We start from the raw sequence: 144,179 nt of genomic DNA on the forward strand, positions 1-144,179 counted from the left end.
AAATGTACTAATTTTAAATGTCTTTATATGGATATGCAGGGTTTCGCAGCTTATATTTTACAAATATTTTAAGGCTTTTTAGTGGTTGAAGTAGATTTAAATTACGAATCATTCCTGCTCCTATTTGGTAGGATTCTCCTGCTACATTATGATGTACTTTTCACTCAATTTCTTCTGTACTCTTTTGTTTTGTTTTTTGTTGTTGTTGTTGTTTTTAAAGATAAGAACACATGTTGCCTTACCAAATAATTCAGGGTGTGAATCTATAGCAAAATTCTTCTACAGTAAATTGTATGAGTGTTCATACTCACTGTGTCTGATGGTAAGATTGAGTAACCTATATAACCCTTACTTATTCTACAAAGTGTTAAACTTAATCACATTTACTGTGTCACTTCAGAGCAGCTGAAACATTCATTTACAACACAGTTAATACACCTTATATTGTAGTAATTTGAATGAGTTACCTTCGAAAATAGCATTTATCTGCTTAAATTGCTGACTTGAAACAACATTCAAACACCTTTGAATATCCTAAGTGAGAGTGTAAAATGAGTTGGAGGCTTCTAAGTCAGGTAGGTAATTATATAACTTTTGTAACTCTCTCCTAATGGAAAAGTATCACAATTATACTTGAAGTACAGTTAAACTGGGAACAAACAGTATTTTATTCTGGACTGGAAACAGCAAAAGTAATCCAAAATTGCATTTCAAGTATTTTAAGACGTATAGATTATCAGGATGACTTAGCCCCAAGTTATCCCACAGCTTGTGTTTCTTTCCCTATATTTATTTTTAACCTGAACAGTATCAAAAGAAGTACCAGAAAAAAGTATGGAGGAAAGTCAAAACATACTGAATGTAAATGAGCAGATTAATGGAGGCTTCTGGATAGGAACAGGGGCTGTGTTTGTATTTTTGTGATATTTAACCCAGTGACATAACCTCAGGCTTAAGTATCCTGAACCACTTGGGGAATATTACCTTATGGAACACTTTGTCTTGGAGAGACATCTGTATCCTAAATCTTCATTTTATGGCTAGGACAATTCCTCTTGTCTTCAGTGAGAATTTTGCCTGGATAAGGAGTGAAGGAGCTATTAACATAAAAATATACATACACAAATACACAAACAAATGCATAAACATACATACATACATACATATGTGTGTGTGTGCATGTATATATAGATATGGAATAGTCAAATCTTGAAATATGATAAATGAAAAAAAATAGGAAGAATAAAGAAAAAAATCAAAAATGAGTGTCAGATTTTCAAAATCCAAATGAAAGTACCGTTTCAGCTGCCAGGTAAGAACAACATTTAAATTCAACACCAGTAAAATCTTTTCTTTCAAGATGTCAGTGATATTATTTCCATCAAAAAGGAAGCTGAAGACATTAAGTTCTGTTTTATAAGGAAATTTTTGGCACTGATTTGTCTTAGCTGTTAAAGAGTAAAGGGTAATTCACAAAGGAAAAATAGTGTTAATACATACTCTGTGGAGTAATTTACACGTATTAATTAGTTCATGTTTATAAAGTGCTTTGAGGAAGCACATTTAACAATAAAAGCACATTTAACATAGAAGGAGACATATTTTTACCACAATATCATGCAACTCCTCAAGCTACTCCACACTTTCACAGTATATTATTTCAAATTGTTTAGTAATTAACACAGCCTTTCTTTGGGGCAAATCCTGAGTGAAAGAGCTCATTGCTGGATCAGTTCTAGAAAGGTAGAGGTGACACTATATTGACAATATATCTACTTATATAGACACATTTGTGTCTAAAACCCTCCTTCCAAGTTACAACTAGCTCTGTGACTGCTTTATTCAATTATTACATAGAAATTGCAATAGCAAATAAGATCCAAAGCCCATTCAGAGCAGAATCCCATCTCTCATAAAGCGGCTGGTATCAGATCCTTTAAAGTCCTGGAGTCCCCTCCCTAGGCAATATCATATAATCTGCCCCCATTTTTGATGTCTTTTTAGTCTCCAGGAGAGATTTGTTTCAGCCCCAAAGCACAAAGTATTTTAATATGTTTGCCAACTATGATAACTTGTAGAGTTTCAATATTCTTATAAAAATTTAATCTTCACTATCTTGTGTGCAAGAAAGCAAAGTTCTTTAGGTAGAGCTGGATAGAAAAAGAAGTTTTTGACAATTGTGTCCAGAGGCATTGAAGTGAACCAGCAGGCTGCCATAACTCTCATAATCATATGAGGGGTCCTCAAGGGATAATGATGTGAGCAAACAAACTCCAACCCCTGAGTGCTTTTCTTTTCCTAAAAATATTACCGCAATTATTCATCATTTCATTTTCAGTCAACCAGTTTTTATCTATGTTCTGATTTTATTTCTTTGATGCATTATTTCATGATCTGGGGACTATAGTGTGGTGTCAACTTTCAGTACAGGCCAGTACTCTCACTCATAAAACATTTCCTTATCCTGGACCTAAAATCAAACCAAGAGCAAAATCCTTCAAAATATTTTGGTTTCATTTTTGATTTGTTGTTTGTTTGTTTGTTTGGACTATTTCATTGGTCCATCTTATAGACACTGTCTAAAGAGTTAAAGGATACTGCACAGGTGGGAATGAGTGAAGCCCCTTCATCATGAAAGCATGACTTGAGTTCATCCTCAGTCATGGATTATATTACTAATTTATTGACATTTCAGTCCCTGCCATGTTTCATTCTATCTCTTGTCAGGATCTATTCAATTTAAACAAGAAGGAGATAGTAGGTTCCTTTGCAGCAGAAGGCTTTTTACTTTGTAGAGCAGTTAGTTATCCTAGCCTCCTAACTTCATTAGGAGAAGCAAAAATAGAGCAGGCACCTTCAAGAGCCACACGCTGAGACTTCTGAACTGAGCTGAAATAATCAATTTGCATTGGGCTGGGCTCTGTAGCCAGCACGACATCAGGAATATCATTAGTCCCTTAAACATGGCCATATGTAAAATGCGTGCCAGAGGCTCTGGTTAACAAATACTCATAACTGAAGGGAGGCCCATGAGTAACTGGGTCTCGTCTATCAGAAATGGATGAGATGAATACAGTTTGCCCCGAATGGCTCTCATGGATTCATTATTGTGGGCTAAATTTCTGAATTGCTGTCCAGTCTTCATGAAGGTCTTTGATTATTCTGAGATTGCTAATCAACCCACTTTAAGTATCTAGTGTAACCACTAAGTTAGCCAGTTAATCTTTCTGCTTTCCTACTACAGCCAAAGCAAGCTGTGTCTTTCGTAGAGAAAGAAGTTGTTTCAGGGCTGAACACCCCCTTTCAGTTTCCATCAGTTTGCTTCAGGGAGGAAAAGACTATGTGAATGTTATCATTTCTGTATAAATTATCTCTGCCAAGTAAACAGTCAAGGACTAAACCAGGACATATTGCACCCTTTGGACTAGCGCATCACTGTATAACCAGTCCCAATGTAACAGGAAAGAGGAAAAATTTGAAGCAGTCTTTTCGATTTGTTTTTTCTTTAATCATTAAGGACATTGGAGAACAATGAAAACAATTTGGTGTAAATAAGGCTAGCTTTGGCACTGTTGGGAAAAGCACCTCAGATCTGGGTTGTGAGTTGGAATATATTCCTACTCTGTTTTCTGTCTCCTAATTAGTTTTTAATCCATAACATGACTGTGCATCATCCCCTCTCATTGTTTAATATCCTCAAAAGAAGGAATTTTTCAAAAGCCTCTTGAAAGTCTAAATGAGCTATGTTGCCTGCTTCTATTATGTATTTTATTAACTATCCCAAGTAATACTAACCCTTTAATAATGTAAAACTCTCTAACAATAAGCTTTGTACATTTTTTTCCTTTTCATGCTGTACTCAGAGACTCTTATGGGCCCATGGTCAGTGATACCAATTAAGAGTTACACACACTGGAGGTCAGGCTTAGCTCTTTATAGTTCTTTCCTATTCCTATTAGCATTGAAACTGCCTAGAGCACAATTAATGTGGTACGTATAGTACCTTTATTAAACTGTGGCATAGCAATAGCCATCATGAATTCTTTGTAACACTAAGGTTTTTAAGATTTTTTAAAGATTTTTAAAGATTTTTGTTACTACTAAAGTGTAGTCTGTCTGCTTAAGGTTTAAGGGCTAGAGTTTTTTGACTGTTAGCTTGCATTCTGCTGAAGCATATAGATATAGATAGGGAATAGATAGATATAGATATACATATAGATATACATATACATGACTTTTTTAGATACTGCCAAATAATTTGTGCACACCTGAGTATTAATATTTGCACCCTTAAAGTGAAGCTATGGGAACTTATGCTAGCTTTTTAAAGAGGATTCTCTGACCAGATGGTGCAGGCACAAGCTTTTGCACACTCACTTTATGCACAGGCAGAAACCGGGCAGAAGCCCAAATGAGAATTTGTTTCCTCCAAATTCAGTCCATTTCTTTTCCCTGGTGCCTGGCTTATTAAAGTGAATATTACCTCAGACTGACAACTGGCAAATACCCATACCCTTTCTAATGGTCTTCTCAGCAGTTTGACACTGTCGATCATACACTGCTGCTTACATGCTGTACAGATCTGGCAAGTGTAGGCAGAAGCACACTGAAGTGACTCTGATCTTTCTTGTCAGACTAATCCCAGAAGGCTCCATTTCCACCTCCAGAACTCTCCATTAAAGAACCTGGTAAGGTTCAATTCCTTCCCCTTTCTCATTCAATATCTATACTTCTGGAAATTATGTCTTTCAAGAGGCTTTGGGAAAAGACCAGCAAGAACTTACAACCCACCAGCTGAATGAGTTATAAAATCAATAACATACCAGCAGATGTGCCCAGATACCTGCTATATTCAGGTTCCAGAAGAAGCATGTATAAAGTTTCTGGAGGAAATTTAAAGTGTAAGTTTCTCTATTGCTTGCTCCTGCCTTCTCATTCCTATTTTTGTTCTGCTCATTATGCTGATATGGACTTGTGCTGTAAAGCTCATCATTGAAGTGATCTTGGTTAAAGATAACAAATTGGAAAGTTCTCTGTTTTGTTGTTTGTTTTAACCTGAATCATTTAATTGATCTGTTTTACAATGTAGCCTCACGCACTTTGGCTGTCACCCCGGCTGACAGTACAGTGAATGGCAGCACTGAGGAGGGAAAGAGAAGAGGAACCTCTTAAGCTGGCTTTGTTGCCGGTCGCACTGAAACACAGAATCCCACCCTTTGTGTAAATGAAAGCTACCCCTATAAAATAAGCCTTGGCCTCCATTTTTTTGTCTCGTATATAATCTTACAAAAGGAACTGCATTTTCAGATGCAACTCTCCAAAACTCATTCTTAATATTTCCAGTGCCTTCAAGAAAATAACTTTTTCTGAAACAAGCATGATGAAGAAGATTTCATAATGCACACAAATGTATTTATTTATTGCTTCTAAAGATAAAAAGCAGTGAGCTTTTCTGTTGAAGAAACAAACTTTCTGGTCCTTTTTTTTTAAACTCTTCTTTGAACATATAACTTTTTTTTCTATTTCTGTGTAAAAGCAGTAGCTATAGGATGAAATACTAATAGAGGAAAATTGAGATGTATCTCCATTTTTATATCTGTTTTTTGAGAAGTTAAAAGACTTTTTTTTTTTTTTATGTATGAGAGGATTCTAGCATTTGGACACCCTCTTTTCCACATCTCAACATTTCTGAGTCAATAGGCAAATTTTATGTCTTTTTCCTTAGCTTCAATTTCTATACCAGCTGATTGAGTAAACTGTAAGATATTTTTCCTTTCTTCTTCAGCTTACTAAGCTACCTCACAGATAACTATACTTCAAAGGCCAAATGTTATACCCAGCCATTCCATCTGAAATGGCTGTAAATGCTGTAATTCCTAATTTCACCTGATTCACAGCTTTACAAATTAACATAAGCATCCATTTTTCGACCAATCTGGAAAAATTACCTATTTATCTGTGGAGATTTTGCTTTCCTTTTAGAGGCATCAGAGTGCTTCCTTTTGAGGTGATAAGTACTTGGTATTGTGGCTTAATACTTTACTGTATTGTTTTGTTTGGCCTCAGCTTCAGAGAGCTGTTGGTCTGATCCTTAGCACAGCAAAAAATACTGTAATTTGCTATCTGGGCCTGAACCAAGTAATTGCAGGAGCTTGGCTGCTCCAGAGAAAGGGGGAGGGTTATGCCTTCATCTTTTCCTTCTAATGCCTGCTGTGTGCTCTTATCTCATTTGGTAGATTAGAAAGAATTTAGAAAGAGGTAAATACAGATCTTCATCATTTGTCTTTTTTTTCTTTTTTTATTTATTTTTTTCCCCACTTAGATTACAGCTAGGTAGCTGTTTCCAGTCACTGAAACAGATTGATAAGATGGTGGGAAATGGTGATTATTCTTCCCTGTAAATTGATCCCAGGAATAGTTTAGAGAACTTGTAGACAGTATTTCTAACAATATTATAGGAGAGGAAATTGTTTTTGAATCACAATTACATCAAGAGTATTCTGCTAAGGGTTAAAAAACAAGATGTTCTGAAGCCTGAATCATTAGTGTTGCTATTTTAAATGTTCCCCAATTAAATAATTAGGTGTAACTTAATAAATGTTTGAACACCATTTTCCCTCCTCTTTTCTCAGTCCAGCTGGTTTGTAGTTTATGTCACTATGGCCTACTTTTCAACAAGAGCATGTCTTAATATTGAGTGTATCAAATCTAATCTTACGGTTTATTGTGGGCAGCCCCAGTTGGTCCTGTTCTAAGGCTTTCCCTCCCTTTCTGGTGAATGGCAGTTGTACCATGGCCCTGCTGGTGGCCGGAATCACCTCAATTTGTTCTAGCAATCAGAGGCAGCTGCTCCATGTGAAAGGAGTGTGGACCACTAAACAGAGCATTAGGACTGACCTCCGGCTGAAAGCAAAAGGCTCAGCCTTTTCTACGAGGCCAGTCGAGCATGTGCAAACAGATTTGCTGAAGTACAAAATGGCCCAGTGATTTAAAGTAAGTTTTCTTCTCTCTTTCTCTCTTTTTCCCTTTCAGAAAGGAAACAGGATAGAGGAGCCTGGGTATAATCTTAGCAACATCTGTTGCCTTTCACTAGGGTCTTGGCTAAGGACAATATCTATTCAAAGAGGTACTGACATTTCATTGAAAGAGAAAAGAGCCTTAAAGAGAGAAGCATTTGGACATGTTTCCCAACACACACAGCTGGGTCTTTTTATGGGTGTCTGTCAGAATGCCTTTGGAGAAACACTTTTATTTTCCTCCTTTCTCTCCCTTTTCTGGTGAAAGTGTCAGAAAACAAATCTTTAGCAAATTACAGAGCTCAGTGGGCTTACAACACGGAAGAACAGTTAAATTTTTTCCTGTTTGTTTTTATTCTCTGAACTAAAGAGTGTTTGACAATTGAAATCTTAACTACACTTAATAAGAAGTGCGAAGGAATTTATGCTTAAGATTGTTTCACATCTGTTACTTCCAATTTTCTCATTAATTTAACTTTTAAAACAGCTAGTAATAGCACTGGAACAACTGCCACATTTTAGCACTATTGCTATGTCTGATATTGTATGTTTTTTGTAAAGTTATTTTTTATGTTTGTTTTCTCATGTGCTTCCCATGCCCCATAAACACTAATTTCATCCAACACTTAGGAAAAGGCACTTACCTGTTTCTCTCTGTTACTTTCTGATTTTCATATTAAATTAACTTTTAAAATGACTAGTAATAGCACTGGAGCAACTGCAGCATTTTAGCACTATTGCTATGACTGATATTGTGAGACTGATACTGTATGTATTTTGTAAAGTTGTTATGTTTTTTTTCCCCCATTCATTCCCCTCACCCCCCTAAACATTAATTTCATCCAGCATTTAGGAAGAGGCAATTACCTGTTTCTCTCTCTTTGTTTTCCTCACATTGCTTTTCACAGGCAATTTTGCTCTGTCCAACCATGACATGCCTTCATAAAAATGACAGATGAAGCAGCTGAGTAACTGGTGGGTATATTATCCTCCTGCAGGCATCTGCTGTTCAGAAGGCACCTATTCTTTTGTTGGCCTTGGGACAGAGGATGTATATTGCACCTCATACCCAAAGCCATCCTTATTACCCTTCTAGTATTTTGAAGATAATCAGAGTAAATTAAATAAAAGCTTCTCAGAAGAAGTCTAGTAGAGTTAATCAATTCCATAGAATAACAGTAAGGGTTTATATAAATACAAAGTTTTAAAACAGGAGCTAGTGCTATAATCCTTCAAAGGAAAGCTTATAGTGCCTCCAGTTTTACTGAATTTTGGTTTATCAGGCCACAGCCATTAAGTTCAAAATAACAAGTATAGGTATGTATCAACTACACAAGTTCCATGACATGAGATGACTTTAAAGTGGCTGATTTATGTGTATATTGTATGTATGTGCCTAGTAAATTATTCTTGTTTATTAATGTAGATGTAGTGATAGTTCACACTAAGGGATTAGGGCACTTACATTCTATCCATGTCCTATGATTTATACAAACATGATGGGAAAAAGCCTTGGCTCAGAAAGTTCATACCTGAAACACACATGACATAAAATTCAGTGACTCAAAAAAAAAAAAAAAATCAACCAATAGTAGCACTTCTATTGAAAAACCAAGGCATGTAGTACTGGTAGCACTAAAGCCAGTCATTCCGGATGATCAGGCACAACATCCTAGTGACCAGTGTCTAATGTCTCCATAGGCCAGACCGTGGAGGGAATTTACTGAAAGAGTGAAGGGGATTGAATGGCTCTTATTTCTGGTGCTAGGGCACTACACCATTAACCTCCTAAATGTGGGAGGCAGCAGGTTCAATAGAACTGCTATTTTCTTTCATCTGCCCTCAACTTTTTTTTCTTCTTACACACATAGGTTTAAGAAGAGAGCAGGAGGAAACAGGAATTGATAGTCATCTAGTTTTACTCTTGCAACACAACCATTGGTGTACTGCCTTGGGACCTGCATCTTCACAGCAATGGGAAGAGGTTTCCCCACCTACTACGAGAGTGGGACACAGTGCTCTGCTCCATGCACTGAGCTATTTTTCTAACCGAAAATGACTAGAACTTTCATAAAGCTTATTCTTCTCCCATTATTCAAAAAATAGAAAGTTTTTTTCCACTGATTTCAGTGAATGCAGAATCTATTCCAAGAACAGGTAGAAACTAGATAGGATTAAGGGATTCATAATATTTTTAACATTCTAACTATAAAAGTAATGTCTGAGTTGTCATTCCTGAAGAGGAAAGAAATTGAGGGATACATTATCTGGGTGGAAAATTGACATATAGAATGATGTCTCCTTCGGCACTCACACCAAGTAATTGTGTGAGTGATCAGTTCAAGATGATGAAGATAGTCACATTTTTTTCTCTAGCTCACTTAGAGAATATTTCCATCTGCTTCCTATGTCAATGCTTGTATGTCATTTTAGAATTCAGGTATGGGAGCTTAGCATTTAGATTAACACACAGAGGTGAAAAGTTTGATCGCCTGAAGGTGAAAAAGAAGGGTCACCAACATGCTCCTTGCTTATACTATTTGTAGTGCTTAGTGTTTAGAGAGCACATTTTGTAAATGTTGCTTTTTGTTTGTTTGTTGCTTGTTTGTTTGTTTTGACAGAGAGAGTTCGTCCAAATATTGTTATGATCTGGGGGCGGTGGTGAAGACGACATACAAATAAATAACATTTCTTTTTTGGCTAACATGTTCACATAAGGAAGGTTATGAATATTCTGAATGTCAGTCATGACCCAAGAATACACATAATTTGGGTCAATTATTCAAAAATGACTTCTGAAATTGCAGCTTTAATCTCCGCTTTTGTTCATGCAAATATTACAAACTTGTATTGCCAAGCTACATTTGAACATGGAAATCTAGTTTGCATTTAGAGGTCAGAGGAGTTGTTCATGTTAATGATGCAGAATATAGACTCTGACCTGAAGTGATATGTCTTCCTATGTTTGGGTATTTAGTGGTTTATTTGTGTATGTATAGGCAGTTTTCACAAATAACTGCTCCAGATTTACAGAAGACGGCTAGGCAGTAGCAGCCCCTGAAGTGTGTAAAACTCCCTGAAGTCATTTGGACTTCCTAAGTATAACTTCTCATAGGATCAGACAAATGCTCTCAGTCTAGATCACAGTTCCTCTGAAAAAGTTTTTTTCCACTGATTTCAGTGAATGCAGGATCTATTCTAAGAACATGTAGAAACTAGATAGGATTAAGGGATTCATAATATTTTTAACATTCTAACTATAAAAGTAATGTCTGAGTTGTCATTCCTGAGGAGGAAAGAAATTGATGATCTAGATCACAGTTCCTCTGACCTTAGTTGTGCCACAGTATGAATGCCCTGTAGAATTGAGCCTAATATGCTGTAGAAACTTATGTAGCCTAGTTTTGTTTTGCATACATCAGAAAAGAGGAATGCTGATTATGAAAATGGTGATGTTTCTTCTCCACCAGCAGGATGATACTAACACAAAGTATTTATCTGAGACTCAAGTGTTTTTGAATTTATTTATTTATAATTTGAACTATTATTTGCAACAGTATTTTATAGAGCTACTTTTTAGATTACAATGTGCCATTGCAATGTGAGTGCCAAATCATGAAGTCTGAGGATACAGAAATAGCTGATGCTGTGCTTACTCTTCTCAAAAGCTCTTCCTTTTGCTCCTGCCCCGACTGTGCCTTTTCTGGCATTTTTTTTGAATGTTCTCATTGAATGAAACAGCAAGAAAGGCTATGATTGAGCATTCTTCCTCCCTTGTTATTTTCTTATCATAATATCTCATTTCCTAGCTCTTTTATGTATTCTAATGATTTTAAAATAATTTTCATGCTTTTACTCTTAACAGTTTTCTTTGGCTGGTGGAGATTTTTTTTTTTTTTCTTTTCCTGTTGGTAATCCACACTCCTTGCAGAGTACTCAGTGCACAGTACTGCCAGTTTTGCCCTGCCTTATTCTATCTCAGTGCTGGCCAGCCTGGTACATCCACTTATAATATGATGAACAGCATCTGGAGCCTGGCCACACAGCCTACATTCTGGTCTTGGGTTTATTTAAGCCATCTATCCTTGCTTGTTCAAATAGTCCTGTCCTGTGTGGCCATTATTAAATTCTCCATTTCTCTTTTCAGTCTTCTGACAGCCCACCTACCATTTGCCACCATCTTCTTGTGAGATTTTTAAAAGTCTTTCCGTAACATTGTTTTTCAGTTGATTTCCACCTGTGCTGTTCTTACTGCTGTGGGACTAATAAATTACTCTCAATGGTAGAATCCTTTTTCTTTTAATTTTAGGCTTTCCTTATGATTAAACCAGCCTGTTTTCCATCCACAGTATCTTATCATAACAGGTTCCTATTCTATAACTTTCTTGTTTGCTTTTCCTCTGTTTTTCCTGACAACATAACACATAAACACTATCCTTATCTGCATTCACATTTATTACCATAAGCAACATTAACTTTTTCTTACTTTTACAGTTAAATTCCCTTAGATTTAACTAGTTTTACTTCCAAAGAAGAATATCATTCTAGTATGTATATATATACACAAACCATATATAGTATGTATATATATATATCTATATATACACTATAGATAGATAGATATAAGAGTTGACTAGATATGACAATATATGTGGCCCTAATACGCCATCAAAAGACTGTGGAGACTCAAGAGAAGATATAGAGGAACTAGAGAGGAACAGGTGGAGCCATAATGGTAATGCAGAATTAATAAGGTACTACTCCTAAGTGGAATGGGTGGTTGTGGATGTATAAAGGGAACTAACAATATGACCGATTGAATCACTGTTGTTATTACTTTTGCTGGCGTTATGGGGGCTGCCAAATATCTAGAGGATATTCCACCTAATGCCTTCTAAAGAACAGGTTGTTGAATTTTGAGGACTATTAGGTATGTCCCCATAATTGCTGTGGCTCCACAGGGGTGGGAAAGACTTCTGGAACAGAGAAAACAATATAGTTCCCTCAAAAACACAGTTTAAATAGGGAATTAAGTCATAACTGGAAGAATACATTCTTAGGCTGAGTATCTTGTTAAAGACAGTAAGTTTACTTAATTTCAACATGCTATTTGGTTTTCCCTTTGCTGTTTGTAAAAATGGGAATAAACAAAGATTGAAGACATCAATACTTGGTTCTAGAGTTGAATTAGAGTTGATGTAACCATAGGTATAGTTCAGAAGTGCACATCAGAATTACAGGCACCTGGGAATGATATCTATAAACAATATCTCTGGACAGCAAAAGTTCTTGTCTGAGAGTCATTTATTGTATTATTAGTACTTGTACAAGGAAAACAGGGAGCAGCGATGGTTAAAAGTGTTTTGCTTCAGAAGAGATCTTAAACTGAAAGCTTTCCTACTTGCCTCATGAAAGTCTAATATTCACACTAATTTTCAGGAAAAGCAAGGAAAAGTTAGCATTCTGCCTTTGAACGTAATGTATTCTAATATCGAAGGAACTCTGCAAGCTGTTGCTGAATGCATAATGGAAGTTATTTCTGCCTACACAGTCACTGAGTTACCAGCATCCAGTTACCAATCACTGGTTTTTTTTCAGAATGCATATGCCTAGTGTAAAGATAGAAATGTTAACATTGGAGACTAAGTGGCTCAGGAGCCTGAGGAGAACTATAAAACTTTTGAGATTTCTGCCTTGGATCAAAACTCCCTCCCTAAGCTGCAGCCACCGAAGATATCATTATCTAAGAAGTATCTGAGTACATGTATGAAATGCATTTGTGGACTTAGATCTGCCCAGGGATCTGCAATACAGAGCAGCATCACATGTATCGTGAAAAGGCATCCTTTGTACTTTTAGAAGTCAAAGGATTGGAAAGGTGCAATGGTCAACATACCTTCTGATGCCTTTGGTCAGTCTTTACAGGGCCTCACTAAGACACAGTCTAGCATGGTCCAGCGCATACTGCTGTTCCCAGGGCACAGCAATTTGTTTGTTTGTTTTTACAAACTGTAGACTTCTCTCTGGAAATGGTACACCTACACTTCTCAGGATGACTAAATGCACTACAAAATGTGTTAGAAAGAAAGACAACAACAGTGTAAGTATGGATTACAGCCAAAATCATCCAGCCAATCTATTGTAATGGACTGACTCCTGGCAAAACCCGCCAAGAAGACAGTCAAGAACAAATTGTGTAACAAAATATACATTTGCTTGTGTTACTAAAAATGGTAGACTGCCAAAACCAGCTAAGAATAATTGGTTCTTTATATTTTATTCAGCCTGTGCAGTGAAATTAAATTGGTTTGCTTAGTCACACTTTTTGCTTGGAGTTACTGGGCTGAGTTTTGCTCCCGTGAAAGGGCTTAATACAATTTATTTTGATGTGGCAATTTAAGCATTTAAAAAAATAATCAGACAAAAATATCTAGTCTATTTTCAACACAGTAAAAGTACATTCAAATGTCTTCAAAGACATGAGGCTTAATAAAAGATTTTGTTTGAGAGAATCTAGTTTTTTGGAGCATAATCCTTGAGAGCACCCCATTAAGTTAGTAAGAACATTATGAAACATTCTGTGAAGGTCTATGAAAGCTTTTATATTGGCTGATAGCTGGCTATTGAAGTTCTCCATTAGTAATATCAGGATCAGAATCAAAATTAAGGAGAAGGAATCCTTTTCTCATAAAGATTTTAAGTGATTGTAAAACTATTTAGTCCCTATTTTAAATTTGAAGAGCAAAGAAAAAGTTTAAACATGTTGGGTAAAGTTTATGAAGCTAGTTACCACCTTCTAGATTCCCTTTTTCTTTGTCCCATTCCCAAACAATGAAATATTATTTTTTTTAACCTGTTTTATTTTCACCATTGAGTTTATAGTTACTAAATTAAGTATGAAAAGACAAAGTTTCCAAGTACTGATTGCATCTCGGAATGAATTTGAAAGAAGATAAAGTAGAGGTATTTGTCATATTTAGTGAGCAAAAAGATAATTTGTCCTTGGACCTTGTCCTTTAAAGATCAGTGCAAAGAGTCTTATTTTGATTAATTTGTGGAAGACAAATTAGGGATTGGGGGAAGGAGGACAAAGGAAAGAAGAATCCTTAATTACAATCTCAAGCAACTGTGCACAATCATGTTTCAGGATTTACTTCCTTGAATACATCCTATTAAATTGTAACCATGCACTCAGATGCTACATAATGTGGAAAATGAAGATTGCTTCTAGTTACCTCTGTAAACCACTTCTTCAGTTCACAAATGCCAAGATGCTGAATTGCTCCTCTCTGCTTAGAAGGGTGACATTAGAAACCACATGTCTGAAAATGAAGCTAAAAGACAAGGCACACTTAACAGATAAATATTACATTTATTAAAACATGCAGGTATGTTTGCATTTTTGTTTTCAAAGGCTACAAACAAACCCAGAAATTAAAGTAATTGAAAAAAATTCCTTAGTGATCTGAAGCACTGTTTTATTTTTTAAGAAAAAGTGACTTTATCCTCACATTTCTTTGCACTGTTGACACCACACTTCGTAGTATAATATCTATTAGAAATTAACATTAATTATAAATGTACATTATTAGTTTGTCCATGGTAGGGTCAGAACACATTTCTAATTAAGCTATAAATCAAAAGAAACTGGCCAAGGCTCATTTCTTACAGCCACCCTTGATTTGATCCATTGTTCTAAAAATGGTAGGTGTTAAAAATATTTTGGTCTATGGAAAATGTCAGTTCAGCAGCTCTGCCAGCACTTGGAACCTCTGCCTTTTATACAGGAGGTGTCCTGACTTCTTAGTGATCACATTTCAGTCGCAGACTTGTTTTATTCTGCAGCCCCAAAAGGCTTAAGCAGTGCTGAAACAAGGCAGAAAGTTTGCGCTGCTGCTTTCCCAGCTGAATGGAGCCCAGGCAAAGCAGGTACTCATTTCACATTGCGGTTTCCCCAGGCAGCTTTGAAGTTGCGGGGCTTTAGGTGGATGCTCGCAGGCACCAACACCAGTGTGACACTACGCCTTCCTCCTCCTACCGGTCCACAGAGCTCCAGCGCTGAAACACCCCCTTTGACACGGTTCCCTCTTTCCACCCTTTATTCTGCGATAACACCTGATTTTATTTATTCATTTATTTATTTATCCTTTAAACACGGGCCGGCTGGGAAGGGCACCAACGCTTGGCAGACTGTGGGCAGGCACGAATGCAATGTTTTCGGTCCCCTGAGCGCAGGCCGGTGACAGCTCCGTGCCGTTGCCCGAGAGTCATCCCGTGCCCCGGCCCCCTCGCTGCCCCGGGGGTCCCCAACTTCCACACCTTCGGCCAGGGCACGGGAAAGGAGGGGGGATTTTGCAAGTGGAAGTAGGGCGGGCTGAGGAGGTTGAAAGGGCAAAACTATTAAGCCCCGGACCCGCGAGTTCTGATTAGTTTCGCGACTTTGCCTTTATGCCTCGGGAGCTCAATTGGTCGTGGCTTCTGTGACAAGCTGGGGTGGGGGGAGAGAGAATAATAATAATAAAAAATCTTAAACTCTCTCCTCCAGCTCCATGTTTTCAAATGCAAATACCTCATCGGGAGAAAGATTGGCTCCCGCCCCACCCCCTTAAGCCCTGCTCCTGATTTTTATCCAAAGGGCTCCATCTGTATATCCTGTCGAGGAGGAGGAGGCAAGGCGGGGGGAAGGGGCCGGGGAGGCCGGTTTGTTCTCTGGATCCCTCTTCAATAGCCACCACGGGGTCTTCGGGAGGTACAAAAAGTCCCGGTGCCTCCTCCGGGTGCCCTCGGATGGAGCTGGCAGCTGGTTCCGGCCACTGAGCGGTGATATCCCCTGCCCAGAGCAGCATCCCCACCTCCTCTGCCTGCCTGCCTCCTTCCCTCCCTCCCTCCTTCCTCCTCCCGCAGCCACGATCCGCGCCCAGTCGGAGCTGGGCTTGGCACCGACACCCACTTCTCCCTCCGTGCTCCCGGCGGCTGGTCGTGCCGCGCCGCGCCGCGGAGGAGGAGGAGAAGGAGAAGGAGGAGCGGGCGGCGGGCGCGCGGGCTGGGAGAGGCGGCGGCGGCGGGCGCGCTCCTGCCTCCGCGGGTGCGGGCGAGTGAGCGGGCAGGTGCGCAGCCCCCATGCCAGCCGGGCGCCCCGCCGCCCGCAGCCCCCGCCTGCAGCATCCCGCCAGCACTTTGCCAAGGAGGCACTGCCGGCCCTTAGGATTAAAATACTCACTTCGCTGGGCGGCCGAGGGAGAGAGGCGCCAGGTAAGTGCCGCCTGCACCTTTCCTTTCTTTCCTGACACATCCCCCCTCCCCCCCTTTTTTCCTGCCAGTCCAGGTAGGTAGAAGGAGATCGGAGTAGCCGCAGGGAAGGGACGTGTCCGATTTGTCTCCCCCTTCCCCGCAAACTGTTCCCGCTTCGAGAGCGGGACCTGGCTCTGCGGAGTCAGGGGGGAGGCTTGGCTTTAGGCGTAATGAGAAGTTTAATTTTCCTTGTGCTCAGCAGCGATGGGGAAGGGACTGGAGGGGGACCGCCAGAGCAGTGTGTGCGTGCGGCTCTGAGGGAGCCCCGTCCGTGCAGCTGGGAACAGCCCTCGGAAATACGGGCACCAGATGTGACACACAAACCGTGGGAAGCAAAGAGCATTAATGACATACGTGTGTATGCACCTTCTGAAAAAAAGAGAACAATAACATCTCTCTGACTCTTCGGATAAACCTCACAGACGAGCGGGGAGATGGGGTGGGGGAAGGGAGGACCAGAGACTCCTGCAAAATGTAGGCAGCACTAAGTCTTGTCTTTCTCAGTCCTTTCTGCCACACTAAAGTGGCTCTCTTGCTTGATGCCAAAGCACAGCACTGATGCTACAGAGCAAAAGATTACTGACGGCAGGATATTTCATAAGTTATTTTCCAGAGCTTTCCTCCTCTTACGTCAAGATGTTCTAGAGTTTGAAAATGTGGAAATGATAGGAGCTTATTTCTTTAATTAGTATTCAGCTGGTAAGGTTAGCTCTGCCGTGCTGTTTGATACTGACCCTCCCCCCCCCCCAACCCCAGCCTAGCCACATACCCGTACCCAGGCAAGTCCTTCTTTCCTATAACAGATTGTATGCACTGGTTTATGATCTGGATCCTCAGACTTCTAGTTGGTAAACAGAGGGGAAAAAAAAACCTTTTGGTAAAAGGTTTAGCTCTTATACCTGTGCTTTCAAAAGGTGATGGAGTTCAGGTGAGCGATGACTCTGCAAGCGATGACTTCCCTGGCCAAATGAGGGATTTAAGGAAAGAGGGGAGATGGAGGCTAGTGAGGTGCTCTGATTCTGGGAAGTGAAACGGTGGTACTTTAATCTTTCTCCATTGCAAGAAAAAAATCTGTTCTGATAGATAACTTCCCAAGTCAAAGCAGAAACTTGAAAGGGCAGCATATACTTTATAGTTTCTTTAACAAGACATACTGCCCTACCATTTTTCAGCTAGAACGTAGGTGATCATAAAGCTTTGCAGAAAATAAATCATTTTCCAGGACAAATAAATAAAGGAGCCAAACTCTCATGAATGCTGGTTTCTAAGACAGTCTCTGCTCGGCAGTGATGTGTGACTTTGCTTTTCTGTCTTTATTATATTTACTAATTGTTCCTCTGCTACATCATTTGAAGTTCACACAGAATTGTTACTTGTAAAAGCTAGATACTTGTTCCGTTCTGAAAAAGATAGGTCTACATAATCTCAGGTGAGGAGGGTACAGCAGCTATCCAGATGGACAAGTTAGGTTAACAGCATGAAAGTTGTGTAAGTAAATGAAATTTACCTAGTATTTGGCTTTCTGAAAGTACAACAGGTCAGCAGATAAAGATCAGTTAGGAAACATGATGCTGGTTTGCTCTTAGCAATATTGTAACACTTTAAAAGCGCAAAAGTGAAGTTAGGCTGTTTATAAGTAATATGAGTGTGCCTCATTAGAACTAGTTCAGTGTGACTGTGGTGTTAACATCTTTTGGGGGGAGGGAACCCAAATCCCACCTAGGGACCAAATGTGACCTCCTGCTTAAAGTCATTGTTCTGACTTTTTTTAGCTCCCATAGCCTGCAACTGCCAGGGGATCTAATATACACAGGCTTCTCTTTCAGGGACATGAAGAAAGGCTAAGTAAGATTAAAAAATAATTACAATAAAATCCACAGGAAGGGGAGCAAAGCAAAGGAGCTAAAATCTGACTCTGACAACTTTTAATGTTAAATATGTGGAATGTCTTGGGTTTGAAGACTTAATATAGAGGAAAAAAACTGCCTAGAGTATTAGGTAAATATCAAAGTTAATAATCTCAGCTACCACTGCATGTTAGAAATGTGTGTCAGTTAATGTTTAAAAAAAAAAAAATCAGTAATGCAGACTGTTTTCTTGCAAAAAGCTGTTGAGGATTGCAGTTTTAATCAGAGTGCATTTCACCCTTATAATGTGAGGTTTTATTGTAATTAAATGATGCTATAGGTCATTAGAATTGTGTTAACAATCAGTTGACAGCTTCACAACTCTTTAAGTCTACTTTTATTGATTTAATAGGAAAGCACTCTTAGCCTTCCATATAAAAGGGTAATTGTAAAGCATCTGTATAACTGCAGATTATCCCTGAATTGTCTCATGAGCAGAATGCATACAGGATCCATGTAGATTTTTGCCTGTCCTTTTCATGTATAACTTTGTATGTGTACACATTGTGTCCATATTTTTCTATGTTTCTCCAGCAGTTGGACACCCAGTTCAAGAAAATCATTGTTAATGAAAAACGTTAGGTTGCTCTACTAAGTTAAAGTCCTGATTTGCTATAAACCCAGCTCAGCTTTTTCTCAAAGGCATTCAACACACACATTGACTCCAATGCACAATGAAAATATTAGATATTTTCAACTTCAAATGGTCTGCAGATGAATATACTACTTGGGAGACAGTTCATTAGTGCTGGGTTGTCTAGTAAGTTTCTACTGTGTATTTTCTTGGCTATTACTTGAATGTCTGATATGCTCAGTGGGTCTTCGACAAATGCCTTTTCTGAGCCATTTGCTCAGAGCTTGCTTCTGAGCTATTTGCTTTAGTTTATCATGCACATTTTTTTTCATGTATGTTTTCATCCTACTACTGCATTTTGTTTTCTTGTGGCAATAAAAATCATTAAATTCTAGCAGGGTATGGGGAGAGGAATATAGTTGCGGTATACTTCAGTCCTGCCTGTCAAACCAGGCTTAACTATAGGCAGTAGTGCAGGAGTGCCTCCTCTGGGAATTCAGCGGTTCTACAAGGAAATGCCACAAAGTCATTTCTTCCCCAAGGTATTCAGTGAAATTCCTCAACTTAAATGAGGCTACAGAAACCGAGCTTATGAAATTTAAATATTTGACTTGTTTGGTCACAGATATACAAATACCGCTTGCATTTCTTTTCAATAACTGATCAAATTAGCATAATCCTTTCCAGCAACTTAGATCTATAAAATGCACCATAACAAGGTGAAAAGGCAACAAAGAACTTCCATATGGAGGAAATAATAGCAAAGATTTCTTTTATTCATTTTTCTTGGGGGGGGGGGGAACAAACAACTTAGCACTCTAGCCATATACAGTCTTAAGATCAACTGCAGAGCATCGCAAAAGACTGAAAACTGTTGCCTTGCTTTCTTTTAGCATTTTTGTGAAGCTATATCATGCATCAAAGTGTGCCTAGTGTTTTTCTGTTGTTGTGTCAGGTCCTTTCACCTGAGTCAGAGGGTATTGGAGCTAGTTCAGTGTAGCAGTGCCATATGTTTGGAGCAGTGTTAGTTTCTTGTTTGATAACCAGATGCAGACTGCAGGATGTGCACTCCATTTACAGATCTCCCATGTGAATATTTAGGCCAGTTAGCGGCAGGAGGTTGTGGTCTGTAGTTGTAATGTCATCTGGCACAGGGAGTTAATAGGTTTGATCACACTGCTTTGGCTCAGAGCGCTTCATTTCATGGAAGGGTCCCCACCTCACTTGCCCTAAGGCACGTGCCTTTTCTTCTTTTTTTTTCTTTCCTTCTTTCTTTCTCCCTCCCTCCCTCCCTCTTTTCTTTCTTTTTTTTTTTTTTTTTTTACAAGAAATGATAACCAGACTTTGCAATCTACACCATAATTAGACACGTTCTCGTCTCTAAGCCCTTTGTCTCTAGGATCACAGAGTTCCTGTGCTTGTGGAAGAGGCTCCTGTGATATTTAGGATGAGTGGCATTGCTATGAGCCTGCAGTTCCTGAAAGGGAATTTTCTCTTCCACAGAGTGGTACCCTTTCCAATCAGCATTGTAAAACTGAATGTCAAAACATAAATACTTTGGTGAGGGCAGTTCAGCTGTTGGGGGCTAACCTGCTGAATCCTGTGTTTAAGGAAGCATGGTTCAAGATCCAGGGGCAACAGTCACCCTCAGAATTCTCTCAACACACAGGGTATTACTGTATGAAAAGTCTCAAGTAGAGCAAGAAAATTAAGGGATAACTATTGACCCAGCTAAAGCAATATTTATCAGCAGGTGCTCTCTGGGCTGCACTTTCATAGACAATGAAATCCTGGTTTAACCAGTAAGTTTTGCCATGGTATCAAAAACTGTTTAAAGAGAGGAGAATTATGGGAGGGGGGTGGGAGGTAAGAAGAAGGCAATAGGAGTGGACAACTTTCAGTTAAACCTTAAATTGATGCCTGGAGCTCTCAATGAGATTTCAAAATAAGGAAATGTAATCCAGTATGGTGGAGACTTGTAATGGAAAAGTTTTTGGATTTCCACTTCCTCTTCTTGAAGAATTTTGCAAATCGGAAAGACATTTGGACAATACAGGGTGAAGGACAAAAAGGTTGTGTTAGTTTGAAGAGATGGACAGGGAAATAATATGGTTCATAGATTAAGCTGGCACAGTGACAGTAGTAAAAGTGTGTGAGTGGAAGTCTGTTGGAATTTGCATTTTGGCTGCGAAGGTTAGGTGATATGAAGAAGACCTCAGGGCCCTCTGTGGAAGGCCTTACACAGCTGGGGAAATCTCTGGGAGAAGAGGGGGGAGAGAAGGCTTCAACAAGGACATCTAGGAGAGTGAAGCCAAGAAGTTTTGCCCACAAATGCTAGGGTTCACTGCTAGAGACAAACAGCTAGGACTAGTTTTAATACTTTGTTTTAGGAATTATGGAGTGAAGCAAAATATTCAGAGAGATTTCAGTGGATGTAAATTGCCCTTAATTGCTTGCAGCAAAAGGAACTATTCCTTAAAGCTGAGGATCTTATTCATGATCTGAGTGTTTTCATCAATCTGGATTGCCCCTTGGAGACAGTGTATCATAGTGTCTTTCTGACACTATTATGCAGATTGTTTTGGTGAAGTGGAGTAGTAACATTTTTCAGGTTAGCAGCGTTCATAGAATAGAAGAATACTTCTACTAAACTATGGCTTAAATATAGTTCAGCTTCTGCACAGCAGATGGAAGAAAGTGTAAGTTTTGCCACATGCATCCAGTAGGGAGGTTATTATTTTTCAGAAGTATATTTTTCATAGTCTGATATTTGTAGATCAACCAGCTATTTAAGAACACAAACACAAAAGAGTAGATATTTTTTACAGATTGCTTTAGATTCTTATTGCTGTTCACATGGAGAACATGTTACTGCTGTAGTTAGAAATACAACCTGCACAGTCTGGACCACCGAACATGCACTTTAAATTACACACCAGTTGTTTTTGTTAGCATTCTTCACTTCTGTGAATGTCAGGGCTATATGTAAAATAAATAGGAAATGTAAACTTAGATATGGAAGGTAAAGCCTAGTGTGGTAAATACACTGACAATCAAATTCATTTTAAACATGCTTTTAGTTTTAAAACCTAAGTTAGTTTTTATGTATGCAAGACTTTGGGAGACATGACAACATTTTGGCCCATGTTTGAGGCGGAGGAAAAGGTAGCATTTTAGAGATCCAGGAGCATGATCTAAAAATGCGCTTATGTCCTAGTGTAATTAATGACATCAATTACATGCATGAATATTTCTCATTTCCTTACATTTGGAGTCCTATTTGTGCAGAAAGGGATACCATTTATAAAAAAGCAGGTTTAAACAAAGCACAAAACAGTTGCAGGTCAGTTTTGCCTTCATTTTACGCTCAAGACTGCAAAAGCAGATGACGGAGAAGACACCTAGCTAAACTGGAGATCTGCATTTCATCTATTGTTGTCAATATTAGTCAGATCCATTGCTGCAAGTGAAAGCCTGAACCCTGAATTTATGTCTTGATGAGGAACCTCCCCCACACACCTTTTAGTTTATGTTTCAGCTTTATGAATGCTGTGATGTTACTTATGTGTTACTTACAGACTTTACAGAGCAGGTGATGTTGAAGTGCTAGTTACGCATGTACAGAAATACAGTACTTTTCTACACATTTGCTTACAAAGTTTCATATAAATATGTATATCTATATCATTAAGAAAGATAATGAAGTGCAATTTAATAAATAATTATTCCAAGAGAGTGAAGATTATTAAACACCAGACACACTTCTGCTTTGGGAAGTATCACACTCAAGGGCAATGTGCTGAAAGGACTATAAATAAAACCCTAAAAATGGGCTCTAATAGGAGTGGAGAAGATTTATCTTGATGAAGGAGAGGAAGGGAGGGAAGAGTGTTTCAGAGCAGAAACTGTTGCCACACAGCTGAATAAACATAATTGGAATTCTGGAGACTGTGTGGTACAAGTATTTGAGAATGAGTAAACAAAAAAATTTTTTTTTCCAGGGGGTGTGAGTATTCTGCTTTTCATCAGATTGTGCTGTCTAGCATATGGACTGTTTTTCAGTTGGTATTTTGGGTGTGTTTTTCAGTTCCACGCTGTGGTGTGTGGCTGGGGACCATGGCACTCCATATGGTGGTTTTCATACTTTCCTGCAGGTGTAAAAGAAAGGATATAAGAGAAAACTGTTCAAGATAAAGGTTATAGCAATTCTAGGTTTGAAATGTCTGTTCAGAGCAAGAACAAGACATTTCAAAGTGCTTAGTGGAAAGACTCTAACATATTGTAAATGTTTTACTGACATTTCTTAAGAAAATTCGTTTCGTATTTTTATCTCTGTTAAATAACAATCTGCTGCGTCTTTGAAATAAACTGACAGTTTATCAATATCGGATGTCTTTAACCTGATGTGACCTGGATGTTGAGAGGAAACTAAAGGGTGTATAAACATCTTCTGCTACAAACAACACATCTCTTAATTGAACTGAAGTAGGTAGGAAGTGAGCATGGCACTCAGGAATGACAGCTATCATCCTTAATGCTCCTGGTAGCCCTCCTGGTAGTTATTCTTCATCTGGTCATGATTTACCCAAAGGCCCAGATCAAAAGTGAGCTATGTCTAGTTAGGATTGATCATTTTAAAATATGCTCTGTTAGTGAGGATGACATCTGTGTGTTAATCCCCCCCAAAAAATAAATCTTGGTTTGTGTTAGAAAACTGTCTTTTGTAAGTGTAGCAATTTTGGAAGTTACATCACATTCCGGAAATTAGGATCTTTAGGTAAGACATTGCCTATTCTCTTCAGTTTGCCTGTAGCAAGACACTAGAGCTTTACATACGGAAGCTTTCAAATTGCTGCTGATTAGCAAACATGCTCAGTGAGTTTGTGGTTTATCCCACCAGTCTCTAAGCAAAGCCTTTCTGGTGCAGGGCAGTACCACAGAAGGGATTACTATAAAAAGGCTTTAAATACAGTCTGTAATCAAAAGAGCTTTTTATTTGTTTCATGATTTTGCCCTCTAGGTACCTTTGGCAGCACGATACATAGAAGTTCTACAGCTAAAAGAGGCTGACATACTGAAAAGTGATATCAGAAATTGTTCACCCAGTTTTAATAGTAGGAATATAGTAAAGTTTAGGAGTATAATAATCTATCTAAATGTTTTTATTTGTATATGATTTAATGTCCAGTCAATTTATACTAATAAACATATAAAAGGTGAAATGTTATTTCTGTGGCTTCCTAAATTGCAATGGCTCACTCTGAATGCTTTATTATCTATTTTAATTTCATCCTCATTTTCACCTTGTATTTGGCACTTCTTAAATACTTCTTCTCTGCCTCATTGCTCAGTCAGACAAGGAGGATGCCTATTACAGAGAGAACATTGCTTACTTAGGGTTAATGCAAGTAATTCCCCTGAAATGCAAGGCTCCATTTAGTTCTGACTCACAGAACTTGCACTTTTTAAAACATTATAGGTATCAAACATATATTTTTACTTGGTCAGAGAAGGTTCATAACTGTAGAAGGCAGAAAACAGACCCATTTAAATGCAATTTGAGGCTTTTTTGTTTTAAATGATTCTTTCTTAGTGAATTCTACTGGTTCCTAAATGACCAAGATATTGAAATGGAAACAGACAAAGATGCGCAGTAAGATAAAATTGTCTGCATTATTGCTGAAAAGTCATTGATGATCAAATCAAGATTTCATTGAAAACATAAAATCAAATTATTTTCTGACCTTTCTGAACATATATGTGTATATATATATGTGCTAGTCTAACATGCTTCGTATTGTGCCTGACACTTGCTTTAGTAATGTAGAAAAAATGAGCGGGGAGACTCTGAGGGCTTTTTAGCTGATCGCATTCAGATCAGAACAAATCATAACATCTGGTGTACTGTGACTAAGAATCAATCAAATTGTTCTGATTCATCTTATACTCCTTTTTTTTAACTTTTCAGTTACACGGAAGAGAGTTAAACTAACATATGTCGATTAGTATAACTTCCTGCCTGTAGCTGGTTTGTAATTATGTCATGGTAACAGCAAGTAAAATGGACTGTAGCAGACAGAGAGGGAAAGATCAAAGCAAATAAATGTAAAATAACTACACTCGTTTTGATAATTTTAAAGAGAATAAAATTCAGTATTTTTCCTGGGAAACTGTGTTGTAAGCGAATAGTCACTAGAAAACTCTGTGTATCTTTATAACTGTAAATGCAGATCTATCAGCAGTGGTAGTAAAATGTAAGGAATCCAGTCTAAGCTCTCAGGAAGTTTTTATATAAACTCAACTCTGTTGATATATGTAATGATGGTGAGAAAAGTCCTAAATAAAAGTTTTTGATGTATTATGTAAAAGCTGCAAAGATTTTTTTTTTCTTTTTTTTTTTTAAAAGTCCTGACAACATTTCTTGTCTTTTTCCCTGATAGGTACCTATAATACCATTTCTTTGGTGAAGGCTATTCAGCAGTGGTGACTTCTTCCAATCGACCACTCCACAAATTATTATCTCTGGACTCCTAGCTGACACCCTGCCGGAGGCTAGAGCTACTGAGACAACTGGAATTGTGCCTGCTCGTGTTAAGGTTTTTTTTTCTTAACCAGGGAAAAAAAAAGATGAAGTTGGGCAAAGTGGAGTTCTGTCATTTTTTGCAGATAATAGCTCTTTTCCTGTGTCTTTCTGGGATGAATCAAGCAGAGTTCTCGAGGTCCGGGTCAAAGCCTTACTTTCAATCAGGGAGGACGAGAACCAAACGGAGCTGGGTGTGGAACCAATTCTTTGTGCTGGAGGAATACATGGGTACAGACCCACTCTATGTAGGAAAGGTAGGGGATCTAACCAAACTTTGGAAGGTGCGATGCTTGCTTTTTGATGTGTTTACCTGGTGTAACCTGAGACTTGCCTTACTTCAACCACACTGATAGAATTGCAGGATGGGACAAAAGAAAATTTTGAAAAAGAAAATACGCATATTTTGAAAAGGAAAATTGTTTAGCACTTCAAAGTAGCAACACGCTACACTTCTGATTCCTCTTGCAGTTCTCTAAGAGCATTATATTTTAGCTATGCTTCTTTAAAGGAGTACAATAATGGAAGTATTTTACCACTACTGGTACAAATGAAATATTTTGTTACTAGTATTAGATGTCTTTTTATTATGGAGCAGGAGAGAAATATAATGATAAATAGTTCTTTATAAGAACTAAAAGCCAGTCCAAGAACATAGAAGCTCTGTATTTTGTTGTTGGCTCTCTAAAGATCAGTGCTGCTGAAGTCAAGAGAGGAAAAAATCAGGCATCTGGGGGCGTGACAAGTAAAAAAGAGGGCATGCCTGCACTGCTGCTCTGCTTTGATGTTGCCTGGCTGGCAGATCGGCACCTTGGGGGCCTTGCTGCCCTCCACGCTTAGCGCAGCCCTGTGGCTTTACCTACCCTTGGCACCGGGCAGTGGGCCAGTACGGAGTAAGCTCTGACATCAGGGCATCCCAAATGGCTCATTTTCAGTGCCTGTAGCTGCATGTGGAGCACGCGGCGCACAGCTGTGAATCCAGCCCTTAGCTCGTTCACTGCGGTGTGTTGGTGAGCAATACGCTTCCTTCAGTAAATCTGAAGGAAAAAAAAAATAAAAAAGAAACCTCTTGTGTTTCTAAGTAACATTTATGTGTAATCATCTTATTGAAAGAACTCCCCATTCTTCTGTGTAATAGCAGAATCAACAAAACCAGTTTCTCACTAAAATATTGTAAATGTATAGAAAATGAAGGAGGGGCAGCTTGTGGCAAAATGGCATGCTTACAGACAAGGAGATGAAGACAGCTGAAATCCATTGCTTCAAATATTCAAGAGTGCAGTGAATTTTGGCTTATGTGGTCCATTCCACTGAGAAGAAAACCATGATGCTCATGTTTACACGATTAAGTGCTTAAAACCTGATCATGCCAACTGAATAACCTTAATCAAGCTAAATGGGGAACTTCTCTCAGGCTTAAAGCTAGGGTTATGTTTAGGTGCTTTTCTGAACTGGGGCTGGTACTTTGCATAACTGAGACAGAAAGACTGGCTTGGATCAGAAATATTACAACATTATTACAGAAGGTCTGAAAATTTTTGTTAAGGTTATTTTAAGGTTAAGTAGTTCCCATTTTGACATCACATAGCTGCTACTTCATCCTGTAAGTTTAATCTTCTGGGCAAAATTATTCTCAGTTTGGAGCTGCTCCTGAGCCTCTGGTGAATGACATGTTCGGCATTTTTGCATTTTTTCCTGGTGTTAAAACAGAAGTGTGGCTTACAATTCAGAATTTCTCTCCTGGAAAATAAGCGTCTTTAAATACCTGACTGAAGGCTAGTTTTGATCTTGAGCAATTCTAATACTGCATTACATTACCATATTATGGCCAAAGATGCTCTTGTAGTGCTAGAGCACATGATATTTGCATGTATGTTGTTATTTTTAGCTTCACAGACTGCTCTTTCCTGTCCTCTACAGGAGCCCTAGCATTTATAAACAGATATTTTCTGAAAAGCAAACCCTTTTTCTGAAACAGTACATGCCCATTCTGCTTCTGTATCAGCAGTATGAATTATTGGCTCAAGAACTCACATTTTTACCAGCAATTCATTTGTAGGGAAAGCAGATGTAAATTTGCACTTGCAAAAGGAAGTCTGTCTTCCTAGAAACAGAACTCTTGCTGAGCATCTTATAAGATAAGTAAGATAAGGTGCACCCAGTTCCTAACCTTCACACCAGAAAGGCTTTTTACAATGTGGCTCCTGAGGTGCAATCATGACTGAAGCTGCATTCCCACACAGGGGAGCAAAGAGGTGAAGAAGCGATTTTTCTTTCTGTATGTTAATGTATTATGTGTAGCACCACTCTGAAGTGAGCAGCAGTCACCTTCCTCCCCTTCTTCTCCCCTTAAAAATATTGCTGTTCTTGTTTCAAATCCTTTGTAGGCAGATAGGGACTGAAAAGGTCAAGATCTGGATAGGAAGGGTGATTTTTTTTTTTTTTTTTTTTTTTTTTTTTTTTTTTTTTTTTGCCTTGAGGAGGAAGCTATGGCAAGGAAGGAGCTGGCATAACTCACTTCTCTCATCAAGTGAAGTGGAAACAGCAACCAGACTCTGTTTCATATACTGCAGAGTGCTCTGCTCCTGGGGAGGTCACTCCTTCACTACCCTACATTCAGGGTGCCTTGCAGGGTGCCAATCTAACTGTACTCATCCAGGAAGGAAGAACCTTCCTCCAGATTTTTAAGGGCCATGAGATAAAAACACTTCAATAACATTCAGCCAAATGGAGCCGTGCTATGGGATATCTTTTCCTCACCATTATTCTATTTAAAAAGCCCTAGGCAATTCTGTTTGGAAGGCAGTGTTTGGAGAATGTTAGGGTTACATGGCAAATTAATCTGAAGTCATGAAATACCAATGTTAATTCTATGCTCTGCATTAACTCTGTCCTCCCGGGTGTGTGCATTTTAACACTTTAATTACATGATCATACAGGGTAAAATACTGGTCCTTTTAAATTATATAATAGGATTCCCATTCACCTCAGTAAGCACAGTCTTTCCCTTAATTTTTCAAAAAGTAATTTATCTTTTTTTTTAACAAGACTTCATATCCATACCTGAGGTATTTTGTAGTGTTCCTTCTTGTATCCTTGATGATCATGTATTGTCAGATTTTTCAATTTATATTTTAATTTTTATTTATTTATTTTTACATGGCAGGGGCCTGTTTCTCCCATCACACTGGAGAAACCTCTGGAGGAGTTCCATTAGTTTTACACTAATAGGGGTCAGAGTTGACTGAGGGTTGTGTGTGTGTTTTTTTTTTTTTTTTTTTTTTTTTTTTTTTAAGTAGGTCTTTTTTCTCCATGGTGCACACTTTAATCATCCAGGATTCAATCCTGACTAATTCTGAGTGTCTCCAGGGAGGGGTTTGGCATATAACCAGACCACAGACTGAATCATATACACTTTCTTTCTATCTGTCAGCATAGCATATGTTCAGTTCCTTTAAAGGGATGAAGCATTTAACTATTTAGCCCATTTACCTGTCCAAATAGGAACTGCTATATTCCAGATATGACGTGGGAGATGAGGCAGTTGACTATGATGCTAATTTACTTGAAAGCATAAGTGTCTTCCGTTTTCTGGAAAACGTTTACCATTGCTCTGGAATATGTTGTTTAAAATGCCTTACTGTGTATTTTCCATATAAATGACTTTAATGGAATCTATTTGGCATAAAAATAACAATACAGCACAGTTTTAAATGATTCAATACATATTTAAAATTAGAAAAAAGTGCATGGCATTATAGTGAATATATGAAAACCTGTATGCAATCACATAATTAAAGTCTGTATGTGCAAAAAGGGGCACAGTTAAAGCTATGTAGGCAACCATAGCTTTTTTTTTTCTTTATCTTTCTTATTTTTGTTACATAACTATGCAGCCATCTTTTTTTTAGTTTTACAGGTGTTCTGCTGTAAGAACATCAGTCTCATCAAAAGTATTGTAATGATACAAAAATATCAGCCATCCATCCTTTTCTTTTTCTTAAAACAAACAAACATATAAAAGGAGCCCCCAGATAAACCTGAAGCAGTGAAACAAGGCTGTGAACTCCATGTGAGCATCCTGACCGATGGCTGGCTTCACTGTTTTCTTTTAGATTCAGACCAAGCCTTCCTTTCCGGGACTCTAAATTTAGGGATAGTTGAAGACAGGGACAGTTTCAAGCACTCTGTCTGCTGAATTCAACTCTACTCTTTACTGAAACCTCACTAAAATCTGAAGGACTCTGAAAATAAAAGAGAAAAAGAAATAGGCTTAATTGAGCAGAAAGACAAAAACTTGATATCTAACTTTCAGAGGCTCAGTGGTACTGCACAAAAGTAATATTCAGAACTTCTAAGGTGCCCTGCATGTAACTGCTGTCTATAATGCTTGTGTGGGGAAGGCAGGCATAAATCTGAACCTATATTTTCTAGATGGTAAAATAAGTAAAAAAGATTAAATGAGTGGACTAAGACCATGCAGTTTGTTAGAGCTCAGAGTCATTGCCTTCCAATCCCATTTTACCTGCCCCTTTGTTTTCCTTCTAACTATTTTAAGCTAATAAGAGTTGTTGGACTCAATTTTCAAACATGGGCCAAAGTGCATAAAAGGTAGTATTTGCATTATTATCTTCTAAATTCTACAGTATGAGAGAAGCATAAACAATGCAGTGAACTTAAGCATTGCCTAGAAAATTGGTGGACTTAAGAGATTTTACAGATTTGCACCAAGACAGTGTGGGAAAAGGGCTTTACAAGCAGCAAAATGACACAATTTTTTTAAAGAGGTCAGTGAATGTGTCAAAGGGGTGACAGAATTATTCACATATGATATCTATCTATTGTGTAACTTTAAACCAAGCCATACAGGCATGGTGAGAAACAGAGCTCTTTTTCTGGATCATAGCCTGCCGCTTTCAGACGTGGCTGGTGACTTTTTGACTGACTTGGATAATAAGTGCCTTTGCTAAAATACTTTAAAGCAGTGAATACTGTGGAAGTGCTAGCCGCTGAGTCAAACTCTGACCAATACGCTGGAGTATCAGCGACTGAAAAACTGGGGGAACGTCATCTGTGAATGAAAGAGCTGAGGATCCCTGAATAAAAATAAGTCCAAATAGCTTTTCATCTCTTCAGAAGCTGCAGTACAGCAGTTTTACTGACACTTTGGGAAGTGGAGAGGAGCTGTGGGAAAATTGTGAAGCCTAAATGTAGGTAAAAGAGGCTAGGGTGTATCATTTACAGATAACTGAGCAGGAGGCCAGGTAGGTCCTCTGTGACCCTCTGGAGAGCTCTGTCTCCTCTGACTGCGGGGGAACCCGTGGAGACTCGCTTTCTGTGCCCAAAGCCAGCCTCGGGAGTCTCTCCCCTCCTAACACCCTGCCTAAGATAAATGCCTTTGCTCACATTTCCTCGGTCTGAAACTGCAACTAAACACCCCACCGAGAGTAGTTATAGCTCTGCAGAGAAATATTTTGTGTTTTTGCCCAAATATTAAAAAAAAAGAAGTCCTAATCTTTCTTTGTAGACACTGTAAAAAACAAACGCAGAATAATAAACTTCCTTTTTTATTTTTTTTCTATTTATTTTATATTTACTTTTAGCATAATTTGCCAAGCACTGTTGTTTTATACACTCCCAAAATGATGTTTCTGAGGCTGAAAAAGCAAATCTGCTGTGTTTATGATATTTATCCCTCTCAAGAACTCTTTATTGTTCTGTTCTATGAAAATTGATAACAGTTGACCTTTTAAGTAAAATGGGACATGTCATTCCTGTCAATAATATTCCATCATGAGTGCTGTAAATGAAATGAATGAACAAGAGAGTCAGGTCCTGCTCAGCCGCTTTGTGGATTTCAGCGGCCTTGGTGAAGGGACACCTTAACTGTTTGCACAAAAAGTTATGTGAATTTACCATCTCAGCTGGTACTAACAGTCACTAGTAACACAGACTTTTCTTCATTGGACAGTCACTGTGGGTTTTGCATTATTCTGTGTTTTACTTTATTTGGATTACCCTGAATAACTGACAGCTGATTGAGAATCTGAATGCTTCCTATTTAGCATATAGGTCTAAGGTATCTCTGGGGAGAACTAAGATTTAAGGCACACAGGAAAAATAATCTGAAGGGATAACCCAAAATATACTGCTTTTTCCTGGTTGATTTCATTAGCCTGTGCAGCTAGGTCTAATTTCTTCTTTTCTTCTTTTTAGGAAGTCGTCTTCCTGCTCATGGTTGAATGAATACAGAAATAGGTTTTATGCAAGGGATTTAAAGTGATGACAATTTCACATGCTCAAGCACTAAAAGACAATTTATATGTAATTTCATTATTAGAAGCAATAATAGAGTTGAGAGACTTATGGTTGGATACTGAACCAGGACATGTAGCTTTTTGATCTTTTAGTATAATACAGAACATTGATCCTTAACATGTGGCATTACAGAAGAGGAAGGTTAGTGAAGGTGATGACAACCGCCGTAAATTAAGTACCCCTCATCACAGCTTTTTATTCAATGGCACAGCTATGTTATTTATATAATCTTGTAATGTCAGTTCTGTATTTCAGTAGACCAATAGGCTCTACCTGCAGTGCTCTGCTCTGAATTTCTTTTGGGCATTATTTAAAACTATATTTTATGGGTCTCATGACAAAATAGAAAAGCAAGAATAAAAGCTAATTTTGCAACGATATGTAGATGCAAGTCTCCTGCATGCTTGACTTGTTATCAGAAAATGCTTTCTTTTCACGAGAGCATGAGGTGATTTACAATTTTTATGTTAGTCAAGCCCATGCTGCTTCAGCTGACTCTCTCTCTCTCTCTCTCTCGAATTAAAAAAAAAAAAAAAAAAAAAAAAAAAAAAAAGTTCCTTCTCCTTTTCATCTGCTGGCTTGTTTTTAGTCCTCTACTGCTTGCTATTGGCTGTCACTCATTATCCTTATATTATACGTCTGTCCCCTAGTCCTACAGCTGCAGATTAATGATGTTGGAAATACAGAATTGTAAAGCTGGGACTACCAAGAGTTATCAGTATTTGCATTATTCCAGTGCCAAAGAAGTCCACTCATAAATCAAATCCTGACTGTGCTAGGCACAATGCTAGCAAGCACAGTTCCTGCCCTGAGATTAGAAGACAAGAGGCAATAGAGGATTCATGAGAAATGACAAGAGAATTCAAATATGAAGACATTAAATAACATGATAAACACAGCTTGAGAAACTATTGTTCTTTGCTATGAACACAGAATATTATTTGTTCTATAAAGAGAAACCCACAGCATTTTAAAGACCATGGACAGGGAGGCCTTTCTTGCCTTTATTTCCCATCCTTTTATGGATAACAAGTTTCTTGAAATGCCTAAGTACAGATCTATTTGACATCTGTTAGTATGAGACCATTTGCTTAAAAGTCCTCTTCCAGGCTGGAGAAGAGAAGGAAAATCTTTCTTTTGCTTTCAAAAGATCAAACCATATGTGCTTTAAAGTTTTGCATCTTGTACAGTCTGATATCACACTATCTTTTCCGTGTTGTTGGGGTTTTTTTTCCTTATACCTGTACTGTTTGACACAAATGTCTATCTACAGTCCTATCAGGCATTCTTTCCATGTATTTAGCATTTTTCAGGTGTTGCAATCTAAAAGTGCTGCCATATCTATTGCCGCCTTATTGGAATTCTTCTGCTGAATTTCTTCTTTGCAGCATTGATCTTTAAATTTCACAGTGGACTTCTTCTCAGAGTTCCTTGTCCCATTTAAGTAATCATTTAATAAAAACAGGACTCGTGTAAGTATGCCTATTTTTCAGTAGTGGTTTTTAACAGTTAAGTGGAGCATCTGGACAACATATTTAGAGATCCTGAAAAATCAGGGAATGTTTCTTTCTGGTCCAGTAAGTTGGCTTTACATTAAAAATACTGGTGATTTGTGCTGGCAAATCCCTGCAGTATAATCTATACCTCTTTTTCTCTCAGTGTTATGCATTTCCCTGGAAGAAGTGGCTGACCTGAATATTAATGGTGGAAATGCTGAAAGAAGAAAGACATTAAGACACTAGGTTGCCTACTTCTGTCAGAATAATTATCACCTATCTTATGCTTCTAGTGTCGTCTTTGTTACTTTTGCATTGGATGAGATGCTTATTACAGTGTAAATCAGGGACATTTAACTCTTAGAAAAAGTAGTGTAGCCTATTCTGTGGGGAGAACTCTGGTTCTGTCCTGACTGTTCAAATGGTGGTCATGGGTGTGAGTACCAGACCCCAGCACTGGCAGGAGTCTGAGGAGGTCCTTGATGCTTATGCTTGCATAGCTCAAAGGCTGAAATACAGAGGCTCAGCAAGTTAAAAATAGTTTCTATTTTTATATGAAATTAAAAATATATTGTCAACACCTAACTGTAGGTCACTTTACCTTAGAACATATATGGGAAACATCTCAGCTTTCCCAGTGCCCAGAAGCACATGGTTTTATCAAGACATGTTAATCTCAGCCCCAAAGTCTCACTTATACTTTATTCCAGGACCATTATAACAGAATTTTATTTGCTCGTTCAAGAGAGGGAATATATTTCTCCCCCATTTAATACTTTTAATGTGTATTTGAACAGATTTTACATTCAGAGCTTTCTTGTAGTTTTTGGCTGGTTTGTATCAAATGGAGCCTAATATTTATTTTTGTCTTATTCAGTTGTTCAGGAGGAAATGAGAAGGGATGTGACACCCTTACAATTTCTTGATATGAAAGAAAGAGTTACTTTTAAGCTCAGGAAAATGAGTGGCCTATCTCCCCTAAAGACACTGCAAGTGAAACGGGCAGTCTTTGGTACATATTATGGTTGGTAGCTAATATTAATTCATTATGTTACATGTGGATTACCAACAGCTGCAAATCTTCTTCCAGTTTCACAAACTTAAAAGATCAGACATGATTTTGTTACAGTAGCATTGTACTCTAATGGTAATATTTTGCATTGGTTTCATTTGAAAGAAAGAGAAAGCATACAGATAAATCAAATTAGCAGCAGTATTTTTGCTGAACCTTTGACATTGAGGAAAAAGTACACTGAGTAAATGTGCCGTTACTATGCTACATTCTGAGAAATCTGGGAGGATATGATTGTAGAAAATACATATTTTATTTTGACTGGAGACTTTGATAAAAGTATGCAACAAAATTTCTTAATTAATGTTCATCAACTTCATTACTTAATGTTTTTTTTCCAAATGCTCAAAAGATAGAAACTAATAATTGCTCTTGCATCACAATTATAATATTAAATTTTTGGTTTATACATTCCCATGATACTAACTGCTTTCTGTTAGTTATATTGCATTCAGTACATTCCACTTTATAATTTAAATGATATAAAATATTTGTCTTGATTATTAATTATTTTATTTGAGTAGAAAGAAAAAATACAGCACTTGCTACTGTGTGTTTCTCATATTCATTACTAAGAGAAAATCAGTTTAGACAAGTAAAAGAAGACAGTGATGCTTCTACATTAGCATTTTTGCTTGGATCAGCAGTGTGCTCTTGAAGTGAATCTCTTAGTTGCTTCCACTTACCACCCTTCAGCGTGCATTGTGGAGTGGGATCTGAACAGGCAAGCTAGATTCCAGTTAGCTAAGACTAAATCAAAACATGTGATCCAGAAGTACATCTGCTGTGCTCCCACCTGCTAATGGGACCCAGCTATTGCTACTCTAAAGTAAAGCCCTAGAACACATAGTGTGGACATCGGATTTTCAACAGCAGTTGTTTCATTCCATATATCCCTCCCTCCCTTCATTCTGTATATCCTTATCTCATCAAACTACTTGCTAATGTAGAGTTAGCCAACGAAGAAGCTCTACTGACAACAGAAGAACTTGTTGTGAAAAGATATCAATCACCAAAATTTCATAAATAAATTCAGTGTAAAACAAAAATGCTCATAAAACTATATCATGTATTTAGGATTAATTCTTACAGAAGTTTGTGACTCAGCTTAAAAATTAGTACCATGAATAGTTCCTTCCATATTCAAGTACTTCACAGTATTCCCTGGTGTCACAGGCTCATGCCACTGCAAAAGGAATATTGTTCTATACATGGTGTAAACAGCACTGTAGTAGCACTGTATAAATCATGAACAATACATAGAAGAATAAACATTTTATATTTCAGATAAATAGGAATGCCAGGACAAACATAATTCATTTGCATGTAATACTTAATGCACATTTCTCCAAGTACCTGAAAACACATAATATGCCTCATTGGCTCAGGCAATGTCTCTGTTTTTCGGAAATCTGCCCTGAGGAGAAGGTAGTTTTAAATATTTGAGAAGAAGACAAAAGTTTTTTAGTGTATGTAATCTATTAAGATGTGTAGTTCATGGAGTAATTGAAGATTTAATCCAGAATCTTGAGATGATCAGGTTTATCGACCCTAGTAGAGTATTTGAGAATATTAATTTTGGAATATAACTATTTGGACATTTTTAAAATTGGATTTTTAACTGATATTTTATTCTGTAGGCTATTAAATGAGGAATTCTGAGGATTGGCTGACAACTGGTGACAACATATTCCACTTTTTAACAGTGGAAAAACCAATACCTTCCTTTCCTGTAGTAATTTGTTCCATATGTTCTTAGAGACCTGCTTTATGGTGATTCATATGGGTGAATAGGATACATGTTGGGAACTGCTAAGAACAATCCAGCATGAAGTTCTACCTAGACTGTTTTTTTTTTTTTTTTGATCCTTTTCTGAATTTAAAGGAGTAAGTCTAACTCAGCATTTGCTAAGTGGTGTAAGGAGATTTTGCTGCATGAATTGCTTGAAATATTACCATAGTCATATTGTCTCATTTACTATTCCTATTTCTGTAAATCAGGAGAAATTGCATTGAGGACTATAGAGACATGCAATTTTGTTGCTGTAGAGTCAGTGAAAGAAGAATTAGGCCTACAAAGTTATTTTCCATTTGAAATGCTTCCAAAAATATGGAAAATTTGGTATTTGGATACATGTGTAAGGATGACAAGCTTCTGAAATATTTCATACTGAAGTACCAAATTGTAATCCTGCTGACTAGACAATCAATTTTTTTTTTTTCTTACAAGGTAGACAGCTGCCGTATGAGGAAAAGTTTAGCTTGTTATTCCATAACAATGAAAAGTTTTCAGTAACAGCTGGGAAAAGCAGATGGTCATTCCTTAAGTTTCCATAATCACAGTATAAATGGGATGCCATAAATTAGTAGAGTGCTTAACTTGTCCTCCTCATACAATTTACACACATTATATGTGAAGAGTAGACATATGGGAAAGTGCTTGACATATTTTTATGTTTTCTTTTTAACTTGCAAGGTTATAATGCTGCATAACGTTTATATGAAAAACTGTTAAACAACTCCTCTTTCTCCTGCATGTTTATAATCTTCATATATATGTGGACTGTTATCCACCCCTCCCATCTCCTCCCCTTTACCACTTAGCTGCTGCTTAGGCAAGCAATGCATATTTCACTCTTTTAATTTTTCCTCATTAGTCAGTTATCCAGCCCTGTGTTCCTCTTTATTGCTCTCTATTGCCCGCCATCAATTTTTCAATATCTTCCCGATAATAAAAAGCCCAGAAAAAAAGGACCATATTATGGCTTCAGCTAAACAGGAAACAAGCAGAGAGAAACTATTTCCTGTCTCATTGTATGATTCAAACTGCACAATTCAAATTTATTTGTTTCTTTGCACTACTACTCTGAGGATCTTCCAGCCTTGCTGCTTTTCTGTTTTTTTCTCTCTGCTGAATTAAGTGAACTCCTAAGTTGATGTGAATCCCTCTTGAAGTATTTGGAAAGCAATGTTGTTTCAGTTTATCTGTTTGACTGTTTAAGTGAATGGAGCCAGGTCAAAGGAGGCTTTACAGAGGAAATCAGTGGGAAGTGGAATGATAGCAATGATGAAATATATACATAAATGTGTACAATGGAGGTACCATTAATTTAGGAATAATTCCCACTTGGAGTGAAATGGGTACTCAGTTCAGATTTATCTTATGATCAAAAGAAATGGTAAAGTCTCTAGCCTTAAATAGTTTGGTACAGGCAGAAAGGAGATTGAAACAATTCAAGAGGAGAAAACGTGTCTCTGAGAGTGAGCAAGAGAAACACAGGGACCATGATACAGCAATGCGCTATGTTTTTCTCAGTCCAGAGCTGTATGTAACTAAGCTAAAAGGGCTTGACAAAGCAATCAAGGAAAATATTTTTTTAGATTTATGTATTATAAGCATAAGTATATGTCTTTCTTCACTTTGCTCTTTGCTAAGTGTGCTACATACCTGTACAAAGGGCATGCATTGTACTAATTCATTTCAATCCATGACACAAGGTTTCTGCAATGAGGGCCTCATAGGTACCAAAGGTAGCTGACAGAGTTATGTTAACATAGATGGGAAGGAAGGGGAGCTAACCAGAGATTCATTTGCACCCATTTTTGAGAAATATGCAGAAGGCTAGCTCAGCTAAGTAGGAGATGCTGTTAAAAGGGACAAAAAGGTAAGCAAAGTTCATTTGTGATAGAAAGAGGGAGATGTTGTGTACAACATGGTAGTCTGTGATACATGACAGGAGCAAAAATAAATATAATCAAGAAAAAAACTAGTGGAAAAGTGATTTTATATTCCATTTCTGGGAACAGGGCAGCAAAGGATAGAAAAGGAAAGATGTAAATATTTCTTATAAAACATTAATTGAGATGGCCATAAAATTCAGAATTCGACCCAAAGAAGCCTAAAACATGAGCACTGTGACAAAAAACCAAACCAAAACAAAACACAGAAAAGAAAACACAGAAAAGAAAAACATTTCATAGGTATAGGTTGCAAGAATTACTGGGTCAAACAAGTTAGAGCGAGGATAAATAAGGAGAAACACGCATATGTGGGTGAGCCCAAGCAAGACTGAGCTCTCAGCATATGGAAAGAAGGATGAGAGTATGTGTAGCCAGCAGCGCAGCAACTGGGCCATGTCCAGACTGTTTCCAAATTAAGAGCTGAAAATCAAAAGAATTAATACTCTGGTGTACCACTAAGGAAGGCAGCCTGCATTCTGTGAAGTAAATTTGTGGTTGGAGCGAAGGGAATGAAAATATGATAGTCCTAGGTTTTCTAGGGCTTTCAGAACCTCAGTAGCCACTTTCCCTCTTAGAATGATACTTTGTCATTCATCATTTCATGTTGCTGTATTTCCTTCAATCTATCTGCAGGCTATGTGAGAATGTTTTCCTGAAGACTTGTTTCAATATGTTGTCAAGATTAGATTTTGCTCCATACTGTATAAGCCACAATATCACATGCAACACTTTCCCTTTATCTAATATTTTAATAGCTAGATATAGGTAGGAGATAATGGTCCATTCTACTGGCTAGATGGCAAAATTCCCTGCCTAGAAGCTTTTTGCCAATTTATTTCTTCAAGCACAAAATTATATCGATGACTGCTTTTCAGGTGGGATGGTGCAGACTGACAGTTCAGATGCTTTGTCTTGCTTCCAAAATGTCCTCCAAGCAGGCAATAAGACTCTGGAAGACAGATTGATAGGATGTCCGTCCTGATGACAGATCCTTCTGAGACCTTTAGCACTATAAGGGTCTGTATCTCCAGGCTAAACCAAAAATCTGAGGCAATTAGCTCTGTGTCTAAAATAATCTTGTCTTCTGTGTATTAGATACAAAGGCTCACCTTTGACTTCTCACAGATTTTATCTGTGGTTGGTGCAATCCTTAAGCTGTAAAGAACATTTGGGAACACAGTGTTGAACTGTAGCAGGTTGTGGATCAGAGTCAATTCTCTGGAAAATTAGCTCTTAGGGTAATTAGCAAGATACAAGAGAAATATGCTGCAGCCAAACCATCAAGTTTAGAAGAATAAGGCTTATTACAATGAATGAAGTAATCAGCAATCTTATAAATTTTCTTGGAGTCCAGCGTTCTGGCACCTGTCAATAACCTTTGCTGGTAATAGAACTCAGACAGACCTGCTGTAGAACTCAGGTAGAACTGCCACTGTAGACAGTAATGGGCTGACTTCCCCCCACCCCCGTGATTAGTCTGATCTGTTGGAAATATGGATATAAGTGATGATGAATCGTATGTTCAACACTTTCTTAATCTGTTCTCAAAATCAGATTCTACTTTTGGGTTCGTTGGTGGCAACAGAAGTAATGCAATAAAATAAGATAGTTTTTTTTTTAAACTCTAAAGCATTAAGATACTGTTTAATAGTGTTTAGTAGAGAATATCATTATATTTGAAGTGAATTTTTGGAAGGCAAACTAGCAGAGTTGTTCTGTTCTTCCTTCTTCCGAAACTGTGTGCCCCAATAATCAACAGACCCAAAACCCTTCCTGATGTTGTGCTGTAATGTTGAGCTCAAGGAAAACATTTGATGCTATTAACTTTTTATCTTAGCTGATCGTTTAAATACCTCCAGGTTGGAGTGTGGCACTGTCAGAAAGAGAGGCAGATTGTGGCATGGGAAATGCAGCTTAAGATCATGAGTATTCACGTTGGCACTAAGAAACCCTGAGCGTCTTGACTAAATGCAGTACAACAGTTTAATATGTATTTGTTTGTTTACAGAGTAGCAGAAAATTTGCTCTTAAAAGTGACTGTATAAAATTATACCTAGTTGCCCAGTAGATGAATTCCATGTGCGAGTCATACCTGCCTGTTCTGGTGATATATATTTTTTTTTCCTACTTATTATTTCTATTGGTCCTGCTGAGCTTAGCAGAGCTGAGAGACAGCACACTGCATTCTATTATTTCTTGAGCGTCACCCACAGAATTGTTTGTTATGTTCCACTGAGTTACACCTGTGCAACCCAGTTGCAAGCTATGGGACCATACATTTTTACAATGAGAATAGACTCTGAAGATAACAGGGGTTTTACTTATGCAACTAGAGGCATAATGTGTCTTGTGGAATGCTTATTACTAGTGACAATGCATGAGAATGATAGAGCTTGTCTTTACAAGACTCAGCCAAGTTGCAACGCAAGCAGCTTACTTTTTCACTTGTCCACTGAGTCCGTTTGAAATGCAAATCACGGGAAAACATTGCTGTTTTTATACTACCAATTTTCAGTACACAGGACATTAATAGAAAGACTGATTACTATCTTAATGACATTTTTATGATCAGATTGGTCTACTTGGTTAATGCAGTTTGTTTTTTGACAGTTGACATTTAATTCAGTAGATTTGCTGTTGGACAACCACTCTCCTCCTTGTACCACTATTTGTGTGTATGTATGGATGCAACACAGCTCTATTACTGAACTAGCACACCTTCTTTGACAAGAATTGAAGAATTTAATAGTGCATTCTTGTTTCTTTATCCTCTTATCTAGCTGTTGTTTTGGTCTTTCAACTTTTCACCTGTGTTATAAGTAGCTGCAGAGCAGACTGAATATCCATATCCAATGCTGTCATTAGCATTGATCGTTGGCTTTCTCTTACCTTTTGTGGAAAGCATGATTTAGGGTTTCTCAAATATTCCTCACTGAAAACAAACAAAAACCCCCAAATCTTTCTGCCTTTTCATAAATCTTATTGATCAAATATGAATAGAAATTAATGGAAAAAAACAAAACAGGAAGAAGCAATAAAAAGGATGAATGTAGGAAAAAAATGAGCCAGCCAGGAAACAAGCCAACCACAAACTCCCAAAACAGGGAATCTGTAGGACCATGAGGAAGACAAAGGATTCACTAGTTAAGAATGTTAGGAATAGAGTAATGTTGAAGAAAAACGTTGGCTTTTGAAGGTCTATATAAATTAGAGACAGGATGGGAATATAAATTCCAGCTGTGAATTGCAAGTGAAGACATTAAGCAAAATTTTCTGTTTACTTCAGCATGCTTATTTTTAATTATATTTGAAGTCTATACATCCTTGATCTTCATTAGTTTGACTAATCTGCTTGTGATTGTTGTTTGAGGAAGCTTTTATTTATTTGTGTTATTTTCACAAGCTAGATCTCATTTATTCAGAAGTACTTTAATTTCTGAATAAATTACCTTGGTATCTAAGAAGTACTACCGTAATTTGAACATTTTTGAATGGAAAAGGGGACAGAAAAATAACACAAATAAGAGATTTCTTTTTCATGTGCAGAAACATTATTATTTGAAAAAATATTTATTGATTTTTAAAATAACTTTTTTCCTTCTGAAAATTGTAAAACTTTAAAAATATCTATCAATGTATGAGGTCTGGAACTTTAAGAATGGAGAAATAATTAATTATTTGCTCTTCTTTAAAAATATAGGAGAAGGTCTTCAATGAATGTAAATGCTCTGTCCTTGTAGTCCACAGACCTGTGCTGATTTACGCAAACTGTAGAGACTTATAGATTTTCTCTATGGGGCAATACTTATCACAGTTTGTTAAATGGTTGTTTTAAAGGATCCCACAGAATATGTAAGATAAAAGTGAAAATGTTTTAAGTGTAAAGTTCTGAACATTACAATTGGTGACAGAAGGCCAATCAATGAGACAGTAATCCTATAAAAATACAGAAAGATCAGATTGCTTGTAGAATTAGAATTACTTTAATATGGATGCATGGAAGGGGATAGCAAAGGAGCTGGAAACATTCCATCTGCTTTGTCTAAAAAGTGATTAGATTGTGATCACTTAGTCCAAGAGGATAGAAATGATACACAATTCTGCCAGAACAAGACATGCAAATTGGATCAATTAAGCTTTGAGAGCACTCAGACAATCTGGTAGAGAAGTTTACATGCTGTGTCAAGTGAAATTTAGCAAAGATCTGTCTTGAATGCTGGGGGCAAATATTACAGGGATTTAAACTTTAATCTCCAAGAATGATACGTTGTTTTCAGATTTGGTTATAAAAAGAAAATGATCAGATACTGTAATAAAAAAGTCCTTTAGGAAATGTTTGATGGTATACACAAGAAATATGACAGAAATTAGTAGCACGAATCTTAGCTCAAATATTTGAGGTAGATGAGAGTAAATTCAAATGATTGATCTTGTTTGCAGTTAATGGAATAAATAATGTTAATAACTCATTTACCTTCAGATTGACCACAGAACTTAAGAAATGGGGAGTATTCTTATAAGGAACTCATTGTCTGCTCTATTTTTACTGAATGGTAGTTCACTCAGAAGGGAAGCAATATGAAAATGATCATTAGATAAAAGTGCTCTAATTTCATCAGGGACCTTCTATGAATTCAAATTATGTACACTGTGCAAAACCTTTTGTAATTGCAAAAAGACATATTGTATCAGATAATCAGAGAGCTCTTCATGTAAAGCCAGACTTCTCACTATATGTGAAGTACTGGAACCTTCAGAAATGAGTTTCTGAACGAAAAGTTTGAACACTTTCAGTAGAATCCAGATGGCTTTCAGAATTAGTAACAGGTCTGAGCAATTTGAATTTTAATGTAGATTCAGCAAGCACACAGGACCAATGTAGAATAACACCTGCCATTCAGTAATTTCTCATCGTTTGGTCATTGATGGGCCATAAATTGGTTATGTCACCAGCATTTAATGGCAGTGACTAAGAATCACAGCAAGAATGTTGCAAAAACGAAGAATACACAACCCCCCCTTCCCCCCCCCCCCCCCGGTATTAGTGTTGTAGATGCCAAAAGTCATATCTATGGCTTTTTTTAGAAAAATGATGAGTGAATTTCTATTTTAATCCAGAATATCTTCACTCATCGTTTTAAATGTCAAAATATGTTTTAAGGAAACAAGGTGTAATGACTGCATATGAATGTGATGAAATTGTCTGTATTAAACACTCCTCGTACTGACCAAAATAAGAAAAGGAACAATAAAAGCACTGCCCTTCATATACAGCTGTTAAAATCCTTCTAAGCTAGTAGGATTTATATGCAATTAACCTAGTATCGTACAGGCAGTTTGGCAAACCGCAAGGCAGTTTGGTTTGGTTTTGAAATACTAATGCGTTATCATCCCCCCACCCCAAATGTTTTCTGAAAAGCAACACAAAACACAGGCATTAAAGGCATTTCTTTCCATGCTTTTAATCCTATAGAATAAAAAAATGCCTCTCAAAATATGAATTACTACCTGGAGAGCAGTCTGGTTATATCTGGAGGCTCTGATAGACCTGCAAATTTTAATGATAAGAAAAAAAAATTAAGAAGAAACCAAACCTTTTAAAGCATTTATTCACAAGGGATAACTTTAAATGATCTGAACAATTTAAGACAGACTTTCAAACATCTGTATTTACTGTGCATGCCCTACTTTAGCTTGTTCTGAATGCTGAACACCTACAGTGTGAATTTATGCAATGGAATCACTTAAGCTTTTAATATTGCTTCTTATAGTTGGTCTGTGTGATGCACATTGCTGCTCATTAATGTACCCTTCCTTTGCGCAGGCATTAAGACTGTAGTTCAGAAAGGTGTTTAGGCATGTGCTTTGCATTAGGTACCCACTTTGGTGAGTGTTAAGCAAGTCTCAAGAGCCAGAGAAGCATAAAACACAGATTTAGTTTGATGTAACACAGGGTTAAATTTTCTTACTCTTAGGAGTAAATTTTGAACAGTGGCCTGTTAATTAACCAACCAGTATATATGGATTCATGCATATGTATATTACAAACAAACTCTTTTTGGGGAAAATAAATGAGATAAATCACCATAAGTGAAATATGTAGAAAAAGAAACTATGGGAAATTGTCCTATAAACTACTGAGAAGAGACTAACTTATTTGTCACTCCACGTTTCACCTTACAGAAATCTATGCTGAAGTGCAGTGTTAGCAATTAGCAATAGTAGTTAGCGGAAAGCACTAGAGAAATATTTAGGGTGTTTAATCAAGCCAGACTGAAAAAAGATATTAAATGAAAGGTAAACACTTTGGCAACAGTAACTTGTGTTTTGAGATAATAAATTAACCAAAGGATTCTACTGCTCTTTTTAAGCAAACTTTGCATTTTAAGACATAAGACCAGTGTCTACAGGAAGATATCTAAATACGCATTTTGCTAAAGCAATGGTCATGCATTGGTTTCTCATGTTACACTGTCATATTTAGCAATGACGTATAAATGCTTCAGTACAGATTTTCATTGCTACCCTTTTTATATGAAATCAATTATTCATATTAAAAACTTACAGTACAATTTTATACTCAGTTCTCTTTCTTGCTTTATTTCCTTGACCCACTCTCAACTCTGAGTTGTTGTTACCATGCCCACATCTCCCCAAGGACTAATTATGTGTGTTATGGGCGTTATGTCAATACTTAATTTTGCACTTTAAATCTGGGAGTAGTTCCATAGATCTCAGTGGGAATGCTCATGGGATTAGATTTGTGGAAATACTTTGAGGTATTTCTGGATAACATGAAACATGTTATCATATATAACTGATCTGATCAGATAAACAACTATTTGATAGCTTGTCAAGTTGACTGTAAGCTTTGCAGGGTAGAGAACACTAGCTAATTCCTTCATCCAAACATATAAAACTCAAAGAAAGAGAATATGCACTTAATTTAAAAGAAGCAAAACCTAATAACAAACACTTATGCCTGGATGTGTACATTATCATTGCTGTAAATAAAAAAAGAGAGATGTAGAATGGCAGAATAATTCTGTTTTGTTTTAATAGTTTCATAAATTTTATTTAACAGGTCTTTTTTTTTCAGGGAATTAAAGGCTAGTGTGGCTGTGGACCCAGTTAATTACATCTTTTCTGTATTGTAAATCCTTCATCATTAAAATGATCATATTGTGCTGTCTGCTGTAGTCCAGTACTTTATAAACTTCTACAGACACAATTAGCCACAGTAATTACTTCAACTGCTTTATGGTTACACATTTTACAGTTTTCTTCTAGCCTATTATGACTTCGGTACTTCCCACTAACATACATGGTAAGATTACAAGTGGATTTTCGTAGTATTAAACTTCTAAGGGCAAATAAAATTTCAGACATAGATACAACATAAAAACAAACCAAAAACAAAAAGGGGAAAAAAACCCTCTACAGCCTCCAGGAATCTACTTCTTGGTATTAATGTTCTTTGGAAGCAGGTCCCTATGAGGAAATCATTATCAACCAAGCAGCGCTGCAAGCTATTTCAGAGAGTTGAAGCAGAAACAGGATAATCACTCTAACTGTAGATCAGTAGTTTGACAAAAAAGAGACAATACGGGAGGTATAGTGTCTACCCTAAAAACAAGGAAATTCCGTGTAAGTAGGTATCTGGTCACAGAAAAGACTTTAATACCAAATAAATCTTTGTCTGTAAAATATAGTATTATTGATACAGATGTTCAAACAAGAAGTGTGTGTGATTGCTTACTTGTTCTGTGCTATTACAGATAATTCTTTAGATTGCAGATTTATACATGAAAAAATAGATTCTTTAATATGCTCTAGCGGTTGAAATCCCAGAGATGAATTATCATGACTAAGTAGAAAAAAAGTGATACAGGAGAAACGACTTTCCAGTCAGCATATTTACATTCTTGTTTTTATTTCCAAAAGTAGGAAAAAAGTAAAAGCACTCATTTTTATTATTATAGGTATACACATTCTGCTGTTACCTTCCTTGTCTCCTCTCCCCTCTCCCCTTCTCTCCTCTATCACAAGGTAAAGTGAATTCTCTGGTCATAAAAGATAAACAAACAAATAAATAAAAAGTCCAGGATTTAAAATCTTAAATAATTAATAAAAAGAGAAAATGTCTTTTTTAGTTATAATGTACAATGCCATAGAAACATAACATTTCTGCATCAGTGTAAATATATGTATACATAAATTTATGTATTCATCCAAGAAAAGTGTATACTCAAGATAAATAGTCCTTTTCTGTATATGTGTTAATATCATGTGAGTGGAGACAGTTTCCTGGGTAGTGGGGGAAGTAAGAAGGGAAGAACAGTGAAGCTTCTTGAAAGCTCTGTTTCTGCAAGCTGCTACGTGTGTGCAAACCTTTTCAAGCCCATGGACATCTGCTAGTCCAGAGACATTCCCCCATGGAGTAGGGCAGGGTCCTTGGCATTTATTTGTCATGCTACATTTTTTGTGTCTGTTCACTTTCATGAAGAATACAGGGGAAGAGCATCCTTACAGAATTTTATTGTACAGCTGAAATGGAGAGCAGTGACTTCAAGAGATTTTTGCATTATAACTTCAGTGATTCTTGGCAACAAAATGAATCAAATCACTGGACCATTAAATACTTTGGTTTAGTATATAATAGCAAGTATGGTGCATTATAAATAGACATGGACCATGTGATAATACTAGTGGCATCTTTGGAAGAGAACTTAGTCTTTTGCCTGGATTAGAAGTAAATGCAGAGACCCAAATGTGAAAATAATTATTCAGTAACTTGTAAATAGAATTTCATTCCAGTGGTATTGCCACATGATTTAACTGTTATAGATACTTGCATAAACAAAGTTTGAGTCATTGATTTGTTTAATCACAAGTTAAACCTATTTGGGTAAAAACAGAAGCAGTTTTTATATGTTAAGTCAGAGAGCAAATCCACTACTGTATGGCTTAAGTGTAGCAGTGATGCAGTTTGATTATTGAAATGCTCAGAATGAGTACTCCAAGAAATACATTCTGATGAATTCAGAGTGCTTTGCAAAAGATTTTGAATATTGAACGAGTCTGTAAGTATTCCAATAGCCATATTGTTTACATATAGCGAAAGGCCTGATTCAGGCAAATCCATTGTTCATTGCGATCCATTTTCCCCATTCTAAATTTGAAGCAGGTTAATATCTGAAAAGTTTCAAGTGCATGTGAGGGAAAAGCAGGTCTTTTTTTTTTCCATTCCTATTCTAAACATGTTATATTGCCTGCAGGCCCTTGGTGGTGCTACAATACAGTATTGTTGTTTTTTTTTCCCCCAAAAAAATTAAATATTATGCAATTAGTATGTGATGATAAACAGTATGCAGATGGTTTTTACCTCCCAAAGCTGCCAAACTGTCTTTTAAGAGTGTGAATGACAAATAGTCATTTTGGAGAGTGACAGGACATGATGATGGCCCATTAAAACTCCTCAAGAATACTCAGCTGGCTACATATGCCCACTCAGCTCCATCTATAGTAGCAGCTGCTTCTGTGTTCTTCCTGAAGCTGCACTAATCTTAATGGGCTGGCTGCACAATTCCTTGTTGCCACAGGGCATTTAGTGCTCCTATTAATACTGGGAGGGGGAAGGCATAGTTTTATGACTATAGCATCTGCTAAGATTGGGAAAGAAGAGGACACAATAAGGAAATGTGTGTGTGTGTGTGTGTTTGTGTGTGTACATGATCACTGTATTGCTATCTCTCTATATATAAAGAGCTGAATTATATATATATACATACAGAGAGAAAGAACACTCTATAGACACAGCTGAGTATTATTAAGAGAAGAAACACCATAAAAATATGATGTGGTTGCTCTTATCACATCCAGTTTTCAGTATTTCCTATTAATTATTCAACTCACTAGCCTTTAGATGACAGTACCTCTTATTCCTAGGAAAATCTTTCATCTGGACTTTGTATTTCACTTAGAAGCCTTGAGGGCTTACTTAGATTCTAACTGGAATTTTATGAAGTGTACATTTTAGAATTTTGGTACTTCTATTGTGAATTTTGTTTGAATAATAATCATCAAGGAATTAAAGAAGTTTCAGTGCTTTCTTTCTCTCTCATCCCCTCTCCCCCCTTTTTTTAGAGGCTGGCAAAATTAAATATTCACTTCACTTCACGTAGCTGAAGTGAAAAGGATATTACTCCCTGTATTACCCCCTGTAGATCAGTCACTGAAGAATATAATGGCTACATTTTTTTTTAAAATCAAACTCTCCTAACCCTATCTCTGAATCTTTTACTTGGGAAACAACACTGGCAAAGAGGGGGACAATAAAGCCTAACTGCTTATTCCAAATTTGACCATGGGAGACAATAAGTCTGAGGAAATTAATAAAATTCTTACTATTTTAATTTCTGAGACATTTCTGGACACAGAAACATGCATTCTGTAGCAGAGAAAAGAGTTCAGAAACTACATTAATGGGGCAGATAAATTTTTGGCAAGAGTGATGCCTGTTTTATTCAGAACCAGCTGACTCTATGCTACTCTCTATGCCCATCAGTCAGATTTCTTTTCTTTGTTTCTCTGGTTCCAACATCTTAAAAATGACAATTTAATTTACACCCTCTGATTTTTCTTCCAGAATAGGCTTTATTTGGAGTAGCAGTAATACACCAGTACTCCAGTAAAATAATACCTGACCAGATTCAGTTTATAAGCCCTACGATTCCTGTTGCGTTAAACAGAGCATGAAAAGAAAATGCTGATAATGTTATACTGCTTTACTCTCAATTACTGTTCTAGGCTACATTGAAAAAATCAGCTCCACTTTATCATTTTCTTTCATTTGTACTTTTTTCATTCTTACTTACTGTTTCCTCCTATTTGAACTTGTAGTTCCTCCTTTTCTCCTGTTCCCTGTCTCCTCTGCTCCCTCACCTTCCTTCAAGCTCTTTCATCAGTCTGTTCCCCGTTGCAGTTCTCTCCTTGTCACCCAGAATTGTCCATGATCTTATCCACTTCGGTTTGTTCTCACCTTTTTTACAATCTCACAGCTTTCTCTCTCCCCTCTGTTTCCTTTATATTTATTTTCTCTCTTATCCTATGCTTCTTTAATCATGCAGCTTCATGTATGCCTTCACTGTAGATAGAGGTTCATTCTCACTGACTACATACACACTCTTGAATGTAAAGATCTCTGAGGCCCAAATTCACCAAATGACATATGATTTGCCTGCTGGAGGGCTATAAAGGACAAGCAGAAATGGTCTCACATGAACATTTGCTTGATACGTGCCTGGTCCAGCAACCTCCTTCTACCCACCTGCCTTTGTGGTGATACTAGGCAGATATATTGGCTTATGGTCATTTGTAGAAGGATGTTAGTATTACCTGATGCAAGATAAAAGGGGACTTGGAGACACTCTTTGAGTTCAGGCAGCCTATAAAAATGATATTGGATGTAAAGAGAGATCTCAGGAATGTCTTGGCCTCAGACCCTTCATCAGCTCTTAGGTTTCAGTCAGCTCCAGTGCACTGTAGATGTAATTTTGGGGGTGAAAAAATTCTAGGCTGATTGGGTTTTGAGCAGGCCTGTGTTAGATGAATATACTGTGGTTATAATATGGTCTATGGCACAGGACCTTGCTGTGTTTCCACAAGACTACCTCTGCTCTTGCCTGACAAGGAGAAAGTCTGGAGGCAACAAAACAATGCATTAAAAAAAAAAATGTATGTCAAAGTGGCGAATTGTGCCATTGTGGCACAGTTGTTTATATTGGTTTCCTACTATATTTATAGCATTGCTGAGACAAGGAAGCTTTGGCAGCATTATAAGCATATACTCCCAAATTCCTTCTTTTCAATCTGCTTTTAATTAGAAATATTAGGGTTTGGGGTTTGTATTTACTCCATCTCTTGTCATCACTATCGTCTGTTGCACTGAAAGCTCAGAACAGAGACCAGTATCTTCCTTTCTGAGCCCAGGATTGTACTACAGTTTTACACAAATTCATAAAGCTGAAAACAAACAAAAGCCCTCCAGGAGCTCCTTTATTGCTTTCTCAATGTTTCTTGGACAAATGATTTCTATAAGAAAGTCATTATCACCTGAGTAATACTTTCACAAGTGCCTGGGTGTGATATGAATTATGTGAACTGTAAGTCTTTGCTAACATCAGTAAACTGTTGAGGAATCTGTTTCTGATCCTCATGATTTTTGTAACGAGCCTGAAACAGAAATTCAAAAAGCTGTCTTAAGTACCTGAGCACGCTGTTGGTATTGACAGATAATTAGTTTCCAAAAGTTACAGTTCTACAGCTCCCTCTGAAAACAACAATAATATCAATAACTAATAGGTGTGTGTGAGGCCCGTACAATTTGCAGAAAGGTGATATGTTTGCAAATCAGATTTTACTTAGATGCTAAATCCATTATCTATACTGCCTTTTAGATAGTTGTTATCTGCACTGAAATTGTTCCAAATCAGCTTCAGTGGACCCTCTTGAACATTAACAAATATAGTCTTATATGTTTAAAAAATACAGGTACAGATATCTAGCACATTATGAATCAACACAATTCAAAACACTTGCTTCCAGTGATAATTTGAGGGAAAAGGGCTTTCAAAACTTTATAGCTGCAGCCAAATTAAATAGTAAACCAAAGAACAGAAGTTTTAAGAACTTGGACGTTGTGATAAGTAAGATTTAAAAGAAATAGCCAAATGAAGTCTTCGTTTGAAATCCCCTACTCTCCTTCATCTTCTGACAATTACATGTTTAATCTCTATACATCTGACAAGTTTCCTTTCCAAATCTTCCCAGTAAGCAGTGGGAGGATATCGTTGTGTGAGGACATAAGCGACTTCCTCCCACAATCAATTTTCAGTTGTTTTGTGATAATAAGTTATGGTTATAAAATAGACAAAGAGACTGTTTCTGGCTTGGTATTCTTTCTTCCTTTGTCCCTTTTTTCTTCTCTATTCCTCCTAGCTTTTAGGGAAAATGCAGGAATAAAGTTGCAATTGTGTCAGTTTCTCATCACCAAGAACTACAGATGCCTTAGCAGTCATGTGGAGGCATTTTTCATTCTACTCTTCCATTTCTAATTTTTCACAATAAGAAAGGAAAGAGTGTAGGCAAGGTAACACCTCCTTAAGAAGACTTTGTAGTTGTTCTGGAAACAAGTGCACATTTTCTTGTAGTTCAAGGGAGCTATGGAGCTAGCTTGTATTGAAGCATCTCATGTTTGCTCTGTCTATTTCTCACTGTTGCCTCTGCAATCCTCCTGGTCCTGAAAACCCTGCAGCTCCTCATATTCTCTTTGTCTCTTTCTTCTTCACCCTGTCTGACCCTGAATCTGTATACTCTGAAAAAAAAAATTAAAAAAAATTAGCCATGGTGGCACAGTGAGGAACAGCTGCAAAGATAGCTCTTTGGGGAAGAAAAAGGAGAAGAGAGGCATACGAATACTGTATCTATATTAAGGGCACCCAAACTGAAAATCAGAGAAAATAGCAAGCCTCACATTCAGAAGTCAAAGAGATCATTGCTGGCCAGACAAATTGCTTCTAATGCAGTGCAGTGTCTCTGCTTACTGATAAGAATAAATTTCCTTCTCTATTGAAAACACTGCATTAGCATACCTTAATGGCAGGTGATGCAAAATGATGTCATCATTGGCTGTACAGATCTGTACCTACAAATGGACTAAAGCCAGAAACTACTGAGTATCAGAGAGCTTGAAGGAGATGGATTAGTTAGGTTTCAGTGCTCCCTAGAATAATCATGATCCTAAGGAATCACATAAACATAAATGCATTAGATGAGACCCTATACTGGACGTTAATTGCTGCAGGGCCAAGAATATAACTGAGGACAAAATCTGAATCATTATGGGGTTTACAGCAGTGGTGTCTTTGCTACCAAGTGTCTAAAGAACTCTCACATATATCCAAGTAAGCATTTGCTGTAGCTGTGGGGAGATTTAGTGCTTGATTATGAGAAGATTTGAGCACCCTCTTTCCAGCTTGATTTCAGAGACAGTGTAGGGCACTCAGAAAGTTCTCTTCCACTTAAAAAAAAAAAAAAAACACCCCTCTAATAACTAAAAGAACTCTCTGCTCCCACAAGGCTCATGTGATTTTTCTTATTAGATCTGTTCCCTCTCTGTTAACCTTCCTAAGACTTCAAAAGTTATCTTCCTGTTAAAAATGCATCTCTCTGCAAAAGCTTGCTGTTTCCCTTCTCTGTTCTCATGTACTCTTGTACACAGTGCACCGCAGGGAACACAACACCAAAACATTTGAAACCTTTAGGTTAAATGGTTGTGGAATGTAGCAAAGAAGCAATGGGATCAGCATATAATAATTGGATCAAGAACTGCATGTTGAGGGTAAGGTCACCTGAAAGCCAAGGCAAACGAGAGTGACCATCATGAATAGATATTTGCTTGGAGGTGGCAATGGATGGAATAAGGTGGAGGAAGTACATCCAGTGCTTTATCAGTAGCACTCACCTTTCAGAAAAAAAGGGGTAGAAGGAAGTTCATACCTCTGCACTACGGCCTAAATTACCATCTTCTCATGCAAGAGCTTGTGAGGGGCACAAGGGCAGAACATTATTTATTTGAAATATTTATTACAAACTGCTCCTGAAAGAATACGTACCTATTCCCTGGTGTCATTGCTAAATATATTTTTTTTCCCTTCCCAAACACTCCCAAACAAGCAAACAGAAAAAAAAAACATGATGCAGAGAGATTTCTAAAGCCAGCATTACAAGTTAAGTAAGGTGGTTCCTTAGAATGTGAAGTTCAAAGTTAAAAATATGGCTAATCTGAATTCACACTGGTGGTAGCAGAGCTGGCAGTATGGTCCAGAACTCTTAGGTCCAAAAATCTTGTTAGTAGTTGCAAAGCATTGATACATCTGCATTAATGATTTTGAAGATCACTGTACAGAAGCATTATTGAAGAGAAATAGAGCAAAGCTGATCCATAAACTGCCCAAACTTAAATCTGGATTCCTTCAGCATAGTTTATTTTTGTATTGTTCTCTTGTCTTGTACTTTTAGTTACCTCATGCTGACACTAAAATACACATAAAAAATGTTCAAACAAATTCTTTAAAGGGTTTTATATAGAATTGACAATACCATAGTGCCAGAAATGAGCTAAATATGTAGCAGTATAGCCTTCCCTGGGGTTAAGTAGGTAGAGAATGGTGCTTTACTAACTTGAGCACAGGGCCAATATTGCTTTTTAAAGGTTTAGTAGAACAAAGTGTTGTGTATGTTTAAAAGAAGTACAAATAAGTTAGTTCATCCAGAACCTCAACCTTGGAGTAACAAAGGCCATTGCTAATCACTTAACTAGTCCATGGAGTAGCAGTTTTCCCCGAAGGCATCATTCCAAAAAGTGCCTTATGTTCAGCATTTCACTCCACGGTACCAACAACTGTAGTGAAATCCGTGAGGAGATTTACGGACCTCAGAGTGGGACTCATTAAAAACAATGTGTTAATCAGAGAGCCACTAAGTGAGGAAATGGGAAATGCTGAAGCTTCAGAATTCCTTCTTTCTCCGGGACATGAAAGCCTTAGTCAGTTCTTCTTTGAGGATTTACACCTCAAATGCTCTCCCCTGAAGGTCTCAGACTTTTCTTTGGAAACACTGTTACAGAGTTACTCAGGACAGGGCTGGATGAAAATGCAAGGTGGAAGGGAGGCTGTGCAGCTCTGCAGCTGCAACCATGCGGTGAGACCCAGGGCCTGGATGCTGCACTTTGGTGTGCTGATGACGGAGGCTTCAGCCACCAAGAGAGCTAGCCTGCTTTCAGCAAGTCAGGACAGGGACTTGGGTCCCTTCTTTGTCTGAGGAGATCCAAATGCACATCTCTAATCTTATAGGAAATTGCTCGACCTGAAAAACTGCTGGTTATGATGGTGTCATCTGCTCTTTTAGTCATCCAACGAATTCTTATGTATGCCACAAAAGATGGAATAATTTTGATGGGGAGAATGGGAGCGTCTCAGTCACCACAGAAAGACTAGTGCTCTGTCAGTAATGGGATACGGAGAAAACTGAATTACTTCAAGAAGATGAAGACTTTGAATCTTATATTCCACGACTTAATTTCTTAGATAATATGATACCCAGCATTTTAGAGCCTAGACTATTTACTATCTAGGATTCTAGCTGTATAAGGGAATCCACTCAGTTCCTCCCTAGCACACAGGAGACAATGCACCCTGAAGTAGGTCTTAAAAAAAAGAAAAAAAAAAGAAAGGAAAAAAATAGAAAGGTAAAACAAGACGAAACACAAGCCAAACAGATTTTCGCTTGCCCAGGTCACTGGTCCTTTGTAAGGAAGATGGGTCCCTCTTCCCATCATGTTGTAAAAAAATAGCAAGAGGAACAGCTGTCAAATTTGTGAGATGAACTCTGGCATACTTTATTGAGTCAACAGCTGAGGAATACCCAATGCTGTGGATCTTGAAAGAGCCTGGGTGTGAGATACATTTTACCTTGAGCTGCTTGTTAGTGTCGGCACTGAATGTTCCTGAATCTGACTAGAAGCAGGACTTCAGATGCTTGGGGACTTCCACCAAAAAAAATCTCAGGCCCTTTAGATATCTCAGGAGTGAGGTAGGAACAGAATGAGGATTGATAAACTGTATTTTGAAATAATGTACCTAATCTGCTTTAGACATCCTAGTCCTGTTTTTGGATCCAGCCCAAAGCTCAGATTCCATTTTTGTTTTAAGAGAGAGTGCACTGTAACTGCATAAGTATGAGATACCCAGACAGCATAAGTGAAATAATGTATAAGAAATAGGCAGCTTTTTACCCATCTGAAAAATTCAAAATTGATCACCTATTCTTCCCTACTGAAATAGGAAAAGCTTTTGCAGCTGTGCTAAGTTATGCCTGAGATAGCAATTTTCTGCAAGTGTATTCTGAAAGTGATTACTATCTCAGTGATACTCCCAGCTGAGAGAAAAAATGTTAGTGGAGGAAATTACAATGATGATGACAGTAGAGTCACCTCCAAGCTCAACATGATATGGAGTTAGGGCAGGTCCAAAGGAGATAAGAGCCATAAAGAATCTGAGTGTCTTTAACATTGTCCTCAACTACTTACAAATAATAATCATTCTTTAACAAGCCAGCAAGTACTTGGAGTTTTACTGATGTTCTTTTCTCTTGTACCATATTAAATTTTGATGTGTGTGGTTATTTAACATGATTATCCAGATCAATTACATTGCTGATACATATTTGAAATATATATGAGAATTGCTTGAAACTACATTCTGTAAAGGGAAAGTGAGACTCGGTAGGTAGAAAAGAACTGCAAAAAGCTGTGGAATCTTGTTCTGTAACTTAAAAGAGCTTGTATGCTCAAAAGAAAGTTCCCTTATGTAAAGCAAAGCTGCCCTGCAATTCTAATGGGAGACACATTTCGACACACTTTTTTTCTGTGCCTGCTACAAGTAGTCCCAGAGAAACTACACCTGGCATGTCATGCTGTTCAGTTCTGATGGTGTTAGAACATTTTCTGGTCTTTTGAAGTTCTAGAATTGTATTTTGATATGCCTCACTGGCTCCAGCTATGCTATGAAATGTAGATGCGGCATATAATTATCTCACTGTCACATAGTTGGAGGATAGGTACAGTTTTTGCTTTAAGACAAGCTTTGAATGATGTATAATCATGCTGAATATGCTGAATTCATTCCTGATGCATGGAGTGGTGTGACTATTTCCTAAGTGTTTATTGATCTGTATTTCTTTACTGTATTGTAAAACTGCACCTTCTTTAACACTTCCTAGTTATCTGTAGACAGGCAAATATTCTAATGTTAGATACTGGAAAACAAGATATGGAAGTGAAGTTACCTGTCCATTATATGTAGTGAGTAGTGAGTAAGACTTCAAAATTGGCCAATCTATTTTAATCTATTTGATATGTATTAAACACTACACAGTAAACACTAAGGAAATGAGTATGTAGTTTGTCCACATATGCAAGGGAGCAAAGAAACATTGACATTTAGTTTATTGTGACATTTGTTTGAAGTCTCACCCTTCAGTAGGACAGTAAGTGGAAACCAATAAATTAGTTTAATTTAGATATTATAAGTAATAAGTAATGTTTATAATCGTGTGTGTGTCTGTGTGTGTGCGTGTGCAGCCATGTGAAACTCCAGTTTGAGAAGACTATAAGATAATATAAAATGCATTTGCAAATGATATTGTTTGCAGAAAAGAATGAAATTTTCTTGCTCAAAAGAGCAAGCTGACAGATTCTAATAGTCTTTCACATGCCGTGCACGATAAACATTCAGCTTGTCTTTCCAAGAACAATAAAATTTCATGTACTACTGCTCGACATAAGAATTACTTTTACATATCTCCATGTCACTGCCTCTCTTGTAAGTTAATCTCATCTCTCATCAATTTTTCACCAGCTTCACTCTGATGTTGATAAAGGAGATGGTTCCATCAAATACATCTTGTCAGGCGAAGGGGCAAGTTCCATTTTCATTATTGATGAGAACACGGGGGATATTCATGCTACAAAGAGGCTGGATCGAGAAGAGCAGGCCTACTACACGCTCCGAGCACAAGCACTAGATAGGCTGACTAATAAACCCGTGGAACCAGAATCTGAGTTCGTCATTAAGATTCAGGACATCAATGACAATGAGCCAAAATTTCTGGATGGTCCTTACACTGCTGGAGTTCCTGAAATGTCTCCTGTGGGTAAGTGCAAAATATACTTTTGGTGTTGTGGGAAATTTGCTTCTATTGCTGTTTAAAAATTTCATTATTTTTTACTAAGCTACTTAATTATCTATGAGCCACCTGCAACAGTTAGATATTTCCAGACTTAACTGGAAATAACATGCTTGATTAAGTATTTACCCTTCCCAAAATGCTGTGAAACGCAAACAGCTATGGGGGGATTGAGATAAGCATTTTATGGTGTATTTCTCATTCCAGTGGCCAGAGGCTTTGTTTTATAATTCTCATTAACAATAATAAGTTTCATACCTATGCTATGGTACTCAGAGGTAATAACATATCATTTTGTTCAGATAAGGTCCATTCTGAACAAATTCTTCAAATTTCTTCTAGTGCATAAAAATTCTGGTAAGTGTTGCATATACTGGTATCAGTTTATTGTGTGTATTCTCTAACACTTAAATCCAGCTCTCTGGGAACTATGTGCATTTAGCAGATATTGTGGTCCAATCTGAGAATGTTTTAAGATTCCTGTGGAATCAGAAAAGAATGACTTGTAAACATTTCAGCTCCTCAGTTGGAAAAGCAGTGGTGCTCTTATTCCTGAAATCTGCTGTCTCTTCACCTAAAGGGACAAAATGCTTACCTGCTTTTAGGTGCCAGTGTTCCATCAAAAGCTGGGTGATTTAGCCCAGATGAGAGTTTGGCCCAGAGAGATTTTGATGAATTATAGCTTATCTGAAGATATAAATGCAAGCAAGAGGTTAAAAAAGCAGATGAACTTCAGCTACTTCAGTGGAAACACATGTATTGGAGCACTTACTTCATGTTAAAAAACTTGCATGGTGATTGAAATTAGGGGTTTCTTTGACTGATTTTAAACTATATCAAAAATTGATACTGTTACAGTAAGATTGCCTGTACAGAATTTTCTGCAGTTTCTTCAATACCACTTCCTGTGTTTTTTGGTCTCTAAAAAATGCTTCTAAATGAGAGAGAAAGAGAAAAGAAGAATCTTACCTGCCTGAATGTGGTGCAGCAATCATTAGTCAGCATTGCTTTTACATTTGAAACTCAGTTTGGAAAAAGAGAGATTGATAACCTAAGACTTAAAAACCTAAATATTCAGCCCTTCAAATATTCGTTCTGTAGAAAGTGTTTTGGACTAAGTAGTCTCTTTCTAGTTTGGGAGATTTTTTATGTTTACTTTAGGACTAGGTTATTTTACTTTAGGACTGGATTATTTAAGTGAACTGTGGAATGTAGCAACGGTTAGGTTTTTGAAGTATCTTCCACTTTTATCTCGCCTCCTGAATCACAATATCTCCACCTTTCCCTCTTGCTTTTGTGACTCCTGCCTCATCCTGTACTGACAAATTGGCTTTTGGACAAATACTGCAAATATACAAGATTTATCGACACACAGATACCCATGCACCAGTTCCCCACCCTTACTCCATCTGTTCCAAAAGTACAATGGGAAGCAATTCTTGGGGAGTTTACAATGTACATTGGAGACCATAGAGAGTGTTCTTCAAAGTAATCTATTTTTGTATATTTCATTGATTCTTCACCATATAAATGACTGAAAGAAATTCTTTCCCATACTGATTTCAGCACCAAATAAATATTCAGCTTAGGTGGGTTCTTGTGCAAAATTATTCTTAACTGAGACTTGAGCATTCTCGAGGATCTGTACTGACTAAGGGCAATTTCCCCATCCTGAGCTTCCTGAAATTGTACATTTTAAACATCTTCTTGGTTTCTATCACACAGCTACAGAATACTGAATTATTATTGGATTAAGGTTCACCATTAAGTGCTTGCATGGCATTTGTTTTACATAATCACAATAATTCATAGTTTATTCATATAACACAATTTTTAATTAAACATCTAGAGGATTCATGAAATATTAAGGAGAAACAAAGTCTCTCTCTCTTATTTTGTTTAAAATTATATCCGTGACAAAGATTCCTTAACTGGGTATTAAACAAAATGAAAGAGATCACAGGATTATAAACCCAGACTAATTATCAAACCAGGAGAATTATAGCCTTAAGCCTAAAGGATGATTAGGCAAGTATAATGATTCTGCATTATATTTGACAAATATTTTAGGACATTAGTGAGAGGCTAACTGAAGCCACTCTTTTGTATTATTTCAAATAACTTCTGGTCAGGTTATAAAAATTAAATTATATTTGGGTCAAGTCCAATTATATTGATTATCCTGGGTGAAGGAAATATCTTGATGTCTTGTAAATCTATTCATAGAAAAGACTTCAAAGATATGACTTAGCTGAAAGTCATAATTTTAGGGGGTTTAAGTATTTTTAAAAGTATTCCTCTTGCACAGAGCAGAACCAGAACATACCACTGCATGTAGGGATTAAAGTAGGTATAATGGATACCTGGATAGTAATGATGTACTTCTGGTAACAGCTGATATCACTTAGAAATATGACACTGTGGAATTATTTTGTGTATTACACATGATTAATTTATATTTTCAATAACTGACTGGATTTAAAGGTTATTTTTAATTATTTAGTGAGGTTAAAATTCGTTTTATAAGAGTTTGTGCAATTTCAAAAATAACATTTCCGAAGTTCATCCAGTTTTAGAAACAAGTTTTCCCTTAGATAGTTTCACCGATGTTTAAAAGACAAGCTCACACAAATATTTCATATGCAAACTCATTTAAAATACTTTGGCCAAATACCACAAGAGGTACTAACAAGCTTTTTAAAAAATTCTATGCACAAGCTTCTAAAATTATAAACTCGGAGATATAAAAATGATCCTTTTGAAAGATCTGTAATTCAAAATAAATGTCAGCAACCACGTCACCTTTGTCTGACCCTACCACAGAAAAGGTGGATCTCTGTAATATATCCTAAAGATCACTAATTCTTGATTTAGATCACTAATTCTTGACATTCTGATGTGTGAAACATCCTTTGATTAGCAGCACGCATTTCTCTTCAATACTTGCTTCAGTTGCTGAAAAAGTCTATGAAGTTGCTTCATGTAGGGGTCATTTTAATGAACTAACATTTTAGCTTTGCTACAAAGTCATAGATAGGTAGGGAAATCCATCCCTGATAGAAAAAAAGATGCTGTCCCTCAGTAAATAATCTCATTTTATATTTCTGATCCCTATCAGATATACAGGAGCTAAGATATGTTTCAAGTTGTTATTGTGAAGCTACAGGTTATAGCAGGTCATACACAATAGTTCAGGGTAGGGTTAATGTCCTGTTTACACCTGCAGTCTGGGGCTCTGAACAATACTGATGTAAACAAGATTCACCAGGACATCCAGTTTGTTAGATGGAATGAAGGTGGGGTGCTGTTTGTAGACTGTCCAATGTCACCTGTCAGTCCTAATTTTGGAAACATGCAAGACAGCTGTATCTGTGTTATCAGGTAAAGACAAAATGTTCAGTAATAAAAGAAGAGTTAATTTCAGTGCGGAAACACAAACTCTCCTTTCATAAAATGATGTTGTAGTTGGAACTACTGTGCAACTACCCATTTTTCCTCAAGCCACAGGTTACTGACTCTACATAGATATCCACAGAGTGTTCTTGGTTGCATTTCTCAAGGAAAATAAATATATTAATTTAAGAAAAATCCACTGCAAGAAAAATTAGGACAGCTCTGTGTCACAATTCCTCTTTTGAAATCTGCTTCCTCTGGGAAAATCTCTCTAGAAATCTTACCATAATAATCTTTCTATACGTTTTGTTTCCTTGCAACCAATTTCGTAAACATAGTCTTTTCACATAGTTAACATACCTTATGTTAGCTTGCATATTCTCCCTCTATCAAAATCTCCGTCAGCATAGAACTCTTGCAACTCAAAGTTTTTGTGTGCAACTGATAGAGAAATAATGATAATAGCATCTCTTTTAAAAGATCTTTCTCTCTCATGAGTCTTGAGACAAGATGATTAGGATGAAGGGACTGGGAAAGTATCATCCAAATTTTTAAGCTGCTGATTAGACTCAAGTGGGATCAGTGCAGAAAGATTTGGCATTAGAATTTCTACCTTAAAACTTTTCTAAAGCAAATATGTGTTTAATGAGTTGAATATTCACTTTAGGAGAGAGCAGGTTAGATTTAGATACTGGATTTATTCCTCTCACGAAATGCAGAAGCTTTGTTTGCTATATAGTAGATTTTTACAGCAAACAAGCACTTCTAAGCTTGCAGGATTTCCAGAGTTTCTGTGTCGAGGTTACAGAGCTTGTAATTTCTTTGATCTTGTATTGGTCTGGAGTCCTTGCAAGCAGCAAGAGCAAGAAGCAAAAACTTAACTGTCTGTGAGGTTTATAAGCACTTTTGCCAATATTTGCAGACATTGTAAGCTTCGTTGGCAGGGCTTAGAGACTTTGTAAATGTGGTAAGTCTGATTTTCACAAAGAACACAGGATGTCAAATAGCCATTATGATATCCTTGTACTCAAAACCTGCAAACTCTGGGAAGTTCAATATAGGTCTCTGTATGAAATTACATTATAGACCTATCTGTAAAATCAGTTTGACATACTGAATCAAGGCTCTTAGTTACTGGTGAACAGAGAAAATTGATGTATTTTCCATAACTGATAAATGGCTTGATGGATTAACTACCAATTTTCTTTTTAAACTTCCATCTACTTAATAGTTACATGTGAAATTTCAGGTTGAGAGTAACCTTCTTTCTATCCAAAAATATTAGACAGTCCACAAGACAGAAAAAATGCATTTAGAATAGAATTGTAATCATAATACTTTGTCATGGATACTTCAGGAAGAAATATCAGGAATGTGGTTTGGCTAGACCATTTTATGAATGAAGCCTTCTGGTCAGAATTAACTGAGGCAGGTCCCATCCTCTGTAATCTCTATCATTTCGTGGAGGACACTTAATCTTGCCTCTCTCCAAACTTTCAACCTGGTCCCAAGACCCATTTACAATCCTCTACATTCCTGAGAATTGAGATTCTGAGGAAAATGGATGAGACACTTACTACAACAGGCATGAAAAATTCTACCACTACTGTTTCCTGGAAAAGTCCAAATAATGCTGACAGGAGTACAATTTATCTTAAATTCAACCTGGACACTTGTTATTGCAGTTTGTTCTTAAAGAGTGATTTCTAGATTTGTTGCTCTCATTTTCACATGTCAAAAATGTATCCAGTTGGATAATGAACTCTTTCTTTAAAGAATGTTTTTAGAGCTTTTCTCTAATCTTGTGTCCAAATCCAGTCTACCAAGGAATCTGATCCTTTGTTAAAGACCTTCACTGGGCATCTGCCAAATTGCTACAATATCAATTTGCAACTTATTCTCCAAATGGGATCCTCACCTGCAGAGTGGAAAGTCTCAATGTTCTAGCCAATCTGAAGGGAGAAAAAGTAACCGTTTTGGGCTATCAAAAGGTGGTGATGATGGCCAAGGCCCTGGCTCCCAAATATTGTTTGATTCTGTTTGCAGCATACATCATGGAAGCTGATGTGCAGAACAAAACAAAAGGGAACGATTGGGGAGAACGTAATGAATATGAGCTGGATGCAGAAGGAGACTCTCAGTTCCTCTCACAAAATACATTGGACTCTTGCACCCCTCTTACTAGCCAGTTAGACACTTTGCTTTCATATTTACGTCAACATAGAGACATTTCTTGCTCAACAAATGTTTATGTAGCAGATTAGTACCATAAGTGGTACTAAAGAATTGCAGATTATTGAAAGAAATGAGTACTTTTTAAAGAAATTTAGAGACAGTTCCCAGCAGTTTGTTCTCTGAGCTGAAATGGAAACTGTTCAGCCATCCTTTTTATAAAAGTTCAAAATAATTTTAGAGGCTAAATTTTGTTTTTATATATATGTATAAATATTAACATATATAATACCTATACATATGTATGTATATTTGATTTTACAGTCAGTCATTATTTACAGTTTTAATATGTAGATTTCTCTTCAAAGGGAAATTATTACTATATTTCATATTTATTAAGCTGTGTTTCAGGCACAATCATCATTTAAAAAATACTGTTCATTGAAAGTTCGTTCTAACTTACCCTCCACTAAGCAAAGTCAGACATACAGAGAGAGGAGCTATTGAGTGAGTGGAGTTTTATTAACATGAATCAAAGGCTGTGAGAGTACTCAGGAAGACTGATCACTGTAATAGTTGATACTACTGGTTTACAAGGGGACCTCATATTCTGAGTGCAATCAGCAAAAATGATGTAGCATTGTAAAAAGTCACGTTGCGCTGTTCCACATGGATACTGGCACAACATATCAAATGACTTTAGTTCAGATCTGTGGATCTTATATCTACAACAGTTTCCTTATCATTTTGCAGGTACCTCTGTGGTTCAAGTGACAGCCACAGATGCAGATGATCCTACTTACGGCAACAGTGCCCGAGTGGTTTACAGCATACTGCAAGGACAACCTTACTTTTCTGTGGAGCCAAAGACAGGTAACTTTCCATAAAATTGCTCTACAGTGATGTTGAGAAAATATGCATCAGAATTTGCTAGGAACTTACTTACTTATTAATGCGGTCTCTCAGTTAATTGAATACATTTGGATTTTGTTGATTTTTACCCTTTCTTTCTTATGAATAGATTATGAAAATCACGTATGTGAACCATGCGATAAATTGACATTGTTGGAATTTATATTTTTCTTTCCTTGTGATTCCAGCAGCCTCCTGGTCTGCTGCCTGCTGCAGTCTTTCTGATCAATGAAAATTTCAAGATGCTATAAAAGTATTTTTTGCAGATGCTTGTTTCAGAAATGTCTGAATGTCACACACTCAGCAGATTTCCTGGAGCATAGCTTTATGGCATGACCACCTCTCCGTTCTATTTTTAAACTGAAGTTTTGCCTTGGGAAACCTTTTCCTCATCAGTTTGAACAAAAAGGCATCGTGCTTCCTATTCTCATCTGACATACCCCTTTGCAGCCATTTTCAGAACAAATTACTTATGGGGCATTTTTTATTATGTTTCATGAAATTTTGTGAATATTTTCAGCCACAACAAGATGCAACCCTTAATCCTTTGTTGTTTTGATAAACATGACTCATTTTACTGTGTCATTTTATAGAGTGGGAAAAGAAGTTCTTGCTCTGCTTAGTTCAGTTTGGTATTTGAGCTTACTATTATGTCATCATGGGGAAGAATTATTATCGCTATTTCAGAGATGAACAAATTGGAGCAAAGCAGAAACAAACTATTTCCCCAATATATAATAAGAAGCCTGTGGTGGGAATCAGACCTCAAACCCACGGCTGCACCATCACCAGAAGGTCACACTCTATTTAACAACATTTAAATTTCCAGAAATAAATAATATAAATATTTTCATGCTGCAACAGAGCCATCCTCAGCAGGGGTATATATAATTTTATGTTTGTTTCTCAATGGGTACGATTTATAGTGTTTTTCTCCCCGTCTCTGTATCTCCCTCTCCATGTATATGTATGTTCAATGTATATTGTCACAATGACTGCAGACAACCCCTGAGCAGTAATATAGTAGTTCCTGCTAAATCAAAATCCTTAAGGACTGAGGCTGAAATGTGTGCATACATTTTCATTTTGATATGATGCTCTAATTTTCTGTGTGCATAATTAGCTTCCAAATGATTGGTTGGCATTGCCTAGCAATTTAGCTATGACAGAAAAATAAGCAGGCCATAAAAAACAATGTAGAAACAACTAAGTTGTGAAATTGTATATTAATTGTATTCTTTTAACCTATCAAGTAAAAAGGGTGAAATAGTGCCAGACAGTCTGTGAAATAAATGTTTCATCCCAGAGATGATTAATAGTGAGTCCTGCATTCATAAGAGAAGAAAGAAATAAAACTGTAACTAAACATTCAACAAATATCAGATGAAGAGATATGCCCCATTGTGCCTCTCCTTTATTTAGACTGTTTATGTTTCCTTTGTTGCTGACACTAAATGCTGGTGGAGTAAAAGGCTGCCTCTCTGGAAGTCAGAGTTAGCTGCTGTACTGTGTACAAAGCATGAAATATTCATAAAGCCATAATGTTTTGAGAAGGAATATTTATTTTCTGATATATATCAACAGAACTGAATGGATGAACATGGAGCTTTCTTCTGGTTTTCATTTCAAACTAAATAATTACAAACTATACACAGATCATCAAATAGATATAACAAAAACATTACTTCAGATATTACAACATTTCATTTAATACATCAAGATCTCTAATTACACTGAATGCTTTAGAAGTAGGTATTATTTAAACAAATATTTGGTAAAATAAGATAATATCATACATATATATAACATAGCATGATGTTAATATTAGTAAGAATTAATGGCCATTTAAGACACCGTGAGATGAATCTGGAACTTGGAATCTTAGAAATGAATGCATAATATTCTATTCTTCCTAGCTCTAGAAGAGAGAACATTTTCCAGGAAAGAGAGTATTACCAGTGACTTCATGAAGAAGGGAAAAGATGTTCAGATAATACAGTCATGGCTGCTATTACTCAAAGATATACAGATCTAGTACAAAAAAAAAAAATTGAGAATACTTAAAATAAGCTTTTCATGTCAGTTCAGTTCCTAGTCAAAAACTGAGATGTTAGTGTTGAAATTACATTTTTCCTTTTTGGGCACAGTAACTCATTGATCTACTACCTTTGAAGGCAAGCTCATCTTTCACAGTAATGTATTTACCTGTGCAACCATTGACTTACCTTGCCTTACTGCAGGTGTTATCAAGACTGCCCTTCCCAATATGGATAGAGAAGCCAAGGACCAATATTTACTTGTTATCCAAGCAAAGGACATGGTTGGGCAAAATGGTGGATTATCAGGGACAACATCTGTAACCGTCACCCTGACTGACGTTAATGACAACCCACCCCGCTTTCCACGTCGTAAGTTATTTTGTAAAAAGTGAATTGTAGAATTGTTCATAAACATTCTTATTTTCTGTACACATCGTGTATTTCTAAATAGAAGCTAAAACTACTCTGCTTCCTTGTTAAGTACTTTGAGAACCATGGAGAGCAAGGTGTTATATTATTATTATTGTTACATTGGAAGAATCTTTTTTGTTACCTAATAAGGTTCAGAACAATTTGAAAGAAGTGATGCACAGCAAATTGATTTATTAATTTTTTTTGCTTCTTCTCTACAAATAAAAGGACAGAAAAAGTATATATCTTTAGCTCTTGCATCTTCAACTTCAAGATGCACAGTTTTTTTACTTGCCTGTGTATACTTCATATTCTTTTGGCAATTTAGCAGAATTTTTCTTGTGCATACTGTGTTCCATAAGAAGTTAATTACAGAAGAACTGGAAAGTCATTTGCCCTCAATTTACTTTCTTTGACCATGATGGCTTTTGTCTTAACCAAGGGAAGGAGAGCACAATTGTACTCTCAGGCTTGAGGAAACTAGTTTATAAATAGCATTCTGTCTGGGGTGCTTTTTTTTTTGCCTTTTTTTAAAAATTCCTATGATCTTAAAAAATCCTTGCTAAGCATAATTAGAATAATGTGAAGAATATATTCACATCCACTCCAGCCTCACCTCTAACGACATAAAAAATAAATCTGTACAAAAGAGATTTCCTGCCACCAGTTGCTTAAAATAATAATAGAATGGTTCAAAGTTATTTTTGAAGGTGAGGATGTTATTGGTTACAAGTTGCACTCAGATACCCTTCTGAGACTGTTATATCATTTTCCACTTGAACAAAAAAGCTGGAATTTTCAAGAATGCAGATGGTGCTCTTCTTATTAAAGAAATGAATATATCTCAGTTTCTGGTCAAACTCAGATTACAAACTGCCTAATCAAGATACGTAGTTATAAAATAATGAGATTTTACATTGATTTGATTTTATGTATTTTCTTTTTTTCGCTCTTTTGTGGAAAACAAAAAAGGAAAATATTTTCTGCCTTGGAAAGTTGCAGAAGGTGTTTGCCTCATGATTTACATGTCAATTTGGAAAGATATTTTTGCATTCTTGTCTTGTACATCTAATAGAAGAGATGATGCCCATAGTACTAAAAGTAGATACATCACAAGAAATATCTAGCAGAGGAAAGGCAATTATTCTATTTTAAACTAAAAAATGTTTTATGGTAGCCTGAGCGAAAATATCAAATACATGATTTAAAGGAAGGTAGATGTTTTCTTAGCCCACAGCTCCATAAGACTCTGGATTCATTAAGTATTTTAAATTTCACAGGATCATATCAATATAATGTCCCAGAGTCTTTGCCTATGGCTTCTGTGGTGGCCAGAATAAAAGCTGCAGATGCAGATGTGGGACCTAATGCTGAAATGGAGTATAAGATTGCGGATGGTGATGGTTTGGGCATATTCAAAATTTCTGTAGACAAGGACACCCAAGAAGGCATCATTACAATTCAGAAGGTAAGTCTGATTTTCTGACTGATTCTGTTTGGGGCTGGGCAAGATGAGGGCAGGCAATATGAAGAGCTTTCACATTCAAGAGCCTTGACTGCTGTAAAAGTTTCCATCACAATATTTCGCCTTGGTTTTAGTGTGTGTGTGATTCAGAAATTTGCAATGCCTTATACTGAAATTTCTCATTAATTTTTGGCTATATATATATATTTTTTTATTTTATTATTTTATTTTTTTGTAAAGCTCCAGCATATATAAACTTGGATGAGAATGTCAGTATTTATTTATCATTTTTCATTCACCATGTGTCATTCTGTTAAAGAGAAAATGTGAAAATATATCTTACCCCCATCCCCCAAAAAAGAAAGAAAGATCCTAATCCAAAATGGAACCCAAATATACTTTACAAAAATCTAATTGTCTTCTGTGATCTTATTCTATGCAGGAGGCACACATTATTACTATTATAATTATGTATTAATGAGAATAGCTGTTTCACAAGATAATCTATTATCAGCAAATATTATTTCAAAAAAAGAAAATAATTATATAAATATTTTTATTCTTAACTTTCTATATGCCTATAATGTGAATTATTAACTTTTTAAAATTGAAAAATCACGTGTATATAAAAATATTAAAACTCAGCATTCTTACCTTGATGAAATACTTTGTAAAGAGTATCCTCTTCCAAATTAACTGTGCACTGAAATATTTTGGCAGAAGATTTCAGTTTTGAGGAGAACAGGAGGAAAAAAAACACTTAGAAGAGCCTTCTGTGATAAAATTTCATACTCTTAATGTGTGAATGCTTGGCACTGGCAATACTGAAACTACAGCTCTAACACTGCTAAGCAATTTAATGCACTCTAAAATGTGTGACTGACTTGGTATTTTAGAATATATGTAAGAGTTTTGCTGGATGAGGACCTATGTTTGTAGTTAATTTGATTCCATAGATGACTTTTTTTTGCATTACCTATGTACTCCTTAATCTTTATTAATCTCACCTATCCAATTTTGCATATCTTTTTTGCTCTGATTCGTGAATTCCTCTCTAAAGCAATATAAAGCTTCAACAACACTTCTGCTTTGAAAGAAGTTAATACTGCATAGTGTTGCAAAGTAGTGGCCTAATTCTGTGATATCCTGAATAACTACTACTGAGAGCTGGTAAGCACCCACTGATGTCAGAGCAAATGGAGGGTGTTCATCATCCCCAGAAGATCAGACTTTAATTCTTGTAATGTAAATCATCTTTTTACTGGCAAAAGGCAAAAGCATCCATCTTAGGCTTCTTGAGTACTGTGATAATTTCTACTTAGCACAATTTAAATAAAGGTGATGAAAAGTTAGCCATGTCTTTGTTCAACAGCCGAATTCAATGTGGCTGCTTCAGCTTGCTCATTTAATGTTTCTGAGCAAAGATCTGGAAGAATTATGCCTGTCCTAGAGGGAAAACATTTGTCAGTATCACAGTCAGCAGTACTGAATCAGCTGGGTGCTCTGATGATCTAAGTTGGGAACTGCTGAATATGTTTTAATTTTAATATGCTCTCACAAGCATGGTGTTTGTACCCGGAATCTCCTGATTTCAGTATAGTGCAGTGGGCCAAATAACTGTTGGTTTTTATTACTATACTCACTGTAGTCATGGAGCTGAACTGAACCTTATGGTTCTGAACATTTATCCTGAGAAGTGCTCCATGAAATGGCTAATGGACAACACTGAAGAGGTTACCAAATTCTAACCCACTGTAATCCTTCAGTTTGCTAATCATTTTTAAACCTAATGAATGCTGAAATGTTTTGACACAATAATTCAGACCTTTTTCTGAAGTGTTTCAAAGTCTCCCTCATTTTCCTGCCGTTATTGACTTCACTCCCCCTTCCGTACCCAAGGATCTCCCTCTGTTGAGGGCACTTCCCATCCACTGGATGACGTTTGCTCTTCGTTCCAATTCCAGGAAACTTGCTGCCTTTTTCACACCTGAAAGATCCTCCCACTAACCCTGCAGGCAAAAATGGCAGAGAACATTTATTGGGAGGGAAGAAAGAAAGTGAAGAGCTCAAGCACAGTGGCTACCAGGGCATTGCTTTCTAGTTGTTCTTCTCTGGAGGGCATGTACACAGTAGTCCATTAATGAAAGTGTATGCAGGCTAAATGGGCTTCAAACACTGAGCCTAACCTGCCAAATCACTACAGAGTGAGCCAGAGATTGTCACTGCATAATAATGTGTGCTTGTTAATAAGGAATGAGGCAAGAAATTAAGTCGGTGGCTTGGAATCTGCCTAATCTCAGCATTTCACAATCCAGCACATGAAGCACTATACACCTCTGAGTGCAATTACCTGTCTTCTTTTCATTCCCCTGAAATCAGATGAGACATTGAGAAACAACTCAGCCTCCAAATGTGTGCCCATCCTTTTAAACTCCCATGTATTTAAATGCTCAGATGATACGTCTGCGTACACATCAAGCAGTAAAATGTCATGGCAAAGAGTTCTGAACAGGCACACTTGGGTTCTAAATGCAAATGCATGCTTCAGTTTTGCACACTTTTGCTTCAATCACACATACAAATCAGTATCTCTAAACAGCTGATGGCTCTGTTCCATTCACTTTTGTGCTGGGCATTGTGCAGAAAGTTTGGCACCTGGTTATCAAATTTCCACACACAAACTACAGATTTTCATTGTTTCTAGAAGGACGCCCATTCTGAGACAATCTGAAAAGTTAATCCCTAAATAAAAGCTAAGACTTTGTTTTAATACAAATCATATTCAGATGCTCATAAAGAAGCATCAAGTACAAGAAAAAAATATTTTTCTTAAAAAAAAAAAGAGATCAACATTTTAGAGAAGTGAGATTTAAGAATGTATTAAGTAAAGTAGGATTTCTGTATGCTCCGAGTGAATGGAATATGAAAGAAAATGCCCAAGGATCAACAAAAAATTGCAAATAATGCATTGAAATGTAATGCACTCGGGCAGAAACCAAACATATGTTTGAAAAAGTGAAGTACCAAGGATATTGATATTAGAATGAGGAAAATGCTGCATGGTTAGATATTTCCCAAGATTACTTATATGTAATGGACTTGTTTAAAATATGTGTTGACTTGGAAGGTGCCAAGGCTGATGAATGAGATTCGGGTGTGTTTCTTTTCTTTTTTTCTTCATGTGCATTTGAACACATTTCTTCTCTGTACCCTAGGGACACAGAGACTTCAAAACATCAGAAGTCAGCAGGAAAAAAAAGTATCATACTCTCACTCTAGCAGTGATAAATGTATTATTCATCAAAAAATAAAGTGTATTCTGCCCTCATTTATACTTTTTTTGCATTGCTAAATCCAGAATTCTGTTTGGCTTGCACAGCTTACTCTGGATTTTCTTTTTTTTCCCCTCAAAACAGTTGGAGAACAGTAGCAGTATGCATGCTGTACCAGTGTACAACATTTGTTGCTGTATGACTTTTTGTCATACAGCTGCAAATACTGTGATATTTGTATATCACATATGGTGTTTGTGATACCTTATTCTCCTCCATCCTGGCCAGTACGCTCGATTAACTGAATGACAGAAGAATTTGATATTTAAATGAGACATGAAGCTCATGTAATCCAGAAAGTTGCTTAAGTTTATTCTAGAGAAAAGAAAGTTGTTCGAAAGCATTCTTTGGGACAAAGACAAACTCTTCTTCATGGTTTTATGGATTAAACAATAACAAAAGGTTAAATCTAGGCATAATGGATTTTTTTGTAAGATCAGTGGAGCTAGAATTTCTTCTTATGACAGCAGCTAGTAGTAACAGCTCTATTTACTTAGAACCATTTACTTAGTTGTTGGCACTAAAAAATAAAGTCTACCTTCTTCTGCAATATATTAACTGAATTCATATGCAAACAACTTATCCTGCATGTATCTAATAATGTGCAGAACAGTGCATTAATAAGTTGTTCTTAAGATGCCATGATGTGTTTACAACCTACAATAGGAAATGAAAAATTGCAGAAAGATAAAGTCTACTTTCCAGAAGCTGGTATAAAAAATGGTGAATGGGACCCATAGGCAACATAGTTCGGAGGACTATTCCCGTATTCCAGAGAGAGTAGGAAAGTAATGGGAATACTAGTAGCAGTCTATCCCTTTGACTTGCCACGTTCATATAAGCTATAGTCCAGCAGCTTCAAGTTACTTTGCAATCCTTTCCATTTCTTTTCTTTCCTTCATTAAATAATAAGCAAACAAACAAACAAACAAACAAGCTCTGGCTTGTCAAATGAAAAAGAAGAAAGCCCTTCCTTTACTTTTATCCTGTACAGAGCAGTCTAAAGATATCACCTACTCAAATTCCATGCTCGAGTTCTGATGTTGCAAATAATAGGGGAGTTTGGATCTAAATTATTTCTTCTGGTTCACTCTCCCATACACACACACTGTGTTTAGTGAATACCTAAGTTGAGCTCAGCTAGCTACTTAAATTACTTACTTTTAAGTAGGATATAGGAAAACATCCATCTTCAAGTGATCTTTTTAGAAAAAAAATTGTCTTATACAGCTTTTGAAATGAAATTGGTCATCTGTATTTCTTAGGCATATTTGAAAAGTTTATCCTGGTTCTCACTGTGACTCAGTTCTCTGTTTGTAGAATAGGAGCAATTCCTTCCTGTGGTTTAATTCGTAATTTACATTCTGCTATCAATACTCTTAGTAAGGACTCAGATCATTTGCATATAAGCAGTAGCTACATTTGACATTGGTGAGGGTATTTGGAAGAGAAGCAGAATATTTCTACAGATATAGTTTTAAAAATGTATTAAATTTGTCTTTGCAGTAGTAGACTTAGAATTGAAGAAAAAATTATGGAAATGAATGATGATTCAATCAATTACTACAAAAAATTGTAAAGTGTGCAAACCTATGTGCGTACAACTTCAAAATGAATTCATGTCACAGAATCCTGATCTTAATACATGTGAATTTTTTTTGGCTTCCATTTCTGTGCAAATGCATACACACACCATACTGTTTATACTTTCCAAAACACTTTTTCTAAAAACATTGCACAGGGAAAAGTATCATGTAAGTACTGATACCACTTTATTTACAAAGTTTCAGGCTATAATTGGGCTTCAGTAATAATAATAATAGCTTAGTAGCAAAACATCTTAAAATAAAAACCTGTTAGATAATATGTATTCACCTACATCTTTATCATATACTTTTTTTTTAAAAATACTAATGGTAATTAAAAAAAAATAAAGCTGTAAGGTATATTTTAATTATATGTATCATACCTACATTTTTGAAAGGATATGAGATCTAATTCAAACCCTTTGAAGCCTATAGAGAGATCCTAGTGGACTTTAGTGCAAGAAGAGCCTGAAGACTCTGAAGAGGGATGTCACATCTTATTTGGGCAAATGATAAGCATCAAGAAGCAAGTTTACCACTGTACAGTTTGTGCTCATTTTGTTTTAATTTCTTCCCCCATACACAACCCTACTACCAATATCATCAACAGGTTTGAATGTTGGGGGGGAAAAAGTGAAAATAAGTGATGCAAAATACTTTTTCATAGAAATTGGCTTCTAAGAGATTATTCTAAAACCTGAACTAGTTCTAAGAGTAATACTGGCAATCATAAAAATGGAGGTTTTATGCATAAGCCTTTGAGTGAAAAGCTATCTTTCTATTAGAGTTAACATTTCACTTTTTCGGCTAGAAAATTTGCTTTCAATTCTATATCAGAGTTTACAATGTAAGAACTTGAGTCTTCTATGGTTCCTTTGAGATATAATGTGCATTTGTTTGATATACCACTGTTTTCAATACAAAACCTCAACCGGGCTTAAAAATGGGATTTTCACCTCTGTAAAGTACATTATTACAAAGTTACGGTACAGTAAAAAATGAATATTACAAAAATGGGCTTCCTGTGAAAGATAACTTCATATCCAGCCTCTGTGATATAGATGACTTGTTTTGTAATTTCCTTCAGACAGGAAAAAAACCTTACCCCTTAGAAAAAAAGGGGGAAAAAAAAAAAAGAAAAGGAAGAGAGAGATAAAAAAATAAAAAAAACAAAATGAGAGAAAGATGAATGGAGCCTACACAGGATCTAATCAGATAACACTAATGCACGGATATTAATGGAGCTGTCATGCTCTATTCACTGTACTGAAGAACTGAAGTATACATTGTCCTTTTAACCTTCAACACTGATGTAGTGATTTGTAAGCTGTTGACTTGGTATTCCATTATTGGAACCTGTGCTTTTGTTATAGCAGGAAATAATGAAGGCATGATCCGAAGGCCAGTTAAATGATTCTATCTATATAATAGACATCAGTGATAATTAGATTAAAAGAGAGAGAGAGAAAAAAAAAGATCTTTTCAGTGCACTTTTTAAGACTTTCATTCGTGTCTGTAATGTGTAATATCTTCATTATATTTTCTCTGCATTGTTGGCACATTTCCTCTAGGTTGAGAAGTCTTATTTACTGATAATATCTCAGAGGCTCTGTTGATTTTCCCAGATTATCTTCTGCCTCAAAACCTCGTATCTGTGTGTTCATCATAGGATCTGAGAATCTGTATTTTATAGGAAGAGGGTGAGGTTGATGACTGTATGTTGTCACACCCCGTAGGAAGAAGTCTCTGCCCTGAAGAACTAAGAAGCAAATAGTAATATTGTCTCTATTTACCCACCCTTTACCCACCCAAACTTTTCCTCTTCAAAACACCAGCTGCTCCCCCTGACCCCCAATATGTACTTATCTTAGATTCTTTTTCATTAGCAAGGTACCTTATGGCTTTTTGAAACTATCAGCAGCTTTGGGTACCATAGAATATCTGAGGAAGATACCTACGGCAGGATTTATATGACTGAAAGCAGATGTTTACATCTAGTTATTGATACTCCCTTTCTAGCAAGTGTGGAAAAACAGGCATTCATAGGTAGACCGGAAAATTCATTTCCGAGAAGAATTTCTCTCCACTCTTTATTAAGGAGCATATCATGATTTTCTCAGATGTACACGTCTGCATTAGAGAAGATGAAGCCTGCCATCAGTAACTAAGCCAGTTAAAAATGTATATATACACAATGATTAGTTTTCCACCCTTCTCTGTGAGGAAATGTCTTTTCAATGAATATGTGTTATTTGTCTTTTATTGTTTTGCCTCCTATTCTCTCCTACTCTAATACTCTTGTACTCCAGTCAAATAAAGAAGGATCTCTTCCTACCCTATAAGAATGAAATGCAATGATTTAAAAGCACATGTCAGTACTTGTGATAATCATTCATAAGATTTTCATGACTTTTAATAATTAAAGCCACAGAAGTTCTACTTTTTTAATCAATACAGAAACATGGGAATGTCTGCAAAACTGTCCTTTAAATAGTATTTTTTCATTATTGTGATTTACCTATTAAAGTTAAATTTTATATAATTTGCCTGATTACACATATTGTGCTGTAGGCACATTTGCTATTAAAACAGAATTTTTCATGATTTTTTTTCTTAGGATGAATTTGGTATTGACAGTAGTTTCTCATAAGAAGCTATCTTGCCTGCATCCTTATGATATACTTCCATGTGTTTGATTAAGTATTGCTGTAACCTGGATTATCCTATTTCAACATATACCACTGATTAATGGAACAAATTAACCTTCCCTTCTCTGGCCTATGTAACTCTAAAGTCGAAAGGACAATGTGAAAATAAAAAACAATAGACTAAAAAACATAGTTATGTGGTACTATCTGTTTGAGTTTTGGAGTCATGAGACATCTGATATACATAGAAACAATTAAGTGGAAACTCATTATTTAGATCCAGTGATTTTGCCTCATAACATGGCATTGGGTGCTCCTTAGTTCTGTGTTAACAGAAATTAGCACAGGAATTCTGCCATTAATAGAGTCACATTTTCACAAGTGCAATTTCAAGAACCAGAAGTGCAGGCAAAGGGAATATGGACACCCAGCTCAGAATTAGTTATCAATGTGCAACTTTATATACAGTACAAAGTACAAGAATATAACCATAATCAGACCATAGCAGTTCAGCACATTCCTAAGCTTGTAAACATGAACATACTTGTTGGCAGAGCGCAATGTAAACCCAAATATGGAGTTCTGCAAAGTCTAAAATTCTGTGTGGAAGAGTTGAGAGACTCCTTATCTCCCTGATTCTTAAACAACTACGTCTCAGTGGAAATTTAAGTTTGAGTAATATTAACTATTTAATGCTAATAGTTGAACTTTTTCTTTTTCTTTTTTTTTTTAAATGAAAAACATCCCCAAGTTTAGAATTTTCATGTGGCAGGCCATATCTTCAGCTTTTTCAATGGCATAATTCAGTTATATATTGTTACTCTAAACATTGATAGCAGATTAAAAAAAGAAAGCCTGCAATAGAATATATTAATTTCAACTGAATATGAAAATAATCAGAATAAGGAGTAATGTATAAACCAGGCTATTCATTTTTATGTCTAATCTATTTGAAAACACCAGTTTCTAATCAAAACCAGGTTGGCATAAAATTTCTTGTCTGCTGCATCAGAGACGTACAGAATTGAGGGATTTAGATATACATTTTTGTCCATTCTGATGGAAAATATATAGTTTGCTAAAGACAATGGTTTTTTTTATTCTCAACAAATCTTATACTATATTTTGTCTGTGACATTCTTCAAACTATAATTTCTTTTGTTCATATGGTGTTTTTATTGAAAAATGAGAAGAAGAGTCTTAACATATTTGCCCTTTTGGTTATCTTCTTTTTAATCTTGTTGTTCATCTAGCCCTCTCAATTGCTTAATTGTTATCACCATGCAATATAGTTTCTGAGACATTTTTCATCATCTTAACACCACATTTATATTTGAATTATGGCTGTGAGATGTGTTTCAAAGCCCATCTTTTGTACTTGAAGTATAAAGCCAAGATTAAGATTCAAAGCAATTAAACATTTTTTGTAATAAATACTGACTAGTATCCAGTTATATATTAAGTATCCAGAAAACCTTCTTTATGGCATAACCCTGTTAGAAGAACTACCGATACTTCAGTTCTGATTCAATGCAACAAATAAGCACATGCATAACATAAAGATCACATATATTCCTGTTCAGAAAAGCCTTTTGCTGCCATGTAGAGTTTATAAAAATTTAGTGCCTTTCTGAATGTGATGTTCTGCAATTTATTTTTCATTTTTTAAATCCTGCCTGTTTACAGATGTATTGTGATGTTAGCATAATCACTGACTTTAAGATGCTCATTTGGGATTTATTCTAGTGTAACTTCGTGGAGAATTTAGAACCTTGTATTTGTAGGTCCACAGATGTGTGTTTAACCTCTACTGTTCCTCTTAGTGAGTACAGGAATGCTTTTCAGATGTTGCTAGATTATTTTGCAAACCTATTATATATCCTCAAGATTTGTTCAGGATCAGAACTGCTGAAAACCTTTTAAAATCTGTTTTATATATTTGGAAATTTAGTTTGAAAAGATAGTTGATTAATCAGACAGCAGATTTAGCAATGCTTGGGTCTTTGAATGCTGCTCTTGATGATTGAACTCTGTATTACAAAGGCTTAGTTAGCTAGGCACTTGGTGCAGACTGACACCTGAGGCTATGGATATTACAGGGTAAACTCTGATAATATTAATACTTGCTTTCAACGATTGCTTTTGAAGCAAGATGTTATTTTACCTTCAAAACTTTTTTCGTCATGGGGCTACCCTCCAGATCATAGGTATTCTATGAGTTACAGGATAGCAAATATTCTTGGGGTAGTTTTTGAATATAGTTTTAATTGCAAAGGAAACTATACATTCATCAAACATAATTAAAGCAAAGGTGGGGAAAATTAATGCATGTTTTTATGCATTATATAATAATTATATGCATTATGCATATAAATATAATATCTATAAATACCATAAACTGGGTAATATAGGACATTACATGTGATATTACCTTGGATATCAATATAAATAGTATAAAAAGAAAGATTCATTCAGAACAATGAAATAATGAGGTAGGATCTGGTCCTCACAGAAGTCATAGGGAGTTTTGTCATTAACGCAAGGAATTTTTGTTTCATTGGCAGGGCAGATTTTTCAGAACTATCCTTCCTACTAAAGTCATTGGGGAATGTTCACTAACATTAATTATAATGGAATTAGGCAAATATGAGGTGTTTTTTAAAGTTCCACTCACACCTTATCTTCTACAGCAAACATTCAATAAAATCAAGAACTGAAAATATTCTTGAATTCACTATCTTCTTCTACTTATTTGCCAAAAATAAAGCTAAAAAATGAGCCATGCTCTGCCAATCAAAAGTACTGCTCACATATAAATGACAAAGTTCATTTTACACTTGCTGGCAGTTTTAAGTGAAGCAGTTTTGCTGCAACATCTCTAGATAATTAAACTTCCAAATAACTTTACCTTTATAGGAGCTGGATTTTGAAGCTAAAACAAGCTACACCCTGAGGATAGAAGCAGCCAATATGTATGTTGACCCTCGCTTCCTAAGTCTGGGACCTTTCAGCGATATGACAACAGTGAAGATAATTGTGGAAGATGTTGATGAGCCGCCTGTGTTTTCTTCTCGGTTGTATTCCATGGTGGTGTCTGAAGCAGCAAAGGTTGGCACTATCATTGGAACTGTAGCAGCCCATGACCCAGATGCTTCAAATAGTCCTGTCAGGTAATTATAAGGCTTCTTAATTGTTTATTTATTTAGCCCTTTTTGTCATATTGTTCACTTTGTTGTAGGAGATTATTCATTTGCACTAAAAGAGACTAGGAAGGTTTTTCCCTTGCAAAGGGAGACAGAGATGTTCTAAGAGTTGTATATTTTGATTCTTATACTCCTGAAGCTATAAGTATATGTATATATATTTAAATCTCTGGAAAAGGGAAAGGGAAAAGGAAAAGGAAAGCGGCAAAAAAAGAGAGGAGAGGAGAGGAGAGGAGAAGAGAGGAGAGGATTTCAAAGCAGAAAAACAAACAAACAAACAAACAAACAAACAAAAACATATTATCCAGGGTCAATTCTCTGTAAAGTTTAGGAAGAATCAATTACTACTGTTAACAATTTATGTTGTGTTAAATCAATCTGGACCAAAATCTCTCCCTCTCTCTCTCTCTATATATATATATATGTGTATATATATATATATATCATGATTCATATTCTGAGTGCACTGTTGGGGAAAAATGCTATAGCACATATCCTCCTTTGCATCATAAAACAGAGTTGAGGGCCCACAGAGTGAACGTGTTACAATGAACTCTTTACATAACAGAAATGTATAAGATGAGATGTGTATCCAGTTAAATGTATGTGACAGAAGTCTCAGAAGGGTTATGAAGCATAATGAGGTTTATGAACAGGTAAGCCAGAATGGTTAAAAGACGAAAAGACTGCCTTAAATTCTACTGCAGCCAAATATCTTCCATTAGAACAGGAAGAGATGTGAACTATAGAGACACATGAAGACTGTCAAGGGCTTCTTCCTTCTTCTCCTTATCTTCTGAATGTGAAGAATATGCAATTCTTCCCCAATTTAATGACTGGCATCTAAGCTTTAGGGAACACAAAATATGAATGATGTTTGTCTATCCCTCGAGGAAAAGAACTCAAAGTCAAAGGCTCATCATGCAAGTTAAAACATGAATGAGTTGCTTGTTACTCTTCTTCTTAGGCAGAATAGTAGCATTAAGTGTCCAAGTAACATGCAAAGGATCTGAAGAGTAATGCTTCTGACTCTGGGGAATTCTGAGAACTTAAACACCTGCAGAAAGGGGACAGTATATAGTAGTAAAAGTTAATATTATGTTTCATTTGTTATTATTATTCATTCAGAGCATACAAAGGACTGCATAGATGCAGAACTAGTTTAGACTTCACCATTTTTTGGTGCTGTTAAATTTTTACTTTCATGCCTTAAAGATGATCTCGTGCCTCTACTGTAGCTCTGTAATTTCTAAAGCAGCAATCTTAAGTTGTAAAAATAAAGCATATGTTTCAATCCTAGGGGTGATGCAAGTGTTCTCTCCATCTCTTTCATTACATATTTGCAACAGATTCAAAATAGCTGCCTCCAGTCATGTATAAACAAGTCCTAGCTGAATGGGTTGGCAGGGATTTACTTGTGAAATTTATCTTTGCTGAGCTCTTTCTTTACTGTGGCAGAGTTTTCTGGCACTGATGTTAGCATCTGGTACATGATATCAGGTTTAGCAGAACTTGCAGAGTCCAATTAAATCCAGGTCTATGTATGCTCACTATGCTTTTGACTCTTATATAAAAGTAAGGATGAGTTTACTGGCCCTGTTCTGGTTACTTTTTACAATTCCAGCATCAAAAACAGTTATATCAGCAGCTTAACTGACATCTTGACGATTTCTCCTGCTTCAGAGCTGTTTGGAATTTGAGGGTGAGGAAAAAGGGAAATAGTGAGGGTTTATCTATATGCTTGCGCACCATATACACTGTCAGGAGTAATGACAGAAAATACAGTTTAAAGCTGTCCTGCATCTGCTGTAATGTACATCAGAGACCAAATTCACCTAAAACTGGAATGTGTAAAAGAGGATTAATGCATAATACTTTTCTTGATCTATTTAAGAAGTTTAAATTATCATTTTATGAATAGATATTCCAAATTCCAAACATTGGATTATATTGATATTGATTAAACACTTGATTTGTTGCAGTTCACAAAATGTTGCAATTACAAGATCAGACACTCTTAAAATCTTGACAGAAATGAAAAGTGTAAAAAATAGTTTGAAAATAGGAGGCTATCTTGTATGGACCTGAGAACTATTGATGTTTGAACCAGCTTAAATAAAGGATTTAAAACTCCTGCAGCTCAAAGATTTTCAGGTATTAATGACTGAAAAGAATTAAAGGATTAAAAGTCTTTAAACTGCTTTTTTTTTTTTAATTTGAATATGGATGCAACACTTGTGTTAAGGGAAATTGCTTGCTTGGTATGCAAGAAAAAATATTTTTTCTTCTTGTTTTATCTGTTGTCTAATTTATGTAATTCATTTGTGTTTGTCCATCCTTCCTTCCTTCTCTCCCTGCCTCTTTCCTTCTTTCCTTCTTCTTCTTCATTTTTTTTTTTTTTTAGAAAGTCCTTTAACTCTCCAGATTGCATAGTGATAGTGTTAATAACTGGGAAATTAAAAGACTGGCAGAAGATTGAATCCCAGCTACTGGACCTGCCAAGATAGACTATATCACATAGGTGACAGGAATAGTCTCTAGGGAAAGCTTGCCAGCCTCAAAACAGGTGAAGAACTGGCCGCATAACAACAGTGCTGGAATGAAGAAAAGGAAAAATGAACTACTATTGACATAAAATGAAAAAAAAAGAAAAAAAGAAAGAGAATGAGTCTCAGTCAATGAAAACTAAAAAGTTTATTGTTATCAAGGTTCTCTCTCAAACTGTGACATAATACAGTAAGCAATTCCAAATGCATAGTGAGTCTCTGCTCTAGAGATTTTGCAGCCAAGAGGGATAGATGAAAACACTGTAATACAGCAGAGTAGAATCCGGTGTATTACAACACAGAACAAATAACTAGTGCTGTAAGTTCATTATAGCTGGGAAGTCCAGTCTTTGAACTATCTTCTGTAATTCTTTCCTTCCACACTGTTAAAAGCTTTTGATTAATGTCATATCAATAATCTAATCTATCATCACTGTGACAGTAATTGTAATAATCACACTTGGTCTGATTCTGACATTTTAATTCATCTTGAGTGTAGGGAAGTGCTCTGAAGTACTTGATCTAAATGAGAGTGCAAGAATCTGACCCAATATTAAATCGAATGTCAAGAATACTTCAGTTGTAAATCTAACACTGCCTAATCAACTGTCCTTTTCTCTCAAAAGGAATATAAACAGAACATCCACAGGCAGTTTGACCTTTTCCCTTATGCTATTTTCTATTTGCTAATGAGCTGATTTCCCCTTCCTAAAACAAGTTTGGAGGTAAAAGATATGTTAAGCCAAAGAGTCAAGGGCACAAGCCTGTGTTTGTCTAATGACAGTAGAGCACTGGGAGCTGATGACGATGACATGCAATCCCCTGACCTACTCTACAACATCCTTCTTTTTTTTTCCCCTGTCCCTGTGGCTCCGGGTGATTCAGGGGCTCTTCTGCTGGTGATAGAAAGCTCTGTGCCGTAGACTGCCAGCCCTGTGGCAGCAGAGCCAGGCTGGTACAGCCATGTGGCAAGCTTCCAGCTCACTTTCACATGAGGTTGGGTTCAGGAATATACTATTCCATGAAGAAATGAATGGCTGCATCACAGCAGAAAAGAAGAAAGAAAAGAGAGGGAAATACCTATAACTTCACTTAAGAGGGCATTATGAACTGTGGGAACAGAGCCAGCCACTGCCAGCACAGCTCATTGTGCAGTCTGCATTTTCTAGCCTATATGCACAGCTTTGTTTCTCTCAACACCCTGCAGAAGCTGGACAAAACAAAGCTAAAATGGTGAAACAATGGAAACACTTTCTCTCTAACGAGAAATCAATAAAACATTTTTACAAGTGGTAATTGAACATAAATCAAAAGTTTTCTTTCATCCTTCACCTAGGTACTCAATAGATCGAAACACAGACCTAGAGAGGTATTTCAATATTGATGCCAACAGTGGAGTCATTACGGCTGCCAAGTCTTTGGACAGGGAAACTAATGCTGTTCATAACATCACAGTTTTGGCAATGGAGAGTCGTAAGTAGCATTTTATAAATTTTATTAGCTGTTTATGTATAGAGCTTCAAGTTTAATCATCATCAGCTTCATCAAGTGAAAATAGGACCATTGAGATAAAAATAACTTGTCTTGCTCAATATAAAAGAAACATATGTGATTAATAAAATAAAATAAAATAAACAGAAATAACAAGGATTAAATATTTGATCTTTCCTTTGCCTCACATCCTGTGTAGTCTTTTGACATCTGAAAAGCAAGTACAAAGGGAGATGAAAAATGTTAAGTCAGGAGTCTGGGACCCAATATCAGGAAAGGAAAAGTGATATAGAGTATGAAGAAGAGGAGTTAACTTACTAACATGACACTCACTCATAGCTGATTGCTGTTGGTCTACCACAGCACTCTTGGAAAGAGTTAAGGAAAGAGGATGTGAATATTTATATGGTTTCACTGCCCTGAAGTGTCAGGTCTTACCTAGAGTACTTGCTCTCTCTTCTGGTGTGAGTGACTATGTAAAGATGAAAAACAACGAAGAGTCTAACTACTTGAGTGTATGTAACAGGAATTCTGTTAACACAAATTTAAACCTAAACTTGTTCAGCTGTGAACATTTTTTTTTTAATGTTGTGAAAAAAAAATAGATTTTTATGCCTCTACAGGTTTGATTTGAAGAATATATTTCTTCAAATTTTGCCCTTATTGCTGTTCTGTTGGGCAATGGTAATAAAGCAGTTATAAATTCTCTGACATACTATTTTAAGAAATCCACAGTCTTTGCTTTCAATGAGGTTAATTTCATGTTTAACCTCAATGATAACATTTATGATTTAGTAGCTTTATGAATTTATCTCATATTCTCAGAACTAGATTTTGGTCCATCAGGCCTGCATGGGAGCCAATGATTTTCCTTGCTATTAATAAAACTGAGAGGGCAGCCAAGGGACATGCTTGAAACAAGTGACAATCTTGGAGCATAAGTATTACATTAGAATGTTTTCATTTACATTCATGGCCAGCCTGGTTTTCAGTAAGCTTAGGTCAGCAGAGGAGAAAGATGGTGTCAACACTGTTTGTCCTATGTCCTTCTACTTTTTCACATGTGGAATAAGAAAATGGACATTGTACCCTACATTTGGATGAACTGCTCTAAAAATTTATAGCATTTAATAAAATTTGATAGCAATACCTTAGAAAAAGATAGATACATATTTGAAGCTTTGTACAGTTTTTAAGTCTGCCCTACTCTATCTCTAATATCATCACTTGTGGTAAAAAAAATAATGCAAACTTTCTATTTCCTGCTCCAAAACAGAAGTACTAACCAGCAAAATAGATATAGTATACACTGATGTCTTTTATGCTTAGTTCACCACTTATATACTGTGTAAGATTGAATGATGACATTGAACACTGCATAGATGCCTATTTTAGCTAGACATGTGCTTTAATTTGAGAATATGATTCATATTTAAGGTATTTGTTATGTTTGTTAATGACAGTGTTAAAATACTTAGGTTTGTGTATGCTTTTAATAGTTTGGGATTTGCTGGGGAATGCAGCTTGTTCTTCTCCGTTGTTGTACACAGCCAAGGGAATTGTCTTTGACTTCTTGATCAATTTGGTCAATCTGAATCAAACTGAATTACAACAAAAAAATATGCGTTACACCCATAATGATCATACTATTCTCAATATGAATAGTGCTGTTTTGGCTAAATATACACCAGTGGTGATGGTTTTACATCATCTTGCTTATTATACTTCTGTAGAATGCTATTCAGTTCTGTGATTTGTGAGTTAGATTATCCCTGAAAGTAAAATCTCAGTCCCACTGAAGCTGTTGGAAAACATAAACATTGTTTTCAGAAGATCAATCCAAGAGCTTCCTTTGACTTTTTAGGAGGGATTGTAGTTGATTTGACAGGGATATGCCAAATGAAACACAAATGAAACACATACTGATCCAAAGAATAACCTGTAAAGAGCTTTCCTTGCTTGTTTTGTTGGCTTCTTTTTGTAGAGAATCCAGCACAGATTGGGAGAGGCTATGTAGCCATCACAATCCTTGACATCAATGACAATGCCCCTGAGTTTGCCATGGAGTATGAGACAACTGTCTGTGAAAATGCTCAGCCTGGTCAGGTATGGATTGATTTTTTTTTAATGTTTATTTTTATTGGATAGGCAGTCGTTCCTTCTGAAAGCCTGTCAGCTTTAAGATAAAATATAAATCAGCTTATGGCAGTAAAAATGACACTTAGATGTGCAGCACAAACAAATATTCATCGAACCCTAAAATATCCACCATATCTCTGATGAGAAAGCTGCACACGTTAAAATTAGAGGTCAAGGTAGTGTTAAAAGCTCTGGGCTTCCTTGCTGACAAAACTGACACATTTTGCTGAGCTCACCTAATTTTGAATAATGTTAAGAATGCTTACACCTCTTGATTTTACTGGGAAGTGGGAAATCTCAACTCCTAGATGATTCTGATACCTAAAAGCCTACTATTTCTAAAACGAGTACACACTTGTTTCTGTTAGGAAGTACGGGCCATGAGACCTCACGTTCACTAGGGAAATTTATTCCTACCAAACTCTCCTGTGTTTTTTATTCCCAACAATACTTCCAAGAAATCCTAGATGCAACTAACTGCATCTGATGTTGTTTGTCCTTGGTGTCTCTCATATTTGGACTTTCCTCTTTACTTCTTAAGACCTGAGGAAATATACGTTGTCTAATTCTCTCGTCTCTCTCCCAGAGAACTAGCGGATGTTTCAACCAAATAGATCCCACGTATTCCCTGGGAGGCTCTACACTTCTGTGCCTTCTCCCAGAATATTGTCTTTTCTGTGGCAGATGCTGTTTATTGCACATTTCAAGATTGCAGCAGAATTTAAATCCTCAAGAGAAAGCACTATGACTATTAGCTCGTGTTCCTGAGAAACACAGAAATAGAATAAGAGTGCTCTTATATGAAAAATAAATAAATAAATAAATAGCATGGACTGGGCAAGCTGCATAAAGCACCCTTTTGTAACTGCTTGCTTTCCCTGTGATTAGCCAGAACTTTTAGTTCTGAATATTCATTCCTTTATGAACTGTAATCAATGGTGACACCTTTCTTTTAGAGACAGATTATGACAGAATTTTAGAAAATAAAGCTAGAAAAGTAAAAAAAAAAACAGGAAATGTTAATATAATTAGTACTTGGCTCTTTTTCTTTTCCTTTTTTTTTTTTTAAGGTAAATTAATTAAAAGGCTGAAAAGTATAATCTTTTCATCACCAAAGTTTGCAGTGCAATGTTGATTGCAGCCACTGATAACAATGAGAGGGCCATGTTATAGCCATCCAGAAGATACGCTTCTTCCACTGCTGTGTAGTTTATATTTGACTGCTAAAGCCATTTATATCCCACTGCTATGTATTTTCTATTCTAAGCTCTGCTGAATGACAGGACTTAAACCTCTTGCAGACGCTACAGAGCATTGTTTTGGGCCAAATAAATTCAGTTACAGGGAAAGCAGGGAAAAGAGTCACATTTTGATTTTAATATTATCTGTATATGTTTAGGAAATTAGAAAACCAGAGTGTATTACGAGCAGGACTTTAGAGTTGATACTTTAACAGCAATAGAGGAGTTACGTGTATACAGTGTGAGTATATTTACACTTCTTCACATTCCAAACACTAAAAACCCAACGTATCTTAAAACAGGTCATCCAGAAAATCAGTGCAATTGATAAAGATGACCCACCAAATGGTCATCAGTTCTACTTCAGTTTAACAGCAGAGGCAGCAAATAACCACAATTTTACACTGCAGGACAACAAAGGTAAGAATATAAATGTGACAGGACATTTGTTTGGGTAGATATTCACTATCAACATCTTTCATTTTGAAAATGTAGTGGTGATTATCATCTACATAAAATTCCATTCTGGTAAGGACCTAAATTTAAGTTAAATCAGACTCCAAAGTAATTTTATCTGTAGATTATCTGTCAAGTGGATAAAGCTGTTGTTTGAATCATTTAAAGTCTTGAGCCAAACAGAGCAGCTTCGAATCTTATTTTTTTCTAGAAGTCACTCTTTTCACATTTTTTTCCTTGTATTTATAGGTTTTTATCTAAATTAGATTTTACCTTGGGGCAATGACTGAAAAATGTCCAGGACTTAATGTTTTATTAATATAACTCAGGGCATGGTAATTTTTTTTTTTTTTTGAGAAAAAGCATCTTTTCAATAAGTATACCACCTACTGAAAAATGCTTTTGAAAATGAAAGCTGCCTACAATATTTACACAGACTTCATATGACTATTTCCCCAAAGACTTATGCAGACTCCCGTTGACTTCACATTTCTATTAGTTAAAATATCCGAGAACACACTTCTATTTAGTGTTCTTATTACTACACTGTATAGCATGGCAGCTGGGCATGTGTCAGTCAGTTTAACTAATAGCTGAAGCAAATAGAACAAAACAGACACTCTTACTCTTTCATTGCTCTTTTATATATCAGCACTAACCAGAGTTACAAAGTCATCCCTATTAATAAAGTAAGAAGAATAGACATATGTTAGATTAAAGGGCAATGTTTGTACAGATAGACTTTGAACAACATTCAGGCTTTAATACCCCTTCAGTCCTACATAACAATAAAACTAAGTATAAGATCTCTCACACAGATATTTATTGCCTTGTTCTGCATGCGTTGGTGATGTGCTTAATTTTCTTCCTGTGAGGAACTTGCCATTACAAGCTAAAGATTGTATTAGAAATAATGATCAAAATAAAAATAAAAAAATGCTTTAGAATAAGACTCTGTTCAGAACTCTGATATTGTTGCAAGTACTGCAAAGTATTTAATGAAAAGACAGGCACTCTTCCAAAGAACTTAAATTTGTGAAGAGTCATAATATACCGTTTGCAATGCCAGTAAAATCAATGGTGTTACAAAAAACAACAGTACTTGCCTGTTTTGATATTGTTCAGTTTTATATATATCTCATATTGTGGTGCTATGTCCAGCAGTGTTTGTATACTTAGACAGACATGTTAAAATACATATTAGATATCTATACAGGACTATAGATATATCTGTCTATAAACTGATTGATAGATAGACAGATAGACAGATACACAGACAGACAGACAGGCAGACAGTCGACCGACTGATTGACTGACTGACTGAGCTTTTCTATATATTTTAGGAAATGCATCTCCCTACCTCTTAGGAGCCATCAAACTGCATTGAACACTAAGTTTTGCACAGATTTTCTGCAACACGTAGACTTTTTAATCACCCAACTCAGAACAGAAATGAAGCACACATTTTAGCTTGATTATATTAATTGTCTTATTGAATTTGGTGGAATATTTACCAAATGTTTGCCAGATCAGACACAAAGGATGCACTTTTAAAAAAATTGTGTTCATTCACACTGTAATAAAATCTTTCCATGTTGTTCTTAACTTGTATAAGCTTAAAGGAGGAAAAAGTGCCAGATGATAGAAAACATTTTTTTCTGTTAACTGCTAGTTTTAGTACTATTTAAGAGATTTAATTAAAATATTTTAAAATATAAGTTTGTATCAAAATGATATATTCAGTTTTTGGTTAGCTAGGCATTCGATGAGTGCAGTCAACAGCCATAAGGAAATACCCACTTCTTACTCTAATAATACAGAAATCAAAACTAGAGACTTATCATGGCATTTATTTGAGTGGCTTATTGAAGTTTTTAAACCCTATCTTTGCTTGGTAGGTGTTAATCACATTTCAGCTATTTTTTCTTTCATTATCATGACAGAGAGCAAACATTTTTATTTTTTATTTTTTATAGAAAATTACCTGAGATATGATTATCCACTGTAGAGAAATGGATGGAGATATGTGAGTAAGCCATCCATAGAGGTTATGAGTGTAAATCTATACAAATTCGTGTTCTCTTTCAGACTCCTAACTCTCAGCTGAGACTGAAAACAAGTGCGTGTCTTTGTTACATGTGCAATTACATGTATTTGTGCACAAACTGGATTTTTTTTTTTTTTGCATTCAGAAAAAGCATTTGTTTTCAGAGCTTATTCCTCATGAATAAGTTCATCATTTCCATTAATACATTACCTCATTTATGAATAATTGAAACAGATCTTTGGAAATTAGAGCTGAAACATGAATATAGATGCTTAATTTGATCATTGAAGGATGATTTTTTTCTTTTCTTTTCCCTTACAATGATCTTATCTTCAACTATGCTTCTAGACTGTGGAACTGTGAGCATAATTAAAATCTAATAGACTTCTACAATTTTGAAACAATCCTTAGTGGAAAACAGAAACCTTTATGCTATTTATATGATTAGTGATTTGGTTAATTGAGTATGAATTCACAGCTGATCCTTTTTCTGCAACTCCAAAAATGTATGAACAGGAAAGAAAAGTTCATTAAAATAAAGTGTTTATAGTCTTTCGAGTGAAAGGTTGTGTTATCTATGGACTTGTATTTTAGATAGACCATGTATTGTATGCTTTTATTTGTCTGTTTAGATAACACTGCAACAGTGCTAACCAGAAGAAATGGGTTCCGGAGACAGGAACAGTCTGTTTTCTACTTGCCAATATTCATTGTGGACAGCGGATCGCCTTCACTTAGTAGCACTAATACCCTCACCATCCGAGTCTGTGATTGTGATGCAGATGGTATTGCTCAGACATGCAATGCAGAGGCATACATCTTGCCTGCAGGACTTAGCACTGGAGCCCTGATAGCAATACTGGCTTGTGTCTTGACATTGCTAGGTATGTTATTTTCCATTCAATGTACAGATGAAAAAAAAAAAAGCATCTATGAACTTTTTTTTTTCGCCTTTATCCACAGAACTTTTTAAACAGGAACAGCTGACATGCCAGCCAGAGCAGCATTTTGTATCATGAGCCACAAAAAATTTAGCTTTGGCTTGTAAAGTTCAGATACTTTGTATCTAAGTTAAACTGCCTCCAGTTATATCTATAAAATAATACTAAAAGGAAAATGATCAACTATATCAGATGTAACAGTTAAGAGACAATGCAGGTGGAACAGTGAGTTTATGGAAATATTTCTCTTGTTTAACACAGCTGGTCATTTTCAGATTACTCATTATATAATCTGTATCAGTGTGTGCTCCCTTTTAGAGATATGACTCTTTTTAAATATATTTTGATTTGTAGAGAACAAAAGACATTCAGAAAATACAACAGATGTAATTTACGGATAAGAATCATTGTATTTAATTGAACATCTACATCTTCTGCAACTGGTAGCACAATTGGATTTTATGTTATGCAGTGAAACTGTAGCTAGATAAGAGACAGGGAGAGCAACTGGTTTGAAAATACTGGAACCATGTCAAGAGACTAGTTTGGTTAGCATTTATCGTTTCATGCCGACACCATAAACAAAATGACTAACAGGTCCACATCAGGGAGTAAAGATGAAGGATCATTCGGCATCTGCAGGATGCAGATGAGCGTAGCTGCACTTTTATTTATTGTTAAAAAGATCTCATTACATATGTCCCAATTCAGCACACAGAAATTTTCTTGTGTGTTCTTATCTGTAGAGAGATTACTATATTCCCTGGCTGCACATATCAGCCTTAAGGAAAGGGGAAGACAGTAGGGGAAGACAGTAGTGTCCTCAAGTTGTCATAATCCCAGTGATCTGCCACTGTTAAACAAGTAAGTTTCATAGGTCAGAACAAGATATTTTGTTTTTCTGTCTACAGTTCTGTTCGTGGCTATATTTCAATCACATAGATTTCTCTTCTTAATGACTTTCATTTGCATCACTGTAAGACATTAAAAGGAAGTTTTAATTTTGCTATGAATATTTCTAAAGTGATTAAAAATAATAATAATAAAATAAAATAGGCCCAGCCTTCATCACGATGTATTTGCAGGGTCAAAACTGAAACTGAATCTTCCTGCATCATTGTTACAGAATAAGAAAATAACACTACCTCTATAGGGAACTCAAACAGCTTACTCAATGTCTATATATGGCAGATGGCATTTCCAGGGTTTTCCAGGTTTGTGACAAAAAGAATCATGGGCTGTTAAACTCACTCAACACATGGTTGGGCTTCGGTAATGACAGGGTTAAAGGAGAAATGAGACTGAATGATTATCAACAATGTTAATGAAAATTTCTGTACACAATCTTTCTAGCAGCATTTCTAAGCCAGTTACACTCCCAAATGAACTTTATTTGGACAAGTAGCTGATTGGTATAGTTTAAAAAGATATACAAAATTAGGTCCTTCTCTGGTATCAATTGGCATTGAGTAATTGACATCAGTGGAATGCCACCCATCTAAAACACTGGTCCAAAGTAAAGAAGAAGTGTTCTGTAATAATAGCAATCCACTTCATCCCAAAATGAAATGCCACTGTTTCTGTTGTAAAAAAATGGAGTTGCTGAAACACATGTAAGAAGCTACTATAGATTACCAGGCAGCTTGGTCTATGTATGTGCTTTTCTTAAATAGGAGCCATATTTCTCAGAGAAAAGCATTCAGTGGAGACCCAACAAGTTACCAGGCAATAACTTCATTATTTCACTCAATACAGTAGGGCTCATATACAACCAATAAATTGGATAACATGAGTTTTTATTCCCCTCACTTTTATACTGTGCAGAACAAACATTTGGTAAAGAGCTAAGGACAAGCTCTCTGAACATAGCATCTAACAAATGTGCTGTGCCCTGAAGAGAAATCTGGCAGATAACTGCCTTGACATTGATTTTAGTTGTCAAAGAATTGGGCTTCCAAATTTGACTATCTGAATGTGTCACCACTCTTTATCTGAGTAGATATTTGTATGTGCTCCCATCACTTTCTTTCTAAGCAGTTCCTTTCTGGCAGAATTCAAAACTGCAAGCACAGTTTAGGCTGTGTTTACATTGTATGCTAACCCTGGCTTTCAGCCCTGCATTTTGGCTTTGCATCCTGCTGCTGTTGTGTGCCCTGATAGGTACCTGCCTCAGCAGGGCAGAGGTGTCTAAATATTACTGCTGCCCAGTGAGACCCCCAGCCACGTGCTGTCGCTCTTCTGATACCAGAGCCTTTCTTCTCCTCCCACCCATTCCTAGAAGAAAGTTTCTGAGATCAGCTGAATGGTAGTGCTGCTATGAATTTTCCTTCTCCCTTTTCCCCTTCCCTCCATTTCTGAGAGAAATCCTGAAGTTCTCTGCATAAAGAACAGGCTTCAGGCTGTTGGCAAATGGCACCAGGACTGGGACCAAGGGATGCACCTCTTTCTGTACGAGTTTATCAGTGAATAGAGGAGATAGATAGGCTACAGGACCAAAATAAGGTTTCTGACCCAAGGTTAATACGCAGTGCAAATGAAGTCATATTGAAGAAGCTTGACAATATCATCTCAATGGGATTCCCAGTTGCAAAGACAAGGAGGGATGAGATTTGCATAAATGTCAGGAATACATGCATTCTGGCACTAGTATCCTGAATTCTCAACAAGGTCTTATCTTCTTAAAGTTAGTATCATGTGCTTTGATACTAAGTCCTTGCCTGGTACATCCTTTTGTCTAAGAAATAGCCATTTGTCTCTACCAAGATTCTGATTGCTTCGGTGGAATTACTTACTGTTATTATTTTTACTTAAATAACTGATCAATTTTAATTGAGCATGAAATTTTCATTGATAGTAAGATGGAAGATTGTGACTAAATTTTACTAATTCCCTACAATCAGATATAGCATACTTGGTGTAGTCAATTTTTTTTTCAAAGTAAAATAGTTTTCAGAAGTTAACGTTTTACCAAAGCTTTTCTCTCTCCTCAAATTGACTGACAGAGAATAAATTCTAAATTTTATTCCATAAGATAGCTTCAGTACTTTGTTAATTACCCAGAAAAATCTTTATAATTGCTTACTCTGCAGTGGAGCTGTGTCTTAAAGAAAAAAATAATAAAAAAAAGTGTTTGCAATTTATTGTATAAAGAACAGATGAAAAGAACAATGATAGTGTGTATTGAATTTAGAGTGCACATAATTTTTAGAGAAGTAAGTAGGAGTTTTTTTAACTCCTCTGAAAATTATATGGTAATTTAATTCAAGGTAATTTGTTTTTCAGTTAGCATCTTCCAGGCACAATAACTGCTTTTATAATAAGTGCTTAGCATAAAGTATGTACATAAAATCACACAAAAAAGAATTGTCACCTGCAGATAAACCAATCATATTTGAGAACATAAAGGTTTTCTTTGTATTGAAACAATGAAGAGTAGACTGACATCATGCTCTTTCATGTTTTTTGCCTTCCATACTTCTGAATACAAACTATTAGTACCACCCATTTTCTCAATGAAAGCCTCCTATTAGTCTGGTACTAGATTTTACAAGTTAATAATACATTGATTAAATTTCAAAATATAGATCCAAACTATTACTTTGTGAATTGAAAGACAGAGAATTCATTATTATCATCATAATACCTATAAGAGCCTAATTAAATTAGCATACATATAATTGTGTGATTAGTAAACAAGAAGAAGCAGTCCCAGTCCTAAGGTTCTTTTCTCTAAATAGTTAAGATAGGCACAGGATGTGACAACCTAGTATGTGGAGATTTTGCCCTTACATTTTAAAAATTAATAAATCTACACATTGTTTAATTTTGGAGTATCCAAATTGAGACATTGAAAAGGTGGTTGATTCTGCAATGCAGAACTTGTTTTGTAGGGTGATACATCTCCTAGAACTTACAGAAAATTGGAGCCTATTTAGGTCACTCAATCTGGACATTCAAAGACTGTAGTTACTTTGAAAATAATAATCCAAACTGACTAAGCAACAGTTATACATGAAGCTTGTTGACTAGGAATTAAATACAGATTGCCTTAGTCTTGGCTGTAATCCCCAAATCTCTTCTGACTGTAGCAATGACAAGGTATGAATAAATAGGCTATTAGTGTGCTGCTTAGATGACTGAGGGTCTCTAGTTTTCAGCTTTATGACTCATGACACACCTAAGGCATAAACCAATATGTCTATTTGCTCACAGCTGATCTGGCTTATTGTTATAGTAAATGCCAGGCTTAGGGGTGTAGTATATATATGGTAATGATCCTGCTTGGGTTTAACTTTGTTCCTTTCTGCTTAGCTCTGCCTGTGGTCTTCCTCTTTGGGTTGTCTCAGGGCTATGATAACTTCTTTACAATGATGTAGCAGTTGCCTTGAGTACAAAAGGAAAGATTAAAACAGAGGAACACAGGAAGCTGAACTAAACCTGGTTTTGCACCAGATGATACTAAAGTGGAAATTTCATAGTAATTCCATAAAACACACTGCAAAATGGCAAAGCAAGAATCAACTCTTGCATCTAAAATGTTTTGTTTAGAAACTGATTTAGGTGAACTGAAACTACTGATATTATGATTATAGTTATATTGACACACCTGGATGCAATCCTGTGCAGCGTGCTCTAGGTGATCCTGCTTGAGCAGGGGGGTTGGACTAGATGATCTCCAGAGGTCCCTTCCAACCTCAGTGATTCTGTGATTCTGTGACAGAAAGATATAACTAGGTTTTATCTCAGCTAATACAAACACGAACAAAAATTTCTCTAGGTTATTCTACCTGTTAAACAAAACCAACATTTCTAACAATCCAGTTAATTCACTACAAAACATTAGTGTAGACTTATTTCTATTAGTTCTGGTTATTTGTTCTTAATAATTTGATACTTTTAAAATCAGTTATTTTATTTATTTGTTAAATGATATAAGAAATATGAAATTAGCTTTGCCATTTCATCTCCTCAGCATGAATGTGGCATCCTAGTATGCAGCCAAACTAATGACCTCAATGTGTAATGTGTGCATCCCTACAGCTTTTTGACTGTGTTTTATTTCTACTCTGAAAAGCTTAAAATTAGGTTTTCTAGATGTTCATCCAGTCACTAATTATAGCCCTGATCTCAGCTTTTGTGATAAATGTAGGGGGGGGAAATGAAAAAAAAGGAGGACTTAAAGAGAAATGAATAAGCCTTAAAATCATTTGCGCTTGTTTTAGATATGAGTGCAATTTGGTCTGGACCTGTATTCATCTCTGCATTTCCTGCAATGCAGCTAAAGCTTTGTTCATTTAGAGGTTAAATATTATTGTTCATAGCCATTGGAATAGTTAGAAATTAATAATCTCATAAAGCCACCTAAATGCTAAAATGTTTAACCTTTAGAAAGACTTCATATTTTTCTTGGCTTCAAGAAAGTGTGAGATGTACAGGGCATACTATATAAAACATTCATTTTGTCCTGATTTTTATTGCACCTTCAGGCAGATCTGCCTACTAAGTTTCATATTTTTCACTTATTAGCAGGTATTTAAATCTCGAAATGAAGTCTGTTAAGAATGACAGCAGTGTGAAAACACATTTACACTTGAGTAAAGGAAATGATTAGCTGCTTATTACACGGCAATAAAAATTGTGACAGTAAATGTTAAAAATAATAAAAAAATAAAAGTTCTGTCAAAAGTAATCTAAGCTTAGGTGGAGATTTGTACTGTCAGCAACCTAATTGGTCTTTCACTTAAAAATATCTTTTATAATAAAGAAACCTATTAAGAGTGAAGAACAACTGTTATCTTTATGACGGTAATTTTATGTTCTGTGTTCTATAATTTACAGCTTAATTTGTGTTACACTAATAACAAAATATTTTGAAATTGCACAAAAGTCCCTTCAAAGGTCAAAATTCTATATTCTCAAACTGCTTTGTAAATGTTTTTCAAACCAATGTGCCCCATACTGGTGGCTCCTGCATTCAGTCAGGGAAATGCTATGGGGAAAAAAAGAAATGAAGGAGCTGATGCGGCAATAATTTACAATCACAAAGCGTCTGTGAATAGATGGATCATTAGATATGTTTCTTGTAGCTACCTCCTCCCCCCCCCCCAAAAAAAAAGAAAAATATTGCCTCATATTGCCTATTTGTCAAAACTTTCAGGAAAATATGAACTTGTTCCAATTTAAAAAAAAAAAGAAGGAAAAAAAGAAGGAAAAAAAAGAAAAAAAAAAGAAAAAAAAAAGAGTTGCAGAAGGCCTGTCTTTAAATTCAGCTTATGTTTTAGCCTATTCTAAACAGTATCACAATATCTGAGGAAGTATGATACAGTTTTCAACACATACAGTATCTGAATGCCTGATTTATTCTAACCAAGTAATTCCCATATTAAATCATGCTTAATTATGACTAGATTGATACTGATTTTAAAAATTCCACCATGAAAGAAAGGCTTTCGAGAATGACAGTCATACAACAGATAATTTATAGAGGACACTTATGAGTCTACTTAAGGACAGCTCAAGCTTAATTAGCCTTTTATTTTTGAGAAGTTTGTATAGCATTCAGTAGGCATAGCAGAGTGCTCTAAGTAAAGAATGTAAACCTGAAACATGTAGATTATATAATCACATATTCTTAAGACTAAAAATAAACATTAAATCAGAACAGATTATTTGAATGTGGAAGGACACTTACTTTTCAATGTACTGTTATTTCTACAGTAATAGCAAAGCATTATCTTCTCTGAGAGCGTCATTAACTCAGCAAATGTTATCCAGATGCTACAGTATAATATTAATTATTTTTAGGAGGATGAATCACACTCTGTCATGTCCCACATATGGGTACAATATTCATATTACTTGTTCCATGTTTTGTGTGTCAACAATGCTGTTTCTCTACCAAAACCATACTTGAAAAAGAGGAACCTAGAATTAGTTCCTCCTGGTTCTTTTGGTTGTTCCTGCAGTTTAATATAAGCTTTCAAGCTGTAAGAAGAAACTTTAAGGATTAGAATTTTAAAATAGTTACCTTTCCTAGCACTGGTTGATCCAGTAAACTCCAGCCCTAGCAATTCTCACCAGACATAATACATAAGCCTGTAGTACAGTACTTTGCATTTTAAAGGAAAGTGCAGTCTAATATAGAGCTACTTTTAATTCATGAACTAAAAAAAGTCTTATGTTACACACAGTTTAACAGTTCAGAGTTCTCCAGTCTAGGAACGGTATTTTTTTATCAGAGAATAGCCATCTTCTTTAATTCAGTCATTTCTCAAACTGTGGTTGTTAAATTTCATTCAGTTACTTTACGAATGTGTTTTTACTGCTTGGACTATTGAGAGTTCAGAAAAAGGTCCCCGTTTTTTTTTATTTCATGGTTGTGAAATTGTAATATTCAGAGTGAACCAGTCCTAAAATTTATGTTTAGCAGATAGCGTAGGATATAGAATTAGAGATGAAGACGTTAATTCAAAATGGCTTTGGAAATAGATTCTTTAGCATCTAAAAAGCTCTTGGTTTAAAAGCCATTTTAGAATCTGCTAGTAATTTGAAATCTAACCGCACAAATTGCCTGCTGTTTCCTTGGGTTTTACCATATAAATTAATGAAAGTTTCCAGCACTAGGAAAAATATGTTCAAACTTTACCATTGCTAAAGCTCAGGTCTTTTTGTGTTCCAGTTCTTGTCTTGCTGATTGTCACCATGAGGCGACGGAAAAAAGAGCCCCTTATTTTTGATGAAGAGAGAGATATCAGAGAAAACATTGTCAGGTATGATGATGAGGGTGGTGGAGAGGAAGACACAGAGGCTTTTGACATGGCTGCCCTGAGAAACCTCAACATCATCCGAGATACCAAGACCAGAAGGGATGTGACGCCTGAGATTCAATTCTTGAGCAGACCGACTTTTAAAAGCATCCCAGACAACGTCATTTTTAGGGAGTTTATCTGGGAGAGACTAAAAGAAGCGGACGTGGACCCCTGCGCCCCTCCATATGATTCCCTGCAGACATATGCATTTGAGGGGAACGGCTCCGTGGCGGAGTCGCTCAGCTCCTTAGATTCCATCAGTTCAAACTCTGATCAGAATTACGATTACCTCAGTGACTGGGGCCCTCGTTTTAAACGACTTGCGGATATGTATGGAACTGGACCAGACTGCTTATACTCATAGCCTTGGAACCTTTCTCTGAAAATGCACTGAAGAATACTAAAACAAAAAACTCAACCATATGGACTGAAGAGAGTTGTACATATTCTCCATTTTTAACCTTTTAGGTTTTTTTGCCTTGGTGAAATATATCTTCATTAGACTTGTCCAAGGGACTGCACTGACCACACAGAATCTGAGCATTTGATGGCATTTTTGATAAAATGAAATGCTCAGCCGCATTCAAATAGATAGCAACCCTCAGGTACTTGCAGAGGCAACTAGCTTTCAAGGGTATGTAATGCACTGTGACCTCAATGAGCCAATGATACTCTGTAGATGCCTTCACAGTACTGCTATATCTAGAATGCAGAGTCTCTGATAAGAGATAAGTGTAAGAAGAAGCAAATCAACAAATATAATATATCATTCAATACAACATTACAATATATAATATTTACAGATGCAACTTTTTTGGCAAATTTTCTTTACTGTGTTGCATGCAGCTTGCTAGGTCAAAAACAGGAAGACAGATATAAAACAAACAAAAACACAGGAGATCATTTTTTTAGTTGTTCTTGTTTGTTCTTGGAGCTATTTAACTGGAAGTCTCTGTAAGTTCCTAGGTAGTTTTATGAAAAATTACAATTTTTACTAAGAAATCCTGCAATGTTTGTCATCGACTTACCAAAGTAGTTTATAAACCACACAAAATGAGAAATATGGAAGGGTAGTCTTAAAGATGAAAAGTTTTTTGATGCCCATGTAGGTACGGAAAAGAAGTTGCTATCTATTTGTTATTTTTTATTATCTCTTCTGATTTGTACAGGAGAATTTATCCTTTTTTATTATTATTTGACATAAAGTGTTATATTTATTTTGGAGCTCCAATCTCCACTAAATTCATGTCCATTTTATTGCCTCATGGTATTAGACTTGTCAGAACATGCTGATTTTTCTCCAGTCTCAGATAAATGTAGGAAATGAAGCATGGAAATGGAGAAATTACAGTAAAGCAATCGAGCCCACCATTCATCTCTCAGAAAGGAGAACAGCTACAAGGACATGCAGTCGTTCTTCTGAGCCAGTACAAAGTCTGAGACATTTAAATAAAATATTTGTACATTGCATTTTTGGAAAGAAGACTACAGAGGTAGCTGGGAGCATCTTTAATGCAAGATTTAATTTTCAAGGTCAAACATCCTATATGCTTTGAAGACTTTAAACACCCTGCTTTTCCCCCTCCCCTTCTCTTTTGCTGCTGATGAATCACAGTAAAAGACTCTTTTAAATTTCTTTCATATGTTAAGCAATGTAATGCTATTAACTCCAGTATCCATCTTTAGATCCTGCTGCACATAGATATTTTCCCAAAGGAGTTAACTTCACTACACATAATTTCTACACTGGTTCAGGAGTGCCAAAACAGAAGGACAACTGCTGTCAGTTAAAATACTGTACGATTTTGAAGTAGGATTTCTTAGAATAAGACAACTTTTTTATGATTCTGACAATATTTATACTTCATCTTTCAGGATTTATTATTAGATAATAAGGCATATATTAAAGTAACCATAGTGTTTTTTGAATATTCTTTCAGATTGTTTTGTTTTAGCTAATCTGTAGATGACTTCCTAAGTCAGACTCTGCTCCTGCAAACTTAATGAATTGACTTGCCTATGATTACCGAGAGGCATATGTAACTGTTTGCAGGACTGGGCCTATGTCTGTGGATCGAAGGTACTCCATAGAGGATGATGCTCCCTCTAAAAGTGCTTCTTTCTGAAAAAAAAAGAATCTTTGATGAAAAACCCTACTGTACGGGTGACAAAAGGCTGGAATTAGGGAAATTATCATTAAGGCTTTGTAATTTTTGCAACCCAGCATTCTCAATTAACTATGTGAAAGTGGCCTTCAGCTTCATCAGAGAAAAACAAAATAACTTTAATCATCTGCAACATGGAAATTTAATTTGAGTTACATTTTGGTAGACAATCATTGTTTCATAATTCAGTAGATTTGCTTCTAGTTGTATTAAATAAATATATATATATATGTATAGATATATATATATATGACAGATTTTGTAATGGAACTGAAAGATATTGCCCATGACTTTTAGTCACACATGTAAGATTTTCAATAAAAATAAAAAGAAAAAAGAAAATGTACCAAGTGTATGTAGTTTGATGAGAGTGAGATGTGCTGCAGGAGTTAAGCAGATATTAAACCAGCAAGGTGCTGAGAGAAGAGTTTCATATAAATCTCCTTGTTGTTTGTGGAAAGATAATTCATGTATCTGGATTAAGATGTCAAAAGTGCTGATTTTAGCACATAACACTCAAAGGAGATTTAAATGTGGTTTAAAGTAAACAGCACAATTCCCTTGCTTTTCCATCTCCCCTATCTGTAAAAAACAAAAAGTTTCCCTGTTATGAAAAATATGTTAGCTTTCCATGTTTTCTGCGGAAAGAAATCCGTTTCACTCTACCTAATGCCATAACAATTCTTTGTTTACTATTGCACAGTTCTAAAATAATCCAATAACCTTGTTGCTACACTACATATCCTTACCTACTGACATATTATTACAGTAAGAAAGAAAGATGGAAATCCCTTATATTTGATGAAAGATGTTACTATGGTACATACATATGGTATACATACTATATAGCCTATACAATGTTCTTCAAAAATTATGATGAATGCAGGTTTTCAGTTTATAGTCTGGTTTAAATTCCTTACTTGAGTGTTATGTTATATATGCTGATGTCATAAAGTATATTCTACTGACCAAATAATGTGGAATATAAGAACTCTTGCTTTTTGTCTATTCCAGAATAATTATGGAATTATTTGAGCATATTTTAATTAGAAGGGCTTTTTTAAAAGACTTTTTTTTTTTTTAACTTTCTGAAGAGCTCCAATATCCACCTACAGGCCATATAAGTCTTCCTTAAAAAGCATGCCAAACATTCCAACCACTTCCAGCTTATAGTGAAATACCAACACCTCTTTTCTTCCACCAAATCACAATTGAATAGGCTTTTTAAAATTAAGACTTCCAAGGGCCTTGAAAAGCCTTAAGGTGTTGCTAACAAAATTCAGGAAAAGTTATCCCATTTGAAGAAAATTAAAGACAAGACTTTACTGTGCTTTGACCAGTATAATATCCACTGAATTCAAGAGAGTTACATTGCTATAAGCAATGGACATTCTGAATTACATTTCTTTATCAAAAGAAAAAAAAAAGTATTTATTAAGTTATATCCCCACAAATCTATAACACAGTCCTTCTCAAACCTAATAGTTGTGATGGCTGAGTTAATACAATCACTCCAGGACTTATGAAATTTCATAACAGCTGAAACCTCTCCGTTCTCCAATGAATTAAGAATAAAAAATAATATTGCTTCTATCTTGCCTTTTCTTTTTTAAATTGTTTTGAAGGGAAGGACATTCTTAGGAATTTCCCTTTGAAGTGTTAAGGTGTCATTTCTCAATTATTTGTCCCTATCGATCCTTCAGGCAGGGGCACCCATTAAGAACAAAATATTTCCCATCCTCTTTTTGCCACTCTGAAAGCACGCCATTGCATTGACTTTTAAGATCATTAAAGAGTTTAAGGTGAACACACAGTGACACAATTGTCTATTGCAAAGTTAATATTAAATTATTGGTTGTAGCCCATCCAGTGACTGATTTTATTTTTATTATATGTGGAATTTTTCTCTGATTTAGAACCTATGTAAAGAAATGTCTTTTGGAGGCATCACTATATACTCCATCAGTGATAATTAGATGGGATCAAGTATAATGTTGTTGGACTGTGACTCTAAAATTGAATTATGAAAGCTAGAAATGTCATTCTATTTATTTAATAGAAACAGGAAAGTCTATAAGATAACCAAAGGCCTGCAAAGTCATAATCTTAACTTTGGCATCACTAAGTCTCCCCGTAACATATTCTTACTCCCAGCACCATTTCTTCTATACAGTGAATTCTTTCTCTGCTCAGTATCAACAAGCTAAAATGGATTGTATAGTTCAGTGAAGAGTTTTTTATGGGCATCTACCTGCTGTTTTGTTCTTTGAGTTACAAGAGTCACAGAACACAACAGAAATATTGTATTTCTTAAATGAAGGGAATGAAAACAAAATATCCACATATGAATGCTATATTTTTCTTGGTATTACCATTTCCCACAGAAAAAAAACAAATCTTTGAATGTGATACATAAAATCTGTCAAACCTTAGACTGTGCAGTGGCAGACAGAAATATATTGGATAAATGTCACATGAAAAAAAATTGATTTACCTGATCATTATATGACATAAGATTGTCAAAGAATCTTTACATATTTAATAAAACTCATTGGCAGCAGAAAATGTGCAGGAATTCCTTGGAAATCACAAGAAAATCTGTTCTGAAGCTATAGTGTGTGTGTCATACTCACACTTCTGGTCTGATCTCATATGTGAAAACCTATTTCCTAAAATTAGATTTATATTTAAAAATTCCACCATTCCACACAGTCTTCATTTTAAAATGCCTTATTATACCAGAGAGTAGCCTAAAGAATTATCCCTACCCTCAAATCCTATGAAAATCCTTTGTCTACCCTATTAATAATTCTGATATAGAAAATTATTTCTTAGAATCAGCCAAAACCATTAAGATTGTCCCCACACAATATCAACTGGTTTTCATTTTTGTGACCAAAATTAGTTTATAAGCTGGTATAAGTGTTGCAAGGACTGCTACTCCTCTACTCCTCACCCACTCCACCACAGTCCAAATCTGTTTTCACTGTATGTCAAAGTGAAATCATGCTGGGTATAAATTAGACACAACAGGGAACTGTAGACACAACTCCTCATCATAAAGGCTAAAAGACTATTTACTAGGCCATTCTGTTCAGTTATGGTTGTCTTGATAGGGCATACTACCTGAGACATGAAGGGTTTTTTTTTTTATTATTTTTGCTCTTGTTGAAAGTGGTATTTTTGGTGAAGAGCTTAAGTTTGTAAAGTTCACATTTTCCAATGAAATTTTATTTTTTTCTTTTTATTTTAGTCAAAAGCATATCAGCCACATGTATCCTGACTGCTCTGTAGTCTCGGCTACAAACCCACCTTCTCCTCTTTTGTAAATAAGACAAAATAAGGGCCTGAGATGTTCCTTCCTTTTGATGTCAAGAGGAGATGGAGAAAAAGCTACACACAAAGTATCAACAGACTGCAGTGAATATAATGTGTCACTCTTTAAATATGAGATCAGCAATACTATAGTTAAGTTGCCATTAATATCATCCTTCATATCATCTTAACAGTCTAATCTTACAACTTTAAAATATGTTGTCATTTTCTCGCACTACTATCAGTAATTTAGCAAAATCAAATCTTAGAATTTTTGAGGTTCATTACTTCTACCACAGTTTCATGATTATCATTTATATGATACTCTTGATACACAGAAAAAAGGAAAAAGTTATAGAAATGAAACTGCACAAGTACAAAATGCCCTACGTGCATTGACATTTATTGCAGTCCTTTAATTATTGCTCTACCTTAGTACTCCTCAACACACTGATAGCTTTTCCTCTCATTGAGATTTACTGCTTCTCAATTTGAATAACTGTGATATCCTGCCAGATATTTGAGCCACATTAGACCATTCGAGTCTGACGAGTATGGTCAGTCTGAATTTTAATGTTCTTTTACTTCCTTGATGATCAAAACATCCTTTATTATTATCACACTGTTGAAATGGTAAGGAAAAAAGGTGTTTACTAATGCACCTAAAAGATGCTAGGTGAAATCCTGGCCATGTGGAAGTGCATGGCATCTCTTTTTGACCTTCAAGGGACATCTAGCTTTATACATTGATAGGGGAGACTGATAAATGACCACTGACAGCATCAAGGGGATTGGTTGTTGATTTGGGCTGGATACTCTTTCTTTTTGCATGATGTCTTTTACTTCCTTTTCCCTTCTATGAGCCATAATGAACATGTTTTTGTGGTAATTCAAGTTTTTTATTCAGATATTTTTAATGGCATAAACTACTTGCTATCAACTGGGTACATCTAACCTTGCTCTTACAAAGAGTACCCTTGTGTTCAAAATAATTTCTGATATCTGTGTACATGCTAAATATAAACAGCATTGCAAAATGCTTACACTTGATGAAGGACCAATGGTGAAATACTGACTGGAAAAAAAAAATAGCTCTTCCCCTCTAAAATTCAGAAAATATATAATTTTCATCAATATTATGAAGACCAGATTATGATACTTTTCCTCATACAGTGTGACCATGTATAGCTTTAATGACTTCCATCACTGCAGCCACAACACAAATGGATCATAACTTTATTGTTTTGAAGTCTGTTATTTCGCTTTTGCTTGAGATTACTAACACAGAAAGGGGTGGGAGTAACAAAATGACAGAGAGATTAAGTGTATCAAGTTTTCTCCTGCTGTTTTTATTGGTTCACACATGACCTAATGATGAGGAAAATAATATTTTACTAGATGCCACTGGAACAGAATTTTGTCCAAGCTAATAATTTTTCTGTCCTGTGGAACAATATCTTCCAGCGTTCTACAATACTTGACCTGGCCTCAGCTTCTTATTCAAATAATAATAATAATAATAATAATAATAATAAAATAAAAAAGGAGAAAGATTAATTATCTAAGTGGAAAGCTTAATAAGAAACTTACTGTTTCCCAAAACATCATTTTTTTGCCAGTTTATGTGCAATGAACGCATGAATGAAACCCTCATAGGACATACAATCTGTTGATGCAGATACTATTTCTATATAGGAAAGGATGCATGTTTGTTCATATTTCATTTTCCATAAAATTTCTACTGGAGTTTGACTGTGACATATAGAAAACAGCTACAGGGATGAAAAAGTGCAGTATATTTACTTCCAAGGACACTGTGAAGATTTAAGTGGTGAAAAAAATGACTTCTTTAAAACAGGTTAGTGAAGAGATACACATTTTGCCTCCCCCTTTCTGTCCTTCTCTCCTCTTCCATCCTCTTGCCCCTCAAAGATAATATATGACACTAAAGCTTTTGCTAATATATCATTTTCCTCTTTTGGGTACACATTCATTATCTTTTCTGGTAGTCACATGTAGCAGGTGAATGTAGAACAAGCTAGCGTCAAAGTCAAAGCTTGTGAATTAGGAATAGGATTTAATAGTTTCCTACTTTTTACTGCTATATGACCTTGATAAGTTAGCTTAAAAGTAGAATATGCTTTGTCTTCCAGTGAAGACTATTATATGATAATAAGATAAAATAAAATAATATGAAAAATTAATATTTAGGAACAGCTGATCATGAGATATAGATTAATATATTATGTATAAAATCAATATTTTTTCACTGTGGCTTAAGATAGTTCAATATATGTTATTAGAATTCAAAGATTAAGGTAGACCATCTTGACTCATGCACAAAGCACTTTCATTAAAAGATTTTTTCATTCAAATAACTACTGTGAAATCTGTGAAATCTTTCATTACTGCATTTAGAAAGCTATATTAAAAAGCTACATTACCTTGGAAATAAACAGAGGAAAACAGAGTTTCAGAATTCCTGTCCTTCTGTAAACAGGAAAATATATAGAGAGAGGAAAGGAAGGGGAAGCTTTTAGCACTTAACATATATAGTGAATGTGCATGCAACTCAAATTACTTTAGCAGCAATTCTGTACATATATATCCGAAGGCAAAATTTGCCTCTTTCTTTGCTTTGAATGAATAATTAGATGAGAATAGAAGGATGATCTTATAGGATTACTAACTACAGCCATAGTGCAAAAACATATAAGGTACTGCACTGTTCTTCTGACCACGCAGCGGAATGTGGCAAAAAAACAAACAAACAAACAGTTGCAGGGTTCTTTCTTTTTAAGAAAACAATACTATCAGTAGACAAGAAATTTTTCACAGATGGTATAGTACAGTCATTTGGGTTATCGTATTTCATGGCACAAGAATTAAAGAATGGAACATGTCCTAACAGGACCACTGCACAAAATACATAGTATTTTCAGAAACTGAATACCTGTCTCAATGTTTTCAGATGAAGTTAATGTATTCTGATTGTTCCAGAATTTTCAGATGCCTGTAAGTATATAACTTGTCTCAAGTGCACTGATCAAAAGCATGTGGACTGTAAGTCTTGCCAATTCTTCCTGTCTACCATCTACAGCTTTTTCTCTCTTTTTATCCAAACAGCTCAGTATCTTCTGCCCTAATTTGGGCCTAAGTTCCTCTCCTTGCTCATCATAAAGTCCTCTTTACTTGTCATCCGATTTACGCAATATGATGGGAATAATTTTGTTCTAGTGCAGGGGCTGGGTTGACTCAGAGGACAGAATATCCTCTGAAAGGGAGTAACGCCACGGTTCAGGTCTCCAAAGGTATTTAGGCACGTGACACATGACAGTAAGGCAGCTAAAACCTCTAAGGACCTGCAGAGGAACTGTTCCCTTATCTCCGATTTCCCTGGAGATCAGACATCTAAGCACAACACTGTTCGGACAGTGAAATGTGACAAGACTCTCAACCTTAGGAAATCTAGTTATAGGAGAAAAAAAAAGTCGTATATAACTTTCACCTTTTTATATTTTGTTATTACAGTGAAAGAGAACATACCAGTCTTTTATCTACAAATGTCCAAAGCATTACATGAAACTCTAGCTGCACAATTCCCATCGAAGTGCATAAGCTAAATTCTTTAGAAAGCCTCCTTGATCTTTCTTAGGTAACTTTGGTAGATCACAATGAACACCTTTATCATTTCTAATTATTTTTCAGTTGCTATGTCTCCTTTCTCCACCTGCTGCATGAGGAACCATACAGTAGGTCAATAATAAAGCTTCTCTTTTTACTATTTGTAGTTTTTTATAAAACTAATCCTTTTGACACTCAATGTGAGCTGAAGTATAGAATCAGACTATCTTGTGGTTTAAAAGAATAGCAAGCTAGTTGGCCTTAGAAGGGTACTGCTATAATCGCTCGTGAAACATCTTTTTTATTTTTGATGTTCTTTCTATAAATGAGATCCCACTGACCTTTACATTTCAAAACAGAGAGCAAATTAAATAGTTTTTATGCACAATATCCAAGGAACTAGAGTGACACGTTATTTACAGCCAACAGGCAAAACTGTGAGTAATGTGTAAGATGGCATGATGTTGGACTATAAGGATACAACTTTAACCAGCTTGAAAAGAGGACATCTTGTTTATAATATTATAACAGTGTATTCATCAGAGAGCTGTTAACTTGAAATTACTAAATTTAGTGCACTTCAGGAAGTGTAAAATTGAGCACAGGAGACTAAAAATATAAATTATATTCTACAAGCAAATAATTTTAACCTTCTCCTTAGTCTAAAACAGATATAAATGCACAATGTAATGTTAGAAGACAATCTAAAGGTCAAACAGTAGTGGTAGTCCATCAGCATTTTATAGGTTTGTCATGTTGGCAGCTTGCAAATAAATGGCTGGTCACATGATTTTATAGACTTCCATTACTCCTGTAGTCCTTCACTCTTCTCTGTTTTTTCTCTCTTCTCATTCCACTTCACTTTTTTTTCTCCCTTCTCTAATAAATCTATTTTATTATGCAGCCACTCAATCTCAGAAAGGTTAAGAAGTACCAGGTGCACTCTACATGGAAACAAAAACCTTGGATTGAAAAATTAGACTGCAGCACTGGGTTTTTTTAATCAGTGGTTTTGGCAGTGCTGCCTCTAGAGTTCCTTAGAACAAAATTCTCCACTAATTTATACATGTGTGCAGGATTTTTCCGGTTGCTCATTAAAGACAGACAAAAGACACAAAACCAATACACTGACTGAACTCTTCCCTTTCTGCCTATCCATTCAATGTGTTAAAAAAAAAAAAAAAACTTTTCAAGAAATGGTGGTACTGTGTAGAAAAATGATAGGGTATGAAAAGGGATTTTGTGTCTCAGGAAGCTGATAATGAATTAGGAAGACTCCCTTCCTATATTCAGTGAATTGCCAGTAGGAAGGAGATGCTAGCCAATAACATTTTAAAGACATTACATTACCCTCAAGTGGCTATTAGGGAACCTATGTCAAATGAATTTGTGGTTTGAGACTAGTTTATAAAGGACAAATGTTCATATTACTGTTGACCGTTACATTAACATCTTTTTTGGCAGTATCACCAAAAACAAAAAGTACTGAATTAACACTGAGGCTAAAATAACCTCTCTCTTTCCATCACATTTCAAAATGCTAAAATGTTCCCTTCAGGTTTTTTGGGGTTTTTTTTGTCACACTGGTGGAGAAAACCTGCGCTTGCCATTCACAGAGCAAGAAGGCTCCAGATGCTGATGGACTGTTAATTCAGCATTTTTATGAGTATTAAAAACAAAAGAAAATAGTTGACTAAGCGATGATAATTCAAGTTAAAGTCAGTCACAAAACCTTTTTGATATTAAATAATCAGCTGCTATCTTCAACTTCCAAAACTTCTAACAATTATGTTCAACTCATAGTAGTCATTATATCGGGGATGTATCTGATTATTTTAGACACAATTTAAATTCAATTTTGGACAAAGTTCCAATATTTTCCTTTTTTATCTCATCTTTTTTTTTCATTTAACTTACAAGAAATTGCAGATATTCAGTATGTAATAATCTCAGTAAGATTATGGAAGGAATAAGTACCATTCTGTAATTATGAAAAACTACATTTCCTAGACACATATCGCGAAATAAATGCCATCAATAATGGTAGGGACAAGATATTCTTGTATATGGGGCTGGCAAATATCTCTACCAAACAGTGGAATGAGACAGTAAGATAAACTGTTTTAAATGTAGCTTTAGCAAGCAGAAAGTATTTTATAACAGAATTAACCATAGAAAATAATCTGACTGGCATGGTAAAATACAAGACACAAATGAGCCTCTGAGTTTTTAGTTTCTTACTTCTAACTGGTGAAGCTGACTTGCCTAACTGAGGAACCCAAAGATTTGAATGTGGAACAGAAAAAGAATTATTTCTGTCAAAAAAGCGAAATTTATCCAGAGCTTTTATTCAAAGAAGGAGGGAAAAGTAGCTGACAAGGAAGAAGTACAAGACTTCCTGAATGAATAAACACTTCAAAAAGAATATGAAGAAGGCAAACACAAAGAATGGTAAAAAGAATCTGCAGGAGGGGTGGCTATGTCTCCAGCATGACGGTACAAAAATAAAGTGAAAATGGCCAAAATCTACGTAAGCTGAACTTTTCAAGGAATATTACAAGAGTCAGGGACAAAGATAAATATAGAAAAGGGTGAGCACGGGTAGGAAACAGAAGAAAAGTGATACTAATGCATACTGAGGAAGCAGTAAAGATCAAGGTTAAATTATTCCAGTTGCCAAAGAAATATTTTGCTCCAGATTTTTCAAAATGTGACTGTTATACAGAAAAAAATAATGGTAACAGCATAAAAAATAGAGTAGGTAACAGAAATGATGATATCTGAAATGGAAACAAAGAGTATATTACATACTGTAACAAAATCACGATAGTCATGTAGTCTCTATCCCTGAAAAATCTATTCCTTGAAAGAATCATCCCTTGAAATTGCAAGTCCAGTACTACGAATGAATGATGGCAATGCTTTGCGAGAGCTGTAAATACAGCACTGTACAAACATCAATGCTGTGCAACATCTTAGAACATATCTGGAGTAAAAGTTACCAAGTACATGGAAATCAGTGGACACTTGAATATATTACAAGATTTCATGAAAAGTACATCACATTGGACTTACTACATATATATAATGTGTGTGTGTTTGTGTGTGTGTGTGTGTGTGTAAAAAAAACTCTGCATATTTTCTGATGACTGGTGCTTTAGGTCATCATAGTCAAGTCCATACAATCCACCTAGATTCAAGTAAAGCACTTAATATATCTCTCTATAGGATATGGTATTTCAAGTAGACTGATGTACATCAAAAACTACAAATAGTTAGGTAACAGGGAAGTGACTCAGGTCACACCAGAAAGAGTTATCAGACTGGGAAGAAATTGGACAGCAGTTTTCCTCAGTGGTTATTCTCAGGGTAGAATTGCTTAATATTTTCATTAGTGACCTTTATGCAGGAAGCAGATGTGTGCTCTGAAATGTGTAGATGACACAAAGTGGAAAGTATTAGCCATACTGAGGAAGACAAGATCAATAAGAAGAAGAATAGGATGACCTTGTGGACTAGAGCAATAGAAATTGAATGAAATTTAATAATACAAAGTACAAAGATATATACTTCAGGATTAATGAGAAGCATTTTAGCCAATAAATGGAAAACACATCAACTGGAGGTGACAAAGGAAGGAAAAATCTGGACAGACTGTTGAGTCATAGGATATCAGTGTGACATGACTGTGAAAAGGCTAGTGAAATTCTGGAATGCATCAAGCAAGGTATTCTCAGTAGATGAAGAAAAATATTGCTGCCATTGTGTAACGTGCTGGAAGGCTCTCTCTCAAAATATTCTCTTACTTATCTGAAACCAAAAAAAATTAACCTGAATTAGGTGCAGAGAAATACTGTAAGGATGATTATGAAAATGAAAAACTCCATATGAAATGATATTAACAGAGATAGTAAAACAAATGTTGAGACGTGATGACTTTATTCATAAATATACAAATATTAGAAGGATCATAGGGATATAAATCATCATGAATAATTTTAGAGACAAAATTAGAAGAATGTTTCTAAGTTCTAGTATAGCCTTTCTCATGTTTTGGTTTTAATACAAGAGTTGATAAAATTATAGAAGGGATCATATAACAGAAAAATACATCAATCCTAAAGCTTATGATGAAAGGTTGAGAGCACTCAATTCACTGAAATTTTCAAAGGTGATTGAAATAAGGCTTAAATGCTTTACTGATCAGGAAATATGGACCCTATTTCTTTGGTTCTACATGGAAGTTACGTGTCTCTGAGATTCCCTCCAGATGAATAAATTGGCTCTTTTTGTTGTTGTTGTTCTGGTTTTTGCTTTCCATCCCCTAAAGCACTTGGAGACTAGTCACAGGATACTGGACAGGTTCACAAGAGGCTCTAGCAATACTGAAAATCTTTCAAGTGCCTACCTGGCATTTCTTGTTCACACACTCAAGGGATGATCACTTGCCATTAAATTAGTAGTAAAGAAGTCATCCCCAAGACTGAGTGGTAGAAAATATTGGAAAGTTGTTTTATTTGCTCTGCAGTGTCCTTATCTAGTTGATTTCATGTAATAAATGCCTCCTTTCCATTGCCTTTTCTGATCTGTTCTAGTAAGGAAGTAGCAGGAAATTCTAGGTTATATTTTCTCATTTCTTTTGTTTTTTTTTTGTTTTGAAGCAATGTTTAGTAATTTATACATAATAGCTTTACAAGGTACATTTTTTTGAAATACATATCGTTCATCTGAAGAAAGCAAAATGCTTTAGAATATTAGATTCACTTATTTGACAGCTGAGTCACTCTACCTTTAGATCAGTAATGTAATCATTTCCCTTAATTAGGGAAAGGTCAGTGCAGAATGAGAATAATAATCATAGCCATAAAACTTTACATTTGTACTGTGTGTTATGTGTGAGGAATTCAGAGTATTTTGCAAGCTTAACAACAATTAGCCAGAGAAGTATTAGAGGCCTGTTTCCACAGAAGAGGCTAGGAACCAGGGCATAGACAATTTAAGTCACTTACTCAAGGCCACACAGCAATTCAATTCCTGTTAAAAAAAAAAAAAAAGATTCCATGATTTGAGTCTCCTTTTCCCCTGGCTAGATCTCATTCCCGCCAAACATCTGTCTTGTAGACAAATACCTTTGTTCTCAATGGTGAAGTGAAATGAAAGGAAATGAAGTCACCTTGTGTGATTTTATTAGCTGACCTGTCTTGATAATATATTGCATCCTCTAAGGATGGTGTGTGGAATTTATGTTCCTGGTCCTAAATATGTTAATAATATTCTTTTATTCTTTCTCCTGAAAGCCTTTTTGATATAGCAGAAATGCAGCTATGTCACCAGAGGTGCATCAGCACCATCCTTTGCAGCTGGGTAGACTCAAGAGTATAAGAGAGCAGACGTAATAGCAAAGGACTGACTGCATTAACAGCTTAAATAAAAAGTAAATGGCATATTAGACAGAAATGTGAAGGAAGTGAAATACTTTCTATAAAAATATACACATGCAGTCGCAGCTGTTTCCGAGGTAACAAAATGTGCCTTTCTGAACACTAATTCCCCAAAGCAGGTGTAACTTTCAAGGGATGAGTCAGTGCAGAAAGACATTCAGACCCATAACATCTCTAACACCAACCGTTAGCTATATTAGTTGATTTTTTTTATTCTCATGACAGGCTTTTCTAAAATCACTAAGCAAATTTTTGCCAGGAAAATTGATACGCTCTTCTGGCAGTCTCCATCTCCTCTTCCTGTAGTGTGATCTGTGCTACTGTATGTTGGTAGAAACAAGGAAAGAATTTATTGATAAGAAAGTCAGGAGGAGCAAGAAAGAGAGTTTAAGGCTTCACTGCCTGACAGAGCAGCTGTCTATAAACCTTTTGTGCATCTTTTATCTGTGTAAAACTGTACACTAGCCGTAGTGTGCAATGCTCAGTAGGCAGCCAGGGAATCCAATTCTCTACTGCCTGAAGCCTGTGTACTTTCTTACAGCTTCGAAAAATGGGTATAAAATACCAGGATTCTGATGATACTCACACTTCTTTGCACACAGGATAGTGATTACCTGAGGCAGTGTGGGATCTGACCAAGGAAGATTCTTATTTTCCCTATAAGGAAGAGGACTCTTCCTTATGATCGATATTGAAGGGTGAAGACATAAAATAGAAGGACAAACACATACATTTTCATGAGCTTACACCTTTTTATCCAGTGTTTGCAATAGCATTATTCAAAATTCCAATTACGAATGCAGGCAAGTGTTAGAATAGTCAAACTGTATAAAATTTTCCAATGGATTACCAATGCATTCAAACCTATAGTAGCGTACCGATAGCAACTGTTATTTAATCATCTCTGCAGAAATCTATTTTAAACCTATGCATAGATTTAGAAAACTAGATTCTTGCTGCATTACTTTAGGGTGCTGTAATGTACCTATTAGAACATTGCTCAAAGTGCTAGCAGACTAAAATATCCAACTATGCATGGAATGAATATGGCACATCTCCTTGTTAATCTTTTATAGTCTCTGAGTGTATCTTGCTGCAGCTAACTAAGTTCATTTGTCACATACCATAAGGGTGGTTTACAGCAAGGGACTGCAATTTTGCAGTTTTAACAGCTTTTGTTGGATTATTATTGTATGAAGTCCCACAAAAGCTTTTGCAAAATGGGGTTAACTTTTTTTCTCATTGATACTCATATTTTTCATTCGCAGTTTGAAAGCAGAGGTCTTCAGTTAAGGGAAATGTGACTGGCTGCCTATAACTGAGAGTTACCATCCATTTTTATTCTCCTACTCCCTCATACATTCTAGCTCTGTTGTTTTTGTAGCTAACTGTGGCAATTACTTTAGATTAGATGAAACTCCAATTAATATAAAACACCCACGTCCTGATGTATTTTTGAGAAATGACCATGCTTCTATGTGGATAATTTTTAAATATTACATCAGCATTTTAGGTAACAAAAGGATAATGCCATTCAAAGAAGCCTTGAAGGTTTTGAGAAATATATCAGGACATGAACTAGACCAGGATATATCTGTAAGAACATAAGAACAGCTATAGTTCAGGCTAAAGACCTACATAGCAAAAAGTGAAAATTAATAAGGAATAAACATAGCAGGGAGAAAATGTGGTGAAGCATTCTCATAACACTTTCCCTACAGCTGGGAATTGTAGTTCCAGGGCTGGAGCCAGCCGCTATGTCCTTGTCTGTACTATCCAGACCAAAGCTGGGGATGACAAGTCCTTTCACATCTCAGGCAAGACTTTCTTCTTGCCTTTTATCCCAGTCAGATTTGTTATCCTTGAAGCTTGTGATTTGGGCCAATCTGTCTGTCATTGTATCAAACACTGCATTTCAGATATGAGACTTCACATTCTTTGGTAATGATCAGTTTACTAGTCAGACAACCAGAGAACATTAATTCATTCATACCATTCAGGCCTGTAGGAACAGCTTATGTTGATGGTACCTAGGTTATTAGATCGTCAAGATCCACACACACAGACCTACACGCTGATTCTGAGAACATACATATCATTAGACAAATAACAGTGAGGAAATCCTGAAGACTCATAGAGGTTTGACAGGCTGGAAAGATTGATAACTAAATACTACAACAGGAACATCCAAAACCAACACAAAGTCACCAACCAAAGAAAAACTGAGGAGACTGACATATAGCTGGTGTTCCTTGTACTCCAAATCATCCTAGACAAACCACTTGGGTACAGACATCTTGGTGGCTCCATGCTGGGCAGACTGCTTAGACACACACATCTTGATGCTTTTGAGTATCTGAAAATATACATATATTTATCACTGTGTGACTGTTAGCAAGTGATTTTTTTTTTTAATAAAATCACCTTCCCTTCTAGAAGGTCTGCACTGAGATTCGCTACATTGCTTCCACAATGTTGTGACATGACTTCCTATGTTCTCTACTTCTGTTTTGTTCTTCTGCTTTCCTGTTTCATTATATTTCCTCTTTATATTTTTTGTATGGGATTTGAGAAAAAAAAAACAAAAAAAACCTCAATAATCAGCCACGATGTGGTCCCTGAATAAAATTTCACAGATAGCACTCTTCAGCCATAGAGGTTTACAAGAAAACATGAGGAAAACTGAGGCATAGACAGACTATGGACTGGTTCCTATAAAGTTTCCAATGTTTAATTAAACAAGATGTCTTCCCTAAAGAGGACACAATAACCCCATCTGCTTGAGTCTGGCTTCTGATGCTTCATAGATCTTGTAGGACTCTTATGAAAGGCACTATGTGGAATCCAGGAGAGGCTCAGTGGTTAGTCTGGGCTGGAGATTGCATGACTTCTGCATCTATGTAGTTTGCAGAATATTTAAAATGCATTAAGGGTATAAAGATAAAGAACCTACATAATTTTCAAAAAGGAAAAAAATATTTCTTCACTAAAAGAGGGGGGAAGGAACTGGAATGAAATACATTTACTACGACTTTCAAAGTGTGATGCCTCCCTCTGCACAACCTGCCTGCTTGGAAGGCAGAGCAAAAGGGCAATAGAGGCCACTCTTTCAGCCAGCTTTTGTGGACATCTTGCTTTTTAAAGGGAGATATACAGAGAAAGTAATTTATGATCTTAAGGATAATTATATCACATTGTGAAGGATATTCTAGGAAAAAAAAAAAGGACTATCTGACACTGAAATATCACAGCAGGCCTGGAGGGAGTAGACAAAAGTTACCAGCCCAGGGTTAGTTCAGGAAGTCTAAAGCAAGAGGAAATGCAAAAGTACTTCAATTAAATGTGTTTTCGGAAACTATACCACAATTTCTCTCTGGTCCCGCAGTTCCAAACTCAACAGGCTATAAATTAAGCCTGAGTAAAAATGTCTCATATTTAATTAATAGGTGACAATATGGCATGTTAGCCAGTTAACCAGCTGCCTACGGATTCAGCTAATTTCAAAGTAATTAGGGCATCTTGAATACTAGTTCAGGTTAGCTGTTTATCACTGTATAGCTAGTGTTTTTCCATACTACACTGCCCATTAGTTTAAACGCCACTGTGGGAGCATTTAATCCCCCCAAAATAGACAGAAAGAGGGAAGGCAGGAAGGAAGGTAGAAAGGAAGGAAGACTTAAGAACTATGAGGAAACATTTTAAGTTTTCCAATTTTATTGTCTTAGCTAGGAAGCTTGCCTTTTTATTTGTTTGGGGGGATTATTGATGTTTTCATTTTTAGCTTTTTGTTTAGCTTTTACAGTGATTCATTTTTGAAAAATGTCTGGGGCTTGATCCAAAGACAATGGAAGCCATTATGCTGACTCCCGTGGCCTTAGAATATGGCATTGACCACCATTTGTGTGGACCAGGCACAGATTTAACAGTGATGTCCTGAAGTTCCCTGTGTAAGAAGCAGTCGAAAAGTGAGAACCTGTAAGTTTATGTTTGTAGCCTAAGAAACAGCAGCAGCATTATTCCCCATCTGTGCTTATAACTACTGCACAACAGTGATAATTACCAAATTTCTATATTTATAGAAAACTGGTGTCTCATAAATATCCAGCTGTGCTTTTATCTAAGTATAATATGTGACCATTTTCTATAAATATGGACATTTGGTAGAAGCATTTTGTAACTGTTTGTTAAAATGTGGAACTAAGCAATAGGAATGTCAATAATTTATTTATTTATTTTTAATACAGAGGAATATTGCCTGTCAGGAAAATCAGTATGACTCATTGCCATTTTCAGTGATGTAAATCACTTGGTGATTTCTGATCATGAGAGGTACACAGGGATTTTGTTGCAATATGTCTTGACAGGAAAAGAACAGATTCACAGATTTTGATTATGATGGCTAATGTTCATAGACAATAATTATACTGGCTGTAATGATGAAAACTGACACCGAAAAACCTGTCAGCAATATGAAGTTGCACTGGTAGAACAAAACAAAGATATTGATTCAGATAGGTGGAATATTTCAATTATTTATCTGCAGACAACACAGTACAAGCAAGACCCTGACATAACATAAAATGGTTAATTTTGAACTTGGGATAGATCTTCTAGTCACTAAGGTACCTCAGAGGCAGAGAGCAAGTTGTCAGTAACTAATGGCTTGTGGATTTAAGGAAAAAGCAGGATGTCAGCTTTCACACAGTGAAGGGTAGGAAAGTACCTGGGACCAATCTAGCTGACAACTGCAGGGAGTTTTGCAAATGTTTGCAAGTGGCTTCTTAAGAAATATTCATCTGAAAATGACTGTACCTATAAATGGATTATGGTATCTAAAACTCCACATGTCTTTTATTGTCAGTTCTGGCTGCTGGTTGCAGTATCAGGTCTTCTCCCATCTTGTCTAAAAAGATTTACCTTTAAATTTCTGTCCTATTTTGACAACAGCAGCAGCAACAGAGAAGAAAAACAACCAAAGCCCTTTTTATGCTAGAAAAAATGGCTTTCTTTTTATTAGTCCAAATGGTTCTGAAGGCTTTTTTGTATACTGCATAATGTGTGTGACTGCAGTTGCTATATATACTATACCTACACAAGTCTCGCAAGGTGGATTTCAGTCTAGTGCTGATGAGCTGCCCCCTTTTATTCCTCTTGCCTTCTCCAAATAAAGTGTTAAGCTCTCAAATGTTATCCTGCCTCCATGCATTCACTTCACTAAAATAGATTTAAACTTTTCATATGTTAAAGTGCTTCATTTTCAAACAGCACTGAGGGAACCCAACGCAATAAAACATTGGCAGAAGTCCCAATGCCATCAAGAGAGGGGGAAGGGAAGAATTCAGGAAACTAATTTACAGCTCGAAATGTCAGCAATTAAAATTAATTAAAAATAATTAAGTAACTCCCATCTTCTCGTTCCCCTTCAGTATTTGTTTAATTTTGATATTACGGCTATAGTAAACTCATGCACAGACTGAAAACAGGTTGAAAGCTGCCAATGTCAATGATCCACAGTTTCATTTTGAGTTTTTCAGAGCGAGCCACAGCCAGGCCCGGCTGTCATTAAATGCGGCGGGGTCAAACCCCGAGCGTGTCCCGGCGCCGCGGGAGCTGCCGGCGGGGCAGGCCCCCGGGGGCGCCGGGGCAGCACCAGCGCCGGGGGGCGTCGGGCACCGCCGCGGGGCCGGGGCCGGGGCCGGGGCCGGGCGCAGGCTGCGCTGCGCTGCGCTGCGCCGCGCCGCGCCGCGGCGGGCGGTGGGTTGGGCCGGGCTCCGCGGGAGCCTCTCAGCCGAAGCTGTTGCAAGCAGCAACGATACAGTTTGTGGTGATCATTTCAACCCAGGGACGTCCACTCCTGTAAAAAACTGGTATAAGGAAAAGCAGAAGCTTTCTGGGAAAGTTTATTTCAAGAAGTTTGAGTGACAAACATATATATATATATATATATATATATATATATAATCTTACTAATTGCGAGAATTCAAGCAAAGCTTGACATGGTCATAGCCATGAAAACCCTTTCTTCCTTGTTTGCAGCAACTGAACTCTGAAGAATTTTCTGTTTTCTGGCTGTGGAATGTTTTTAGGATTTTAGCAACTGAAAAAAAATATTTATACTGTAATTAAAATGGGGGCATAATATTTTCTAAACAGAAACATGAGACAAGAAGTCACAAAAAAGTGAGACAAGACCGCAGTGACAGCTACTATTCTTTATTAGAACAAATAACCTGGTTGTGAAAAACAGATTAAGTTTTTGAGCCCATCACTCTTCCTTCATAACTGCAACAGAGGGAACAAACCTCAGACCGAGAAGCAGCTGAGATGACTTTTATGTGTCGTACTCCTTCCTCTCATGCTGAAGCCTGCTGAAAAAGTTCTGCCCCTGGCTGCTGCTTCCCATCTCTCACGCAGCTTGTCGATGCCTCAGCTATGACAGTAAATCCACAATAATTATAAGCCTTGGGAACAAACAAATATGAAGATGAACTACATGAGATCACACTCTAAGTTTAACTTAATTATGTTTCCTGTTTTTAATATACTTTGAGAGTTGATTTGTGTTGAGCAGAAAAGAGTGCTAGACATGGGAGAAGTAATAAAGATGTTATATTCTGCAGAATAGTGAGGGATAATTATCACCGAAGAAATATTAATAACTACACTGGAGAAAGATGGGGGAAAATACATGTGGCACAAAAACAGCAAGTCTATTGAGCCTTTGATTTTTAATATTCATTAAAAAAAAAAAGAAGTGTTTTCCTTGGAAAAAGAAGTATGACTGAAAATTTTGACCAGTTATACTTTGTAACCTCTTTTCATGTTTAGCAAAGCTGGCTCTGGGCTAGCACTTTACTAGAAATGTTTTCAGGTTTCTCATTTCTCTTCTATAGCCAATACCTTTCCTCAGCCACTATTGTTAATGTTATACTTCTGCTTGCAACAAAATGTGAAACGTTCCTTAGCAATAGCTTGTCCTTTGTGTTTTGCTTTTTGAGATGCCTCAGCAATGAATTTTCTCTACTGGATACTTGCTGTCTCATCAAGTCTTCCTCACTTTTTAAATGTAAGCTACTTTCTTCTGTCCTTTGTTTCCTTCAGCTTATTTCCTGAACTTCATTCTGAATTGGAGTCTTTTCCCTCTATCAGCTGGTGTACTGCTAGGTTCCTATTTCTTTAACACATAGTTAAAGTTGCCCTTGTCAGCATAACTCTCAGCCTTACAAGATCTAGTTGTATGGCACAAGACTTTTTACTACACAGCACAGGCTGAAGTTAATCTAATCTTTTTTTAAAGATGAATTACAAGTAAAGCAGCCTGGTGAATGTAGGCTAAGCACCCAACCTTCTTCGATTCGCAAAAAAAAAAAAAAAAAAAAAGAATATGTGCAGGTACATTAGAGTTGCTAAAATATTGGCGTTTTATCTCAAGCTGTAAAAAATCATGGTTTTAGTTTTGGAATTTCCCAATCTGTCTGTTATTGCTATTGGAGATTTTCTGAACTTGATTGGAAAGATCCTGAGCAACATGATCTCACTTTGAAGTTAACCTTTCTTTGAGCAGATGGCTGGACTAGATGAGCTCCTGAGTTTCCTTTCAACCTAAAATTTTCCATGATTCTGTGAATGAAAATGAACTTAATGAAGAAACCCCTCTTTGCTCAGTAGTGAATTTAATGCTCATTCTCAAAATGCAGTGACCTTTGTTATCTGTAATTTATTTTTATGTCAAGTTTTAAGTGACTCACCCATACTCTGCTGAATCTTATATCTAGTATTTCACCTTAAGTGTTTTCTTCCTTTGCTGAAAAAGATAACTGAAGAGTGGAAAGAATTGAGACAGTGATAATTAGATTTTTCCTTTCTTCTTCTGATTTACCATGATTATATTAAGAATGTTTTTTGCATTGTTTCATCCTTTGCCCCCTTTACTGCCATTACTGTTCTGTAGGCAGTTACTTCCATTTCATCAGTTACTGGTGACAGGAGAAGCTTTCATTTGCAAAATCTTCCATAAAGAATTTTCCTTTGGGAAACTAACTGACATCCTAACAATTTTCTTAACAAGCTATTGATTTTTTTTGTGCTTTTCTCTCCACATCATACATAGGATCTCCATACTTTTCAAGACACTTACCGTAACTAGGGAGGCAATGCAGCAGGTGTTTTGTGCACCAGATTTTCCCTTTTATCGCTTCATTTTTATGTTTCTGAGTCTCTCAACTCCTTTTTAACACTATCTTTTCCAAGCAATCAAATCAGCCAGGAATGGATTAGCCTTTAATAGCCCTAGAGATACTGAAAGGATATATCTGACTTCTCTTATTGGGACACACCTATAAATCACAGCTTAGGGTTACTATCTAAAGCCTTTGAAAATTGGAGCAAATATGCTGCAGAATTAGGATAGAAGGAAATAATACAGCTCAATATTTTATTTCCCCAAAGAAGTATATCAAATAATCTAATTTTATATGTTTTCATGTCCTATCATATAAAGTAGATAACTATATTGAATATTTCTCTGTGCTTCTCATGATATGATAGGAGAAAAGATATTTCCTTTGTTAGATATAAATGTTGAAGAATCTATATCTGATAGTCTGGGTATAAAGAAACCCTCATTGAATACATAATTAGTTAAAATTAGCTTTATGTTTAGGTTTCAATAAAAGGTCTAGGGTGAATGTTAGTCTTAACCTAATATCAAGATGAAGATGTTTCTTGTAAAATCTTTGTGATCCAGTCAATGATAAGAACTTGTGGAAAGCAGACTACTTGTTTGGGACGTTAAATACAGGGAGGAGCCTAACACTGCAAATCCTCTTATTTGTGCACTGCCTTATTCCCCAGTCAGTTTTGCAGGTGTCCTTTTCAGAAGTGACCATCCTCTTACATGCATACATGCACTGCTTGTGTTGGCAACTGCATTTTGCAGGTGCAAAAAAACCTTGCCCAAACCTTTTAAATAACTTAAGGCTGTCAAGAAAGGGCGTTGTTTGTTCAGAGTGCAAACAATAACAAGGTGACAATGTGAGAAAGATGCATGTAAGTGCAGCAGGTCATGGTTTTTAATCATTTTCACTTTCCAGGTGCAAGAAGTAGAATGTGCATGTGGAGAGCAGATAGCATACCATGTGTAGGCCTTTTAAATAGGTTAGGTCCCACCTGACTTACTGTTACTTTTGACTTGCTGTTAGTTAGCAACAGTATCTGATTCATGCTCATTTGATATATCTACCAGGTATTAAACATCTTTAATAAGCATAAAATAAAAAATATTTGTATTTGACTATAGACATGTTTTAGAAAGCATCTTCTTATATTTGCTTAGATTTGTAATTTTGTGGGACAGTTCACTTCCAAAGCTGTAGAAACTGTGACTGTTACATATTTCCTTAACAACTCCCTACAGCTCTTGCGCTAATATTCACTGATCCAAAAGAGTGAGTGTTCTGGATGAGTCTTTCATTGGAAAGACTCAGATGAATATGCAATAAAACAAACAAACAAACAAACATGGAAATAGTTAAATATTGATGTACTTTAAAAATGATGTGAAGTAGATGAATGTTCTTTCCAGGCAGTATCAGTTTTTAATACAGCAATAAAACTTCCTGCATCTAGATGCTACAGTAAATTCTGCCAAGGGATATTTATGTAAATGTCTATTGACTAAAAACACCTCCAGTAGATTTTAAGAGTGGTTGGTTTGGAGCTAAGAATTTTACAAATTTTCCATCAAATCTTCCCTACTTAACAACAGTTCAGATTAATCTTTCAGAATAATTTTCGCGACATGTTTTGTACAGAGTAGTTCATAATTCTAAACCATGCTTGTGACTAAGCCTTTCTCTGTTCCACCTCTAAACTCATAACCTATCCTCATATAGCATATTTCCCTCCTTTATCATTTCTATTGGTTCTGGTCAGAAATTGTAAATGCTCTGTTTCAATGTTCTTAGAAAGGTAAGTAACTTTTTATAACCTTTCATTGTTAAATCTAAAACTGAATTTATATGTACATTTTAAACTGTTCCATACATACACTAATACAAAGCAGGCAGCTTGTCGTCTCAGGTGCCCACTGGAATATAAAATTATTAAAAAAGCAATCACCCAGGAGAGGAGACCTTAGGAAATAGATACTTTTTCACTCCCTTTTATTTCCAAATGCATCCCACAGTCATCTGCCTTTTAACTGCAGCACATAGCTCCAACAGAAACTTTTTTTCCTAATTATTCCTATTTCCCCTCATTCATATAATATAAGAAATAATCTCCATGCTAAAGCTGTGATTCTTCTTAATCACATCTTCTGTAGAAAATAAATGTAATTTTATTTGTCCCTTTTGAGTAATAAGGATTTTCAAACTCATCAGTAAGAGTGTGAAGTGTGTAAACAGTATAGGTCAAGTGTTTATGATTCAAAGGCAGAAAACCTGGAATTGTTGAATGAAATTGAGAAAATAAAGATAAAAATTAAACATGATTCCCTAGCAGTTTAGTGAGGGAGTTTTCCAGTAGAATTTCCCTCTGTGTCATTAAAGTATTATGTAAAAAAGGAACAAAAGGGAAAAAGGAAATATGCACAGAAGATGGAGGAACCAAGAGGGAAAAATGGAGAGAACAAAGAAGAAATAATGATAACTTCTTTTCAGGACATGGTTAGATGGAATAAAAGATGAAGTAACCATTAGCAGTTTGTCCCAAAAGCCCCAGCTAAAAAAGGTTTGGGAGCCAGTGACCCAAATAGAAAATGAATGAATACAAAATGTTAATCTGTGAAGGGCAGGAGATAACCCAACATGAGGAGAGGACAATTTTTTGATGCCAGTGATTAAGCAATGAGAACAGCTGCCTCTGGGTGTGCTGGTTGCAGTTATACATATATGTCTACAGTTTGAAGGAATAGCAGCAGCTTCTGTGATGGATAAATTTTGGAGGAAAGAGGTTAGTCTCAAGACTTTTCTGCTCACTAGTCTGTCATCAATTTTGCTGCCTTTTCCACAGAAGAAAGTATCAGCCCCCAAAGCTTCCCAAATCACATGCTCAACAAACTTCCCAGTAGAAACCAGAGCATTATGAAGCACCTTGTTGGGAGCACTAGGAACCTTGGGTGTTCTTTTCAGAAAGAAAACTTCAGGAAGTGAGGACTCTGTTTTCTTGATATCAGTTTAAATATCCTTTGCAATTTCATTAGCATTATGAATATTATTAAAATGCCTATAGTTTTGCTGTAAAAAACTTAACCAAGTTCTACACATTTGGTAGTGTGCTATTAGTATTACAGCAGTATAGAACGAGTATTATAATTTATTTTTTTCTGGAAAAATTAGAATCAGATGTTTAAGTCTTACTCCATTGCTTAGTAGGCATATGGCTCTCTGGAAACATAAAAGCAGTTCTGACTGCCTAAAGGGTCACAGAAAGACAATGTCACAGAAAGACAACGTCACAGAAAGACAACGTTTCGAATTCAGATCCCAGGTGCTGCCCCACAGCATGAGATTAGTCCCCAGACTTGAAGGGATATTAGTGTGTCTCTTCCCCGTAGGTGCTAGGCATATTTGTGTGTGAAGACCCTTAAGGACTGAACCTCCTCAGCACCTCTGTGGAGAAGACATTTTGACCCTTTTGTTATCTTTCATGTTACATTTGTGCTGTTTCAGAGTGATATGGTTTTTTTAGGCAATCCAGTGTTATTTATTTCCACACTGCTCCTCGATCCCCTTTCTGTCTTTGGTGGTATCCTCTAAATCTGCTATATCCCATCTTATCTAGCTCCTGTTGTTTTTAACTCCCCTACCATGTTTCGGTTAAGCGTGTTCACTTAAATGGAACAGTCACCTATCTTTGTCATTAAGAGGCACCCTGTCTTAAAGAAGCTAAAGTCCAAAGAGCAGCATATCAAAAAGGTTAATGGAAAATGAAATGGTGCATTTCAGTGTTACTTTGGACTTCATTAAAATTTAGTATCCGTTATTGGTCTTTTTAAGATCCCAACTTCCACTGAATCATCTGATTCAGCCCCTGTAGCTTTGTTAATAATTCAAAAACTTTTGTTTCAACCATCTCATGTCGGCATCTCCGTCAGCATCATGCTAATAATTTTAATTTCACCAGAATATAAAAAGACGGAGATCATCACAGAGTCAGTGAATGAAGAGTGAGTTTCAGCCTCGCAGTAGCAATCAATCAAAGGAAATGTACTTTCCACTGAGGAGCATCAGCAGGCTAAAGAGGACATTTTATTTTTTTATAATTAATATTTTATTGAATACTAAGTAAAATTGTATGTTTGTACTGCAGGGAACATTCATATGCAGGTTAGCTATAAAATGCAAACAATGTCGTATCAGGGAGACGTTTCATAGCTGGTTATTGCCTATTAGTTAGTATTATATTGCCAAACATTGTCATTCAAATGATGAAAAATAGAGTGATGTGATAAAGTGAGTGTGTCTGCTGTGTGTGAGTGTGCATGTTTGTGCGTGAATCTTCACGTTCTGCTTCTGATATTGGTTAGGCTCAAGTTAGGAAAAGAACAATCATATGGGAAAGAGGAATATAACTTTATCAAAAATTACTATTTATTACTTTATGTTTAAAAAATACATTCATGCATTTCACCTCTGCAGAGATGCAATCCATGACCCTTATGTCCAATGTGTGAAAAGTGTTTTTCAAAAGAGAAATAAAAACATTTAAATAAATAGACAAATTGTCTGCTGTAAAGTTAGCACACTCCAGCAACCTTTTCTCTTCCTTTATGCACTCATAATTGAAACTGTTTTATATTTAAGGAACATCTTAAGTATTCTTACAAATGCATAAACCATATTTTGTATGGTTTATGCAGAAAAAGAAAAAAAGAATAAAAATAATAAAAAGATATACATAAAAAAGAATAATTTAATTTAATACGTCAAGTGGCTTGTATTCAACAACTATGAATCTAGTTCATTGGATACTCATTTATATCGTTCTTCAAAACACCATTTTAACAATTGTTATTGTTCTTAAGAAATATCTCTATCTACCCATATATGTAGATAACAGATAAACAATATCCATCCACATATATATCTTCCCTTTTTTGCTGTTTTTAGAATATAAAAATTCATAGAGGATTGCTTGAGAAAGCAGTGTCATAATGAATCCTTGTGTAATAAAATTTGGTATAGTGAAATATAAATATAATGAAAAAGTTTTTGGATATGTTTTTTCTTTGATCTATACTGGAAGAAATGCTTGTTTAAACATCTAGATCCCACTTCATCATTTACTAATATATCTGCCAAAAGTGAATATCATATGCCAGCTGCTCATGCCAAAAATAAGACACTTGCCAATCTGCACACGAGGATTCCTTCAACACACTTGCTGGAAACAAAATGTTTTGTTTTCACTTAGCCTTCTGCTTGTGTCCACACTGTTTGCTTGTTTTATGTAAGACAATTGGCATTATACCTCACATATAGACTTAAGTTTCCATTGCATCTGGAAGTACATCATGTGCTGTAAATATTGAACTTCCATCAAATGACACTGTTAACTTCTGAGAAACTCTCTTAAATATACAGTACAAATCATACTGCAAAGGATGGCTCCACAGGAAAGGCTGAGTAGGTCAGGGTCTTCAAACAAGGAACAGGTATATACATTCTTAAAAGTTAGTGCACTTTCTCTCAGTATATTGGAAATACGTTATATTCGTTGTGTTCTAACAAATACTTGTGAAATTTCCAGGGTAACATGTGGAGCAAACTGTTCCATTCAGCATGATATTAACGATTATTGTGCTAGTACCTTTTATAATGAAGAGATAACACATTTTCCATCCGTCAATGTTGGCTTGAGTTATGCAAAGAGAAGATGGGAAGTTACCTTTCATTAATTTCTGAGACTTTTGTGCAGAAATTTCATGTACAAGTTACGTTTGTTAATGATTCTCTGCAGCAAACTCTTTAGGCATTATGAATTAATCACAAACAGGCTTCACTAGTGTCTAGCCAGTTTCTTGATAAGCTATCACGCACCTTCTGCAATGCCTTGGATTTGGGTGGCTTTTGTCATCTGTTACAGGTAAACAGTCCCGATGTCCTAAGCTCTCTAAGGGTGGGGCACTCTAAGATTCCCTGAGATCCTGATGGATGATTGGCTTTCTCTGAGGCTTTCAGAATTTAGGTTTATGACCCTGCAGCAGGGAGTGTCCAAATATGGAGAGAATTGTTATTTTAGGCCCCTTGCCATAGAATATGGGCCAGGCAGTCTGTGTCTCTCAATCCATTAGTCATTCAAAAAAAAAAGGGGGGGGGGAGGATTTTGTCCCAACACTTTTAAAAATTAAACTTAATTTTTTTAGCAATTTGTTTCCAGAGTGTTCTTTCTAGAAGGAATTTTAGAAATGGTCTCTTAGGAAATAGAACTTTTGCTCCTGAATTATGTCATGTTATAAGAAGAGGAATTCTGATATTCAATCATTTTTGTCAGTACAGTGGAACTAAAAAAATGAGATATTCAGATTTATGATTTTTTGGTTTTGTCTCTACTTTCTTCATGTGGTGGCCTGAGTAGTTGAACAGTTCTTAATTATCTTCTATGACAACAATTTTCATTTTTCTCTTTTGGCCATTTGTGCTTTTTCTATAGTACAAAGGTCCTGAAAAAAACATTGACAGTTGCTCAGAATGCCTTCAAGAGTACCTAGGAAAGCAGGAGAAGCATGCTTCCAAGAAGAAATGCCTCCAATTGTTTGTATAATACTTTGGGTGGTGGGAAGCTACCTACCTTTTCCAAAATCTCTTTTTACTTCCTGTTATAGTTGAAGCAAGGTTATAGACTAGCTATGGTCTTTCAAGTACTGCTTGCATCAGGTAATAGGAATATTAACACTGAATTCAGTTATACAAAGAGATTAGCTGTCTCTCAGATGATTACAGAGCAATGAAAAACTGCAAAGTTTGCATAAAGCCACATTTTTCTCCTTTAAAATGTGGCAAGGAGAGATGGGAGCATGACATAATTTTTTTTTTTTTTTTTCTGAAGAGGAGGTTCTGGGAAGTCTGTCTCAGGGACTAGGAAGACAGCATGTTATCACTAACCTAGCCAGATTGTCAGTTATCCTCCATTTGGCTGGCATTGTGCCTTTTCTATAAGGAATTTTTGAAATGCTATTGCAGTACAGTTTCTGTGAAAAATTATACTAAGCAATTTATCCATGGTACTATATGAATAAAAAGAATATCTGTCTATGGAAAAGATGAGGAAGTGATATTGAGATGGACTAAGAAGAGGTGAGATGAATTTTGCCAGAGGATGTGAAATCTCCCTTTCTGTGATTCAATTAGAATATCATTGTAAAAGATGTGAAAGGGAAGTGTCTTATTTTTGTCTTTTAGAAAGGTCTTGAGCTTGTAGTATTATACTACTTCCTATTAGAAAGTCATAATGTTTTATTTTGCCTTGACTTAGCCTTGAACCTTGCTGATTCTGACCCTGTTCTGCGGACCACCCACCCGGCCTGTCCCATCCTGTCCTCAGCACCATGGACTCTCCTGGCTGTCTCCAGGCTGTGGCCGACCCTGTTCCTGCTGCTGGAACTGCTCTGCTGCCCTGCTTGGAGCTGTGGGACCACATCCTGTGATGAGAGGGTCCTACGCTGCTGGCCATGTTGTTGCCCTCACCCTCGCCTCCCTTGTGGGGCTGACTGCCCTTGCTGCTCCAGGACATTGCCCATGCTCCCCGTAGGATCTTTAGAGACCCCATATAAAATAATGAGTGGGATGCTTCATTTAATTTACATACAGGAAGTGTCTGATCTACCACATAGGCCTCCAGAAAGTAGAAAAAAGCTCAAGCAGGCATCCAACCAGAAATGACGTAGAGGAGAGACAACAGTATGGACAGCAGTATTCATATCCAGAAAGTTTGTGGGCAAGGATCATGAGAACTGGAACTAGCCAAATCCTGGGAGGAATCTGTAAGCTTTAAAGAACGAGCAGATCAAGTTCCTTCAGATATACTTGTTCGAATCTTGAAACCTTCATTACAGAAAAAATATTTCTTTTTAGCTAAAGAGAGAGACCAGACACTTAAATTTTTGATGGGCACCATTTTGGGGGGGAAATTAGATGCTAGCATTTAGAAGAGAACTTATGAAGTGATTGATTGGAAATTTTTCACTGAAATGTTTCTGACAGTAAAGCAATTCTAAAAACTGAAACTGTTCCCAGAAAAGGATTGTCTTGATTAAACTCTCAGCTAAAAATTGAGAGCAAATTTAAAATTGTCAAAACATTCCACTTCCACATTCTTGAAGTAGGAAATCTCCATTTTAATTTGTAAAAGATCATTTTCCTATAAAACTTGTTTCAGATTCTTACATCTCTGTATTTTAAGTTGTAAACTATTCTCAGTGCTCTAATGGCATTCTGGTGCTCCTAATAGTTCTCATTCCTTTTGGTTTACTGTTTTAGATTTGAAGGAAAGAGTAAATTCTTACTTTGTAGAGAAACTCTGCTGTGTATTCTCATTTCTTTGTATTGTTGTTGTGCTATACTGCCGGCAAAATACTTTGAATTTTAATAAGGAAATAGAAAAATAGAATTTCAGAGAGATCTGTAGAAGAAACCACAATGGATTCAGATGAGTTCAGAAAATCAGTATTACTAATTGATAGCTTTTTTGGTAGATCATACATATCTAAGGTAGTTTATGTTCTAAAACATTCTCTAGGGAGCTGTCTAACTCCTGCCCAGACAGAGCCAATGTTTTCTTTCCTTCAGGCTTGACCTCTTTTTTTAATCTGATATTGATTTCTTTCACAGAAAACTAAAAAACTGTCAAACTTACTTCCAGAAATGTATGTGTTCAGCATTCGGACAGAGAATGCTTAATATTGATAGGAAAGGACAGTTCAGCTTTTGGAAAAGAAGGCTATCTATTCAATAGTTAAAACCTATTACAGATATTACTTTACAAAATTTGTGTTTAGGGTCAAGGATTTATTTTATTTTGTTTGTCTTTAAAATTTTCTGTAGGGTTGGTTCTGCTGCAACACTGAAAAAGATACGAATTTGGAGTTACAAAAACACCTGGAAACACAGATTTTTCATGTTAGTCCTTTTTTCCTTCTGTGTTTTCTATAAATGCTCAAGCCTGGCAGAAACAGAAATGAATAATTAAATAATCAAACTCATAAAATATTTGAGGAAGAGGGGAGCTAAGTTCCAGAAAAATACACATTTACTAACAGGCTATTTATACTTGAGGATATATTGAAATTTACTTAAAATTTCTAACAAAAATAAAATATTACCGAAAATGATTTTAAGGAAAATAAAACAACATTCCTTTTTTCCATCTTAATTTAGTTATCATCTTACAGTTTTGGATAAGAACCAAGGATCTGCAAACCTTCATTCACACATAAGTCCATATATTTTTACTGTGTATAAATATCTGTATTCAAAATGTTGGTGGTTTGAAAGTATTTTATCGTATTTATAGCAACATTATATAGCACTATTCTGACAATATAAACTATATAATTATGGTATCAAAATTCTTGTCACCATTCTTCAGATCTGGTATTTTTTGTTATCAGAAATAATTGGTTCTTACCCGTAATATAATGCCCCTACATAATAATCAGTACTTTCTTGACAAAAGACCAGATTTTTATCCAATGTAAGTTAACATTACTCAATTGTTTGCTAGAAAACAGTGTGAATTCCAGCATCTAAAAACTGCCAAATATTCTTTCCTGCAAACTTTAGTTAGGTAAAATTTTCACATAGGGCTTTCCTAAATCAGAAGAAATGCTCCAATTTCGTCTCATTTTCAAGAATTTTGGAGGAATATTTAAGAATTTTTATAAACTATGTTTTGCGCCTATAGAGGTATGGTTCTACCAGTAATGTCTGTTAAAAAATATTCCAAAGTATTTAGAATTCAAATATATCTGATATTCAAAGTTTATTTCTTTCAGGTAAAAAAACAAGAGAACTTAAATTGGAAAAATATTGTGATATTCAATATGTCATCATAATTTACTACTTATAATAGTGTTTGTAAGGATCACAGACTTGTTTTCTAGTTAGTTAAATTGTTTTATTCTAATTTATCTATATTAAAACACTGGACTGGGGCAGGGAGGTAGTCCTTTCTGAAAACATTTCCTATGATATTACCTAGACCATGGACCCAGTTTTAAGGTTATAGTTACAGATTTGATCTTGTGAGTACTTATGGACAAAGTTAAATACATATGTAACATTTGTATCTATCAAATCAGCTTTCTACTCCTTCATCTAGCTGCATTTTAGAACTAAATGTGCTTGTATTCTTTCTGTTCTGCACTATTCTTTGTACAGTACATTGAACTTAAACCTCTTTTTTTGGTAAAGCTTATAAAAAAGCAGCTTTTTTTATCCTGGTTGTTTTATCTCAGCTGAAATACTGCTTTTCAAAAGTATTTTCTCCTGCCTCTTTCCCTACAAATTAGGGTTGCAAGAGCATAATGACAGAAATAGTTCAGAAAAATAACATGATTTAGTGTGGCCATGAAAGCAGCCCCTAGCATGCTGTGTGCTGACTGACTTTTATCTTGTAATTATTTTGAATCCATTCCTAAACCTTTTGTTCCCTGGGCAGCGCCATCTTTTGCATAACACAACATCAGTATGCCTTACTAATACATCATTTGCATGACAGCTTCAATGGCATGCTGAAGCAACGGCTCATCAGAGCAGCAGCACACTGATGATTTATCATTGTAACACATCATCAGAATGAGGCACACTAATAATATATGATTAAAAAAACCTACAGGGGTATTATGCAGGAGTGGATTCAATGCAGGCACCAAAATGAAGGCATAACTAGTAAACTTTCAAACCATCATCACTGTTATAAGCAACAGCATTTGCATTCTTGCAGGGTGTGACATAGTCATCTCCTAGATGTACATTGTACAGTCAGCATAAACTCTGAAGCTTTGCGGACATCCAGGATTTCAGCTCACTGGTACAATCTCTCTGGCTTGTCTTGGGGTGAGACAGTGGTTTAAAAATGCTCCAGGGTCTGGTTTCCCTCCCTTCTCTGTGCTGGCTAATGGAGTCATGACAGCATAGACCATAATGGACTGGTAATGCGCTTCTGAGAGATGCTCTCAGAGGGTATGTCCTGAAATATGATGCAGTCAAAGAGGATTGTGGCATTTATTATCACTGGTTACAAGGTCAAAGTCATACAGCATAGAAAACATGAAATGAAAATTGGATACACAGAGAATGCTTTGCTTAAAGACTATCTACTAAATATATTCTTGCTCTTGGAAAGCTTTGCTAGAGAGAAGGATCAAATAAGCTGAAAAAAGTTTGTAAGAACATCTTTTTAGAAAATTACGACCTGAATTTAGTTTTAGGAGACACCATGAATACTTACCAAATGGAAATATCAAGACACAAGGCAGTATATACACTCCTCCTCAGCCTTATTAATGTCTTAGCAACTCTGCTCCTGTTCAGCAGAAGACTTTGAGGTACCCAGAAATCAGTTCTCTGGGCTTCTCTATAATACTGTTGAAGCATATCATAATTTTTTATTACATTATAACATTACATGTGACTAATATAAAATTACTCCACTAGGTGAAAGGAGTTGGACATTTCCAACTATCCAGCTGATTCATGCTAATTGAAAGCATCATAAAAATGAATTTTACAATTACTAAAGAAGTTTTAAATAATTTAAATATTTATATAATGTTCTTCATTAGAAAGCGTTAGTACACATATATATCAATAACTGAAGATATTAAGAATAAATTGGTCTCAATGTTTATATTAATATATTTTCATAATCACCACCCAAAAGCACACGTGCACTTATGCACATACAGACACATGCTTCGCATAACATCTATGTCAAAATTATTTGGTGCCTGAGAATGAAATCATATCTCATTACTTAACTGACCCAGAGAAAAATATTTTCTGCCTGACTTATGTAGGCCATTTAGGAACAAGTATGATGCCATGATGCCTATATATCTTCAAAGCAGTATGCAAATGTCTGCTAACTAATCCATTTATGCTAATCCATTTATTTAAAGCACTTGAATCTAAATGACCTTTATGAGTCAAGCAGAACCTTTTCACGTTTTCACAGATTTTCTTTACAGAGCCTTCCTCTTTGGGTCATTTTCCTTTTCTTAACCACTTTGTGATTACTGAGAAGGATAAAACTACTTGGAGCTACCTGGATGTTAACCACACATTCAGCTCTAGAACTTAAGACAAAAAAAGGACAAACCATAAGTTTTCCTTGTTCTCCTGATTTGGATTTTTATGTGCATCACCCAGAGCTTTTCTTACAGTTCTAATAAACCTGGATCATCTTGCCCTGGAGATAGCTCACAGTCAGCAATAGAGGGGATGCAAGGTCTTTCTTCTCAAAGGGTTTCTAAATCTGTAGATCTGTAGACGTACAAAAGAATTTGGGTTTACTTAGTACAGAATATACCCTTACTGGAATAATGATTGTAATTTGGGCTTGCTTTTATATAATGATGGTGCTGATTTGATTCCATTGATCCTTGAATTTTTTAGGGTGTTAACCCTTTACAGAAAGTCAATGCAGGTGTCAGGTTTATTAGGATATCATAACTAAAGCAAGCCTTCAAGAAGATATTTTTAACCTTAAGAGTTCCCTTTTTTTTCCTGTGCTATACAGATGATACACACATACAGATTATAGGGACAGACATATTTTAGGAAAACTGATGGAAGATGAAAAGGTTGCAGACACCTCAAGCACACTAATTTAAGCAGTTGCATTTCATGATCTACTTCAGCAATTCGTAGGTAGGCTCTCGACAGTCTAACTGCTGAAGTAATCCACAGCTTTTGTGGATAGGCTTAGTTTGTGCTGTGTCTCCCTATGAATTCTTCTCTTGCTGCTGCAGTGTTTTCTGCATGATTTCAATTAGTGCATTGCTCCAAAAACAAGAGCAGGTGGGCACCAAGACCTCTCACAATCTACAACTCCACAGACCTGTTCTTTGTAGAGACTATAAGATTGTCTTTCCTTCTGTTTAGCATCCAGTCACAGCTGATTCTTCCCTTTTCTCCTGCAGTTCAAAAGGCTTTAGCCTGCTTAACTGTCATTTTTTTAAGCTTGGATTTGAAAAGAAAAAAAAAAGTTTACAAAAAACCTTGCCCTGTCATGTTTTACTATAATTTGACCAATACATTTGATAGGTAACAGAATGTTTAATTAAGATATTTCACACTGTTGGTATTCTGGAAAGAAATTTAAACACATGTGCTTAATTTCTTCAGGTCATTATGACTTTTGAAGGTATATGTTATTTTACTTCACTGGTTTTGCATGGACTGACAAGGTTTTTTAATCATCTGCCTTGTCTATACTTTATTTTTGGGCAATCCTCCTGAAGACAGTAATTCTTTGAAAAAACTGAAATTACAAAATGCCAGCCTCAGTAAAATTGTAAATATTTTCAAGTTCCGTCTTTTCTAGCCATTCAACAGCAGGATTCCCTGACCAATTCTAGAAGTCATCAGTGGAGGTGATTTTTCCCAGGCAGTAATTCAGAATGATTTAAATCTTGGCATATGCTGAGAGTTTGTATTTTTGCCTTTCTGTGCCATGTCCTACATGTGCTGAGGTGTCCCGGGGATTCTGTCACAAATGTCCTGTTCTTTATTATCTATGTGCTGCCTTTAGCTTCTCTGGTTTGACTGGGTAATCCAGGCTTTCATTGCTCTCCAGAAAAAATGCTGATTTACATGACTTTTGCAATATATAATAGTTCCATTATTGTCCTACTGTCTTTTATATTTCCAGTAGTACTGGTTGGATTAGCTAAATGAATAACAACACTGAAAGAAATTAAATTATGCCAGTCATGTTGGCGCTTATATCAAAGAGGTTTTAATTAGTGGCGAATTAACTGTATCCAGGATTAGGAACCTGATGATGACAAGGACATAGAAATGAGAAAACTGATATTTGTATGATAATGAAAATTAATATGTAGTAAAGTTTCATCACTAATTACTATACTTGCCTAGTTTTTTTTTCCCAGTATATTTGTTGTGTCTTAAATTACTTTGATGGATCACAATCAAGCAACAGACTAACATTTAGCCGTAAAAGTAGTCCAGTATATCTTTTCATGTGTCTAAATTAAGCATGCGATTTACTAGAACTTACTGGATCTTAGTGCCATTAAGGACAACAATATTATCCACATACCCAGATAATAATATTGATATGATTTATGAAAACTCAGCATATTTTCTAGCTTTTCAGCTCACCCTGTTGATACCAATGCAGCTTCAGTACCAATTTTAAAATGTTTCTTGCCTTACAAGACATTATGTGCCCTTGAATTCTCTTTGCTTAATAAGCTCCTCTTTCTTCATATTCTGGTTGAGCTCTAAGAGCTCAAGACACCAGTCTGTTGACTGTGCCAAAACTGAAGATGAATCAGGCAGCGAAATTGCTTTGACATCAACAGTGCTGGAAAGGTTACACTTTCAAATCTAAACTGAAGGTGTTTCAAGATTATTTTTAGTTTCTTGAATTAAAATTATTAAATTAATTAAATGCACAGTTTGCTTTATTTTGGTAACATTATCTGGAGTACTGCCTCCAGTTGTGGGCTCTCCACTACAAGAAAAACACTGACATACTGGAGCAAACCTGGTGAAGGGCCACAAAGCTGGTCAGGGGCCAGGAGCTCGTGGTGTACGAGGAGAGGCTGAGAGCTGGCCCTGTTTAGTCTGGAGAAGAGATGGCTTTGGTGAGATCTTATTGCTATTTACAACTACCTCATCAGAGGATACAGAGAAGACCAGCACAGACTCTTCTTGAGCTGCACAGTGATAGGTGAGAGGCAATGGACACAAGCTGGAACATGGGAAATTCAGGTTAGATATTAGGACAATTTATTTATTTATTTATTTGTTTATTTATTTTTATAAGGGTGGGCAAATACTGAAACAGGGAGTTGTCAGTCATTTCCCAGCTATTTCTAAAACTCTCACTTTCTTCTAAGCCACTATGGCTTCCAGCAGAAAAAAAGATTTTAGCATGCAGTTCATAGAGATAGTGAGTGTTGCCCGCAATGAGTTTAGAGAGAACTAGAATCCATATAAGTGGCTTCGGTTCTTCATGATATTTTATCTTGTGTCATTTGTGTAGTACTATGGCAAATAATCGTAAGATGAACATAAAACACTAACTTGCTGATTTAGTTATATTTTAAATTTGATTTATAGTCACTTTGTACTGATAAAATTATTATACAAAGTGAAGGACAAGAGAGGATAAGGTAACTGTTTTTTAAATAGTTGCTACAATAAAGTCAACATTTGTTAACAGATGCCAGGCAATAGTTATGGCAATTGATTCCTAGCTTAAATAAATGGGATAAAATTTAGTAGCTGACACTACTCACTTTTCATAGTGACCACATTACTCTATTTTTAATATAAGTGGCATAAAAAGTACCAGATACCCTGCAGCTGTCTCTCTGCATATCCTTCAATAAAATGCAGATACTGTTTCTAATGTCTGCCTGCTATGCTTGCTGTTTACCATATATCCTGTTCAGAGATATGGTAAAGTTATGACAGCAGCTACATGTGACATTCTGGTTTTATACTTAGGAATGTCATAAAAAGAAGCCTACTGTCTACAAGTTTTCATTTCTATTTTTAATTCCAGAAAATTATGTTCTTAATCAGCTTCATTCATAAGTGTTTTCCAGGGATTTTATTCAGATATATTTAACAGCATGACAAAATGTACCTCTAAGAAACACGTGTTGCCAAAAATTAAATTCTGAAATACAATTATAGTTTTGCCTATTATCTTTCAAAGCACAGTATGGCACTGTGCTATGCATGAAGAAATATGAAAGATAAGAGAATATAAAGAAGGAATGTCTTCTTTAATGGGATTACAAAATCAAAACGGACTGTTATGTAAATTTACTAATTACTACAAAGCTCTCCTAAAGGGGGATGTTGACAAAAATCAATAATTACATTTTCTAAGTTTCATTTTAAAGTAGGGGGTGACAGTGACAATTTTCAAAACGGTACAAAGTCAAGATAGACTAAGATAATCTAGATATTTCAAAATCAAAATAACATATCAATTTTTTTTATTTACTATATAAAAACAGTCTTAATGGCACTGATCTTCATGTCTGTTATTCTGCTATGGAGCTATATCCCCTGATGTCCCACTTCCCTACACTGATACAAGTGTCCATGCATCACAGGACTGAATTTGAAGATAACCGCGATATCGGACAAAATGGAATGAAGATTAGCATAATATGATCACAGGAACAGAAAACACTCTCCACATACATTAGGTACATGTGCACAGAACACTGGTTCTGGAAGGGAGAGGGGCTGTGCCTTTGCTTCCCATGGTAGGATATATCTGGTTTAAAGAAGGTCTGTTCCATCCTACTGTGACTTAATAATTCTGACCAGGCTCACCTACCTCTCGAATGTCTTCTAAATGTCTGCTGATGTTTGAATGTAGAAAAAATATCATTAAAATCCTCAAAGAGTATTCAAAGAATTATTAAAATGATTGAAATACATTTCTGGTTCTGAGTGATGTTTCATGCCTATGGCATTCATAAGGAATGAAGCCATCTGCATTCATGAAGCATGAAGATGGTCTGCAGAAAGCCATTAAATACCTTTTATATATTTGATTAAATTAACTGTTACCTGCATGTTACTGACTGTGTATCTATGGCTTTCAACATCTGAGATACATATTAAAAGACATCCAGAATTCCATTCCTAAAAGAAATAAGACACTATCAAGAAAGGATATTACACTTGTTCTTTGAGGGGGAAAACTCTGAAATATAATATCACATTTTTAAAATGAATACAATTTTCAAGTTACTCACAGAACAGGAGAAAAAAAAGTTACCATATTGTGTGCATGAAATTTCTTTACAGTGCTCAGGGCTTCAGCTGGTTGCCTTTAAGACAACATTTAGCAATTTCTGTTCCCTTCATTTCTGTTCTTTGCTCACCTGCTCAGAGTTAACCTTGATTTGGGACCAGTAAGAATTTTTCCCAGATGGGCTAGGTAAGTACTGTTGGAAGTGTTCTCTCCCTTCTGTATTAGATACTTCCTAGCAGAATATGATTTGTTTTACTAGTTCAAAGCTAATGCAGGGGAACTGTAACTTTACCGCGTCCCTGATACCTTTTGCTCTTCCTACAGCATGATAATTTTCTTTTTTTTTTTGGGGGGGGGGGGGATTCTGTCTCTTATACTAAAAGGTTTGAGTGTTCAGTACGAAGATGATATGGGGTGATATGTGGTTTATGATGTGAGAGGGACTGTACTGTTTGTTATAGATCGGTCTAGATTGATGTGTTACAGAACTGTTCATGATTGTATGTGGCCATGGTGACCCTCTCACTTTCAGTCTTATGTTTCATGAGCATTTATTCTGATATCTGACTAAAATAAACTAAAATGTGTTAATTGTTTTACTGAGCAAAGTATAGGTAGAATTTGAATAGCATAACAAGCTTGTCAGAGTGTTTGCAGCTGCTCTTGGAAAGTTGTCTTAACTACCCCTTCAATTAGCTTATAACTTCTGATGAGTATTTTGTATTGCTATATGTGAGTATTTTTATATTGCTATATAAAATAGAAAAGAAATGCTTTGATGTTTTCAAAATTATTGAAACTATTTTTGGTACATTCTAATTTGCATTAATTGCAGTAATTTATTTACAATAAACTTTAAAATTGAATGTTTGAAGTTAAAAATAAAATCCAGATTCTCACTGTCATCTAAATACATCTTTTAATAATGCTCTCTCTCTATACATATATATTTTTAGAACAGACATTGTGTGAAAAATATAGGGTTGACAACATGGTTGTTGTCAGTGGAAAAAAATGTTCAGTCAGAAAAGTTTTAACCAGTTCCATTATTATTGTGCCTAGTCATGCGATTTTGAGAAAAAAAAGCTCCACAAAACATTGAACATATTTTTTGGTGGTGTGGGCAAATAACTGCAAGAAAAACATTAGAAAAGTTTAAGGAATTTCTACAATAGATAACACTGTCTCCTCTGTTTTAAACTGTGAGGCTGAACCCAATAACATATGGTAACATGTTTATTTCTACTCTTTTGCAATGTAAAAATGTTTTTGTATGACATAAATATTTGATAATAGTTTACAGTAGAACAAATACTCATTAAAATTCTCAAATAGTCTTCAACGGTATTATCATTTTTAAGGTATTAAAGATATTTTGAAAACACTGTCAAGAAATCCTAATTCATTATCAAATAGGAACATACGCAGTTTCTGCATCTCAGCTGAGCAGAGGTACCAGCTGGAAGGTGATATATCTTGAACCACCACTTACGATAGTTAGAGTATATTATCAGTCCCCACATGTTCCTGTTGATGCTGTAATAATCTTCCCATGATTCTTTACCTTCTCTTGCATGATATGGATTTATTCACATATTTATTGTGAGAATTATTTAATTACACTAGGAAAATCATTCTTACCTCACGATGTTGAGTATATACAGTTAAGTCTCCTATCAACAATAAAATGAATGGTATCCTTGAATATTTTAGGCCTATTGAAAAAGAAATGAATTAATCTCTCAGACTTCATTTAAGTTTCCACCCCATCAAAATTCATCAAAATTCAAAACGGAGCAGCAATCACCTTTAATATTGTTCTGAGTCATACTGGAAGTGATTTTCATATTGGAAGTGTGTGTACTGGAAAATACAGTTTAATTGAAGGTAGAGGGGATAAATGTTTGAATCAATATTTTTTAAATAAAAATATATACTGGAGAGGGAATACTGATCACAGAATCACAGAATCGCTGAGGTTGGAAGGGACCTCTGGAGATCATCTAGTCCAACCCCCCTGCTCAAGCAGGGTCACCTAGAGCACGTTGCACAGGATCGCATCCAGGCGGGTTTTGAATATCTCCAGAGAAGGAGACTCCACAACCTCTCTGGGCAACCTGTTCCAGTGCTCTGTCACCCTCACAGTGAAAAAGTATTTCCTCATGTTCAGATGGAGCTGCCTGTGTTTCAGTTTGTGCCCGTTGCCTCGCGTCCTGTCGCTGGGCACCACTGAAAAGAGTCTGGTCCCATCCTCTTGACACCCTCCCTTCAGATACTTGTACACATTGATAAGATCTCCTCTCAGCCTTCTCTTCTCCAGGCTAAACAGGCCAAGCTCTCTCAGCCTTTCCTCATAAGAGAGATGCTCCAGTCCCCTAATCATCTTTGTAGCCCTTCGCTGGACTTGCTCCAGTAGTGCCACATCCCTCTTGTCCTGGGGAGCCCAGAACTGGATGCACCACTCCAGATGTGGCCTCACCAGGGCTGAGTAGAGGGGGAGGATCACCTCCTCGACCTGCTGGCAACACTCTTCCTGATGCACCCCAGGATACCATTGGCCTTCTTGGCCACAAGGGCACATTGCTGCCTCATGCTTAACTTGGTGTCCACCAGCATTCCCAGGTCCTTCTCGGCAGAGCTGCTTTCCAGCAGGTCAACCCCCAACCTGTCCTGGTGCATGGGGTTATTCCTCCCTAGGTGCAGGACCCTGCACTTGCCTTTGTTGAACTTCATGAGGTTCCTCTCCGCCCACCTCTCCAGCCTGTCCAGGTCTCTCTGAATGGCAGCACAGCCCTCTGGTGTATCGGCCACTCCTCCCAGTTTTGTATCATCGGCAAACTTGCTGAGGGTGCACTCTATCCCTTCATCTGGGTCATTGATGAATAAGTCAAACAAGACTGGACCCAGGACTGACCCCTGGGGGACACCGCTAGCTACAGGCCTCCAACTAGACTCTGCGCTGCTGATCACAACTCTCTGAGCTCTGCCATTCAGCCAGTTCTCAATCCACCTCACTGTCCACTCATCTAACCCACACTTCCTGAGCTTGCCTATGAGGATGTTATGGGAGACAGTGTCAAAAGCCTTGCTGAAGTCAAGGGAGACAACATCCACTGCTCTCCCCTCATCTACCCAGCCAGTCATTCCATCAAAGAAGGCTATCAGATTGGTTAAGCATGATTTCCCCTTGGTGAAGCCATGATGACTACTCCTGATCACCTTCTTGTCCTCCACATGCTTGGAGATGGCCTCCAGGATGAGCTGCTCCATCACCTTTCCAGGGATGCAGGTGAGGCTGACTGGCCTGTAGTTCCCTGGGTCCTCCTTCTTGCCCTTTTTTGAAGACTGGGGTGACATTGGCTTTCTTCCAGTCTTCAGGCACCTCTCCTGTTCTCCATGACCTTTCAAAGATGATGGAGAGTGGCTTAGCAATAACAGCCGCCAGCTCCCTCAGCACTCGTGGGTGCATCCCATCAAGGCCCATGGATTTGTGGGTGTCAAGTCTGCCTAAATGATCTCTAACCCGATCCTCCCCGACCAAGGGAAAGTCTTCCTTTCTCCAGACTTTCTCTCTTGCCTCCAGGGTCTGGGGTTCCTGAGGGCTGGCCTGAGCAGTAAAGACTGAAGCAAAGAAGGCATTCAGTAACTCTGCCTTCTCTGCATCCTTTGTCACCAGAGCACCCACCCCATTCAGCAAAGGCCCCACATTTTCCCTAGTCTTCCTCTTGCTACTGATACATTTGAAGAAGCCCTTCTTGCTGTCCTTGATATCTCTAGCCAGATTTAATTCCAAACGGGCCTTAGCCTTCCTCGTCACATCCCTGCATACTCTGACAACATTCCTATATTCCTCCCAAGTGGCCTGTCCCCCTTTCCACTTTCTGTAGACTTCCTTCTTCTGCTTGAGTTTTGCCAGGAGCTCCTTGCTCATCCATGCAGGTCTCCTGCCTCCTTTGCTTGACTTCCTACTCATAGGGATGCACCGCTCTTGAGCCTGGAGGAAGTGATGTTTGAATATTAACCAGCTCTCTCGGACCCCCCTTCCTTCTAGGGCCCTCACCCATGGGATTCCTCCAAGTAGGTCCCTGAAGAGGCCAAAGTTTGCTCTTCTGAAGTCCAGGGTTGTGATCCTACTTGGTGCCCTGCTGCCTCCTCGCAGGATCCTGAACTCCACCATCTCATGGTCACTGCAGCCAAGGCTGCCCCCGACCTTCACATCTTCAACCAGTCCTTCTTTGTTTGTTAGTACGAGGTCCAGCAGCACACCTCTCCTTGTTGGCTCCTCCACCACCTGTGTCAAGAAGTTGTCACCAATGCTCTGCAGGAACCTCCAGGACTGTTTGTGCCTAGCTGTGTTGTCCCTCCAGCAGATATCAGGGTGGTTGAAGTCCCCCATGAGAACCAGGGCCTGGGATCGTGAGGCTGCTTCCAGCTGTCTGTAGAAGGCCTCATCAACTTCCTCATCCTGATCAGGTGGCCTGTAGCAAACACCCACAACAGTGTCCCCCATGCTAGCCTGCCCTTTAATCCTTACCCATAAGCTCTCAACTCGCTCTTCATCCACCCCTAGGCACAGTTCAGTACATTCCAGTTGCTCTCTCACATAAAGAGCAACTCCACCACCTCGCTTTCCTGGCCTGTCTTTCCTAAAAAGCACGTAGCCATCCATAACAGCACTCCAGTCATAATAATCCCCATCTTGATAGAAATGTATACGTAGTGTTACTTCAATAGGTGGTACTTTATGATATGAAAATCTGTTAATTTTGTGTGTATATGAAGGGAAGTTGGCAGGGGGGGAAAAGACAATCCCCATTCTAATTAAAGAATCCATCAGGTTTTCTCTATTTCTGATTGAAATTTTTATTTTACTGCTGATGATTCATTTGGTTTCATATGAAGATGTCATAGGTTTTGTCCCTGGTAGTTAATATAATGGTTCTTACTATACCTTCTGTCATTCTGCAAAGGCATTTTACTATAGAAGTGACCTTGAAGAAAGTAAATGAACATTTGTGCTAACAGAGCCAGGACAGCTTTAATTTTGGATCGTAGCATAAAGCGTTTGTGGCACTGTAGCATAAAGCGTTTGTGGCACTGAGAGATAGCAATGTATTCAAATATACAAAATAAGTCTCTTGTTTTACCTCTATTCCACCAAGAATTATATTGGTTTGCTCAAGTCCTAAAACAGCATCAGGCAGCTATATGGCAGCCTCTGCATATTAAAAAAGTTTTATTGTTAACTTTTAGTCTATTAAAAAAAGAAAGTTTGTTAATGCCAGCATAATTGTTTTGGAAGGAAAGGAGCAAATGACTGTAAAATTCTGGAAATAAACTTAAGATTTTTCCTTAATGTTCACATGTTTCAGACAGTACTCGAGCTCATTAACTTTCTTTTTTCAAACTTAGAATCAAATGGGTTGTGCAGAAAGGGGCACTTTGGTATAATTTAGATATGTAAAATCTGATAATTTTCTTCCTCACTAGTTCATTTCCACTTAGGGCTCAGTAAAAGTAGAACTGCCTATCAAATATTCATTGTACAATGAACAAATCTATTTTTGCTGATGCTCAAGCAAAATTGATTGAGCAAGGAAGAGAAATATTCCTTTCTTAATGCAATTGGCTTGCTCCATCCTCTCCAAAAAAATATAAGGACTTCCTCATTGAAGACCCCCAGCTCACAATAAGAAACAGATTTCTAGTTTCATAATATAGCTAGCATATGCCTTCATCATAGTTTTTTACTGTCTGAAATTAGAGCTGGTTAATAGGAAATCACTGAGACTTCACTTCTAACTTAAATATATTAGCAGCAGTCAATAATAGCCACTGGTATAGTGTAACAGTTTATATATATATTTATATATATGTATAAGGTGAAAAATCTCGTCTGGCACACAGCTGATTTCAGTCTCATCGATGGAAAAATTAGCACTAAGGCCACTTAAGTTGTGTCAGTCTGATCAACAATCAACCGCATTAAAGAATATGGTTTTCACTCCCACAGCAGAAATCTACAAATTAATCACCTTCTCATTAAAGATTTTTTTTCTTAATCCTGAAAACACTTTATCTCTGCTTGTCATCTCATTTGGGGTCCAAATGCTGTCAATATCATGTTAGCTTCAAGTCAGCTCTGTGTGAGTCTGGAATTCTGCCAGTTCTGCTCCCCCTAGAGCAACCGGCTTTTTCCCTCAGCATGCTTCCGCATTCAGTCATACTGCATGCTCCTTTGATCTCTTCTTTCGCTCTTTTTTGCCTTCTGCCCAGCACAGATTTGCTTCACCTGAACAAATGTGACTTCATGATACATTCTACCAGTGGAGGAGAAGGTTTGATTAATTGACTTCTTCAACATAATTTAACTAGGCATAGTCATTCAGTCCCTATGTGATTTGTTTGGGGGGGAGAAAATGGCTGAGAGTTGCAACTCCTAGAATAGAAATAAATTTATTTTATCTTCTTATAGACTACTCTGCTAGGGTGGAAGGGAGGAAAGAACATCTTAGATACCTGGTGATTGAAAGCTATCAGACCAATATCACTATATTCAAGTACTTTTACATGATGTCTTATAAATATAAATAATATTAATATGTATTAGGTAAGAAAGTCCTTTAATTTTATCAGAATAATGGAAACACAGGCATAGGTCAACAACTGATGATTAAAAATAGATAGTATGACTTTTGATTGGAAATAGGCAATACTTACTGAACTCATTTTATGAGTTTATGAGCAATACTACATTTTAAAGTGGCACTGATAAGGAACATCAATTAACTTATATTCAGAAGTGATCTAGTCCAAATATTTGTAACTTTTGTATTTAATTTTAAATACAATTGGAAACATAAAATTTCTGTATATTTCATCAAACAAATATAACAATATTCAGACTAAGACTATAATAGCAGAGTTCTTTAATTCATTTTAAACCCATTGTTAGCACTTTGAATAGACACAAGTGGATGTGTTTCACTGTGTTCAATAATCTCCATGTGACTGCTTACATGAAATAATGGATAAAAATGCCTGTGATGTTAATATTTTCATCAGAACATTTAATAGTGTAGAAACATAGCAAGGTTTTCAGAAAATGAATTAGCATGAAGAACAATTACAATTTTAAGAATGTCATGAACTAGATAAATGCTGATTTCCTTAGTGAGTTTTGAAATATATTCCATATATTATGAAGGGAAAGAGAGCAAATTCAGTTGGTTTAAATTAAATTATTTTTTAAATGGAAAATTATTCATATTTACTATACTCTTGAGAAGTTTGAACCTCTTTGTAAAAGGAGAATGAAATGCCACAGAATTTGGAACATGGGATTAATCTAGAATGTTCAGATCTGATCATGCAGTGTTTAAAAAATTTCAATATACAACATACCAAGAAAATCAGATAAAACTATGGTGCTGAGCTGTACTTGTAAATAACACACTTATTTTGTTTATAAGATAGATGCAAGAAATGTAGGAAGAAGATGATGCTTCAGAGTTAAGACTAGTAGCAACTTTGTTAGCAATACAGAAATGTCAGAGCAGAGCCTGACATGAAACTAGGGAAACAAGAGCATAAACCTGAAGGGAACCAACTGATATGTCAACTCCAGTTATTCTTTAGAACAAGTATCATCTTGTATGTGTTTGTTTTTCGGAAGCTTTCTAGGATTCGTCTTTAGAGTTCTGCCATCCTTATGGAAAAGAAAGGACTTTTCTCAGTCTCTTTATTCCGTTAGCTATAAATGTTCTTCTAATTCCCAATCTTTTTTTCTGGGTCTTTTTTGGGTGTATGGGTACTTTGTTCTTTTGACAATACTGCCCTTAGCTTAAACAGTTCTTTAAAATCAACCTTCTTGAATGTATGTCAGGGAAATCAGTACTATACACAGTAGTCGAGATGAAGTATCATATAGCACTTTACACAATGGCACCAATACTTTCTATCTCTGTGAAAAATAATTCAGCAACCTACAAACAGACTTGGCTGTACATCCATGTGTCATGTTA

At 36.3% G+C, this 144,179-nt stretch overlaps 1 protein-coding gene across 1 annotated transcript; it reads left to right on the forward strand.

The window, feature by feature from the left end:
* The first annotated feature begins 25,415 nt into the window (after window positions 1–25,415).
* On the forward strand, window positions 25,416–99,077 carry CDH7 (cadherin 7). The gene is made up of 11 exons (XM_013942363.2): window positions 25,416–25,625; window positions 56,475–56,769; window positions 63,121–63,240; window positions 65,520–65,687; window positions 67,010–67,197; window positions 77,677–77,930; window positions 81,846–81,982; window positions 83,985–84,106; window positions 85,683–85,800; window positions 88,516–88,767; window positions 96,503–99,077. The coding sequence occupies exons 1-11, from the start codon at window positions 25,416–25,418 to the stop codon at window positions 96,994–96,996; spliced, it is 2,358 nt and encodes a 785-aa protein (XP_013797817.2). The 3' UTR covers window positions 96,997–99,077.
* The last annotated feature ends 45,102 nt before the right edge of the window (window positions 99,078–144,179 follow it).

The sequence above is a fragment of the Apteryx mantelli genome, chromosome 2 (assembly GCF_036417845.1).
Source record: "Apteryx mantelli isolate bAptMan1 chromosome 2, bAptMan1.hap1, whole genome shotgun sequence".
NCBI classification, from domain to species: Eukaryota; Metazoa; Chordata; class Aves; order Apterygiformes; family Apterygidae; genus Apteryx; species Apteryx mantelli.

What these genes read in the sequence shown, in the direction of transcription:
- CDH7 (XM_013942363.2), top strand. Translation starts at nt 25,416, where the DNA reads ATGAAGTTGGGCAAAGTGGAGTTCTGTCATTTTTTGCAGATAATAGCT. An exon ending in AGTTTTGGCAATGGAGAGTC is followed by an intron (nt 81,983 to 83,984) that starts GTAAGTAGCATT and finishes TTCTTTTTGTAG; the next exon opens with AGAATCCAGCACAGATTGGG. An exon ending in TACACTGCAGGACAACAAAG is followed by an intron (nt 85,801 to 88,515) that starts GTAAGAATATAA and finishes TTGTCTGTTTAG; the next exon opens with ATAACACTGCAACAGTGCTA.